Source organism: Phalacrocorax carbo, chromosome 4 (genome assembly GCF_963921805.1).
Source record: "Phalacrocorax carbo chromosome 4, bPhaCar2.1, whole genome shotgun sequence".
Classification (NCBI taxonomy): domain Eukaryota; kingdom Metazoa; phylum Chordata; class Aves; order Suliformes; family Phalacrocoracidae; genus Phalacrocorax; species Phalacrocorax carbo.
The window spans coordinates 44,431,681-44,575,859 of NC_087516.1; the positions used below are offsets into that span (position 1 = coordinate 44,431,681).

Here is a 144,179-nt window from a genome sequence, read left to right on the forward strand (position 1 = left end):
CGAGCGGCTGCATGGTGCTTGGTCGCTGACTGGGGCTGAACCATGACACTTGTTATCTTTCAGTGTCCTGACTGTCAGTCCTGGATGATTTGATGCATTTTTTCATAGCAAGAACCAAAGGTCAGCTCACCCGGTCCTTACCATCTTTCAGAGCCAACTGGGTTCAGAAGCTTCTCTGCGCAGTTAGTCCCAGGGTTACAAGGATGCAGCCATATGCAAAGGCACCTTCAGAGCACTCTTGGATCCTTCAACTCTCTGTTCTTACTGCCAGAACTTTGGGAGGCACCTACCCTCCCATGTCACATTAGCTCCGGGCTTATGACAAGGCAAATGCAAATTTGCTCTAAGCATTTTGCAAGACTTGGATGTACAGAGACTCCCTGATATGTTTTCTCTTACCAAGATCACTGTTCAGATTTAGGATCACAGAAGGGCCATCCCTCTCACTTCTCCCTAACAGCATGAATTGTATTGTGAATTTATTTGTGGCTTCACACCACTTCAGAATTATGTGCAGTATGCGCGATGCTCTCAGAGCCGCAAAATGAACTACAAATAAAGGTAGCTGACCTAGAACTCAAAAGATTCACATCTTTTATCAGTTTTGTTGGCTACATTCATCACAGGCTAAATATTCCTTCCTTTCTTCACTTTCCCCTGTGCCTTATGCACCAAGTAAACAAATCTGCTGACGGTGTGATTTTAAACCCACTTTGTGGGAGAACTTCCTGATCAGTCAAAAAAAGACTTTGTGCAGCGTAGCAACTCTCATTGGCTTCCCATAAATCTATTTCCCCCAAATACAATGTCACTAAAAGATACAATATTTCTTTTCACCTATTCAAGCAGAGAATTACTATTCCACTACACAAAATTAGTCTCACAACTAGGTCTGAATGCATTTCCATTTGTTTCATAATTATTAACTCTCATCCCTAAAGAAATTAAGAGAATGAGTACTTACAAAAACACATGCGTATACGCACCTTGTGTAAAACAGGGCATTTTATAGACTATCAAATATTTCGAGTTTTCACATCCTAATTTCATTTTAATAAGGCATTAAGAAAAAATGGGCAGACTCTCAGAGAGTTTAGGAGCATTCACAGAACCGAGCAGGAGGAATAAATTGATGGCCTCCATTGTATGCGATCCCTCTTCCCGTTTTCCATAGTTCCGAGATGATGACTGTCATCACAGGCAAAGGCCAAATTTCCTTGTAATACAGAAAAAGTTTTGCACTTGCCTTGTCCCAGAGGGATACTCTAATGCCAAGGGCATTCCCAGGCTATACGCATAACCAGGCTCCTGCGTATGGCCTTGGTAAGCTAATAATATTAATGAGAGGAGGGAATAGAGCTCAAGTGTTCCCTGTATAGAAAATGTCCTGATCAGCAGATTTCAAATCTGGTTTACCTCTCTCTTATGTCTATGTATGACACCAAATAGTAGGTTATATTTCGCTAAGAGATGCTGCCTAAATAATTTGGTAATAGTGAAGAAAACTTCATTGACATTTACAAAAATACAGACTTACAGACAAATATACATACAAACATATAATATTCATATATATTTACATATCATTCCATTCTTTTGGCCAAAACAATTTGCTGAATGTGAGTCAAGTTTTCAAATACTTTTGACTTGCCTGAATCGGTCTTTTCCAGCAGTTCATGACTCACCAGCAAGCATATAAATAAATCTTCAAATAAAAACCCAAACCCCTCACGCTTACTGACTCCTGCTTCCAAGACTAGAGTAACTCTGCGCTTCTTTCATTTGTGTGGCAAGACAAGCAGGCCGAGGCAACTATTTTCTTCTATAGCCCAAAATGAGAACCCTAAATCTATGTCCATTAGAAACAACAGAAGTACATTAGGAACAACAGAAATCCTAATCACACTCCGCAATAGAGATCAGATACTTACGTTATTAATAACAAAGTACTGTTAATAATGACTCCATGGAAATACTCCGGAAATTTGGAAAGAAGTGAGAGGGTGCACTATACTGCATGAGGAAGACAGTGTTTCCTAAGATGCAAATAAGCAAGTAGGATGCTGAACATAATGCATAAGGAGGAAGTGTGTTCAGATCAGCAAGACCAAATCACTAGTTGGTCTTCAAGCACAACTATTCAGAAAGAACAGCTATAAACCATGTATCCTAAAAGACCAGGTCAAGCCACAGAAAAGCTAGTAAGGGTTTCAGTTAAGAACATAATGATAGGAATAGAATAGTTCCAATCAATTTTAAAAAGACAACAGCTGATCCCAGTGTTTACAAATTACCAGGCAAGCAGGTAGAGACAACTTGTGAGACACAAGAATCATTTGCAAAACTTTCCTGAATGCTGATTTATATACACGTACTACCCCTGGCAGCTGTGGTCCCTTGAATATTTTTCTTCAAGACAGAAGCTTCTATTACCAACCTCGGAAATGTCTTGCACGACTCAGTGGCTCCATTTCTCATTTGCTTGCAAAACAGAGTTGAGATATGGAAAGTCACAACTTTCCCAGTATCTTGAGAACAGGCTTAACAGAAGGCATGTCCAAGGAAATATAAACAAATAAAGAATTAATGTTAAAAATCCAAATACAGCCAAGGCAGTTATGCAGAAGGTAACAGAGAGGGAAAGGAAATAAAGCCACCTTCCAGTTATGTATTGCAAGACTGAATTTTTTATTGTCTCCGCCTGTTAGATTACTCCCCCGTGTTACTGAAATTCAGCCCTATCGGGTATTTAAGAGCTTACCATGCTTTTGTCGGGGTGGTGAACATCCTATAACATGTAACAATTTTGCGTAAAGCCTCTTTATAGACTGCAATTTAAATTTCACACGAAACGTACCTGACATTCGCACGTACACGCTGCATACCTGCACAAACAGCAGTGGCTTATTTCTGCCAGCTGTTTCAGACCATGGGAGTAATCGCTGCTCCGGGGGTGATACCGGGTCCTGGACACTGAACTGCAATGCTGTTTCTGAGATGGCGTGGCTACACCACCAAACACTCACATACAGAGAAACTACCATGTGGGACCATTTGGAGAGTCTGCAGAACAGGCTGACAGGATTTTTTAAAAGTGGTGAGTCATTATCCAGCAGGAGCATTCCTCTGGTCTTCCACAGGGACTGGTATTTCAAGTCTGGGGGCTAATTTATTCAGTGATTACATAAATGTGAGTCAAAACTGATTGCAATTTGCGGAAGACAAGGAATGGTGAATAATAAGGATATAGCAGCTCTGGAATGTGATTTAGATTACTTGATAAGTCGAGCACATTTAAATATTTCAGAGCAGCAAATTGCAAATTACACTTAAGAGTAAGAAATATACAACACACTGGTAAGAGTCTGGCAAGCAATATCGCTAGAAGCATCGAGACATGACAACAGATGAGTAACTTGACTGTACTCTCCAGCGCAATGCTGCAGAACAGCTAATTTTATCTTCGAATGTTTAGACAGAAGGACAATGGTTAAGAGGAAGGATGTGAATATACCACCAAGGTGGTATTAGAGAATGATCCTACCACTTCTAAAAGTTAAATGCCTCCTCACTAAAGAGGATAAAGGACAACAGATTGTGTAAGGCTGTGCTGCATCTTGCCAAGAGCCCAAAACTATCACCTGTATGTTGCTCTCATTTTTAACTATTGCACGAAAAACTTAGTTTTTAGAACTACACATACTCTACTCTCTCTCACTACATGTGGGGAGAAAAAAAATAATAATCAGTGAAGTCTTGTTTAACGAAGGCCTAAAACCTCAGAAATGTAATTGCCTAACACAGTTCTTAATATGCATAAGATACATAGTAATGAGGTTCACTAGCCAGCATCCTGTTCAGTAATAAATACAAGGTTCTCCACTTTAAAAGGCGCTGGGGTGGTGGTAAAATGCAGCTCTGTCTGAGTCCTGCAGCAAAACAAGCCTGTGGTGTTCAAATGCAAGGGGTCCAGCGGGCACATTGTTTCAGCAAAAAATAAATGTATAAAGCATAGCTTGCATAATTCTCTAGGAATTTGTTAAAGAATGTCAAAAGCAATGATGTGATCACATTCCACTCTAAGGATGAACATAAAATAACCTGAAAAACTGAAATAGCAATGGGTGTCAGAAAAATACAGCTTCAAGTTATGAACAAACAAGAAAAAAACCCTCATGCACACTGTACCTAAAAAGATGGCATAAGTAATGTGTTAAAATTACATTCCTTATTTTCAAAACCTCTTGAAAAATGGAATAGACATTTTAACTTTGTAAGTCATCCTATCAAACTTTTAGTGCTGTGATTGAGCTCTCCAATATATAAGGAAACACCAAGCTTTTAGAAATACCTTTACTGGAGTATTTAAGCTATTGGCTCACAGTTGTACACAATTTTGTGATGCTGTGTGCACAAGCACAAGCCAGCGGGCTGAGAAACAGTGAATAGAATCATCAGGAGCTTTCAGTGCTTCAGGTTTTCCCTGTGTACATATTTTAGGCTAGGGGTTCAGCAAAATAAAGCTAAGCACAGCTGCAGGTTCAGGAGGAGAGTGGGAATTGACAAAGCAAAGAGGATAATCAGATTTCAAGGATGGCCATTAAAGAGGTCACTTCCGCCATGGAGAGTTCAGGCTGGCAGTGCACATTGATTCAGGAAGTCTTAAGTACCTGTCCCTGCTAAAAACTGAACAATACAGGGATTTCAGCTTCCATTCACCTGCCATGGTCAAGTATTTTTACTTCCTTTTAGATGGAAGAAGAGGAAGAACCCCAAATTTCAGCAGGGATACAGACAGAGAAAAGCTTCTATAAAACACATGCAGAAGAGGAATGTGAACCACTCCCACATCTCAAGTAATATTTTAATCACTCCAAATATTATTAGCACCTTGATTTTTCATGAGAAGCCTGATCTCATCTGCACTTTCATAGGAGTGCCTGTTTTGAGTGTCACACCAGACTGCATGCGAAGCAGCACAAAAATTCAGGTAGTTTTCAGTAAGGAAAACACTGTAAGAATCTCTAAATGACTTACAGGGTAGATGAACTTGTATCTGAAGTCTGAAGAGCAGCCAACATTAAAATACAAAGTGCAAGATCTTTATAAGAGTTTAAACCCTTCTTATATAGTTTCAACTGTTATTTCCTGTGCAACAGACAAATACTTAGAGCAGATTCAACAATATTAGATTACTGCTTCTATTACTAGTACATCTCAAGTAGTGGATTTTGCAATTCTAGTTTCCGAAAGCTGTAGCTTAACTTGAGGATTCACTTGGTCCAAAAGCTGTTGCTACACTGAGTAACTATTTATCCAAGTCCTTCAAAACACAAACCAACAGAACGTACAAGATGTTCTTCCATCTCCACTTCTTACTGCTGTCTCTGTAAGTAGCTGACAGACCGAACTGTTGTAGACCATACTACCAGATACAATGCTGCTTCATTAAAGAGATGAACAGAGTGAGACATCCTACATGGTTTTTATCACAACTTTGTATTAAAAAACATATGAAAGGTATAATACATGCATCAAACCAAACCGTATTTATTTCATCAGTCACAAGTGCAAATATAGCAACAAGTCAGTTCAGCAAATTACAACATACAGAGAAGAATGTAATAGAAATGCTAAGTACACTGACAGACAAACTTCAAAACAGCAGCAAAAAACCAGTTTCTTCAAACAAAAACTTCTATTCTTTTTACCTCTGTTCTAAAGTAACATAGTAAATCTAGATCAGGAATGTCTCTGCTAACTCATGTTTAGCCAAGCATTCTGTTATTAACAGTTTGCATTATCCAGTGTGCAAATGGCCTGTCCAAGCTTCCCATTAACAGTTGTTTTGATTTTAAGCAACTTTTACCCAATATTTAAACAATACAGTGCTGATACCAGTTAATATGTTCTGCTATTTGATATTACAAATTTAAGTATATATATTTAAAAAAACTAAGTCCAATTTCAGTGCACATACATAATTCCACCTGGATCCAAAGTGGGCAATATTAAAGATAAAACTGAAGTTCACTCCCCTCCACCCACCCACCCCACCCCCCCCAAAAAAAAAAAAAAAAGGATAGACACAAGTCATCTCAGTTTTTTTGCATCATCTTTAAATCTGTAGTTAAAATATATGCAGTACTTACATATAAAATAGAAAGCATTCCCATTAGGAAGATACTGCAGTGCTAATTAGCTATTTTTCCCTACCACTTAGTAGCCAAGGAACAAGATTTATGCTTAACACCCGATCACTATTTTTGCTTTATAGAAAAGCAAAAGTTGACTACCAGTATTAGCATCAGAATTTTTTACACTGGAAATTTAGTTAGCCTTCTTCTTCGTTATGAGTTGTTGCTTCTTCTCTTTTTCTTTATAGGCAATGAACTGAGAGTCTGTACCAAAGATTTTGTCCCACCATGTGAAGGTTGAAGCATAATTGCCGATAAAGTTCATGTGATGGAAATCATGAAAACGGGCCCCAGCATAGAAAGGCACCAAATGAAGAGGGTTCAGTGGAACATCGTAGCCACTACAGGGCACAGGGAGGGGAGAAAAAAAACAAAAGCAACTATAGTAAGGATTTTTCCCAGATATAAACCACAAAATATAGACACTAACTTCTTGTTTTTATAAAATAAAAAGATGTTTCGGTTATTATAAGGCCCTAAGGTAATCGCTATAACACTGGCTTAATAGGAAAACAAGATTCCTCCTATCCTAGCCAAACGCTTCTGTAAACTACCTTGCAATGGCTTTGCCACTTGCTGAACTTTTCAGCTCAGTTTATTAGGTAACACAAAAAAAATTAAGCAAGTCACCTTAAAAAAAAAAAAAAAAAAAAAAAAAAAAAAAGAGTAGCTGACTTTCTGCTGGCTTCACAGCTTTGACCCAAGAGTAACGTTAAGAAGGAGGAACAAGAAACAACACTATCTTTTAGTTCATAGCTTGTCACAGCAGCTCAGCTGCTCATCAAACATCTCAAACCAGCTACAATTCTAGTATTTCTACTCTTATTTTCAGCTTACTGGAAGTTCTTCAAATGTTCAAAATTAGAAGTAAACAATTAAAGTAATATTAGAACCAGCACAGTTTGCTTTTCAGCTCTTTTGCTTAGTAGTACTGGAAAGCATCTTACCACCACCTAGTGGGGCAGTGCAAGGTAATTTGTTATAAACACCTCAAGCAGACAAACAAACTGAAGTGATAATCAGAGGAAATTAATATTTTGCATCAATTACTTAATGATATGTCACAACATATACTTCTCAGTCTACAACCAACTAAACCAGCAACGATGTCAGTGGTTGTATAGCCTGAAGTTTCTCTTGTCCAGGAAAACTGGCTGACAAAGTAACAAACGTAAAGAACTTTTGGCTGGAATATCACATTTTGCACTTGATTTTTGGTGTTCTAATGAGCCAGACATCCTAATGAGGCAACTAGCTTCTGAAACCCTCCTTGAGATGCTCTAGCTACAGCCTACAACAAATGTTGTTGATTAAAAGAGAAGACAGTGTAACTGTTGAGATTGTGTCATTCTCTGTAAGATGCATAAAAGCATTTCAGTGCAAAATAAACAGTAAAGCTGAGTGAAATAAGACAGGTAAGTTTAAGACAGACTTAGGGAGAAGAGAAAAAACAATTATTAAAAAGCAATGAGGATTTCACCTGTGTACGTCAATGGTTTCCATCAAGCGACATATCACCCATGCCCACAGAAGAATCACATGGTTACAGAAAACAACTATTCCAATAAAAAAGCCAGTTCCGAGGATAAGTGTTTCCAGAGGATGTGCATATTCTGCTTGCATTCCAAATGGAGACTAGAAAGAGATAACAGACAGGAGAACAGTCACCATTTGTGATTTTCCATAATGCCCAAATGAGAATCACCATTCTGTGGTACTCTCCCCTTCCCATTACCCCACAGGACTACAACAGGACAAATGGAATGATGTTGTGGGTGAAGGAAATGGGCTGACTGAGCAAGGGCCTTAACACAGCTGTTCAGCTCCTCGTTGGGAAAAAAGAAAACAGTATTCCAAGGTCATAAGGATTATCATTCCATTAGTGATTCCAAACACTTCACTACTAGTGGAGAAGTTGAAAACTTTTATTTAGGCTTACCATTACCCAAGGCCAAAGCATTATTTCAGGAATATAAAAAGTGTTTGGGAAGCTCCTATCAGCTTTGTTATACATCCAGTCTTGGAAGCAGAAGAAAGAAGGAAGCCAAAATATTCTCAGAGTCAGGATTCACTTATTTATTTTTAAAATAATTTTTTTAAAGACCACCTTATCTTTGACAATTTTTAAGATAAATTCTTACTGTTCAAATATTATTATGCAATTGAAATAAAACTTTTCTTTATACATGTATTTTTTAAATATATATACACACACAACCCCCATTTATTCCTACATTTGGTTTACAAAAAAAGAAATTCCATAGAGAGTTTTTAAAAGTAGCCCACCACAGAAAGATAAAAAATTTTTAAATTTTAACTTAATGCTCAAGATTATAAGTTTGTTTATCAGGGGAAAAACAAAAAGTCCACTTTGGCTTAAGGGTGATTTTAAAATCATCAACTTTTACTATCAGGAAAAGTTTCTAGTGAAACAGCCATTAGCCTACAGATCACTTCCATGTCAACCGCTATGCACTCATAATGGCCAGAATAACGGCCAGAAGCTGCTCCTGCTAGAGACCTGAGGGGCTGCCAAGAGCAAGAGGAAAACAGCAGTGGCTGCTGCTGCAGATGCCTCTACATACACATGCATCAGGCAACACCAAGCTTCTCTACAATCGCAGCCTGTACAAACCATGCCTGGCCCAGAAGCCTACAGTTTACCTTAGGCACAGTATGGGGGTTATACACTGAAACACAGCAGCAGGCAAACAGTAGCACTGACTCCTGTGGTCCAGAGAGTGCCTGAACACAGCTATACCAGCTGTAAGGTGTAAGCGCTGCTGAACCCTGCCTGCCTCAGAACAGTGCCACCTCCAGCCAAGCATGGTTCATTACCTTATGCTCAGCATCAACTCCAACACCACTAAATGCGGAACCACCCAAAATATCTCCGTACTGCATTATGCTCTCGATGCAGTATCACACACTGCTTCCAGAGGCCTATATCCAAGGCTATAATCCTTCCCTGAATCATATATCCTGCACATACCAGGCTGTGCAGGAGCTGCCTGTCTGGATGGCGTTCTGGGGATTAGCAGGCTCGGGGTAACACCCTAGGTGGCAGAGGACTGATGAACATGCAAAACCAGGAATCCACCATTTCTCCCTCCCTTAGCAAACAAGCATGTAACATACTTTTAAAAGCTTGCTTTCACCTCGCTGAACAGATACGATTGAACTTCAAGAGTTGAGCGTTACCGTTCACTCCCATTAAATGAAAAAAATTACAGCAGGTGTTTTCAGAAACACCTTGGTTTTAGAAACAAAATGGGTGACTGTTCTTGACAGAGCTCAAGAAAAGACATCTATCCCCCTGTCAGGGGGATGCAAAATTCTTAAGTCCCTCAAATAAGACCTTTAAGTAAGTTGAATGAAACCAAATACACTAAGTAGTACTAAGAAATAATAATCAAGGAATACATACGACAAACTCATGGTGAACCTTATGGATATACTTGTATATCCTCTTGTGATGCAGCAATCTATGCAGGAAATAGTGCCAGGCATCCTCAATCACTGCACATCCAAAACACTGGGCAACTAGGACATACCTTTAAAAAGGAGAAGAGCTATTAGTTATAGAATATACTAGCAGATACACAATCTTAAAAGATAAAAGTTATATGCTAGTAAGGGTGGGAAATGTTTATGTACATTACTGATTGAATAACAGTTCATTGACACCACCTTTTTAACATACTAAAAACATTAACTGGCAAGCACGTTACTCCTTGTACCTATCAGCTCATCTGTCGATACGCTGAAGTGAATTAGCGTGCCGTATAACAAACTGTCATTTCAATATTACAGTCTATAAAGAACATCCCTAGACTGTGTAAGATGTAGATATAAAAACACAGAGCTGCATCAGCTATCCAGACTAGATAGCAAATAAGTCTCCAAGGAACATGAGTTTCTGTTGTAAAGAACAACTATCAGAAAGAAAAAAAAAATCAAAACAAAAAGGCATTTATCACTAATTCAGTTTTGTTTAAAAGTCTATCGGTCTAGATCAAAAAAGGCAAATGTGAAAAAGGTGGTACATTCTCTCCCTTGAGGAACACATTGCCGCTATGATATAACACAGGGTGGAGGGAAACAAACACTTAGGGGGAATAAAAAAATATTGGATTGAAAAACCTCAGGAAGTCCAATATTTAGCCCATGCCACCATAAGCTCCCTCTTAATTCCCCCTTCTGAGTATCAGAAAATTTGGGGCCATTTAAAAAGAAAAAAAAAAATCTAGAAAGCTCTAATTAGCTGTTACAGTGGTTAAGCATCAAGAGAAGCAAGAATAACAAACACAGTTTACCTCACCAAAGAAATTACTATGTATTAGAGCTGATGACACAATTTGTTAAATACTCTGCCTCCAACTGTATGTAACTCAACATACAAGAAAAATCCACCTACCATCTAGGCATCTGTTCCCAATCATATGGGATGTTAAAATACTCTGTAAAGTAATAGGTGCCACAAATCAGAGGAAGCTGAATGAAAAAGTGATTGAAGAGGAGCGTTTTCAAACACTTCCACTGTTTTTCCCATGTTTCTGGTTTATCCTAAGAAGCAAAAAGAATCAGTTGCGTTATGCACTTCTATTGCATGTAACAAGTGCTGCAAAACAAGGCAGTTTCATTTTACCTTGGAAGATAGGTGAGTTAGCAGGTCCTCCCATAATACAAACTAATTTAGGCAATACAAATTACATGGGATTGGATTCAGTTTCATCAAACCCTCTTGTTTTTCTAAGCTAGTTTTCTGTAAAATTTAAAGTAGGTCTCTCTTAACAGAGGTTGCCTTTGCCAGTTGCCCCCAAGTATTCTTGTTATTTCAGTGCTTGTAATTAGCAGGAACACTTCATAGTCAACAGCTTCACACAAATCTAAGATTGTATTTCCATAGCTAAAATAACAGAATGCATTACCATAGCTACCATAATACAAAGAGAAACTGAAGATACAAGCCTGTGAAGAAGTAAGTTGTCTTGAAAACATCCCATTTTTTGCAGGGAGACATTTTAACAATTACTCTAACATTTCAGAAGGTGGTACTACTAATTTCTAATTTGTATTATGAGAAACTGGGGGAAAACAATCATCTTTAGATACTGGATGTGCCTTTGATACCAATTAGGAGTGTACAGTCCATCCCTGGCTTTCTCCATTATTAAAATACTTTAAAATCCTTTCAAGCGGGTGTGCACAGAGATCCTTTGAAAGAGACACTTGCTGTTAAATAAGAACACCATGTAATTCTTTCATAATATTAAGGTGCACCTCTACCACCAGATGCTGTGATTCTATTCCACCTTCTCCTGCTGATATATAAACTCAGATGGAGGAAATTTAACTTTGCTAACACAGAGATTTACATACCCTTTTCTCTCTATACCACCATGGTGGAAAAGATACTCTCCCTCAGAAAAAACTCCCTTCCTTCCCCATAATCCACTTCTGTTTCTCTCCTCACACACATTGTAATTTTGCTCTGTTGCTTCCAGGATGTCCACAGTGCTAGAGGAAACTGGGTCATATAAACTGGAAACTAGGATACTGCAGTTATATGTTCTACTGCACATATTCAAAGACAAATCAGGAAGTGTGTAGTTCACAACTTTGTCTTACCGGCTGAATTTTATACTTTTGCATGCACGGTATAAACTGAAAGACAAATCCAGGTACACACAGCAAGAAGTATGAAACTTCATGAACTATAAGTGATCCCCAAGTCGCAATCTGGAACTTTGTGTAGTTATCCAGCATGTAATTCCAGGCATTTTTAAATGGTTGCTGCAAGGGATTGTCAGGCAAGAAAGAGTCTATATATTCCACCGCCAGATAAGCTGAGTTCAAGATATTAACGCTGTCGTTCACTGCCATTGTTCAAACATAAAGCATCACAATTACAGTTCTTCTACAGCTGTCTGTAAGTAACCTGCAAATTTTGAGAAATATTGAATAAACAGCAGTTAATCTTTGAAAACAAACAAACAAACAAAAAAACCACCCCACATTACTTGTCTTAGTTGTTACTGGGAAGGGCAGGGGAGGGAAGGTTCTCTTTCTACAGAGCTGTGTAAAAGAACAAAGTTTGAGATTAGTTTGACAGGCAATCAGCTCTGAAATTTTGAGATTAGGTCAAGGGAGCAAAAGGATAAAAAGTACTATTACCCAATTTTATTTCAAGTATTTTGCAGGATATTTGTATTCTATACTAAAAGAGCAGAGAAAAGTTCAAACCAGATTTAGAAATTAAATTAACCATGATCTCCTGATTATCCAGCCTCATTCTTCTCATAGCTGTGAGCCATAATCCATGCAAACTACAACACCACAAGAGACTGCCTTTAGAGTGCAGCTGGCTTGAGGCAATCCTCCTTTCCATACATAACAATTTTCATTACAGCTCCCAAAAGCACAGTGGCTGTGTTCCCCCAGGTGCCCAGAACTTCTGCGGTTTCCACAGAGTGGGCTGCTTGTTGGTTTGGGTTGGAAGGGACCCCTAAAGGTCATCTAGACCAACACCCCTGCCATGGGCAGGGGTGTCTTTCACTAGGCCAGGTTGTTCAAAGCCCCATCCAACCTGGCCTTGAACACTTCCAATGATGGGGCATCCACAGCTTCTCTGGGCAACCTGTTCCAGTGCCTCACCGCTCCCATAGTAGAAAATATTATCCTTAATCCCACCCAAACCTACCCTTTTTTAGTTTAAAACCATCGTCCCTTGTCTTGTTACTACAGGCCTTAGCAAAAAGTCTTTCTTCATCTTTCTTATAAGCCCCCTTTATACACCAAAAGGATGCAGTAAGGTGTCCCTGGAGCCTTCTCTTCTCCAGGCTAAACAACCCCAACTCTCTCAGACTCTCTTGAGGCAATATGCCCTCTGATCATTTTCGTGCCCTCCTCTGGGCACCCTCTAACAGGTCCCTCTTCCACTCTAAAACGTGGATGCTCATTAGTCCCCAGCTGATACACTCAGACTAGGTCCAACATAAATAACACACCACGTTCAATATCCAACAGTATTAGTTACCATTTTCCTTCCTTAGCAACGGCATCAAGATGCTACCGTTTCTTGGTACCAACAGATACGTCATGGCAGATGCCATTTTATTAACGATAAGTATGTCGCAGGAGATGCCAAGGAAGCTTACAGCCGAGGTCCCGGGCTGTAAGGCTACCTACCTACCCGCCGAGAAAGCGCCCGTCCCGCCCAGCCCCGGGGAGGAAGCGGGCAGACCCTGACACACGCCGCCCACGCGCGGGACGGTGACGACGTGAGTGCCCGGGGAGACGCCCGGCCGCCGGCGCCCCCGCGCCCAGCCACCCGGCCTGGCGCCGCACCGCCCTGCCACCGGCGGGAGGACCTGCACGGCCGGGCGGGTGGACGCCCGCACCCCGGCAACATCACGGGCACCGCCGGGGCCGGCCGCGAACGCCCGCCTGCCCGCCCCGGCCTCCCCAAACGGGCGGCCCCGCGCGCCCCCTCACCTGAGCGACAGCCGGTGCTCCTCGCGCCGCGGAAGCGGCGCCCGTCACAGTAATAACAACCGCCGGCTCTTCAAGTGAGCCCTCCCCATTGGCCGCGCAGCAACGCCCAGCGCGGCGCCCATTGGCTGGCTGGCGGCAGCGGCGGAGAGTCAGGCGTGAGGAGGGACGGGACGGAGCTGCGGCTCCCGCGCGCCGATTGGCTGAAGGGGTGGAGTGAGGATAGTGAGACCTCGGCGCGCGGCCAATGAGGCAGGAGGAAGGCCGGGTGACGTCGAAGACGTGATGAGGCGGTGACCGGTGCCTCAGGTGGGCGGGCGCGGCCCTGCCCTCGCCCCGGGAGCCTCGCGCCGTGCCGCTCCCGGGGGGCCGCCGCCGGGGCCCCCCCACCGCCGGGGGTGCAGGGGCTGCCGGGAAGTACCGTCGCAGGAGAGTGAGGGGCGGCGGCGCCCGGTGCCTGCGGTGCTCCTGGTGCTTCGTTGGCTCCTTTCCAGGAGCGGCACGGCACGGCACGGCACGGCACGGCAGGGCTGGGCGTTTTTGGGGGAGGAGAGGCACTCCTGCTTGTGCGCACAGGCCCGGCCGGAACGGCGCTGCCCGCGGCTGCAGGGACGCGTGGTGTCCGTGCGCCTACACACAGGCGCCCTTGCTTAATTACTTAATAGTGAAATACAAGGATATGTCGTGGTGGCAGTTGATTTATCATCCATTCAGCTGAGCTGGGTATAATGCAAGTAGAATTCTACAAATACTACAAATGTACAATTCCAATAAAACGTTTCTAGTGAAGCCCGCTACTGGAACCCATGATATCAGCAGTAAAATGATACCATCGGTTTTATTTCAGCATCTGCCAAAAAAAATAGGTTATTCTCGACCATTAGACTGATGTCACAGATCAAATTGTTTCACTGGAACTTGGAGGTGGCCGCTACCTTCACTAACTGAAAACCAAGGCTTTCAGAAACAAGCCTGCAGCAAATCGGTGATAACATACATGACCAGCTCCTAAACCTTAATAATTCTTTTCAATTTGTTTGCATTCGGATCTTTAGAACACCAGCTCCCCCTTCCCCCCCAAAACTAAATCTCTTCACTGATGTCAAGATTATTTGGTTTGAGACTTGTATTGAGAAACACAAGTTTTAAGCGACTTGTTGGCTTTAGGAAACAATATACAAACTTTTATTTGAAGAAAATGTCTCAAATATGACAATAACTTTGGTCATGTTAAAAGGAGGCCATCCAAGAACGAATAAAAATGAGCTGCTTTATAAGCATGGCCACGTACAGTATATTCAGATATTAGCTAACAGCAGCTAAGTTTACACGCACAAATAGGCCTTAGTACCATGCAAGTTCAACGCAGTTTCATACATTCATTATAAATTTTCAGTTATTTTCATGCCAAATCACCTTTTGGATAAAAAGGTAAGAAAGAAGTAACATCTAAATGTGACCAAAATTGAACAGGAAAAAAAAAACCAAGTACAGACAACATTTTTATTAAAAAGATCTTGAAATTACACCTGTTCAGGAAGTGTTATACCAGCTCTGATCTCTCCTTCAGTGGGAATTAGTAGTGGTAAGCATTGTTACATATCAAAAAATACAACTCTGTTTTACAACATAGTACTGGCATATTCAAAGTACTGTGCCAAATTATAAATAGTAAAATCAGGTTTTGAAGTGTTTCAATAGAAAGCAACTTATGCTCACACAAACATATGCACATATTATAGTTATGTAACAAAAGTTTTATAAAAGGAAACGTTTACCCCATGCCAGCTTGAATTACTGAGGTGGGATTCAATACCTACTATGAAGACTGACGGTTCATTTCTTTAAATATATTTATTAGTCTCTGGAAAAAATAAGACAAAAATTTACTTTCACCAGAAAACACACCATTCTTCACTGACAATCCGTTTCTCAGTCATGACTGACATCAGTCGGTCCTTACGAAAGTGGGTTTGTTTTTTTTTTAAGACCTTGCAATAAAAAGAAATGGTCCACTAGACTTCAAAAATTCAATCAGCTTCTGCTCAACTGCAGAATAATCCTACACATTGCCTCTACCTAGAGTAATCTTCATCATCTGCCATCTGTAATTGTAGACAGTCACATCTTCCACTGTGACTCAAGGTGCAGCTACAAGTAGAGAAGTGCTTAGATACTCAGTCACTTCAAATACACTTGAAGACTGCTTCTAGTGCATAATCAAGTTGAAAATCCCGTTACTGATCATAATGGTTTGTCAATAACTGTAACACCTAGAGTGAGGAAATAAAAAAGCATAAATCTTTAGGTATTATTTTTAAAAAATCAAGAATATGAAAAACAATGTTTAATGTAATACCTTGCAACTAGCATAGCATAAGAAAACCTCTAAATATCAAAAAAACTTTCTAAATATCAAATCCTGAAGAACCTCAGAATTGGACCCGCATAGATTGAGACACAAATCTCTTGTTAAGAAAAGGAAAAGGACTGGTCATACCAGAATCATCTTTCTGACTCACTGTTTACATGCTAAATCCCTCTAGCGTACAGTTTAATACCATTTTTTTCCTTGTAGTGAGTAATTGTTTGAAGTCATCATGCAAAACATACCGTCAGATTCTTCATACCCATTCTGGTATCTCAGGTTTTACCTTAGACAGGACTTCGGCTGCTTTGCCAAATTTCTTATCCTAGTTGGTATACTGTAAAAAGTCTGTTAAAAAATATCTGTACACATTACCTGCATAGCTTCTTCCTGTACTCATACAAGATGACACAACTGTCCATTTATCAGTTGTTGGATTATAATATTCCACAGTTGATAAATTACAGGAACCATCATCTCCTCCAACTACATACAAGAGACCATTTACAGCACAAACTCCTAAAAAAAGACAGGAAACCAATATGAAAATTAGCAATTGGCTTGTTCACCCCATAAAAGCATGGTTTCTGTTCTACAGCATCATGAAAGCAGCAGAAATCCAGGAACATGCTATTTACACCACATGGTATTACCACTATTTTAAGGTAACTGTTGCATATACCTGCATTCCTTCTGCACATGTTCATGTCTGCAACCTGCTTCCACGTACTGGCGACAGGATCAAACACTTCAACGCTTTTTCTTACCAAAGGACCATCATGACCACCTACTGCATACAATAAATTGTTTAACACACCAACACCTGTGAACATATGAAAATACTCAAAATTAACCGGAGAATGGTTTGACTGATAACAAAAGAGAAGCAACAAATATTACATTCACTAACATAAATCCTTCATCCAGTCAATGTTAGGAACTATTTCAGAAAACATTTGGGTCAGGATGCGTTAAAGCAAAACGACAGTAACTACAGCAAGACCCTGATAAAATGTCTTGCATGCCCATCTACCATATTGCAGCATACAAAGACCAGAGCTGTTCTGCAACAGAAGATTTAGAAAATTTTGGACGAAAAATGATGTGCAGGAAAATGAGGACTGTTGAAATTTAGGACTAATTAGAAGTGACAGTAAATGAGACAGTGTGCTCAGGCAGCATAACAGAAATCTGACAAGATGATAAAGCATAAGTGAATTTGTAGAAAGTAAAAACCGTGCAGTACGGAGGATAAAAGCTGAATGGCTAGACATTATACAATAGGAATGTTTCCACTTAAGTGTTGGAATACCTTGTAAACATAGATATATGAAACAAAAGTAAACAGAGTGAGTGCCTTCCCCCTCCGGGATTTGGAGGAGAACACCAAGGTTCCTTGAACCAAGCTTCTTCAGTTATCAAAATATCCAAAAGGATATTAAAGGGTCTCCTTTACAACAAAAGTTTATCCAATCTGTAAGCTTGGCATGAGGGAATAGATAAAGCTAGTCTATGTCTACTTGATAATCGGGCTGCACATATTGAAAAGATGGTAATAGGGGAAGCAGAAAGGAAGGTCCATTTATTTATTCCTCACTTTATAATGCACTAGTAGAATGCAAACATAATGGATTTCAGAAATGTAGGGGGGTTTTTTGAATTGAAAGTTGTGATTGACAGACCATAAAGACAACTGAAAAAACACTACTATGAAAGATATTGGGAAATCTAATAGACATCACATTTAAGATTATAAAACTCAAAAGCTGAGATACAGTTTTGCAAATATAGTTCTTAAAGGGTACCATGGAAAGGGCACAGCTTAAAATCTTTATTAAAGGGAAACAGCAAGTATGAATGCAAAAGATCAGTTAAGTCCTTCAGAGAAAAAAAAATGCTGGGTTAAAAGAAAAAAAAAAAAACCCACAACCCTGCCACCTTAATAGCCAGCTGAAATATCTTTGAAAACTTATCATTAATACTATATGTAAGAGCCATTCCTATACAGGGAGAGAAATGACTCCTGCTGAAATAACTGAGTTTTCTTATTAAAAAGACAGATTTTAATAATTAAAGGAAGAGGGGAGAGAAACATGGAAGAGTTAATTGGTACTGCAAATCTGAAAAATAGCTTCTTAATAGGACACTGCTTTATGAATCATGCAATCTAATGCTTTATCAGTGATAGTCGCTACTAACGTTTCCCGATATCCTTCCCAGTTAATTTAATTCCTCTTTTATCGCTATTATTTCTAGCTATCGTGTCGCAGTATTGTGTGACAGCTTTTCTCTCTCCCACTCTGATCACACTTTATTTAGGCAGGATAATACAACATTAATCTTTTGTAGCATTAAACATTACAGAGCTAGGAGGGCTAAGACTTTTAGTTTAAATATGTGATGTGATGTGATATAAATGCCCCCACCCAGGCATTCTGTATAGTCACCGACCTTCCTGTTTAGTGTGTAGAGTTTTCCCTCTGCCACATTGCCATTTTTTTCTTTGGTAGCTCCGTATTTTTAAGAATGTCCTCCGTTCCTCTTTGGTGCTTCATTTTCCCTTAATCCCACACCCAGTTGCCAAGTCCTACCTTATTTCTTGCTCCTTCCGTCTGTATCCTCTTGTGGCCGTCTTCTGAGTTCTCCTTTCTTTGTTATTTTTCTTTCCTCCCCATTTTTCAGGACCCTGTCTTATATCTCTCATCCCTCCCAAATGGCCTATATCTCCATCTGAAGATCCTCATCCCAATATGTTCCTGGAAACAGATCTGTCCCCGTATTGATCAACTGAGAAGCAGTTGGTACTAAAGAAGAGTAACTGAGGGTTAACCTCTGAAGCTGAAGCAGTAGGAACAGAAGAGATGGGCTTAAGGTCCTTGAGATGACCAGAGATCCAAAGGTTTAATACAGGAACAGAAGTCGCTTTAGTTAGCGCCCATAACACCACCAGGACTGATCGTCAGTTGAAACAGTTCTGGTGGTTTTGGATATTTGGCCACTATAGCCAAGCTCAATCAATAGTCATGATTTTCACATTACCACCCACTCCTCCCCCACGCACAAATATAATTTTCCGTGTATTTAAAAGAGTGGCACAGGAGAATGCTGATTATTTTACTCAGTTATATGAACCTGAAACAACTGACTACATTTTTTTTTTTAAAAAAATGGAGAGGAAAAGTAATCAGAAGACAATGTAAAAGGCAGTGGAGAGTTGAGTAAACAAACATGGTCCTGAACGCTGGGACAAGGGGAGGGAGGAGAGGGGCAGAAAGATCCCAGTAGTTAGTGTATCTAAGGCACTAAATTTCAGAATTGTAATTCAATATTTAAAAAAAATCTGAAAATATCTAGTATATAAGTAGGCTGCAAGCACAACGAGAGTTTGCAAAAACAGATTAAGAAAAAAAGCTGAGATAAAATGGATGTGCAGGCAGATTGCAAAATGAAGCTTTGTCACAACCCACCAACACTACTTGTCTTTATAATGATACTTATAATTTGCCCACTGTATATAAAAATTTTCCTCAAAGCTTGCCAATAATAGACAGAAGTATTTAACAGTACCCTTACTGCAACTCTGGCCAGTTTTTAATCCAGAATTTACTTCCAAAATGCACAGACTAAGTAACTAGAAGTTTCACAAGACAACTGTTTCCTTCATTCACATCATAGTTTCAGTTTAGAAACTCAATCAAAACATTACTTTTAGCAATAAGAGACATATCAACTTGCTGATTTTATAATGGTGTAATGCAAGTATCACAAACTAAATATCTTAATTTTAGTAATGATTTTACTACTTTTATATATTTTGTTTGAAACAATTTGGATTTAATTTAAACATCATTATAGAGATTAAAAACTGTTCAGAGTTAATAAAGAATAATGGAAAGCAAGATGAAAAGTTGGGATAACTATTAATCATTTACTGAGCATACTAGAAGTCCATCCAATTTTATTTGTAGCAACATCTCTTCTAATTATGCAGCACATTAACGCAATTAACAGCAGATATTTGAAGGATGTTGCTAAAAACCACCATTGAGTACTTGGCAAAAAAGTGACTTAAACAACTAAAAAAATAAACATAGAAAAATAGTATCATGCAATTTGACTTGAAAAAGTCCATGGGAGCGCATCTAGAGAAATAAAAACTTCTGCGAGTTGAAAAAACCTGAAATACCAAAAGACAAATAGAGGACAGTGAACAGTAAATGAGATTTGAGTCCACAATATAAATAGATAATGAAAATGCTAAAGTCAATTTGGAGCTGTGGAAGCATCATTTCATCAAACAAAAGCAGAATACCACAGGCACTTTTGATGTCTTTAAAGAGAAATATACATACTCATAGAATCGCAAGAGGGAAAAAAAATTCCACGGAAAAAAAAAAAGAAGGGTTTTTTAAAGATTATAAAGAAATAAATGGATATACCTTGGCTAAACGATAAGGAAGGATAACATGTAGTAGCCTATACATATCCAAAGGATGTAAACACCAGGTGATGAGAAGAATTACTGAAGATGAAACAAAGGGTACGTAAGTGGAAGTAATAGGATGAAACCAGTAATACAAACTTAAGAATGAACAAGGACAAAATTTCCTGCAGTGAATCAGAATGCAGAACAAGTCCTCCAAAGAGGTGGAAATCTAGTCACAGTTCACATGTAAAGTCAACCTGAAAATGCTATTAGAAAAATTAGCCCTACACCGGCAAAGAGACATCTTTGAAGAAATGACGTATTTTCATCCTGGCCATCTAGATTTTGATACTTCAGTATTTAGGTGATATTAAATTGATTGCCACAATCCATGCATATTAGTCTGTATGTTAAAAACATCAGAAGTTATGGGAAGAAGAGGAATAAGAAAAGTATGACCAAGCAAGGAGAGATATTTACTATTAACAGACTGAATCTTACTCTGTAGGATAGTTTTGTATCTATAACCTGCAATATATCAGCCATCTAAGACTAACACATTCCATTAGACTCTCAGCTTACCTTTTATATTTTAGATACATTTTAAAGCCACAAATTTGTTTCAGTTTTACAAGGGTAGTTGATTCTTGTCTACTCACCTGCTCCACTGCGTCTAGTGCTCATTTCTGCAACATAGGTCCACTCATTTGTATTAGCATCATAGCATTCTACTGAACTAAGGCACTGACGTGACGCCCCATCGTAGCCACCGACAGCATACAGTTTACCTGGAAGGGTAACCAAGAGAAACCTACAGATTTCTAGTGCATGCAGACTACATTTGTACACAGGCTGAGGGGAAGTCATCGTTCTCTGAAGTAGCTACTAATCAGTACCTGTTGTGAGTCAGTTATCGAGTTTCTATTTTGTAAATAGTTTAAGATAGTACACTATAGTTCTTGTCATTTTTAGGATGTAAAAGGCAGCTAGTATCTAACAAGAACAATGCGAGTCAAAAGATTTTCAGTGCCTAGCCGAAATACAAAGGTACTTTACCCTGTTTTTAATTAAGAATTGTTCAAAAGCAAGCTAATTCACGTTATGTCCAACACTGGAAGCTCGCAAAAAGGCTTCCTAGAAATATAAAAAAATTCAGATGAAGATTACTTGTACTGTCTGCATTTTCAGATCAGAAACAGCAGTGGTTCCTGTGCAGTTAAAACACACACCTAAGACCCAAGAGCCAGCCCAGGTCTGCATTGTGCAAGCAACATCCAGGCTGTTCACCAAGCTGGCTCAGAAGTCAGCAGTTTTCCTGGCACTGCCCTTGAGATCATCCTCAGTGTGCAACCAGCAAAGTCAGCCACAGATAACAGAGTTGACAGTACTGCAGTGCTACACCACTAAAGACCAGTTTATAAGGTCATCACTTCAGTAATCAGGCTCTCTAGCTTTGCTGACGTGTAACCTAGAGCATGCATGCTTAGCAAGCTTTTCCTCAGTTGGCCTCAGGCACAGCTGAAGCTCTGAAAAACACAACTATGCTAAAAGCTGGTCAAAACCAAGTAGAATGAATATGTGCTGTTCATGCCATCTGAATTACAGGGTTGAGCAAAAACATAAATCTGAAGTATGTTTTCAAAACTGAGAAAAGGTAGTAGGGTAAATGACTGCATTTCCCCCCCTTCTCTTTAATATCATTTGTCAACTTACCTCCAACAACACCTACGCCAACACTACTTCTTCTTGTGTTCATTGGAGCTACATGAAACCACTCGTTAGTCTTTAAGTTGTAAACTTCGACTGATGATAAACCTATGAAGACATTATTATAACAACATTTTTTTCTCTATAAATCTAGGTGCAAACTGTCTACCTTCTGGAAAATTCTTCAGATCTGAAAACTCAATTTATTTCATTTTAAGGACTGTTAATTACTGTGTAAAAAGCACAGCTGATGTCCTTTAGATAGCCAATTACTGTCAACCCATTCTTGGTGTCTGAAAACGGGCAAATTAATAAAAGCTTTTGTGGAACTCTGAAAAATTCTTCCCTGGATTTTCTTCTTTCTTTTTAATTAAGTCACAATGATCTCTCCAACATATGCTTCTATAATACTTATTACGGAAAAGGATCATCTCTGCACAAATGGTTTAGTGCATCTGTGAAGAGAACAAACAGTGTACATCCAAAGCCTTCACACAGGTCAGAGAAAGCTGTCTGTAATCCTATTTACGCTGTGTGAAAATGTAGAGGTACATTTCATATACAAACAGGACAAAAGAGACCAGGTAATTTTTCTGCCTACATCTACCATGAGTTGAGGTCTCTGACTATAGAAGGAATACTGAAAGAGAACTTGTCAAAGGTTCACTAGTTGTTAAGCGTAGATGGGAGCAAATAGTGCCCTGCTCAGGTAGAAAGGTGTGACCACTGAAGCACATTCCACACCACAAGATGCCAGGTAACCCTCATGCTTGGTTTCATCACAGCTACTAGGAAGGAGACACTCAAATTTGATACAATTATGTCAGGAGTAGTCAAAGCTAATCAGCAGTGTATAAAGACAAATATACCTGTACTCCCATCGAATCCTCCCACAGCATAAAGAAGGCCATTTAATACAGCTGCTCCCAGTGTGCTTCTCCTGTCTTGCATATTAGCAACACTCGTCCACTGGTCCTTCACCGGATCATAGGAATCTACTGTGCGAACTCTCAAAGAACCATTGAAACCACCAACAGCATAAACCATGCCTCCCATGTACACCATTCCTAGAGCAGGGAAACAGGGAGGAAAGGAGTGTTTTAGTCTCTTTGCCAATTAGTTTTATTCCATACTGTCCTAAGTATGCAGATACTCAACAGAATTTACAGTACTTGCTACACTACCAGGCTTTTGACAGTGTCCAAGCGCCACACTTCATGCGGGTTAATCACCAGAAGTTCTTATGCTTTTTGTTACTAACAGCTCACACTTCTGAATATCATGCTTGCTGAATTTCTTTTTGCTTAGAAGTCTCAGCTGCTTTAAGATCACATTTTCACATTTTTAGTATCGGTTGGTCACTTCTTCACAGTCTTCATTTAATTTAAGAATAATAGGGTGTTTTAATAGTAAAATTATTTGTTATCATAATGCATTAATATCTACGTATATTTATCCTCTGTATCTATGGGAGGGAGTAAAGCCATTTATTCTAGAGATGACAAACCAAAGCACAAATTAAAATCAAGTTATCAAACTCATAGTGTTCCAGATTGGCAAGTAATTCAGATTTTAATGGTGATCACTGAAGTCAAAGCTTAGGCCTTCTCAGATAAACACCTTGAGTACTGTTCCAAAGAACATACGATACTTTATACAAGTGCCTATATTCTGAAGCAACAACAAATTAGGTATAATTTACCTGCTCTACATCTTCTAGAAGGCAATTCAGCCACCTGATGCCAGCGTTCTTCTTTAAAATCGTAGCATTCAACACTGCGAATTGCCTTTGGTGCCTGTCCTCCAACTACCATCATCAACTAAAAGGGAGATAAATAATATTTGTTAGTTATTTGCATATATGAGAGCACCTAAAAGATCAAAAAAGTGTTAAAAAAATAAAGCAATCTTCTGTATAAGAAATAAAGGATGGTTCTCCTAAATAAGAAATTTGAGTCTTGTGAGGTAGGCAAAATTATTTTTTTAAAAAACACATGCAATTTGTAATTATTGTGTCCAGAGGAAATATCTGAGGTAGAAAAGCAGGAAGCAGTCAGAATCTAGGTAGAGCTCCCATACATGAGGCATGCTACTCTGACCTCAGGTATGAGAATTCACTGGCTATGATGTTCAGTGAAACTGTGACCATCCATCACAGAAGAGCCTTGTCTCATTCCTCCGAGAAATGTGCTAAATCTGCCGAATGGAATCTCCTATTCCATTACTGCAGCTGTCATAATAGTACTACGAGAAAACTTCTTTACTTAATTGGAAAGACGATAACACCTAATGTTTGTTTTGTTTTTTCCTGAAATGAACAAAACACAATATTTAGCTAAAAACTGAACAAAATGTTTCAACTCAGAAGCTTCAGTCTTTGTTTTGTTTTGATTGTTTTTTAAAAAAACAGGTTTACTTTCCCATAATTGTATATTTCTCAAATGCTGAAGCACTTATTAAAAAAAAATTTATTGGGAGAGGATGTAGTGGTGGTGGTGTGTGTAGGTCTGAGATTAAAACATCTGTATCAACAGTAGCACGGAGCGTAAAGCTAATAACTTGTTATATTTTTGTGATAAATAATTCTGGTACAAAAATTTTTACTGGAATACCCCCAAGTTACAGTCATGCCCTCATGAAAACTTTTTAAATAGAGTTTGAAGAAATAAGTACATTGGAAAAATAGGGGTCTTACTTTTGGAAGGCTAGCTGGTGTTCTCAGTTTTGTTCGAGTGCTTTTCATCAATGCTCGTTGCTCAGTTGGCAGCAAGTGATACTTCATAGCTTCAATGAGGTAATCTTTACAAGCACTGCTGTTCTTAACCAATATTTCCTCTTCAACTCTCTGTTTATTAATAGAAGTTTAACAAGGTCTGAGCATGTTAAGGAAGTAAAACACAAACCACAATCTGAAGTGAAATAAAGCCTTGTTACATCACACGAATGCAGATTAACCTTATTTTTTAGATTGTCATTTACCCACAGTTAGAAACAAATTTACGTGATAGCAATATGCAGTGATTAAAAAGAAAATATCGGGAGATGTTGATTCTCAGTTACTAAGTGGAAGAAACAGTGTTAGGTAAGGTAAATAACTTTTCTTGCAGTCAGGCATATTTCTTGACTTTTCGAATACAGAGAGTACAGAACACACTAAGGGGGGGGAGTGGTGGAGACTAAAAAAACTAGTAAGCTACCCCACCACAATAAAACCCACAACAGCAAAACCCCCAAAAAGCCAAACCAAACAAACACAAAAACCCAAACACCAAACAACGCACACAGAGTGGAGGAAATTAATATCACAAAAGCAGAATTCCTAAAATAAGCACCTACCAACCTACTGCTACACCTACTAACCAATGTTCATAGTGAACTCATATTTTCAATCTTAAATATCTGTCCTGATACCAAAATATTCAAAATGAGCTTAGAAAATTTGAAAAAAATGTATTGTATCTGAACCAGGTAAAGGAATGTTTCCTTTATCATTAATTCCTAATCAATGTAAACAATAGGCACAATTCTGAAGTTGTAAATTCACAAGTTTTGTATCAAAGATAGTATTAAAAGTGAAAGCTTACCTGATCTCAGCTAATTCAATAATTCAGATTACTAAGGTGGTATGACAAGTAGTCAAACAGATAAATTACTTATATAAGTCATCCTTTATGTGGCAGTCCCTCATTTGACTCTGTGTGCGCGCGCGCGTGCTGGCTGTCTGTTCTTTTTACTCTCAGTAATATGCTACACTGTTGCTTAAATTTAAAATTTTCCATGGGGCATTAAAAAAAGTAAACAGAAATGCTCACATGCAGAAGAATTAATATTCCTTTTTTGCTTACCTGAACTAAATATTCCCGGGAAAGCAAAGGCAGCCGAACATGCTCCATCAGGCGTGCCATTAGCTCCTGCCTTACATCTTTGTCATGGTTTACCCACGCTATCACTGCTTCAAATACCTTCCAGGAAACAAACAAATGCGAGTCCCTTGACTTACAAGTTCATAAGTAAGAAAATACCAGCGTGCCTCCAAAAAGTTTTTGCTTACACTAACATTCGTAATGTAAATGATGACAGCAGTTACAGCTCCCATTATTTCTGTATTTATCCACTACAAAATTCTGAAGATGCATTAGACAGTCTGTTTTTATATCACTCCTCCACTGGTGTTTCAAGGATAGCTATGCTACATTGATGAAAAGCACACAGTAATTTCATTGATACTGAAAATCCAATAAAACTAGGTAAACAAGCAACACAGCAGCAGCAGTATTACAGTCCTCATACTTGTCTTCCTTTCTTAGGAAATTGACCTGCCACATCCTCACTCAAATGACTTATCGCCGAGTCTTACTAGGAGAAACGATCCCAAGCCTAGTTTCCCCTCTATTGCACCGTAGCTCATCATACACTAGGGCATTAAAACCTTAATTATACTGCACAGAAGCAGCATCACACGTATTACAATCAAAGTGATAAAACTGGGCCTGTGGGGTATTATGGGAAGAGCAATATGACTTTACTAGTTGCAGTTTTAGCAGACAGATTCAGATCTTAGATTCAAAGTTTCAAAAAAGTTTTAACACAAAACACTACTTAGGCATACAAATCAGTATTCAAACATACTTGTGAATACAGTTTAGCCTCATTTGAACAGAGGTGTTAGTACAACTATAGACTCCTTGGAAAAAAGAGAACCAACATATTTCAAATTGATCACAACTGGATTAAAAAATGAATACACCTACCACCTGAAAACCATTAGAGGTTCAAAGAGATGCAGTGAGCTCACTGAAGATCAGTGTGTTTCAAAAATGGCTTTAAAAGAATGAGATCTAGCTAAAGGTGAGCCAAGACATATTTAAACTCAAGTTTGGTTATACTAAGGTACCTAGCCATCTCCTTTGCAGCCCACATTTGTTCAGTTAGGCTAAACAGCCCGCATATATATACAGAGTTTTAATACTTTGTGGGAATGCTGATGTTAAAGTTAGTAGATGGCATATACTTGCTCTTCAAGCTACTGTTTCTGAGTTAATTTTTCCCTTGGTAAACCAAACTCCTGGGTTTGTGACTCACAGCATGTGTTCTGTTTGTTCTGCTTTTGAATATGAGAAGGAATTTCCATTTAATTTAGTTTCCATTTCATCAAAGAACAAGGGGCTATGTAATTTAATACATTTTGATTTTTAAGAGTTGAGATTAAATTTTCAACATCAGACTGACAACACTTTTGGGAAAAATCCTTTAAACACAATACATGCCTAATTTCACTGAGAAAACGAAGAACGCATCCAAACAAGTGTACAAGAGCAGTAAAAGCAAGCTTGTTCTCTCATCCAAAAGGATAAAAAGAATGCTGGGATACAGATGGTCTTACCTTCTCTTCTGAGGCAATTGTGAGTTTGTCACTGGATATAAGACTGCACACCTGCTCTACACCAAGATTGAGGTATTCTTCACTAAGAACGACATCAGAAAAGTGCTGTTCTGTTTGGAGGAAAAGAAACACTCTAACATACAGTGCGAAGTGTAACCCACAACAAGCATTAAAGCAGCAGAGGAAATTAGAGGAAAATTATTCAATATGCACGTTATTTCGTCATATCTAAAAGCAATACCTTAATTTAAAACATTTTATATAGGTTAAAGCTTGGTCTCACAAACAGCTTTGATATTTAAAGATTCTTTAAATAACTGAAATATTAAAACACATTATACTAAAAGTAGCAATCATAGCAATTTAACATTTCCAGCACTGCTTCGTCTCGGTATTTGTCCTTGACAATTACTTCAGTCTCATTTTGCTAACTTTGTACACACAAATACAGCAAAAAAGATTCCAGAAAAAGAATATGCCCTCTGTGGTGTTGACAAACATATTTCAAACCTGCAGTTCAGCAGGAACAAGGGCTGATTCATTAGCACTAACCAGCAGTTTTGCAGTCTAACGTCAGTCAAATCAAACAACAGGTCTGGATCCTGTTGCATCTCTCAGAGCTTCTCCAAGCTCATGAAAATATTACATACTACGGTCTCTACAATGCGTAGAAGGCAGGCGGTTTTTCCTCAAGTTTTTCGTTTGTGTGGGGGTTTTTTTGTTTTTTTTTTTTTTTAATGCCTCAATGTAAAGTAAACAAAATTGACAAAATTCAATGTTTTAGTTGTAGAACCAGACGTCTTCTTTTAACATAGAGCATGTATCTTTGTCAAGTTGTCGTTCAATTATTCAGTTGTCCTCTCCCTTCCTTAAAATTGCTTAAGTCATTCAGCTGCTTAAATAGTAGCTCCGTCCAGTTTACTGTTATTTTGCCCCTCTTCAGCTATTCTTAACAGAAGTTAGAAGAGACAACTATTACTGGGAATTTAAGAATTCACTCAAAATTAGAGTAAAAAAAGGTCAAACATATTCAAACTAAAGAACTTTTTTAAGGCTTTTCTACCACTCTACTAGTGCTACTATCGTTAAGACACTTTGCTTGACAAACTGTCTTAAGCTGTTAAAGAACGCTGAACACTTCCAGATCAAGACTTCTGATATTTTCACATCAGCTTTGCAGGGTGCAACAGCCTTCTTTGCACTGTACTAAAGATTAGACAGTATAATTCTTGTCTTCGTCTAGTTCAGCATCCTGTTCCTTGAAACAGGCAGCACAAATTACTTCAGACAAAAGTCCAAGAAAATATATGAAAAGTATGATAATAAAACCTCCTCCCATAAAGGTCTCACTATAACCATGAACAATTAGAGTTTGGGAGCCAGAAGGATGCTATTTTACCTTAACCACATTTTACTAAACAATTAGTTTAGTGAGATACAGTACAGTCTCCTTGAATCCTACTGAATTCTTGCCTTTAATACCTTCCTATGGTAATAATCCCACAGTCTCATTGAGCAAAAAGCTCCGCATCTAAATTTAACAACCAGTTTACCCATTAATCAGTTTTCAGTTAGTATCCCCATGTTCTAATGCTGAATACGATGATAGGGAAAGCTAGAACCTGTCTACTAAAAATCGTTCATTATTCTGTATTCCTTTTTAGCCTTCATCTCTACAGTAGACACGCCTCGCCTTTTCACTCCCTTGTCCTACCAGCCGTTTCATTCATGCAATCATCACCACTACAAGTCCCCCCAGTTCTGCCACATTCTCTTACAATGGACGTGTAATATTTTCTGCCATATTTCAGGCAATGGGAGAGAACGGAGGAGGAGAAATACTATTGATTTTTATGAACACCACCATTACCTTTCCACTCCTTACAAATCTTTATGTCTGTTTGCTTTTCAGACTACAAACATGCAGTTTCTTGAGCTGAAGTAGAATTTTCTGAGGTATACTTACTGAAGTAAGTATCTGATTAATTTTACTATTTGCATATGGCACACAAATTGGGAAAGGTAATTTGCAGAAATCAGTTTTATGATAAACTCCAAATTTCAAGTGACAGTGCCACAAAGCAGCACGTCTGACTGTACTCAGAAGTTAAGAAGCAAGCAGAAAGGAGAAGTAACACTCATCTCAAACAAATCTGAGCTTCAGAAGCCTATTCATCTTCCCGTGAGAAAGCTGATCCAACAGTGGGTCAGATCCAACAGGATACACTTTATAAACTGGAAAAACCCAGTTGACTTTATAGACTTAGATACAAAAGCCTTCTATTTTTAAAAGATTATTTACATTTATGACATGCTCTAAAAATAGACAGAGATCCAGCCCTGAAGCAGGGGAGAAAGTCTAGAATTTTCAAAGTAATACCATGAATGTGAGGCTGTCTTCTGTCTTAATGGAGGAAGAGAACTCTAGAAGAAAATCTGACAAAACCAGACAGCACTTGAACAAAAACTGAGACACTTGGTTTTTGAACAAAAACTATGTCAGCCTCTGTGCTTAAAGCACAAAACAAGGCATGGGGCCAAGCAAAGAAAGAAGAGTGGGAAGAAAGGAGAAATGAAACTACTCAAGTCAATAGCTACAGGCTCAGGTTCTCAAGCAACACCTGGAAATAAATCCTTAGCTGAATGAATTACAGAAAAAAGAGAAATAGGAGAGTAGATTGCTATATAAATTTTAGTTATCAAAGAGGTAGGGTGAAATCACTTCTCTTGAGAACCAGATCTCTTGTTGCCAAGGAGACCATCTTAACTGATTGATAGATAATCTTTTGACATAAGCCAATTGAAATTACAGCTAAATGGATTGTTCAAAATAATTAGAAACCGAAAAAGAACAAGGAAATGCAAAAATACCAATTAAGTCTGCCAACGGCAATTTATCTAAAGCTGTTCAAGTGTTGAAGACAGAAGGCATTATTTTATTATATATAAAAATAATGCTTATGAAATTCAAATTTTTTGCTTCCTTTTAACAAGAAGGATATCAGCAACTTTGGAATAATACAATTCAGTACTAAGAGTTCAAAAAATCCCATTTAGACCCTCTTTTCCCAATAATTATGAGAAAAATATAGTATGGGGGTGGTGGTGGTGTATATTTTTTTGACTTCTGGGTTAGGATTTGTACTATCCCATATTATTATTCACATCCAGAAAGCTTTTATCATCTGGAGATACTAACATCGAACATCATGAAACTTATGATGATTAAATATTTCATCCATCTGTCCCTTGCAAAATCTCAAATGAGCTTGGTTTTTATTAGTTGCATTAGGTAATGTACTTTTTTCATTAACATCTAGATAAGCAAACAGATAGAACTATCTGGCTGGAAGTTTTAATGAGAGAATAAAATACTTATTTTTTTCCCATATCAGAATCTTCCACACAGCATGCAACTTTGACAAATTCATACTGGAATCCTGCCCCACTTCTTGCCACTTTACCCAGACATTGAAGCCAGCTGGCTCCAGAGTCAGGCAGCCTGGAAACAAGTTGGCTTAGGAGCTGCAGAGGCTTGGCTCCCAAATTCCTACTTCCTAAGCAAGTAGAATCCTACTTTATTATCAAAACTAAAATCTGCCTTTAAAGAAAAAATCCGTTCCATTTTAGGACATTTCTAAAACATGTTCCAAATGCACATGAAAAACAGATTTTCACATTTTCGCAACCGATAGAGACAGTTTCTATCTGAATGGCTGAAGATCTGTCCTTGTCTGCCCTGTACCAGTAGGATGGGACTTCAGCTTCAGGGACAAAATAAAAAGGCAAAAAGGAAGTTCTTAATAACATGAAAAGGGCTAGTTACAAAATCTTAGGAAGTACAATAAACGATGCCAGTGCGGAGAGCACAGAAAGATAATAGGAGCTGTAAATGTACCACTTTTTGGTATTTTTCGTCATGAGTCTGGAAATGTGTATTATATGTACACACAGCAGCAGTGAGCACTTGACCTACCTCTTCTATCCAAAAGGCATATAGTCTTGCTGGCCATAAAAATGTTGACACCGACTTTGTGTTTTTCAGTTACATAGGAAGGAAAGCTACATCTGAAATCTGCACAGGACATTTTAAGCAAAAAACATTTGTGGATTAATTCACAAACGCTTTCGCTCATTTATATGCCTACAGTCAGACCTTCTCTGGCTTAATTGCCTTTACTAATTGGAATAAACAAATACAGAGCAAAGGTGTGCTGAAGTTCCCTCAGATTAAAAATGTTTCAGAGAATCATGGTGGCCAAAAATAAAAGCCTGTAACCCATCTTCTCCTTTTTCTTCTATGACAGTGGTTGTTGTCAGTGTTTGTCTGTGCCCGACATTGTTGAAGACCTCCTAAATTTCTCTTCCACCGTTAATAGACTTCAGTCATTTTCTAACATTTTTCTGAGGTGTTCCAGCAGCTGATGACACTTAGTATCCATTTCCAGAAATCTTTTAAACACTTTGTACACTTTCAGAAATCTTTTCCCAAAGATCTTCCCAAAGCCACATTAACATGTATGAAAAAAAACTCAGGCAGATCTTATGAGTGCCAGAAGCTGCAGCTGTAAAAAAGGGAAAAACCCCTCATATTCCCCAGATCTTTTCATGACAGTAGTCTAATGTATATTAGAAACAAAAATATCACAATCAAATATATTGAGTCTCATAAGTGTCTTTTGTCTGGATTAGGCCAACTATTTCTATTCCACAAAACAGATGATATTTTGTATAAACTAAATGGAGTACCTGCATCTTTCTGATGTGATAATGCTATAAAACCAGCTGGAACTTTCCAGAAATTGTAGCTTCCTTCTGAACTGATAACATCTTGTTTTAGAGCAATGCAGATCATGGGAGCTTGGAAAGATCTAAGCCCTACATTCACTTAAAAGAACAATGATAATTTCTCAAGTGGATGAAAAAAATATTTAGCAGGAATTAGTTTAAATTATCGCTTTAATTCACAATGTCACATTGTGATTTTTTTGGCTAGGGACAAAAGGTCTTTGCTGATGGCCTAACATAAGGCACTGGTCAAGCAGGAACCCCAGCCTTATTACAGAGGGATAGATACTAGCTCTGCCAGCTAGAGAACCAGCAGAAGCTAAACATTGCAGAGAGAATTTAAAAAAAAAAAAATATATCTGATTTTACTTGTCAGTTTTATGCTTAAATAACTGCTTTTGAGAACACCATGAAATTCATAGCAGCCAATCTATCAGAAGCTTAGCAACAGACGTTGCTACTCAGAATAGAATCGTAAAACCGCTTCTGCTAACTATGTCCTTTCAATCTCATGCATACGAATGTACACAAGAATAGTCTACAGGAGATACACATGCTTCCAAGTCTAGTTGGGGCTTAAAGTTTTAGACTCAGAGAACCAGAATCGAGAACGTTGTATCCCACAGCTAAGTACAACACAGCCATGCCTGCTTTGCAACACGTGATAAGATTCTCTAACAAAAGCTTGTTCAACACCTCCTCAGCATGATGCTGAAAGCCAAGAATGTTTGCTGGGTAAAGCTGGTCCTCAGAAAACACTTCTTCCAGAAATAATCCAATGTTTCCAAACCCCATACTGGCCTATGCAGTGAGTGGAAGTGCATTATTATTCTTTGGTTATCACTAAGAAATATGTCAAGGCCTAAGCACTGTGCAAATTTTTCTGTAGTCCAAGATGGCATACCCCTCTTCATTAAAAGGATTTGCCAATCTATCTTCAGGTTGTACACAACTTTACGACAACTACAAGATGCACCATATTCTCAGGAAAAATTATTATTTTGTGAACATCCTCTAAGACTACATAAAGGTATCTCAGGCTAAAACTGTGGACAGGCTAGCAGCACTTGTGCCACATACTCTTCGTAGGAATCCTCACACAAGAAGGATGAGAGGCCTTAACTGTACCTAGTCCCTGACTGTGCAAGTACGACAAGACCCAGAGCAGGGCTGCTTTCTGGAACATCACGTGTTTTTATGCTATCATTGTCTATTAGCAGAAGTATCTCCCTGCCTCTTTTTCCTAAATATAAAATACCGAGTGTAACAAAATAAAGACTAGAAGTTAAACATCCAAATGCTTTTCATTTTCTCTAGCAGGGAAATATTTTCACTGTGTTTTCAATCTAATAATCCTCTTCTGTACTCATTCTAGTTTCTGGAGTCTTAATCCCAAGATGTGTGCCCCTGGGAGTTCACATGACTGTGATACATGCTCTAATTCCGAAATGGCACAGCCACGTATCTTTGGCTCAGACTTGAGAAAATTTTTTCAGCCTTGACAAAGTACAAAAAGCCATTTGAGAAAAGAACAGGAGGAAAAAAAAAGAAGCTATGATGGTTGAGATACAGGCAGTAAGAAGCTTGAAAACTCAAGCGGAAAAACATTGACTTGAAAAGGTATAAAGCAGTACAGAAGAAAACTGGGGAGTGTGCAGACAGAAATCCAGCAAGACTGATGATCAGCCCATTCCAAGGAGAAATGAAGGCCAACCCTTCCTCCCCTAGGTGCTTTTACCGGGAGCACCAAGCATGCTGGTGCTCAGGCTAGTAGCTTGCATGTCCCAGCTAGGACCTTTTCACTTGTTTGCATCCTCCTTGCAGCATCTCTCTGAGCACAGCAAAGGATGCCTGAATAAAATGACCCACAAAGGGAGGGTTACAAGTCAGATGCAGTTCCTATGCTCTCAAGCACATTTAAGCAATATTGCACTCAAGGTCTTACCAGGGGGTCTTAGATTTTCTATTTCTAGAAAGTAACCTATATAAATATTAGCTTCAACTACTAAATTGAACAAAGATTGTTTAGAAGTAACTGAAGCAGTTTAGAAGTTACTAAGGCATAATCAGAATAGAAGCTGGAAAAAGTCCGTTAAAATTAAGCAACAGCTCTATTAAAATGTATTCCCTAAAACATTAAATGTCTGAACATTAACTCTAGTCAATAGACGTACACCTTGCTTCCTATTGCATAAAATGTTAAGAACGTAATAGCTCTTTGGATTTTATATTACAATACTCAGACAAAAAGAATAAAAATTTTTTTTGCATAAGTGTCTAAATACAGTTCTCACAAAGTCATTCAGTCACATACACATTAGAACTTCAAGTAAGGTATGCGTTACAGAACCTAATGCTTTCAGAAACAATCTGAATAGGTTTTGATTTTTTAAAATTGGTATGTAAATAATTTGAATACAATTTCACCAGACTAAAAACTTCTGAGTATGGCTGGTTTGTATATCTCAGTTTCACACTTAAGTCAGCAACTAAGGATTCTGTTGACAGACACCTAATCATATGAGTTTGTGGCATTTCTAATTTTTCCAGAAATAGCCACTCTTGACAGAGATACTATAATCTCCTGGAATTGGGTAAAAAAAAGAAAGCATCATCTATACCGGAAAACAGATTTTCTAGGAATTAAGAGAACTGAAAGCATTCATCAAAATCCTTTATATGAGGTCTAAAATTACTCAAGGCAATAAAAAGCTATTATTTGGACCTAGACACATGAATTGAAGCACTTAGTGCTCTGTTTCAGGAAAAAATCTTCAGGTTTAACTCTGCACTAATTGTCAATGATGCTAATTGGTCACTGTACATTTTAGAGTAGTTATGAAAAGCAATACAATCATATTAATTTTTTCTGCAGCCTTACTAAGGATATTTCATTTTTAATTCTCTTTTCTGTTTTGCTCTTGTACTAAGCCTGACAGAGTGCTAGGGATTAAGGAAGGCAGCACAGAGTGTAATGCGGTGAAGTAGCTCACACCCTGACTATGCACAGCATATTCATCTCAAGAGTAAGAAAAGAGTGTGCATTGCTTTAAAATTCACCACACAGATACAGCAAAAACGCAGTAGGAGTTGAGCTGGCAGCTCACGGTATGGGCCAGCAGGACTCCAAGAATACGATGACAAAAAGGGAAACATAGATGAGGAAAGTGCTTTCTGGAGGAAACTGACAGAAATGGAAAGTGGTTTGATTACAGAAGAAAAAGAAGGTTAGTTCCAAGCACAAAAATAGTAGAGAGAAATATGAAATAAAAGATTCAAGTGAGGGTAAGTCTGCTGAACTGGAAAAGCCAAGGATGAGACATTGGAATTTGAACCAAAGGGAAAAGGAATATTGCAAAAGTAGTAAAATGACCTTAGCAAACAGAGGAAGTTATGGTGGAGATAGATTTTCACTGCAGCAGAAGGGAAACATGATGTAGAGCAGATTTGGTAGGGAGGGAAGAAACAGAGGAACACACAACTGAGTAGTTGAGAAAAAGTGGCAGAGGAGAGAAAGTCATCAAGTTTACAAGCCTGAATGACTGGGAGGAACACTGAAGTCACCAGTGACAGAGGAAGACAGGGAAGAGGGGAAAGATTATTAGATGAAAAGCAATTCAGTTTTGCTGAACCTGGAGTAGAAATGACACTTCCAAAAGACGCTGAAAAGACAGGAAGAGATTTATGACTAGGCAGATAGTGAAAGTTGCATGAAAGGAGGCATACCTGAGAGTCACGCTCAACCTATGACTTCTGAATTTTTCAACAAATTTGTCCTCCTCTCTGAATATTCACTGTCAAAGCTCTAATCAAAATATACTACTTTGCCAGCTAGTAAATTAAACACTATAAAAGAGGGTTGGGGGTTTTTTTTCCCACTACAAAAGGCTTCTATTAAGAAGTAATTCTTCGGTGTAACATCTTCAGTCTTGACTCAAATATCAAGACCCCAAGGCATTCTACACACAAAAGAACAGTAAGATCATTGCTACTTGAACAAATTAAAAGCCTTAGTTTTGGTTACAGTATTATGCTACAAACTTAAAAGCTTACACAATGTTTTGTTTACTTTTTTAGTAATCTACATTATGCAACTCTTCTTGGCATCAAGAGCAAAGAAGGCTTTAATCCATTATGTTAAAAATTACCGATTTAGTAATACTTTACCTTAAACTACTTGTGTATCAGTTTCCAAAAGCAGAAAATGATGGAATATAAAGGAAAAAATATTTTAGCCTTCACAGAATCATAGAAATGTAAGCTAGAACTTAAAATCATCTAGTTTTGCACACAGACGTGATTTAGATAAATCTAAAGCAGAAGTTAGTCTAACCATTTTTTTTTCATCTGCCTAACAGTGGAGAGTCCATAACTTCCACCGCCAGCTTGCCTGATCTGTGATGCTTTTACATTTTTTCCTTAATATATGAAATTACTTTAGAAATACCTCACAAGTTAGTTAAGCTTACTCATTCTAAGTCATTTTTACGCACAGGAAGATTTGCATGCCTTCTCATCCTCCTAGCCTTTTAGTTTCCTGACTGAAACTCTTCTCTCAGTCTTTGTCATAGGTCAATCTGTTTTCTTAATATGCTCCTGTTAGACTTCCTTGGATTCACTGTTTGCATCTGTCTTAAAGTCGGTTCAGTATTTTTCCACCTGAAGCCCTACCAGCACAAGAAAAAGGGAATCATTATTCCCCCTTATCCCACCCATACAACACTACTGTTACTTCACCACAGAATCACAATGGCTTTTCCATTCACAACAGCAAGCAAAATGAGAACCTAATTTTCAAAAATGTCAAGCCTTGACATGAGCCAGTCCTCTTATAGATATAACACAGTCTTTAAGATGATCATAACAATATAATGTTTTTAGTAATAACATTAAGAATTCCATGGACATTTTTTCATTTAAAAAAAAAAAAAAAAGAGAAACAATTCAATTGCAAGTTCCCTTGACAAGGAAAGTAGAATTTTTTGGTTGAGCTATACAGTTAGTTAGAAGATGCACCTCTATCTACTTTGTGTCAAGATAGAAGAATGAGACTACAGGTACCCTTTATGGTAGGAAATTTCAAGTCCTGGGCTAGGTGAGTAGGATTTTCAGAAGACAAGTTGATAACGCAATACTTATGGTATGTTTCTTGCTTCTCAGCCAGTGCAGTACAGGGGCTACAGATAGCCCCCCGCACGCACTCTTCTTTCTTCCCCCATGTACTTCCTACAGACTTCGGCTTGTGGCAGTTGCCAGAATTTTAATTCTTCTTTCCTGATTTCCTCCCCTAAGTGATGGTGCAAAATTTTAAACAAACTAGCTTCTTTCTGGATTACAAATTGCTTGGGCCCTGTATGGCCCTGATAGGCCATGAAGATGCTGTCCCTTTGTGCTTATTATAACTATGTTGCAGCAAGGAGACTTTATTTGTCTTAAAGATGTTCATATCAAATGTATTCTTCATCAGAAGACACACATCTGCAATATCCTGGATAAAATTCAGTTTCCTCAAGTTGGGGTTGGGTGGGCATGGAACCCACCTGTGTGCGCCCATACACACAGGTATTAAGCTATATTCTACACTAACGGTAACTTGCCTGCATATGTGTTGGCCTTGTTCAAGAGATCTGTGCACGCATGCATGTCAGCAAAAGCACGAATCCCCAAGCAGTTGATAGGATGAAGCTGGGATTCCAAAAATTCACAGCAAGTCCTTTTCACATCCTGCAGCTGCAAGAGACCAGCTGCTGGGAGCAGTACCTGTGAGAAGCAACAGGTGGTTAATACCTCAATTCAATTCTGAGCTTATACAAAAGTATTCTCAATATTAATAAAGAAAACAACATAATCCATTAAAAATTACAAGACTAAAACAGAGAGGAAAATGTCAGCATTATGTGACTGAACATCTTAAATCCCAACATTAACACGATTTTACCTCCCTGCAAATAGCAGTTAAGATTTAAAATAACAAGCAACACCTCTATCACCATGTTCACTGGGAAATCATTCCATAGATTATAATTCTCACACTTCATGTAATCCTGTTCCCAATATTAATTCACAAGTTTCCGTCTTTCTGTTCCCAACACTCCATAATTACATCTCATTTCCAAACCTTCAGCATTACCTATTTCTTTAAATCAAAGTTTTCTAGACCATGACAGAATATGTAAGTCTCTTCTGCATGCAAGCACTGGACATTGAATCATTTTTTAGCATCAGTAACAAGCATCTTTATGCAACTGATTCCAGTAAGGAATCAACTCAGCTTCCAGAGAAGCCCGTGACTTCCTTGAAAGAATGACAATTCAAGCATTTAAAAGCCTGAGTATGCAAAATATTCTTATAACTCACTAAAAATCTGTATCAGGAAGGAATTAGTATAAATGACATATTTGTCCTTCAACTTTCACAAAGCAAGCAAAAAGTAAAGAATTTTAAAAACTGTGTAACATACATATTATTTGCCCAGTAAAGCTTAAACATGAGATTTATATTAACTACAGTTGTGCCTTTGAATGAAATTCCGTACTGCTATCTCTAACTTCTTCTCCACAATGTTTTCATTTTCTGTGTCTTTGACAGTTATTTTAATGAGACTTCTAGTTTAGAATGTTCAAGTGTAAAATTAACATTAGCTTCCATCTTCAGTGGATGACGACAGGCAAGATTTTGACACTGAAGTCTTGCAACCATTCCCTTACATATAGAGAAAACATATACTATAGGACTGCATCAATAATTAGCAAGCAAAAAATACACCAAAGACAATGGCTGCACGACTCTTGCTAATGTTTGTTTTTCATTTGAACAGTTACTTGGGTAGAATTAAAGAGAGTCAAACAAGAAGAAAACCAGAAGAAAAGAATAAAACTTAGAAACCTGTGTAACACTACATGAAAGCTGCAGAATATACTTCTACATTATTGCTCTTTGGAAGAGCAATCTTAGTAACTGTCTGTAGAGTCAAATATTTGCCATCATCTCTGTAAGCAGCTATCTACTTGGCTTCTAAAGAGCTACTGTTTACTCTTCAGACCTTTTACTTGGATTAAAAGTAACAATTATGACCCAGACTAAACCAAAAAGGACTTCAGGTGATACAACCTTGTAAAGCTAACGTCTGCTTCAAACTTCATTTTTTGATCCCGCTTCTACACTTTAAGGCTGTCCCTCTCCCTTCAGCCTGCCATATATGAAGCCTGCTTGAAAACCATCTTTCTGTTCCTCAAGATCTTAGTCCCTAATTTGAAGCAATAATCCACTAGAGACTCTGTTTTACACTTTTGGCTATCAGTGTAGACAGCTAAAAAAGAAGGCTCATATATTTAACAAGAGTTTGTTCTGAATATGAACTGTTAATGAAAGAGAAATGAAGGAAGAACACAAATGTGATTGCACTGAGATACACGGACTGCTGCTATGCAAAATAACTAAAAACTAGTTTAAATCTTAGGTGATCCTCGAAAATATCAAATAAGTCTAAGAAAAACAAACAGGGAAGATCTGTATGCAATAAGCACAAGTGTTGGGTAAAGTCACACAATTCAAAACCAGTTTAGTAAGCTTAAAGATTACTAACAAGGTTAAAGCAGTACAGTGAACTAATTCGATTTTAGCAAATGTTTATGAAAATGTGAAGATAATTAGTAATACATTTGCTATTACTAGAACTACAGTATGAACAATTATAACAGTGAGTGGATAATTCATTTAACAGTGAATTCCAGGATAAGATATGAAATTACATACCAAAAATTAGGGCTAGAAATCTACTACAAATATTTATTTACACAACTTGTTCCAAGGAAGCAAATATTTCACACCTGCTTACAACTTCAGTAACTAACTCAAACAGTCCTAGATAATTTTAGGCATGTTATCAGTATAGTTGAGCAAATAAGTCTAAGAACAATCCTTGACTGCTTAAATGGATTTATGTAGCAAAATATGTAAAATCATCTTCAACTCAGTATACAAAGTGGAAAAGTTGTCATGGTTTTGGCTGGGATGGACTTAGGTTTTTTTTCACTGTAGCTGGTGTGGTGTGTTTTGGATTTGGTGTGGGAGTGGTGGTGATGGCACACTGATGTTTTAATTGTTGCTAAGTAGGTGCTAAATAGGCACTAAGTGTTGCTGGGTGGTGCTTGTACTGGTCAAGGACTTCTCCGGCTTCCAGGGCACAAAGGAGAGCTGATTCAGGCTGGCCTGGGATATTCTATATCATATTAACTGTGGGGAGTAAATTGTGGTTTGGGGACCAGCGGCGTCAGTCAGCGGGTGGTGAGCAGTTGCATCACTTGTTGTTTCGTTGGTTTATTTTTTTTATTCCCCCCACACCCCACCCCCGGTTTCACTCCTCTCTCCCCTTATTTTCCTTTTCATTATATAATTGTTGTTACTATTACTGTTTTATTTTAATTATTAAAATGTTCTTATCCCAACCCATGAGTTTTTTCTTACTTTTGCTCTTCAACTCTCTCCCCCATCGCACTGGGGCGGGGGAGCGAGCGAGCAGCTGTGTGGGGCTTGGTTGCTGGCTGGGGCTAAACCATGACAAAGATGAAATCTGAGAACAGTATGCAGAAAAAAAAAAAATAAGAGTTGTATGTACAAAACAGTCATGCTGAGACGCTCATTCATATGAACAGCAAAGCAATGTTACAAGAACTAGATCACTCTTCATTATGGGAAATTTAAATCAGCTCTTAAATCATTGTAACTGAGTTTGTAAAGTTACAGATTTCAATATATTTTACTTATCAGACAATAAGACATCTAAATATATTTATGTGTATTCTGCTACTAAAAAGGAAAAGAGAGGCAAAGAGCATCAAATTTATCCCACTGAAATCATGCATTCGGCTTTGGTTACTAGGCAACAAGAGCTGCGATAACATCTAGACATTTCCCATTGTACCTATAGAACTGTTAACCTGGAAGCTGTAACAACCCGCATTTAAAAATACAGTTTCATCATAGGCCAGTTCACTCTGCTGAAGCAAGGGAGGGGTGTGGGCGGGGGAACCCAAACTCCTTTCAAACCAATTAAAAAAACCCTATGTTAAAACTGCAGAACAGATTAAGTTTATCTACTGCTGACTACAAACCGGTAGGCTATAGCTCAAATTTACTTCCAAAGATAGCCAGTAGAGGGTACCCTAACTTTCCTTTAAAGATCAAAAATACTTTAATATGCATACTGCTTTATACTGCAAGAAATGCAGAGAGGAAAAAAAACACCCAAAACATCTCCAATTGCTTCTTCTATGAAAACATATCCTCATCACAGCGGTTGTTTTTGTAATCAAAGAAACTGAACAGATTATTTTTACAGATGGCAAGTAAGAAATTACATATTCTCTTTTTTGTGTCAAAGTCATGGTGATGAGTCTTGGAATGACTCCTACATTTCCTAGAGCAGATCATTTAACCCTTACAAGTGTTTGAAGACTATTCCCTGGTTATCTCCTCCTGGCTTTCCTTCCTGAAGTATCACTCCTATTCCCAAAGCTGTGTGCACCCGCCATGCCAAATACACCTTTGCAACTCCACTGAGACTAAAAGGACCGCGATCACATACAAGTGTTTGTTTTAAAATCCACCTGCGTAGTCAGGAGGGACCCACTTAAGGCCCTAAACTTGGGTGCTGTTTACACTGGTGTAGATTCAAGCCCTTCAAAATAACTCAGCTAGATCATCAACCCGTATTTCAGGCTGCTGCTCTCTCTTTTGGTCCTTCAGATACATGCCGGGAGTATGTTGAGGGCTGAGGGTAATCATGTTTCCTGCAGCTTTTCTCCCTCTTTTTTTCCAGACAGCATCATGACTCTGTTCACCCTTTTGCAGCTGGACATATTTAACCTCATGTGACCAAAACATACACATAATGAGTTCTGAGGTGCGGAGCAGCTGGTCCAGGCAGTCGCTTCTCCAGTTACGTGTGACCCATCAGCTCCCAAGGAACACATTTAAAAAAGCCTCAGGGAGATAGACATGTAGCAGTGTGACTGACCAACAAGCCCCTGCAATGGAAGAAGGCTCAGGGGAGATGAACTCACGGAAAAACCTAAGGAATGAGCACCAAGTAGCGCAAAGAAAGCTGAACTTATCTAACACAAGGGGGACTGGAGGACAACCCCTGTTTTAGATATACAGTTGTAATAGTGAGTCATCAGGTTGTATAAACAGAATTGTCTGAGATTACTAGTTGAGTGCAATGTCTTCCCCAACTAGCCAGACCAGCACGGGGAGAGGTGTGTGTGCGGCTCAGCCCAACGCAAAGTATAAAAACTGAACAACCAACAGAAGTAACTCTGAAGAGAACAAGAAGCTTGAGCTGGCTTTATCCCACATATTCCTTCCTAGTGAAATAGGGATGCCCAGCATCCTGACGGTGGGCACACAGAGACCGGTAATGGCAATCGCTTTTGCGTGGTGATCCAAATGTATACTGCAATTGCTATATTTTGCTTGTGTTGTGATTTCAGTATATTGCTGTATCTCTCTGCCAAATCAAAACATAGCATACATGTAGCACCAAGTATCTTTAAATAAGTGAATTTTATATCAAACATTACACCCACCTCATGGGCACACCCACCTCGTGGACTATCTACAAGCAGCTCATCAGAGAGGCTGCCCTGGAGTGCCTCCACACCAGACGAGGGAGTACATCCTGCCCGAAAGGCTGCTGGATGACTTAACGGGCATCCCTTCCCAGTATATTTGCTTCACAAAGTTTAGTGCTACACTCACCTTCGCACAGCCCCTTGCTCCCACAAATTGGTACCACTTTATGCAACACATGAGCTTTTAGTACCTGTCCTGCTAGTTGAGAATGGAGGAACAAGTTCAGTGGAAGGGGCCACCAAAATGATCAGAGGGTTGGAGCATATCATATTACAAGGAGAGGCTAAGAAAACCAAATTTGTTCAGCTGTAAAAGAGAAGACAAATGGGAGATCTTATTACCACCCACAACTATCTAATGGGAGGGTAGAGAAGGCTGAGCCCAGACTGTTCTTGAAGATGCACGTAGCAGGACAAGAGGCAAGTGGGAACACAGGAAAATCTGACTGGAAAAAAGAGTTAGGTTGGGTTTTGTTATTTTGTGTTGGATTTTTGGGGGTGTTTTTGTTTGGTTTGGTTTTTTAAACCACAAGGGTGGCTAAGCCCTGGAACAGGTTGCCCCTAGAAGCTGCAGAATCTCCACACTTGGAAATATTAAAAATTCAGTGGACAGGCTCCTCAACCTGCTTTAACTAGACCTGCTTTTAAAAGGTTAATTCAAAGTAAAATTTAAATTGATTAAAGCTTTCTGCCTGCTGATTTAAATCAAATTGATTCAGTAATTTTATATCAATCCATGCTAACTCCTCTTTGTACTGGTAGATTCTCCTGTCCAGAATATACTGTGCTACCTGCAGTATGAAGATGCTTAAGGTAATATTTTCATCTCCCCTATTTTTAAATTTCCTGGTATTTCTTTAAGATTTCTGTCATGAATTCTTGCCCAAATTCAGATTGATACCCACCAACAATGCAGTAAGATCAGTTAAATGCCAATTTGAAAATAATGAAAGAACCTATTGCAGGTTTCAGGAACAAGAGCCCACAGCATAAGCGAAACACAAATTTCCCAGAACATTAAAGTACTTTGCAAGCAAATAAGCCAATAAAAATCGAAGTGGCATATGCCAAGAGAACTGAATAATGTGCTGTCTAAAATACAGAAGTTTCATTCTTTATCTCGTGGAGGGAAAAAAAAAAAAACAAATCTGTAACAGTAAGAAAGAGACTAACCTAGGAAAGCAGACGTGCGAGTATCCAAACACAATACAATGCAACATAGAAGCACACAGGAGAGCAGGTTACGTCCTCGTTGCAGGATTGTTCCTTTGCTCCTACAATCCAATTGCAGGATTGCAATTGCTAATTGCAGGTATTTCATATTTTCAGTTACCACATTAAAATTAAATCAAATTCAGACAGCAGCAGTTAATACCTGTCATAAGACAAATCTTGAGGAAATACAGTAAAGTTTAGTCTGAAATTGTTACTTATACCTTAGAAACAGAGGTTAAACTCCATCACTTGCTGTTTATACTACCATGGCATGCGGAAGACAGAAATTAAAATAATGGTCAAAGATCATCCAAATTCTTTTTTTTTTTATTCTCATCTACACGCATCTGGCTGGTAATTAAGACTGTGGTTTGTAACTGAAGCCTAGTCTAAGTTCTAGTGAAATCATTCAGCACTGCATTGAAATTATGCTATTTGGGAGTATGCATACAAAATCACTAAAATAGATACAAATATTTTAACACTTGCATCTGTGGAATAAAATGTAGAAGTTCCAATTTTGGAAAATTCAACCCTGCTAGCATTTCAGTATGAACACATGTGCGTTAAGTGCACTGTTCTAGTGTTAAAATACACACAAATAAGATACTGCAGTAGATTTAAAGTTGTGCATGAGCTGCATATTTAGAACATGATAGCATGTATCTTATAAAATACACCTTTTGGGTATGTTAACACCCTTGACTTCATGGGCTATGTGAAGACTTGGATGTATGAATTTATCATTTAGCTTAATGAGCCCCATTCAATTAAAGGTTAGGTGTGGGTGGCAGTTTTCGAGTATCAGAGGAAGGAATCAGACTGCTAATCAAGATACAGTCCTATTCCTCCACATTCCCTTAGTACTAGACACGAATTGGTTGAGCACTGTTCAATTGAAAACAAGCAAACAGCCATGGCAGTGTATTATTTTGAATGACTGACACGATCTACAAAATACTAAGCAGCTCCCAACTTGGCAAGCAGCATCACAGATTAAAATGGAGTGTAAGGAAAAAGTAATTGTTCTACATACCTGCTTTTTAGCCAGCATCATAATCTGTACTTAAGAGCCCACTTCAGTCACAGTGGCATGCAATTTATAGGAAGCCACTGATTTGCTCAAAAAATGGCTTTAGAAGACATACAACTTTAGAAGATGAATCTGAATGAACAACTATTAGTTAGAACATTTGGGGTGGAGGTAGTTGTTTTATTGTCTTCTTGGGGTTTTTTTTTAAGGGGGTCAGTATGGAAGTTTTGGGATGGATTTGGGATGCAGTTCAGGGTTTCTAAAGTGCAGAAACAAGAGTCACGAAGTAAACAATTTAACAGAAGGGTGGTTTTAGTCAAGTAGTACACTATAATTAATGGTGCCTATCTGGTCTACAAGGGAGAACCATGCAGTCTCGTTTCACTTGAGGGTTCTCCTACACCTTCTTTCCTAGAACAGTGCCCTAACCACCACATAACAGCACATTTTGGCTTAAGCCTCCACACAACAGAGACAGATTGATTTTTCTATTCTGATGGGTTATTTTTGTTAACAGTCATGAGCTTAGCCTTTCATATCCTCTTCTTCTGTTAAAAGATACTGGAAATAGAACTGAAACCTTGTCTCACTTGGAGTGAAACATTCTTGAACCTAAAATAATTTTAGTTAGAATTTTAGATTTTTCTTTCAGTGAAAAAAATTGTAGACATTGTGATTTGATAGAAACAGAGATTTTGATTTGAAGTTTGGTCACTGAATTTAAGTATACATAGAGTAAGTAATCTAAAATGAAAGCTCAGAATCCTTCATCATACTGTAAATCAATGCTTATAAGATTATACTGCTGCATAAAAATACCTTCATATTTTCTTAGGGACAGTGTAATTTAAACAAGACTAACTAGACTCTGAACAAAGCCACTTGCTGCTACTATTTTGTAATTCAGAAGCTGGACAATTTATTCTTTAACTATGGGAGCTGAAGTGCTAGCCAGTCAAATATATACAAAGGATTAGAAGAGGATAACATAACACACTATGTGATCTTCGGTCTTTCTGCAGAGGCTGACCCACATAAAGAATCACATCAGCTGATACTTTTAGCTAGTGTGCTTCAGCTATAGGATGTACCTCTAACATCTCACACCTTCAGTACCAGACCACCCTCAGTCTCAGACCCCACTGACAGATACACTGAGTTTGATTATACCACAGATGACTGTGATAGAAATATCGTTAAAATATTCCCTAAAACTAAGGTCATAAAATGCTCACAAAAGAATCAAAATGTTGACATGCTGTGTTTCCTGAAGAATAAAAGACGACTTTGGAGGGACTGAGGGGCAGGGCTCTGAGGAAGGAATTGTTTGTTGGGGTTTCTTTCTTCATTACAGACTGACTGACTTGCTGCAAACAAGGCTTGTTCTACCATAACTGCATATTTGCTGGCAATCTTAAAGAGAGGGGTTGAAACACCATTTGCAAAACCTTAAAGCCTGTGCTGGAAAAAATAGCAACACTGGGACAGTATATTGTGAATGTCTGCTTTCTCCATTATCCCATTGCCTGGTAAAGAATATGCATTCATACTACCAGATTTTATTAAAATATTCATTTTTTAAATAATTAAAAATAAACTATTAAATCATCATATAAAACCAAGAACTAAGGACAACAGAAATATATTAAGTAGAAATGCTCTGTGTGCATGGTGCTTATCTTCAGTACAAAACTTATGTCAAGATTGACACCCAATGTTCAATAAATGGCCCTTCAGTAGACTCAAAAGACATTTGATTACTCTGAGCTTTTAGCATTACAGTTATGTTTTTATATTTTATTGAGCTAATCCTTTACTTACCCTGCAGCAGACCATATTTATAGTCTCCTAGAAATGTCACAAGGGAATACCTCCTCAAAAAAAAAGAAGAGGTATTAGCCTTAGTGTCACATTTCATAATCACTTTAATCTAGATGTTGTGCTTATAAAAATTCAGGTATGTAGGGACAGAATTCCCAAAGCACAGAGCATCTCTAGCCTCCCACTTGAAATTTTTTTTCAGATGAAGGTTTAATGCATACATTTCATGATTTAAAGCATGACCAATATCCAGGAAAAAAAAACCATTTTCAATAAATCCTTTATTCAGCTTCCAGAAATTTAATCTTATGTGTAGCAACATATTGCTAAACATACTTGCATGTGAGAGAGGTCAAAGATGCAGTTTCTTCTTGAAGTGGTTTAATTTACTCATAATAAGCACCTTGAATTTCACAGGGAGGTAGACGGACACACATGCTTTCATTTGCATAAAGCGCTTTAAAAATGAGCAAATGACCTCTGCGCTTTAAGTTGGTAAGGGCTGTCTTTCAGGTTTTGCCACAGGTAGCTTTATGGTCATACACAGAAATAGATACATGGATGCCTACAGTAAAGGTCATAGCTGGGACTGAAGTAGTTGCTTTCATCTGACTTGACAGAGGGGAGTCTCTAACAGCCTAGCAGCGTGATGATTTTTAAAGATCACAGACTCAGAAAAGTTGTACAAGCTGTTCAGTCTGAGAAGGCAGTTTACATACAAAAGTTCTTATTAATGTCTAGTTAAAGGGCAACCACATCCTAGTGAGGCAGGATGCAGGCACCAAGTCTTAGAATCAGAAAACTTGTGATCTCAGTCCTGATTACTGCTGACCTATCCAGGGATCATCATATCTCTGTTTCCCTTTTTTCTTAAAAGAAAAAAAAAGTCTATTCAAGCCTGTAAAGTCTGTTGCCCCACACCATACTTACAGCTTGTTGCTATAATACCTCTCACAACAGAATCCCAACATTAGCTGGCCCATAAATCAAACAGTTAAAAATATTTGCCAGGCTAGCCTAGAACTTTACAGTTTTCAGCTAAATGTATGTTCAAATAATGACTAAAATCCCCGTCTTCTAAAAAGAAAAGGCAATGCATCCCTTCCTAGTCAACTGCATAAGAGAGTAATCTCTCTGCCATTTGCATGTTCTTCCCACCCTATTTTTAAAAGGGCAACACCCTTCTGGTGTAGAAGCTGAGCACTTCCAATCAGTTCCAAGACCAACCTTAAATCATGTTAATAATGAAAATACAGGGATAACTATATGTCAGACCAAAGCAGTAGCCTAAATATCCCAGGTAGTCTAGAAACACTCATCTTCATCCACTATCAGGGAAAGGTACATGAAACCTCATGGTCTAGAGTAAATTAGCCACAACAGAGAACATTTCCTTGAAGTGTAAGGAATAGCTTGCTCTTGAAGCACAAGGATACATCTTACCCTTTGAACAGCATTTCTAGTTAGTTAAAACAAAACTTCACTTCAGAGAAATTGGCAGCACCAGTGCTTCACAGGTAAATAAATGTAAGGGCTGCAATGGGACAAGAGCCTTCCAGCTTTGAAAGAGGAGAGTAAAAGATTGTGGTGGTGGCTATGGTTGTGGTTGGTGGGTCAGGGATGCAGGCTGCTTTTAAGAGTAGGAGGGGGGTAAAAGGTGAAGAAGAAATGGCAAAAATTTTGCCCTTCTAAGAACTGTTTTTGTCTAGCTCTGCTGCAGCCAGCCAGGGATCTCCCCAAGCGCAGCCACACTGGAAGTTTGGTGGCTGGCTCGAGGCAGAATCTGTTATCTCTTCCTCCCCCAATATGTGGTTAAACCCCATATTTACTGAAATGAAGCTTCATAGCACCGCTCTGCTTCCATCAGCACCATCCCTTCCTCTATGTTCTCCACTTCCAAGGAAAAGGTTAATAAGAAACCTAGGATGGAGGAAAGTAGAACAGGCGAACCCAGCCCAGACCTGGACCTCATATGCTCTCACTTAATTAGGGAGGTAAACCTTACAGGGTGAAAATACCTGCTTTGAAACACAATCTAATGGTAACCCAAGGTTCACAGGTAATTATTTCCAAACCAACCAGCGCAGCTAGAAAAGTACACTGCTCACCTTCTAGGCAGCTCCTCTCGCACATCTTTCAGCAACATGTTCTATTCATTAGGCATCCACTCTAAGCATAACAACAACAATAATACATATGCACAAGTATGTTTTTGTGCACTCCTCTCTCTAGGTATCCTAAAGAAAAGCTTATTATCTTTCAGCCTAAATAAATAACTCACTCTTTTACCCTTAAAAACATGGAGGAGTGGATGTGGAGCCTTTCAAACAAATAGATGCTGGAGGAAAAATAGATTCCTGGTTCAGTCATCTCACAGTCAACCTAAAAAAAGGCCTGAATTATTTCCCTCTCTTAAATGACAGCTTTTTCATGTCTTTAACAGCTTTAAGCATGCTCTTTCTGACATATTTTATACCATCCAGCAGTGTTACAGGTGAGACACAGATTTATAGAATGAGATACAGATGCTGCTGTGCTTTTTTAATTTTTAACACTCCTTTTTAAAGCCACTGTTTCACAATAAGCAGAAGTTTTTCTAAGGTGACTACAGTATGTTATTCTATTCTAGGAAAAGTTGTTAATGTAAAACATAGCAATATGTAGGAGTAATTCACATTTTTCTTTTAATGCATTACTTTACACTTTCCAACATTAAATTTGGTCTGCAGTCATGCTAGCCCGACATCTAGCTTAGAAAATTTCACTGCTTTCTAGCTATTTTTCTCTTGTCTTGAAATAAATCCCTTGAACCAGTTTATCACCTACATCTTTTGCTATCTACTTTTCAAAGCTAAAGAAAATCCATTCTTCTTTGGAAGCTTGTGACACATTACAACCATTTTGATATAGTGAAAACCAACTATTTATTCCAATTTGTTCCTATGCTCCCTAGGGATTTTTGATCTATTTATTGCTCACCACGTGACAATTTAGGAGGGACTATAACAAACTTGACTTTCAAAAGCCTTTGATATGGTTATTTCTGGACCACTCAAAGAATTACAGGAGGTTTTTAGGAGTGATGCACAACTCAAATAGAATTCTAAAACATATGGGAGGTTTGAACCTCTCATGTTACCTGACAGTAACAAAAAAAAAAAATATCCTTGATAGTGTCTCTAATACTCAGGACCACTAGCGACATTGTACTGATTTACTAAGATGTGAGCTGAAACTGGAAGGAATAGCCAGCTAGAGAACATAACATTTTTATACAGTCTCAGCCACCTTACTTTAAAAGTTTCTTCTCTGTGGGTATGCAAGGATTATTTTTCTTTTTTTACACCTGTGTCTATAAAATCCTTTTTGCCCTAGTGATCTGATATTCATTTGCTTCAGTGCCTCATTTTTTGACCCTTTCTGTAATCCTGTCCTTGATCTGTAAGAGGATGCACCTTGCATGGTCCGTTGGCATAACCAGGACTTTCTACCTTAATTAGTTTTTGGCACCTTGCTACTGCATGGCTCTGGCAGCCTACACTCTCTCCTAAATCACTCATTAAAGAAACAATATGCAGGAAATGAACAGCTGTTATATTTAGAGCAGCAGTGCTGAGTAAAAGTGTTTTATTCCTTTTATCATTTAAATTAAACATGGCTGTTTAAATCCCTCAGTGGCTTCCCATTCACCTCCCACAGTAATCAGAATCACATGCTCCTGAAATGCAGGATTACAGATCAGTATCTCTCCTATAATGTACTCCTGCCTCAACCCCACTTCTGTCTCACCCCATCACCTCCTCCGTGAGTTTCTGATTCATTCCTTGGCTCTTGCTTAGACCATGCTGACACAGCCAACCTACAAGCCTCTTCACCGCCTTTGCCCAGAAGTCTCACTCCCAAATAAGCAGAAAGAACTGCATTTTACATCCCCTCCCCACCCCAAATCATCTTCTGAAGGAACAAAGATTTCACGACAGGGAAAATCTGTGATTCAGTTCATAAGACCTCAGCCTCTCTCCAGAAGTTGTTCAAGGCTCTGCCTCCCACACACACTGGCATTTGATAGTCCAAGACAGTCTTTTACAGCCTCAGGACAATTTTAATTCACTTCCCATACCTTTTGATCCAAATTTTAGATTCAACTTTTATCTCTCGTGCTCATTCTCAGTTCTCTTTCTCCCTTACATATTTCCCTTTAGCAACTACAAGCTGGCATATGACAGCTCAAATTTCCATTCAGGTATCTTTTAATTCTTACAAGGCTCAGACCCTTCTGCCTACCCAATTTTCTTCATGAACAAAGTTCTGGGATCTCCCATTCAACAAGACCGTAGCAAACAAAAGATGTTATAAAAAGATTCATTGGCTGGAAATTGCCAGCAAAACGTGAATAAAGCATCACCTGGAGGACGCAGAGAAATAGCAGGAAGATATCTTCAGAAAAGAAAAAATGTAGGAATGTAAAAATGTGAATGCCTCAGGAAAGAGTAGTTGCCGTATCTGTGCAACACCACCTTCTCCTGGTTCTGATCTTCCTGCCAACATTTTTATATCTGCCTTAACCAAAACTACAGCTGTACAGAAGCAGCAGTTGCCTTCTTTATGAACTCCTTTTGCTACCTACCTCCCGGAACTTCATCTTACCATCGATAAGGGAGATAATAGTAAAAAATTTTATCCCTAAATGAGGAAGCATAAATTGTACTTATTCAGCTTGGCATAAAACATAATTTGTGAAGGTCTGCTCTAGGTCTAGCACCACAAGGCAAAAGAAGGTGTTGAGCAGACATGTCCAAAAGACTTTTGGGGAAAACTGCCCGACTCAAGAAAGAATTGAGGCAACAGCTGAGTGTTTCTGCACTGACCTGCGTGGCTGGGCATGGACACATGTGCTGTATACACGTGGCTGTGTATGTACCTACTGGAAATACATGACCTCATACCTCATGACCAGCTGGAGCTTGGAGACACAGAGTTGCAGCCACCTTGCCATTATCAGGCTACCAGATTCAGTGACCCTTAACACTTTTCTCACGGTAAGCGCACACATTGCGATTGCCTTCTGCCACATATCACCAAGTAAGCCAAATCAGAAAGAGAATTTTTAGTAGGGCATCAAATGCCTACCAGCCAGGTATGAGGCTGTGGAATACACCTTCAACAAAACAAAAAACCACCAGTTTCTCGGTCTTAAGGAAAACAAACACAGAAAGGGGAGTGACAATATAGTAACCATATCTATTCTGTAGTGGACATAATAATATTGTGGCCAAAAAACCAGGCAGTTTCTACTTTGCACATACATAATAGCTGAAGTCACAAAAGAAATGCTATGGAAAAAAAATAGGTAAGGAAAAATACGTACTACTCAATACACATTGAAAAACTGACAGAGAGCAGAATATTAAGTTTGCCCACAAAGTTGTTTGCTTGGTATTTTGGTCAGCCGCTCTTTTATGTGAAGCTTACTCATTTAAAGCGCAAATTAATAAAGCTTGTATTAGTAATTAAATACGCCTGTAGAAAGATCACACTCCTCTTTTCCCTTCACTCCTACACTCACTCCCCTGACAGGCAGGCATGTATAAGCAAATGAAGAATGCATAGTAGGATTATTTCACTGGAAAAATTAGATCATTTACTGTTGCCTGACATGTCTTACAATGCATATAAATTCAAGAAGTGTGCCACTGTCTCTCCTCCAGCTAAGCCACATATTAGTTGCGCCCTCACATGATTAAAATCCTCAAAGCTGTTGTCACAAACACAAAAAAAAAAATGGGTCAAAAGAGGTAAACCAGATGGTTGCTTGAGGGATAATATATAAAATATGTACAATAGCAAAACACAGAGGTACTCCACTGGTCCTCTTTCAGCACACAGTCAAACAGTATACTATAAGGCTGTTTAGTCCAACACTGAATTCTTGCCCAGTAAGACTTAAAAATGTTTCCATGAATAGAATTTGCAATGAAACTCATGTCAGCTTGGATTTAAGTACCTCTCTGCAGTGTCAGCAAGCCCCTAATATTATTAGAACTGTGCTGGGATAAGAGAATAAAAGTGAAAGCTTGGATTACCATATAAAGAGCAGTTTCAACACATATCAGGATTAACTGAATTTTTTTTTAATTCAGTTTTAATCATGAAGTTGTTCAGATGAGCCAGTTTTTATAAAACATTTTACCTTGAATAACTGCATACAACTTCAGAATTTGCAAGAGCTTCCAGAATTTAGTCGCCACTGCAGCCATGATGGAGATAAGCAAAAAAGTCCAAAAGCTTGTTTACTTTTACAGCTCTAAAAGATGATCCAATAAAGAACTCCATCTCCTCCTAAACCTTTAATAATATCTGTGCCAGGGAAATAAGATAACCAAGTACTGATAGCTTTTGACACTCAATAGCTCTATTACATAAAACACTTTTTGTAAAGGAAAGTGCTTTTAAGAGTTAGTGCAGTTGCCTGAAAGGTATTAGCAAAGAAAAAAATTAGTTTATGGACAGAAGATTCTAGGTCTCCATGAAAGCAGTGTAAAAAGTGATAGTTAGCTGAAATATGATGGTGGACAGCACAAGAAAGGCTTCTAGTCTTCAGGATAAAGCAAAGTCCAGCAAACACCCGCTGGTGGAAGATATGGAAGATGAAGGAGCCAAAGACCAAGACAAATATTAAAATTCCCTCAGAACCAAGCAGGATTGTAACCTGTCACCTCAGGCTCAATAATTAGCACCTTACTCATCGTATATTGAAGCGGGGAGAGAGGGGGAAGGAGGGGATGTCTTCAAATATTTTATAAGAATTATCATGTAAAAGATTATTAAAGGAACACTAAAGCTTTCACATCAATTAGAAGGTTGAAAGCATCAGTTGAGATACCCTCTGTTCTTAAGACCTCTACATATACTGCTGTCTTACAACCTTTCTCTTCCCTCTCTTCCCAAAACGTTCTCATAAGGGCATAACCCATGAACCATAGTGAAAAAAACGACCAGTAAAGCTGCACGGCTCTGCATGCTGGGGCATAGCACGTAGTCTTCAAATGCCTCAACGTGCTCAAAATGGAGAAACATTTTGTATTGGCATTCCTGAATTTTAGCCCTGACTCTAAGTGTGTGGTCCAATACTTAAAGCAGTAGTTACAGGCAACAGTGTTAATTACTCACTTTTGACAACAGTATTTCATCTAAAAACTAATGCAGCTGACAATTTAGTCTGTCAGTGCAAAACCTGCATCTGCCTGATGAGAAATGACATACCTGTACCTCATTTATAAAAGTCGCATCTTGACAAATTTTCTCCTACCTACGGAAACTCACAGACTGAAAGAGCCCGGGTATGTAGTTTAACACTTAGCCCTTCAGCTGAAAAATTGAGACACGTGTACTTGCTGCAGGGGCAGGTATGACAAGCTGTTGTGGCATGCAAGATGATTATCAAGTCTTAACAGGTCAAAACATTGAAACAAGGTTTCGTTTGTGCCTATCTGAGGCATCAGAACATAGTGCAAAGACCGTTTTTGTTTGAATGGCTCTGAGAAATTATGCAGTATGACAATTTGGTATTTCATGTTCTTTAATCTTATATGGAGAGAAAACTCATCTTTGAGCAATATTTTTTGGTATCCATTGTCCAAATCTGTCTGAAATGTTAAGCTTACAGGAGATTATGTGGGTACCAGATTTCAATATAATCTCAGAAAAAATAAAACTATATGAACAGCTAGAAAGATGCTTTAATGAACATTTGGCCTAACAGTCTGTCTAAAAAACTACGTGCTACTTCACTGAATGTTGCTGGCAAGTTAAATTTAAGTCAGAGGAAATATGCATTTACAGATTTCAGCTCAAAAGATATTGTCAACGATATTTATAAACTTTAATACAGAATCAGAGCTATTTTCATTTAAAATATCCTACTGTAGCTATTGACAGAGAAATCAGTGCAATATTGCTCCGCTTTCTTAGGGAGAGTAAAAGAAACAACTTAAACCTACTCACTCCAAAGAAATGTTCTCGCTAAAGAAAAAAAAAGTATCACTCTTACATTCAATCGTGCTGGTATTATCTGACCTAACTTCATTCTTCTTCAGAAGCATGCAGAGTTTAGCAAGAAACCAGCTCAGGAGGATACTCACATGGCCCAATATTCTGTCTCCAGCACCAAACATGCAAGCAGCCATGTATCACAGGAAAGATTTTGGAAGCTAAACCAAGATGAAGAAGTTGTAAAAAGTGGCTGTCCAGGTACTGTTGAGGTGCAAGAGGATAGCTGTACAAAGAACTGTCCGGGAAAAAAAACCAGTGGCTTCAAACATGCATCTAGAAACTCAAAGTGTTATTTAATTAATAAATAACATAGTGAAGACTTCAGTGGGAAATACAGGTATTCTCTAAAGAATGATTTTCAAATGCTGTCACCAGGCAACTATGGTCAATAAATAGAGGCAAATAAAAGTAAACAAAAGGCCTTTATCAACAAGCCTGTAAACTTAAGGCATACCGAATTTAACCTGTGGGACACCAGTAGTAGTTTTAAGTTACCTGCCTCTGCTAGAAGATTGTGACTGCTTCTAGCCCTGAAAATGCCTATCATTACCCAAACCATCAAACTGCTCTATCTAGTGTATTGTAGTCTGAAAACCATTCAGCGATTGCTGTTAATTCACGATAAACTCTTCTTAAGGAGCCCTGCATTTCAGTAGAGTGCATGGCTGGGGAGATACTGGATCTATAGTAATTATCTGTTGGTCTCTTGGTGACATGCAAGGTGATAATCATGACCAGTAGGGCAGTAATTGCCTAGATCCATCCTACCTAGCACTCCCTCTTTTCAAGACATACCGTCACTTAAGTTGTTTCACTTTCCCTGATTATCAAAAAGTCCTTAAAGAAGAGGTTGCTAGAGAGGCATGTCTGCAAATGCCTCAAGGTCAAACTTACCCCCTCCTGCCCTTTTTAGGTTCTTAAATCAATTGTAGCGTTTTTCCAGGCATCTCTTTCATAGGCTCTCTGAAAGAGAGCAGCCAAGTTCCCGTGGAAGCAATTCCAGCATTACTTTGTCTCAAAGCAGTTATATATAAAAATATATATAATGTTATTTTTAAAACAGAACCTACTGTATGATAAGATTCAGTGAAAGCTTCACAGCATTTAGTTCAGTTGAATAAATATTTCTTTTATCTCTCCCACCCACTTACATAGCAGCAGGCATACTTCCAGGACACAGAATGCACGTCTCTGTTCAAGTACTGAAATGAACTCTCTCCTCTTACGATGCCCAGTCACACAGTTCTAAGGCATAGTCAGTCTTCGGATCTAAAAATGAAAAGCCTACCCCATTTAAACCAGAAAATTTCCTATGTTCAGAAAGAAAGCTGAATATACCCCTTTGAAAGGTTAGGGACATCTTTTGAGCCAGTAAGGGAGAAGAGATACTCTTTAGTGTTCAAAGGTATAATTTACTGGTAGGCTTTAGAAGCTCTTGAAAAACATTCGAAGTTAGGTATCTAAAATGAAAAGTTTCAAAAAACATGCTTTATGCTCTTTACACATCACAGTGTTGCTAACACATATAAAGACTGTTAGTTTAGTCACCAGTGCGTATACACAAAATATTTCTTTTAAAGGTAAAGCTTGACAAGTATCAAAATATACCTGGGACCATTCTGACTCTCAGCTCAGACACAGAGACAGTATGGCTCTGAAGATTACTAGAATTTAAGCTATAGTAATTTGATCAAGTAAGTACTCAAAGACTGTGGCAAATACTAAGTAAAACAATGAGTCTTACAAACTGGCTTATACCAAGTCATTTTATATTTTCTTCAAGCTAAAAGCACACACAAACAACTGCTACTGTTCAGCTGATGTGCAGTATTAAGTTCTTAAACTGGTAAATCCATCACAATCCTGAAACCCCTTTTTAATTAAGCTCCTGTGAATTGGTGTACCCATCCCTTAGTGGAAAGAGTACTGAAGGAGGGAATCTGAAACCATCATGAGGCACAGGCATGAGGAAAGACCCAACTTTGTTATCAAATCTGATATTCTGATAATGCAAATTTCAGAAGAAACTGGTAGCCCCAAAACAGACATCCCACATAAAACTGTCTGCATTAACAAGGCCTCAATGGACCACCAGGACCAATTTTGGTCATCACGTTTTAAAAATGTAGATATAGGTGAAATGGAAAGAGTCTAGAAGAGCAAGAAGAATAGTAAAAGATTTAGAAAGCAGCACCTCAGAAGAAAAGTCTACGATGGCCAGTCTAAAGAAACAAAGTAAATGACATGAACAAGAACAGTCTTTCAACACATAAAACTGTTACAGCAAAACTAGCAACAAGTTGCTATACAAGACAGCAGAAGGAAGTACCAGAAATGGGTCTAGTACAGACCAAAGAAGATTTAAGGCAGAAACTATCTTTTGAACTAGAAAAGCTATTAAAGCAACTGGAAAAAAACACATAAGGATTGTTATTAAAGTTTCCACTGTTAGATTAAATATGCTCTGCCAAGACTAGATACATTCAGTCACTGTTTCACTTCAGAGTTCAACAGAAATTATCTTTTACAGTATTCCCTGGAACCTCCCATTCCTTCTCCTTTGTCCTCCTCTAACATACCCTCAGCCCTGCCTATCCAACTGTTTTTGGGTCATGCCTTTCATAAGCTGTGGGACTTCTCTGCGTCTTGGTGTGGGGTATCTGCTCATTCCCAAGCTAGAGGACTTCTCAGGATTCAACAACCCTGCAAAGTGTTCAACCAGTAGACCCTACAGGTGATGGGGTGCAGCACAAATAGTCAAAACCCGTGTTACCAAATATTGTATTGTAGAATGACTGCCTTAGTAAAAAGTTTGGACAACATGAGGATCCTCTTTTTTGAGGATTTCTTAGGAAAGCCAGCTGCTTTTTCAGACCTTGTTTAACAGCACCTCAGATCAAATGTTGTGTCAACTCTTATGCCTGTGACACCATACAAATAGAAGCATGTCTGTTAGACTTTAGATGGCAATCTGCATGAATAATAAGATTTACAAATGAAAGATGCATACATATTTTGTGTTCATGCGTTTACAATATGCTTATTACTATGCAAACATCATTCTTGAGTTATTTCAGGAAATTAACACAAAAAAAAATACATATTAAAACGGATCCTATTCAGGATTTTGGACTTTGTTGGTTGTAGCTAACAAAATTCCTTAAAGGGAAAAATATGCTGGGATAGAACCTTGTAAAATATGATTATTTGTGATTTTTCTCTTCTGTTATCTCTCATGCATACTTTTTCAAAAGCAAGATAGCATGTCTATGGGTAGGTCCAAAGTGAAGCGACATGTAATGCTTTCCTCAAGCAGCAGGGAAATGTCCACTCCCAACACAGGTGTACATTCCCACACTTCAATACACTAACTCACAATATTGTGTATGAGCACAACAGCTGGCAGGGCCATGCTATACACCAGATCCTTGAAGTGATCCAAGTTAAGAATAATGCCAAAAAAAAAAAAAAAAGCCAGAGAGGGAGAGGGGGAGCAAGGGGAAAAGGAGTGGTGTGTTTGGGTTTTTTTTTAATAAGTTCAGTGATGTGGTTTATAATGCAGTCCAGCAAACAGTTGTATCAGCACAACTACAGGAATGGAGAACTGTAGCACAGAATAAGAAAGGCACACAACCAATTTTATCCCATGTTTACCCCAATTACATCCCACTCACCCTGTATCAGGCTGACCTCTAAAGCCCACAAATCCACAGCCCGTGAATAACTGCAGGAATTTCTTCTCCGATATATTTGTGCTCAGTAGAGGCCTGAGGTATAAGGCTGATTAAATATGTGCTGAAATGCATAGGCATAGTGTGGGAGAGTTCCTCACGCATGAGCTTCTTATAGTAACTAACTCTCCCACATTGTGCACTGTGTGTAGTTAATACCTATATGTAAAATGAAACATTTTGATGGGCAAGAAAGCTGATTTGCCTTCTGAAAACATTAACTTTGATGCTCCCTTCTTAAAACATGAAACATGTGACATTGCATTAAGTCTGACATTTAATTAAATTTCTGGGGAAAAAAAAGGAAAATAGAAAGGAAGAACAGAGAGTTGAAAACGTGACATAATATGTAAATATGAAAGAAACGCTGGTAAAGCATTATGAGAAGTGAGTGCCATTAGAGATGAATGATAATATAACTCCTTCTAAACGAAGGACAAATACCAGAAGAAAATCAAGAATGTACATTCATCATGTTCATACACCAGCTGTTTTACCACTGGCGGCTGGGGGGGACCTATTGGGCCAAGAACTGAAGAAAAGAACAAATGTTCTTTTGTATTTAACTAATATAGTGATAACAACCAGTGCGCAGGGCCTCCCGTGTCAATAGTTTATGCACTACATGAATGTGTTTTTCTCCTTAATCATTGATCACACCTGACTTTTCTACACCTCCCCCTCCCTGCCCAAAAACATACAAGTGAGAACACGACAGTGGGGAGCAGGAACGAACAGCTTTTATTCAGAAGCTGTGAAGGCTCGGTAAGGAAGCAATCTCCTGTCCACATCTAGATCGAGTAAGACACTAATGAAAGAAGCTCATAATTACCCACCTCTTGAGAAAGACCAGTAAGCTTGGCTATACTATTAAGTATTAATTTATAATTAGGATTCATAAATATACAATGTAGCTGTTAATACCAAAGGAGTACTTAGTATTTCTGCATTACTTAAACATGAAGTGCTCACACCCTTTTCAAACCAATATTGTATCACATATTAGAAATTAATTCAATAGCAATCCTTACTATATATAACCTGAAGACACAAAATAATGCACTTGAAATCCCATGAAAGGTATCAGAATAAGAATCATAACCAGCTACCTGTAAACTGAAGCTCCTGTTTAGCACATTAGCCCAAATATAAAAAAAGTTAGAGAGGCAATGTTACATGGCATCTTAAGCATTCATGGTTCTGTATTCCTACAAGATAAAACCTTAACCATTACCAAAATTTCACAATATCTTCTAGCAATACTTGTTATATAGACAAGAAGTTAAGAGCTAGAATTAATCTCAAGAACACGCAACTTGTTTATAGAGTTTTAACTAAGGCCTGACAGTCTGTGCTAGGTTTCTAAGTTTCCAGAAATTCACAGGAACAATTTTCCCACCTTGGCTTTCAAACATAAGGACTTGCATTAGTGCATTGCTTTTACCCATAGTGTTTGGTTCTGCCATAATGCTAACAAACAGTATATATCTAGTACTAATAATGCAAAAAGGATGAAAGTGGCAAAGAATAGCTTTACATTCATTACCAACCATACTACAAGTATATTCAGTATCAACAATGAAGTACAACTTTATTGCAATAAATCCAAATCCACTTAAAAGCTTGACTATCTTCTCAGTACTCAAGTAACCACAAACTTGTAATATGACTCACAAGACCGCATTATTTATATTACCATCCCCAACACGATTAGATATTTCTTCAGACAGATAATCTGGAGCCATGAAAATGAAAGCCTTATCAGACTCAAGAGCTTTAAACCTAGAGATTTCTGGCCTTTAATGAGTCCAGTATGAGGGGAAGAAGCATAAGACTGACTTTTCCTCCCCATGAACATGGAAGAGTCAGTATCACCAACGATGGGCTAAAATGCACCCTCCCAGGCAGCATCTACAGCCAAAACATAGCAGGCTGCCAGTTTGGTATTATGCATCAGAAGTACAAAATTAAGGTAATTAAGGTATGTCAGCAAAACAGAACATTCTGCTTTAAGGATGAAAATCCAGCATGATCAAGCAAGAAGAGGTCTACTAGGGAATCTCTGACACCTCTGGATTTTGCTCAAGGTCTTCCACAGTGATACAGAGGTTTGTGCAACCCCCAGATGAGCAAAATACAATATAACTTCAGACAGTTTTTTTCACTACATACACCTATGATCAGTAGTAAACAATTCCTTAACAAGCAGGTGACAAGAAATTAATCTTGCAGAATTAAAAGACTTATGGTACGATCTGAGACATGGAAGGTTTAGTAATAGGATATTTTGTTTCAAGTTAGTAATTTCTCTCATTTCTAGGCCTTCAGTCGAGTATAGCTAAAACTAGCAGTGACCCAATCTGATTCAGCAGCCAATAAAAAGCTACTAATTTCAGCCTAATGCCCAATAAAACCAATTAATTTCAGAATACAATTACAACAGAAGTTTTTACTGCCAAATAGAGCAACATGGTGGTGTCCCCCGTAAAAGCGGCAAAGTAACTGCTAGTAATCTGGCATTGGGCAAGAGAAGAAACAAAGGCACAGGAACAAGAAGAAAAACGGGAGAACTAAATGTATCACCCACCATGCAACGAGTTTTAAACTTACCAAAAATCTATGCCAAATCTCAAAAGATAGTGGAAGGAAAATCTACCCTGTCCATCTTCAGGATCTGTGGTTAGAAAACATTAAGGGCAGGAAGCTATGTTTTCTAAGCTTGTGTTTGTTTTATTCTCATTGAAGTTTCAGCTTAAGGTACAGCTGATTAGAAAAACTGATTAGTTCCGTTTGCGCGGGATAGGCGGATCTTCATGCTAGATACTGGTTGATTTAAAAAAAAAAATAGCAGTACCAAAAATTTTCTGCACAACTGGCCACTGGCAAGGTACAGAGACTGAGCAGGAGAAAGTAATTTATTCTGCAGGCTAGCAGGAAAAAAAATATATTAAAATAAACAGAACAACTTAATTGGAGAACATGGTTTCACATTTAGGAGCAAATCTACTTTGTTCATGTAAATCACACTAAAGTATCAGAGAGGGGGTGGCACAGAGGTGGCTGACAGCATTAGTTTTAGGCAGAGTAGACCACGTATTTTATTGTATTATATAAGGTTTGGTTGCAAAGTCCATTAAAGTCAGCCGACTCTTCATTTCTTTCAAAAGTCTCTGAATTTGACCCAGAATTTAAACAGCATGACTACTTGCTTTGTAAGCAAGAGGTCTGAAAAAATTCCAGTTTGCAGATGAGATTTCCCATGTTGGAGTTGAACCACACCGACAAAATAAATCACTCTGCACGCTACCTCTTCTGTTGTAGAAAATATTCTCACTCTTACCTGCACGTTTTCTTCTGTAACTTGAATTTCAGCAGTATAAATATAATCAATAAGCATCCTTAGAGTCCAGCCATCGACTTCCTTTATTCGAACTCTCTTTGCTCGGCTTTCACTCATCTCACCTACAAATACAGTTTATTAGTCAAGTAAATTAGATAGAAATAAAGCACATATATAAAAGTTTAATAGTAACTGCTCCTGCCAGAAGAACTTTGTGTATGAGCAGTTGTAATAGTAAAACAACTTTAATAATAACAATAATTCAATTTCTTTTCTTTCTCCCTCCCATGGGAGAGGAAGACTTTGTTGTTCCCATCATGCAAATGCTACCTGGGTTAACACTTTTGCCGCAGGTGGCCTATTTTCTCCAGCATTCAATATCAGGAAAATATTGTTATCAGACCTAAATAAGACTCTTCAAATGCATACAAAAACATTTTGCTGGCAAGGCAAGCTATTAAAATACTCTAGCTTCATTACCTTCTTAATCGGAGTATACCAAATGCAGTCTGGAGTCATTTTACTTAAGAAAGAAAAATTATATCCCCACAGATGAATTAACATACGTATTTCTTTGCTTGCCTACTTATTACTCCCTTAGCAATTTCACCTCTGTTACAGATCTGATTTAACAGTTAAAACTCAAGCTAAGATAAAATGGTAAGCAAGGGAAAACTTGTTGGATCTCATTTTGTGGAGGCTGACATGTTGGCCATATGCCACAACTGATCTTCACAGAAAGGCCTGCAAAATAGCTTCTGCCTTCTAAAATATTATGTTTCTCAAAATGCAACATTTTGTTTATATCTGAAATAACTGCCCAAAGATACATTTTGAAGTAATGATTATAACCTTGTCCATGACTACCAACCACACACCCGGTCATCTCAGAGCTTTAACCCTTTTTGCATTGACTTGCACTGGGAAGCGAAACATGAACTAACCAGTTATGTTGGTAGATGTATCATCTTTGACTTTGGAAGACTATATACCAGGCTCTGGATACATCCATTTCTTAGCCTTCTATATTGGATATATTCTTATTTCTTTCCCCTAGGCATTTAGAGATAAGGGTATTGATGAGGTTACAAATTTCATGTATACAACAGAAGCAGACAGGATGGGGAAGTGAATCAGAAGACGCATATCATTGCTGATACTCCCTTATGAATTGCATATGTATTTTCATTGTTTGTTACCCTGTGGTCTCCAGGATTGGTGCCAAACAATGCATTCTATCCAGTGCATTTGGCAAAAGGATCATCACTGAGAAATTTATTCTTATTCATGCTTTTTTTGAACTGAAGGGTAAGTAATGGCATTCTAAATCAACCCTTTGAGCGGTAGGAAGTGCAGAACACACCATCTACAGCAACGTACTGCTACTTAATAGCAGCATAGGCTGCTAGCATTGCAGAAAGCAATGATGATGAACTACATCAAACCCAGCAAAACTGGGAAAATTCTCTTTCTTTTTTCACCTGCTCTTCTGAAACATATCCCTACGCCTCTGAAGGATGATTGCAGCGTGTTCTCCGCAGGGCCCTGTATTCCAAATTTCTACTTCTAGTTTGACACAGATTAAACCTATTGATCTTCAGAGCATGCATGCTGCAAGTTATTTATTATGCAAGCTGCTGTGGAGGTGGTCCTCTGGGAAAATTGTGTGTGTGGGAGAGTTTGATATTCTGCAAGCGCATTAGGTTTGTTTTCAGATTTTGTGTCAAGGCTTCCAGAGCCATGGATAGGGACCTTCTCTGTTTAACAACAGAGCCCAGAATATAAAAAAAACACCCCACCCCATACCCCAAAACCAAAGACTTGCTTCTACTTTTCATGCTAAATGGTCGTACAGTCTTACTACAACTCTAAATCAGTCCTCTTGTGGTCCAGACTTGTTTAACAAATCATAAGCAGGAACCACCGATTCACTTGCTAGGCAGTCTCAGTCTAGAATTCAACCTGCTGAAGAACATGGTTCATGACTGGGAAGTTGCACCACAGAGTTGTTCGTGACAAGAAAGCGTGCACAGAAAGGAAAGCGTTGAGCTGATCCAACCTCCCAGGGCAGGAGCAGCTGAGTACTAGTTGAGCTGAAGTTACTAAAGGGCTATCTAAAAAGCTTATATGGCTCCTCACAAAGTAATATAAGAAAGCCTTTTTTTTTTTTTTTAAACAGAATTTTACAAATGGAGAATGGAAGCAAAGAGAGCAGGCAATTTCCTAAGGATGACTGCCATGGCAGAAGAGAAAATTAAACCTTGTCCTAAGTCAGGCCCAAGGCCACTGAAGTGTCCCTTCACTGATGTTTTATAATTCTTTCCTCTAATCATTTAAGCATATTTAATTCCTATCACAATACCTATTTCTGAAGAATTTCACTGTATACAGAAGGAAGAATTATTCCTGGTAACACAGTCCCAAATGTTTAGTCTTTCTTTTCTCATCTGCTTGTAACTGTTACTAACTTTGAAGGGCAGCAACCTTTTTTTTCCCCCCCCTCAGTATTCAATGGGGCTACTTCTACAATCGCAACAGGTGGAAACAGAAAAAATCCCCGGAAGAGGGTTTGATCTCAGTTAATGCCATACCCCATTCTGCATAGCAGTCAGTACCTAATGACTCAGAGAAAGATGTAAGTAACCTGCAAAGATGTGTTCAAATATAAGCTTCTAATTTCCAGTCAAGAAGTAACCCTGAAGCATAAAAAGCACAATTTTTTTTACTGTCTTTTAAGTCACTGTTTAATTCTGGGTGGAGGAAGATACTTTTCCATTTGGTAGCAGCCGGTTAAAGGATCAAACTTGCTTATTTGAACTTGCAGATTAGTGAATGAGACAACAAATCCACCTGAGAAGTGTGGATTGCAGGGGTCTTGGAGATAACAATTATGATGTACTTCAGGATTTCTTCTGTGAGGAATGATTGAAATGCACCAACACCACAGCTGGGCCCTACTGAAAGCAGCCTATGATAGTAGTATAAAATCTGTTGATAAATCCTGAAGCCACAGCTGAATTCTATTTAAGCTCCCACTGCACTGGTTCACCAACTACACAAATATTGCCACAGATATATGGGTTAAACTCTTCCCACCCATTATTCAGGTGAGCATTCCCAGTCCCCCAGCACCAGGGGACAAAGATGACCTACATCTAAAAACATAAAAAAAGCAAAAAAATTTAAATGGGACTGAAGCAAGGAAAGGACCAAGATTTCAGCAATTCCATCTAGAGAGTGGCTACAGACACCACTGCACTGGCACTCCTAACCAGTCGTAAACCTCTCCTCAGAAAGGGCAGTTGGGGCAAGCAGAAATGTCTTGTCTGCCACAGAGATCATAATATAAAATGTATACTCTGAGTGAAGAATATTTTCAGTGTGACAGTCAACAACAGTTAATCTTTAATACAGAACTAACGTAAAAGGCTTCTGTTACTAAGGTGATGAAAAGGAACTGTAGAAGCATCTGTTTTCATTCTAACTTTCAAGAAAGCAGTAAAAATTAAGAAAGAATGTATCAGTCACCTGGAGTGTTTGTCTCAACCACAAATGCAAGCTTGAAGAACTACTAGAGGAATAGATACTTAATTTTACACACAACTGTAAAGCACTGTTGCTGATAGCAGTGACTCCACTTCTAGCTTCGGTTGTGTCAAAAAATTTGTATGCAAAATCAAGAATACATCAGCTGCTTCCCCAGGACACAACAGTATTTAAGATTTCATCAATCTTCCAGTTGCATACAATTAAAGTTATTGAAACTCCAATTTGCTTGTACACTGGCAGGCCAAGAGTCACATTTCTGCCTCCACCTGAGGAGGTGGTCAGAAGCAATTTGCCACAGAGAATTCTTTTCATTTCAGTCAGTGTTAACTACCAAACTGGCATGAGATTTGAGAAGGAACAGACAACTTCAGAAGTTATTTTTAACATGCATTTAGTAGCATTCTCACGTTGACACTGAATTCCACGTGATTTCAATGTGATTTATAACCATTATGGAATTAAACCCACAGCACAGGAATTCAGCTGGAGGCTCCTATGAACCTGAACCTATCTTAGCCTTGCAAGCCCTCAGCATTCCTTTTGTAGCAGCAAAGCTGTAACTTGGCCAGCATGGAGCAAGCAGAGGCAGAATCAAGCCTGCACAGAAAAGCTGTGGCAATGATGCAGAGTACATCTGTCATGGAGAATTACCCTAAAAATACCGAAACATGCACTCCAGCTATAGGCTGCCAAAGCCACAGAAGCTTTCATATCTACCAACCGCCTAGAGTACTCGGGGTCTGAAGAACATAGCAGCAGTAGTTGTTAAAGGACATAATTTACTCCAAAATTCACATGAAAGTTATTTTAACCTTCTTTTGGACAAGTGAGATCACTAGAGCCTTAAAGGGTATGACAACTCTACTATTCCTGGCTTACTTAACATATAAAATTCTTTAAATGAGACTTTTTAAAGCATTCATCATGCTACCAAAGAATAAGTTGCCAGTATGTCCTTAGACTGCTGAAAAATTCACTGAGAAACGCAAATGTTCCTATTGGCTTATCTAAAAATTAAATGAGATCCTAAAAAGCAAAAGTAATTTAATTTTGTGCTTTATACAGTTGGATTGGATTAGAGCATAGTAAGTATTGAAACATTTGGTACCTGTAAACATGGCATGGAAGTAGGGGCTGCAGGCGGCTAGCACAACTCTATGCGCTGCAATTTCCATGTCTTCAGCTACTATCGTCACATCACACAGCAAGTTTTGACTATTTGGAAATACCAGAGAAGGCAATTTCACGTAAGTAAACTACAACAGAAAAGCGTATAAATATCACACACAATTTCTTTTCCCATGCCCTCAGAAGAGGCAGGCAGACAGCGTTGATGAAGCATTGTTTTTAAATGCGTTGCACAACCACATGACTATTACTCAGTCGGATTACAGATGGTCCTTGGGTACACAGAACTTTCTAAAAATCAAACTACTGAATTGTGATTTCTTACACAGAAGTTTTCTGCATTGAATAACCAAAATTCATATCAGCCCAATTTATAAACCTTCTCACTGGAAGAATAACTAAGGAAGAAAAAAGAATTTTATATACATAAACACTAAAACATTTGAGGTAAGAAATAAGACTTTACAGACAACAAAGAATCCAAACTTCAGTTGTGATGCCTGTGTCACATTACACTGGAAGCTCATGCCTACTTAATTGTTCAAAATCACTGCTCGATCACCTCCATGTTTACTGTTTTTCAAGCATTTTTTTTTTTCACAGCCCATGTACACAATAGCAATTATTTTTTCCACTCTAACCAGTTTATCATTTACTATGGTTAACTTCATATCTTGCCTGACTTTTTGTCTTCATTACATCCATTTCCATTATCGTCCTTTGTGACTGTAATGCACATTTCCTCCCTCCTCTGTTGCAATAAAGTAACATCTCATTTATCATAATTCCTAATACAGGTGTTTCCAATGCAGTGTACAGCTACTGGATATACCTCTTCCAGTTAAACCCACCACACTGTGTACTCTTTATAATCCAATTTTCTAGATGGAAAAGGGGAAAGAAAACCATACCACCCCACCACCAAAAGGCTGCAATTTCCCAGCATCTAAATAGCCAGAGCCACAGTTTCCTTTAATTTCCTTCCCATGCTAGCACTGTCCCTGTAGAAGTAGCATACAATCCACAAAACTCAGAGCCAGGGCAACAAAGGGAAGAGGGGAAAGTACAGTTTAACAAAACATATTCCTTAGGAATGGAGCTAGAGTTGTACATCAATTCAGTGATCTTGATTGTCAGTACTTCTGGAAAGATAAATTTTTATCTTTCCTGAATATATATTGCAGTTAGATGCAGACTTTCTGATAGTTTGCAGCTACCACACACCATTGTAGTAGGGACTGGGGTGAGCAGTTGCATTTTGCCCCAATGGAGCTAGAGGTCTCGGACAAACTGCCCAGGTATCCATCTCAGTCCAAAGAAAACTCCGAGATCTCTTAGCCTCTGCAATCATCCGATTTCTTTGATCGCAGCTTCAAGTAAGGTGGCCTTGTGGAGGTCACACCCCAAAAATTCTGGTGGCCACAACTAAGCTTTGGGGCTATATTGCAACCCTGGCATTAAAACGTTTGCCTGCTTTCAGCTCTTAATACCTACAGCAACTATCCGAATCTCATAAGCTTAGCCTGCAATATGGTTATTATCAAAAAAGATATACAAGGTAATGACTGTACCCAGATGAAACACACAATTCAGAGGAGCTTGAAAACCATTACATTTATTACACAAAAATTAAAACAGAAAGCTGCACGTAAGAGGTCATCAGATACCCGGCTTTCTTAGACACCTGTACTTACCCTGACAACAGGAACAAAAGGTTTTATGCTTAGCTGCACAGAAATACCAAAGATAACAAAGCCAGAAGCAAAAGAATTACATCAATGCAAAATTCCAGCTAATTCATTCCATTGCTTGTGCAGAGACACAGGAACTTAGAGGTAGTCTGGAACAGCGTTAGGTGGATGAATGTGCTGTGTTACTACAAAGCTGACAAGCTAAATAAACTACTAAAGAAAGAAACAAGCTTATAAACTTAATCATGTACTCTGCTGCAAGTGTTTTGTGGCTTCCACGGCAACTCAGAGCCTTCATTTCATGAGGGCACACCAATTTATTTTAGAAAAGTTTGCATTCTGAAGTGATATTGTACTAATTTGCTTGTATAGAGCGAGTAAATGAACCGAGCTGTGGGGGGTACACCATCTTTGTAAAGGAAATGAGAAGGGGGGGGGGGGAGGGGGCCAAAAAAAGTATAGGTTTAAGAACAATAACTGTTTACCAGCTTGCAGGTATCCTTCATTGGTTTATATATAGAAAGGTCATTATGCACATCTTCAAAAGATTTTGGTAAACTGTTTGTAAGAATGGGATTTTAAATATAGGTAAGGTCAAATTCCATTGTGATAAAAGCAAATTATAATGAAGAAGATAGGCAGGCATCAGAAGGTAATTTCTTCATATGTCAAGAGCTAATTAACTATCCTAATGATCTCTGTGACTCAGTGTTGAGGTGATGGTGAGTAACGAAATGACAAAAGTTACCAAGGACAAAATTACTCAAATTTGTCAAAATTTGAAGGCACAGAAAAACCCTCTTAGGAGCTAATAGAACCAGGCAACTTGACAGCAGCCAGATATGTAATATAAACTCAGAGACTTAAGCATTCCAAAATCAATATATTTTAGATGCTTAAGGAGATGATTTCTTTAGCAGTTATCCACCTTCTGGAGAGTGTATCTCTGGCAAATACCTGCCTGTGCTACACCTAATGAAAAGAACGGAGATAGAGCCCACTTTAAAAGTATAGTCAATAAAAATGAAAATACTATTTACTTGATTTATATTAGGTCTTCATTTAGAGTAACGAAGTCTGAAACATTTCTAAAATACTTCAGTTTATTATTTCAAACAAATAAATGCAAATATTAGCATTTATAATCTTATCTAATTAGCATTTACAGTTTTAAAAGCTGTAGTCAGCTTAAACAGTAAACGCTGCTGCATCAACTGCCTTATTTAATAAGAACTACAGTTAAGGTTTGCATGGCACTGCTCCTCTTCCAACTTTAACTATTTATACATGTATAAGACAAAATTGCTCAAATTGCTTCTACGGCAATTCGAATTTAAGTAACCATGGAAACCAAAGTATATTCTCAAAATAATCCATGGCCTTCAACAATGCACTCTACTGGGAGACCATGTATCTTTTCCTCAACACAACAAAACACAGGTAAGGTTTCTGACTTCCAAAATTGTTGTAAGATTCATTCTGGGAAACTGTTTCTTCATCTAAACTCTTGCCCATCCTTAGGGAGTCAGAGCCTGGCTAGAGCCAGTAGCCATATTACACTCCTTAAGACACTGAATCTGGTCCCTGGGATCCCTGAAAAAGCCAAAGGTGTCAGTTAAGGTGAAGCAACAAGTATCAGCCCTTCCAGCGTAAGGTAACCAGTCTGTTAACATACCAGAAAAATAGTCTCTGTTCTTATCCAATCATCCTCAGACTATGGAAGTCTTTGAGCTGAATTTAAGTCATTTATTGTCAGGGTATGATTTTCTCCAATCTTCCAGTACAGAACAAACTGTCACAGCCAGATAAACACATTGATCTGATCACAGTATCAACCACAGTATTAAAGATTTACCCACACGGAGCAGTGAAGATCAAAGGCAGAGGCATGTTTAATAGGGTATCAGTTGCTGTCTTTTTCAGGTGAAGCCTCTCCAGTTTTTAATCATATATGGGAAATAACAAAGGACTACGGGATTTTCATACCCTCCAGTATTGTCTATGCTAAAGTAGTGTTTTATTTATTTGATTTCTCAATTGTTGCCGTTAGTTATAAAGCTGAATTACTGTCAGTGATAGTTGTGAGTCCTAATTACCAGAGCTCGGTTGTGAGCTCTAATTACCAGCTGTCACAGTTTTCAACACCATCTCACCTACTCTTATGTAGAAAATAAATCAATATGGGTGCTAAGAACAGCATCAGCACCAGTTCCCCAGTTTTGCTGAAACTGATGGTAGTATTACTCAAGGTCTTAGAAAACTTTATTGAGAAAAGTTACTTTTAACATTTGATTTGGGAGTTCATCTATTTCTCCCAGGGGCAAGTAAAAGATAACTCAGAAAAGAAAGCGTACTGTCAGTTGGTTTACATTTGTTAGACTGTGACCTATGTTTCCAGACTAGAAAATTTTAACATTTTTCCAGTTCACAGCCTACCACAAAAATCAACAACAGGCATACGAAGAGCCTCAGGCTCAACTAAAGAGTCACTTTTCATCTATCCAGGATCAACTACATACAAGACAGGATCAGTAGCTGTAACTCCTTGTATACAACCTCTAAGTATTTTTCAAGTCTCATAAACCTAGTTTTGATTAATTTATGAGGGGCAGAAGCATACTGCACACATTACAGCTATCATCACATGGCTATCATTCAGCTATCACTTCATCGTATATGTAATCCTTCTCATCAGCTACACTTCTGGAATTGCATGTTCTTAATAAATAAACTATTAACTCAATAAATGCAAATTAAAGTAAAAATGTATTATGGACTCCAGGCAGATGTATGCAGTGAAGCAATACCTTCTTAATTCATTCATAACTTTAAAAGCTTTCTTCATGTGCCATGGATTTACTGTAACAGGACAGTGAATTTCGGTGTTATCATCTTTCAGATCCAAGGGCTTCTGATGGCAAAGTTTGGTACATCTAGAAAGAAAGAGAAAAAAAATGAAGAGAGTTAATACTTCTGTCTAATCTCAGTCACTCTTATTGTCCCCACCTTCATCTTGGGGAGGAGGAGATTTGCACTTCAACTTCTTTACTCCAAGCAATTTTGGTTTCCCTTTTACCAACAGTGTGGAGGAGCAGGTAGAATTCCCAAGGAAGCGATAAATTAGTGGCCAACATGAGCAAGGCTGACAGAGGCACTCAGGGCTAACAATAATCTCCACTAAGGAAAACATGAAGATGATGCCCTAGAATATTTCCAGTAAGCCCTGAAGTGAGGGGAGAAGCAGAGGTTCAGGAACTTTTAGCCTGGTGCCCATACAGATCAATGGCAGAACACAGCATCCATCACCCCGGTCTCTCAATGCCTTCACCACCTGCGAGGCAAGAGCCACTCTCTGCCCTTCCGCCAGGGTCTCCCTTACTGGTTCACACACCTCCCAGTTCATCCCTGATGGGAAGACTGCATGATGCCTGCTGTAATTGTCCAGGCTTTCCTTAGCAGCAGCATGAGACATAGGTGAGTATGAGAAAAGACGGGTAGTTTTGCAGATCCATTCAATGCTTTGAAAAGCAGAACTGAGCAACCTCTTAGTTTTTCTTACTCTCAAAAACCCACCCAAAATAGCAAGAGAAAAACTAAGCAGTGTGGAAAATCACTAGCTAGTTACCTCGTTCTATAAGAAATAGCCAAGTTCTGTAGACACTAACTTCTGTAGGAAAATGATTATGTACACTCCCCAGGCACTAGGACTATCCAAACAGCAAGTGGGTTTTTCACCCCGTGCTAAACCAAGCCAACGAGTTTGGTGTTATTCTTGTCAGGCAAATTACATTGTTGCAGTACTTTGAAAACGCTTAGTATCGGTGATGTTTTCACCTACACTATTGTAACCATATTCCTGAACCTCTGAGCTAGAAATAAGCAAAGTCACTGAAGTCACTTTGTTGGGCAGCTGCGCTTGGTACATCAGAGACCTGATTTCAAATGAAAACTCAATCTTACTTGCTTCAGGTAATAATAGTCATATTGAATGCATGTGTTGACTCCCATAATTCGAGCCTCTCTTCTACCATACCTAAAACTTTTTACCTGAACATGTCTAAAGAAGCTTAAAAGAAAAATTCAACGATAATTTAAGATTTTAACCTAGAACTCTGTGCTCTACAACAACGTGCAAAGCAAAGTAGTTGGTTCTCTCTACTTTTCACAATTCCAGAACTAGCTACAAAATTTTAGAACATAACAGCATGAAACTGCATCAAGCAACAAAGGAATAGAAAAGGTCTCTGTAAAACACTGGCTACCAAAGTAAGGTCCATCTACAGAACCCAAACCACTACCAGCTTATTACTTTGTACCATAAAACTGCTATGAATTGAAAGTTTCATGCTCAGTTTTGAAAATGGTACAACTCATTACTGAAAGGGGCCACATAACAGATAGCAATTTTGCATCAATCACCAAAAAAAAATCATGTAACAAGTTACAGCACACACACATATGCTGCTGTATGGATGTAAAAAAAGTCCTGTCTAGTAAACTCCTTTAGACTGAATATTACTTTTCTAAATTATGTGACACGTAGTGATCGGCGTTCAAAAAAAATACACACAAGAATCGGTGACTTCAGGAAACATTAAAAACACCAAGAGTAACTGTGAGGAAAGGACCCCGCTACTTTTAATTATAGCACCGAGTTATCAAGTCCAAGATAAGAACACTTCTTCTATGGCACCTTTTTACAATTCTAAGCAATGCATCAGATACTAACGATGTGCACAGGTATACAGCCTATATACACATCCCATACAGATATGCAAGAGAAAAAAAAGTGGTCAGTGTTGCCTGTAAAGAGCTGTCAAGCAACCTGGATAGATGGAGGAGTTCCTACGAAGCGCAAATTCATTTGCCGAAGTTTCATCAGTTTGTCACAAAGGATGACTTTGTTTCAAGGTAATGAAGCCCACAAAACCGTCAGTCATATGCCCTCTGTTTTGAGAGCTGCTGGTCTGCCTGAAGTTACTGGAGTCTCTCTTACCGTTTCACCAGTTGGGTCAAAGCTGTCTGCAACTGGCTCCCTTTGGTTTCTTCTCAAGGGCCTCACTGACCGCGTACCTGAAATCACAGCCTCCTGAAGGTATGTGATGAAGCTATGCTGAACTGGAGCATATAAAATACTGGATGAACCCAACTGAAGTGCAGCTGGAAATACACGGCTCGCCTAGTGTGCTGCTACTAAAAAAAGATGTTTAACTAAATAACCAGAAAACCGATAGTGTGATGGGCACGACTGCTGAGTCAAACAGGGAGTAATTTGGGACCGCATATGGAGGAAGCAGAAGGAGTGAGGAGGAGGAGGAGAGAAAAAAAAAAAAAGGCAAGAAAAAGCAGCAGCAGCCGCCGGTTCCCGCAAGCGGGAAGGCGCGGGGGGGGGGAGGGGGGCGGGGCGGGCTGCCGGCAGCCCTGCCCGCCCGCGGGGACCCCGGCCCCGCTCCCCCGCCCCACGACGGGCCGCCCGAGCCCGCGGGCGGCGGCGCTGAGCGTGGGGAGCCCCGGCCCACGGGGCATCAGCCGCCACCCCCGGGCTCCGCCGCCGGTCGCCGACAGCGCCCTGCCCCACGCTGCCGCGGCCAGGTCCCGGTCCGGGTCCGGTCCCTGTCCCCCCGCCGGTGCAGAGGCTGCCCGCGGGCCCCGCTCCCCGCCGGTGCCGAGGGGCCCGGGTCGGGCCGGCCGCGCCAGGGGCCGGCCGGGCTGGGGAGCGCCACCGCAGCGCAGCTCGCTGCGACGCGGCCGGGCCTGGCCCCGCGCCCCCGGCACGGCTCGGCTCGGCACAGCGCTCTGCACCGCTCCGTGCCGCCAGGCTCCGGGAGCCGGCCAGCCTCCCTGCCCGCCCGCCCCACCGCCGCACTCACACGGGCGGCAGCAGCATCTCCATCGCGGCTCCGCTCGGGCTCCCTCCGTGCAACGCGGGCGCGGCGCGCTGCCGCCAGCACCATGCCAGCCGCCGCTGCCCCCGCCGCGGGGTGCCGCCGGAGCCCCCGCTGCCGCTGCCCGGTGCTGGCCCGCCGGGAGCCGCCGGCGCTGCCCACTTCCGGGTTCCCGCCCGCGGGAGGGCGTTGGCGGGGACGGGCCGCGGCGCGCAGGCGCGGCGGCGGGGGGCGCGCGGCCCGGCCCCGCCCCCGGCCCCGCCCCCGCCCCCGGCCCCGGCACGGGCGGGCTCCAGCCCGGTGCGGGGGGCCGTCGCCCCGCGGGCGGACCGGGTCCCTGCGGCGGGCAGGCGCCCCAGGCCGGGAGCCCCCGCTCCGGCAGGGCGCGGGGTGCCTCCCACGCTGCGGGGCAGCCCGCCGCCGCTCGGTGGGGCAGCCCAGTCCCGGGGGCGGACGGCTGCTCTCCCCTTGGCCGTTGGGAGGAGGCGGAGGGTCGGTGCTGCTCCATTTGCTGGAAGAAGCGTCTCCTTCCAGGGGACGAGCCTGTGCCCGGCCCCGTTCCCGCTCCTGGGGCACCCCAACGCCCATCTCCCACCCGCCAGGAGAGCGGTGGCTCAGGGCGGGGCCGGAGCGCGGCGCTCCGGGGCTGCCCTCGCCGGGGCGGCCCCGCGGAGCGCCCGAGCCAGGGCGTCCTCGGCACCCGGGAGGATGGCTTGGGGCGCTCGCGTGGGGACGCAGAGGTGCTCTGGGCCCCGGAGCCAGGACTCTTTTCTTTTAGGAAACAGAAAGCAGCCACAGGTCTGTTCTGTGAGGAGACGCACCCCCAGATGCGCGCCGTGGCATCACCGCGCAAGTTGGCCCCAGGCCGGTGAGGAGGTGGCGGGACACCAGCTGGCGCAGGTGGCTGCAGCTCGAGCAGGGGCCGAAGCAAAGCCCAGAGTGCGCTGGGGCAGAGAAGAGGGATGCTGCAGTTGAACGCCAGTGCTCCAGTTCACTGTGACCTGCTGTATCTCGTCCGCCTTTATTTGATCCAGCCCAGCAGAAGAGCGGCTGTGCCGCCCAGAACAGCTGCCCTCCTGTCTCTAGTCACACAGTCGCAGGCAACTCCTGACCTGGGGCACTTGAGAAGAATTTACTGTACTTAAACCCCTGCACGTTACTTCTAAATTTTAGAAGGTTGTGCAGTGGAAGATGTGTTTAGCAAGCTCAGCGCAATTCAGGTATTCAAGTCTGATAGTGTCTGTAAAAATAAAGTGCATCTTCACTGGACTAAGAGATTTGATAATGACAAAGTAACTCTAAAACTGATAAATCTGTCACTAACTGACCAACACTATTTTTCTCAGAGTGAGAGGAGTTTGACACCAACACATTTTAAGTAGAAGGCAAAACAGAAAGTGGCAGGTGCGTTTCGGGTGAATATTCCAGATGGATACATAAAGCCTTCACCAATGTTTCTAATAAAATCATAGGTTATTAAAACAAAATGTATTTTAATTTCTTTTTTCATGTTTGCCAATCTCTAGTGGTATTCCTTGCTTGGAAAATGCCATTTTAGTTTTCTCAGTTAACCATTCCTCTTTCACTACACTGTGATGTTTGATCTGGGAACACTTCAAAATTTTTCAATAAGTTTCCACTGGAGGATATTCTAAATTAAATTAGCTTAATTGTCAGTGCCTGTTTTTACAAAGTCTGTACGTCATAACTTCTGACTTTGTCTTTTCGTAAAAGACAACTTTATTTGCCTCTGTGTTCCACTGGTGAAGACAAGCTACTTGTTGAAGATTTGAAAGACGCAACAAAACCTTGCAGGGCAGTCTGCTCCGAAGGGGCCAGCTAGCAATAATGCGCTCTGAAATGGAGGTTTAAAATTCAGCCAGCTCCATGTGTCACAGCGTCAGCGAGTTCTGAGTTCATAAGCAGGTCCGGCCTGGGTAGGTCAGAGAGTTGCTGGTGACTGTCACATCGTATTTTCAGGTTTCTATACCCTAGATTAGACTCCTGAACGCGTTACTTTGTACAACAAGGATCCTAGCTTTTACTGATGCAGAAGACCAAAGTGAATCCTTCTAGTAATAGACTGTGCTGTGTTTAAGGGTCCACATTAGACTATACAGTCATTGTAAACTTGTCTGGAAGCTGACAAGGGCTTTTGTGTGCTACTCACATATAGATCCTGCAAGCATGTAGGCAGCTGCAGATTCTGCCCCTTGTTAACATGGCAGAACTGTTTAATAATGTTCATTCTTAAGTGAACATTAAGCATTTCCAACCAGTGACTTCTCTCATTTTCCTGCAGCGTTGTTTTAGCTTTTGAGCCAAATGTTTAACGTTAGTTGAAGTAACTACTGTGATGGAGAACATCAAAAAGAAACACAAATAGGGCAAGGTTCTATATTTTTTCTAAAATCATGTCTTTGTGCTTCAGTAATCCTGAAAGGAATCATAAACAGCTGAAACAAAAATGACTGTATCCAAAATTAATTATGTGGTTATGGCAAAACAACTTATATACCTAACCATGAGAAAACACACCCTGTAAATACAATGTTTGGATTTCTTAGAAAAGAACTTTTAGAGAGAAAAAAACTAACTATTCTTTATTTATTTAGAGAAAAAAAAATTATATATGTGTGTATTGTATCTAAAACCACAATACATCTAGTTTTGAAAGGAAATAGGCTATGTTTCTTAACTATGATGAAACAGCTGCCATTTTTGTTTATGCTGCAGCAATTCAAGTCACTGCATTTGCTGAGGAAATCCCTCTATCCTGTTCAGGATAGCCCGGTAACAACTCTTGGTCCTTTCCCACTTGTTTCAGAGAGTTCCAAAGGAATGCTGCCAACGATTCTGAATGGTTTGGGCAGAATGCTTATGAGAAGATGCTGCTAAGGCTGGAATTCTTTTCATGAAAAAGGAAGAAGAAAGGAAGAGGCTAGAATTTAATACTTAAGCACCTGTCTGTATAGCTATTGCTTCAAACAGACAAACAAGGTCTTTCCTCCCTTTGTTAGTAGTTATCCATTATATTTGTATCTTACTGAATTTAGGTGTGGGTAATTTATGTATAAAAATTTATGTAAAAATAAGTACGGTTTTATCCAAAATCATTCAGGGCACACATTCTTTTTTTTTTTTTTCCCTGTGCATTTCACCCCTGGTAACATTACCATCCAGCAACAGACTTTTATACAACCAAGGCCTCTGCATCTAAATAGATCCACAAGGACCTACGTGAAATTAATGACAGGGCTTGAGGTCAACACAGATATTAGCTATTACTGCATTCTTTTGTCCACGCACTAATATCAGCATTAATCCAGCATTAGCTAATCTTAAGAAGCCTTACTCTAGTGTAAGAGACTTTTTTTTTCCCTCCCTGGAAGAATGGAATATTTAAAGTTTCAGAGAGCCATTGAGCTCAGGACATGAATGCAGTTAAGAAGAATTACATTGAAAAATAACGTGAAAAAGAGAAGCAAGAAAGTGCATGCAGCAGACTGAGGAAGGGACCAGATTGCAGAGGAATATGTACTGGAGAGTAGGCAGAGAGAAAAAATAAGATATGTAAATTGGAAATGTGAAATAAGGAATAGCAAAGCAGCTGCTGTCAAAAATAAATTGTACTGTGACCAAAATCAGTTAAATACAATTAAGCATGGATAAAAATATTTAGTCTTTTCTAGCACTATTCTTCTGTGTAAGCAATTGCTGGAGCACCAAGAATGATACGTACTTAATGAAAACAGGTGAACAGTAACATTTATTCCGTAAAGTTCATGGACCTTATATGTTGATGAAAATAAGTAAACAGGAACTGGCTTTTCATTGTTAAAACCATACACGGTATAATTTCCAGGAAGACTTGTTATGGTACCAGTCTAGTATAGAGGCTTTAAATACTTCAACCCTAGTCTTGCAAAAGAAGAGCCAGATAAAAAGCAAACAGTATGAAGCTTCTGAGTTCTACTCAATGGAGAAGTCAGATCCTTGTGATCGGTGCTGAGCAGTGCAGTGTTCCTGTAGACTACAAGTTCATTTTAGTGCCACAGAAAAAGGAAGTCCTAGTTCAAGCAAGCATTATGAACGGAAGCAAGTGTAGGTCATGTCTTTGATTCATATTAGCAGTGAAAATTACTAAGATGCAAAGTAGAGACCTTGATGAGCAGGTCTGAGGCCCAGTACTTTGAAGGTTTTGATTTCATGTATGGTGTACCCTCGAGGTAACTGTGGAAGAGGTGGACCAGCTCCTACTTTCAGACTTAGGTTACTTCCTGCACACTGGATGAGGCAATTGGGTCTCCAGACTGAGCAGGTTCCATTCCCTGAACCAGCAGAAAACCCATCAGAAATTATTAGACTTCACCTTGTAGCCATGCAATAACTTAGACAAGAAGCAAAGGCAGCAGCAGAAACCCACAGCAGCGATTTCCTGGGGAAAGCTGGACCATCCCAATCAGCTGCAGGCAAAGCTGATGATGGAGCTCCACCCTTCAACACAGAGTGATACCTCACTGAAATAAGTATGCACAGGTTTTGTGCACAGCCTAGACCAAAACAAAAAAAAAAAAAAAAAAAAAGGGATTTGCAAAGAATATATCATTATGGATAATCTGTTTAGGGTACCCGATCATTGGTGGTTTTCTCCTGATCATTTTACTTTAAGAGAGTGTAGATTATTCTTACGTTCAGTCGTATTTCTTTAATTTGTCAAAACATTATCTTCTTGAAAAATAAAGCAAAATTAGTTTTCTAATTTTTTACAGTAACTGTAAGGTATAGTACCATACCTATCAGTGCGAGTCCATCAGAGTCAGCGTACTTCTGCTCCATCATAATTATTCTACACTCTAACAGCAATATTATAAGATAGTCCTAACCAATTCCATCAACTGTTACACAGCTTTTTGAGAACAGGTACAGCGAGGACACACTGCGTTTGTGCCGTTGTTGTACTGCCATCTAGCGCTGGCGGACGCACAGCCACACCGAGACATCCTGCTAAGCCGGGTTTGCTACCTGCGGTTGGCCTACAGCAAAAGACTCGGTAAGCTCGACCGGTTTGCATGTAGTCATGCATATACTGAGCTTACCTAAGAGCAGAAATTGGGAGCAATGTACGCTGTGAAAAGTGACACAGCCTGATGAAAGAATCAATCTGAACACTTATTGTTTCGTACGCACAGAAGTAAGACTGGGGGAACAGTTTTTGCAGAGTCTACAGCGCTTGCGGGGGCATTCGATGAAAATGAAAAGCGCTGTAGACTGGGAAAGAGCAAGTGGGATCTAGTTCATACATTGTACAAATTCTTCCGCTGTACAAAAAGGCAATGAAATCAAAGACATTAAAACATTAAAAGATTATATTCAGGGAGTCATAACAGTAACAATCACAGAGGTGTAGTTACTGCATGTAACTTTGCACTGACAAGTTGTTCATAGAAAGTGAAAAGCATATCGTGCTGCTATTCAAGAAATTTAATAAATCCTTGCTTGGAATTATCTTTTTTTTTTGGGTGGATAAGAAACACTAGAAGGTATTGCAGACTCATTGTAAGGATTAAGAGGTCAGGATCAGTACACTTAACTATGGAGAATGTCTAGTAAAATTGGACTCCTGTTAAATAAAAAAATTAAGGGGAAATCTAAGTCAAAGATAAAAGTATGAAAAGGCTTATTCCAATAATTCTGGTACTAGCAGATGCTCATACAATGAGTAGTTCGTCATAGTGTTCTTGGAGTAGTTTTCACTGGCATCAGGAAAGTCTCTTGCCAGTTTTCCTATGCAAAAGGAGAACACTGTGATCTGGACTGATATACCAGGGAAAAATAGGTATCCTCAGAATCTAAAATATTCCAGTTACCTTGCCAGAATGCTAATATTTAACCATACAGCCTAATAAGTTAGTTTATGCAAATGTGTTCAGTTTATGATTTTCAGAAAAAATACTTAGAAAATGGAAAAAGAACTGGGGGGGGATGCTATTTTTTCCTTGATATGTCATCCTGTGTCTTTATTTTAATTTTATCAGGAGTTTTCTTGAGGCAAATTATCTCAAATATTCCTCATTTTCAATGAAGATCAGCCTAGATGGTATATAATCTAAACCCAACTAATTTCCAAAACATCTTTGCATTTCCCTTTATATAGTTCAGGTAAATGCTTGTCATATTGTGATGGCTTTATAATATAATAATAAACAGAAATGTGATTTTGCAAATCAGGAGATAAAATCCATAGTTAAAATTACTCTGCAGAGGGAAAACTCTTCACTCTGCAAATTAGGCATTTGCTTAAGCCCTAAACCGTTTAAAACTCTCGAACTCATCTTTAGTGCAAAGTAAATAAGACACATTGTGATACTCTGTTTCAGAGTTTGATTTCTCCTTCTAGTGTACATTTCTAAAAACAAATATGAAATCAAGAGTTGTATCCCTTCTTTAAACTAAACTTATTTGCTTTTGAATATAGCTGGAAATCCAGTAGGATTAAAAAAGTAAGCAAGCTGCCCATTCTGTTGTTCACAATTTTTCCGTTCACTGTTTCGTTACATCCTTTACCTCATCTGCATTAAGCAGTCCAAATTCTTTCTCTACAGATGTATTAGCTTTTATCTACCTGTTTTCATCAGTCCTATCTCTGGGATTCATTATGGACACAAAGGACATTTTGCTAAATGATTTGTACTAATAGATTAGCTGAATTAACCAATGACCACGCTAAGCCTCCAGCATTCAAATTTGTAGAATTGGTGAAAGAGTTTTTATTAATACCAGTGTCATGCTCTTCTCCTTTCAATAGCTTGCATTTAAAGGCCATAGAATTTTAATGGGCATTTTATTTATGAAGCCAAAGCAAGTGGCAGTTTTTGATTCCATGATTACAGCCCCATGCTGTTCGCTACAAAAAGCTTACACTTACACGATGTGAAAATCTGAAACTGTACATGGAGAGAAAGGTTCCTTTATTTTAGAAGTATTCAGCAGTGAACTGGTTTTTAATGGCCACAGGATTTTAAAAACTTGCAGAATCCTGAAATAAAACAAGTACCTGTGAAGTGTATGTAATTTGAGGTTAGAATATAGACTACGCATACTGCAGTATGACTGTCAGGACTATTACAACGAAGTCATGCAAATAAAATTGTCTTTACTGTTATTTTTACCTTTTCACTTCCCATTTTTATTTTTAGTCATGCTAGGATCTGTCACAACGCCATATTCTCAGAGCAGAGGCTGTGGTCTTTACATAGAGCTGAATACAGTTTAAGTACTAATTGTACCTGCAACATGAATAAGAAATAGTAATAATAATTACACCTCACAGTTGAATGTGGAAAAGGTTGTAAGCCCAATTCTGTTTCCATTCATGTCAAATTTTATATAAAACTCAGAGGAAGAAAAGTACATATCAGGCCTCTTTGTGAGGATACAATTGTGAAAGTTAGTCCCAAATATTGTAATTATTACTGATATGCAAAAGGCTATGTCTAAGTATAGGATTTAATCCTGGGTATCTAACCTATGTTAGATTTCCTTAAGGTCAGCCGGCAAGTGGTGCAGCCTCACCTCAAGTGCTGTGTGCAGTTCTGGGCACCACAGTATATTAAGAATATAAAGCTACTAGAGAGTGTCCAGAGGAGGGACATGAAGTTGGTGATGGCTTTAGAGAGGAAACCATACAAGGAACAGCGCAAGTCACTTGGTTTGTTCAGCCTGGAGGAGACCAAGGGGAGACCTCATCATGGCCTGCAGCTTCCTCACAAGGGGAGGAGGAGGGGCAGGCGCTGATCTCTTCTCTCTGGTGACCAATGACAGGACCCGAGCGAACGGCAGGAAGATGTGCCAGGGGAGGCTTAGGCTGGATATTAGGAAAAGATTCTTCCCCCAGAGGGTGGTGGAGCACTGGAACAGGCTCCCCAGGGAGGCAGTCATGGCCCAAGCCTGCTGCTATTCAGGAAGCACTCGGACAACACCCTCAGAGACATGGTGTGAATTTTGGGGTTGTCCTGTGCAGGGACAGGATTTGGACTTGATGATGCTTGTGGGTCCCTTCCAACTCAGGGCATTCTATGATTCTATGAAATAAGGACAACATCGCATGGCATTGTTGGGCCATACCACAACTTTTTATCGTACCCTTATCATTACTGATGGAGTTGCAGAGGAACTAATTTAAGAATAGGCAACATCTTGATCTGTTTTAGACTCCACAGCACAGGATCGGCCCTCAAGAGCAGACTTGCAAGTCACATGCACTAAAATGACAATGTATGCAAAATTTGCCAGAAGATGGAACAGGAATTGAGCAGAAGAGAATCTTAGTTCATTAAAATGTTACTTACATCATTAAAGCCTCTCACTATAAAAATTACCTGTGAATCTAGTAATTAATATATCAAAACCAAAACACAGATTGGGTGATCTACTAAGAACAAGGGTAGATTACTACTATAAAGATTATATATATATTTCAGGTAAACCAGTTGAAATTGACAGTCACATATTTCTAAAAATGCTAACTGGTGTTGTGTAGAGTAAATATTTATGCACTTCAAATATTTAAACTTGTAATATTCCCCCAACTGTGCTCTTCAGTAACACATTGAGAACACTTCATTTTCCATTCAGTAGAAACAATACTTACAATTACATATAAAATTATACATATTCCAATGTATGCTGATAAATGCAAACTTCCTGGGACTTTAGGATTCTAAAATTATGCTTAGAAGAACTTATTTTATTTGATTTTGTCTCAAACACTTGTCTAAAGGCATGTCTCACACACACTGTGTATAGGGGTGCAAGCCATTGAGTAAGAGGTGTTTTGTAAGTATACAGACGTTTGCAGTAATGGATTATACACCAGAGCAAATTTCTAAATCTCTAAACAGAGACTGTTGGAAAATTATCTCTGAACAAGCACAGATAAATTGCAACTACTTAGCAGCAATTTTGTCCACTTTTTAAGTAATATGCTGCTGATACAATATAGAGAAAGTATGTGTTTCTCACCTGACTGTACTAGATATCTAAGAAACAGGCTAAAACCAAGGTTATAGCTAGCCGATAGTGTTTTACAGAGACTGGCAACAAGAGGAGTACTTCCACGACTGAAATTATCATGCTAATAAAAAATGTAGTTGTTTGACCTTGGGTATCCAAGTGATGACTCAAATCCATGATTTCTGGCTCCTTGGTTCTTAAGTCTTTGAACAACTCTTCTAAATCCCTTCATATTTTATTATTATATCTCTTTCCCCCCTTACTCTTTCCCCTCAAACTGGAGGGGAAACTTGCCAAACTGGAATCCAAACCTCCCCAGATTAAAGGACAAAACCATGGGTCCCTTCCTAAGCATGCACGTAAGCAAACAAACAAAAAGTTGGAAAACAAGAAACAAATGTGCAGTTCAGCATTTTATTTGGTCATCGATGAAAGCAATAGCAGCTACACAACACGAGACGATATATGATTAATTTTTGTAAAAGACTTGGGTTTTGATTTGGGGGAGCTTTTGTTTCTTCAAAAAGTTTAATGCTATTTTAATTATTTTAAAAAATAAACCACTATAAAGTATTTTTAATCAATAGGAACATAAAAAACAATATTCTAGCTATTGTCATTAACTTAGCTTCTTGGCTGTGTGACTAGGTACAATACACAGCATGCTAGCATTTCTGGTTATTCCAGAACAGACGTGTTAACCAGAACACCAACATTGTTGCTTCTTGCAAAACAAACAAATGGCAATGACTTCATGCTTTCCAAGCTGAGCAAAAGCTCAGACGAAGGCACTATGCAGGTAAGTCGTATAGCTGTACAGAGATGGTAAATTCTGGCAGTCACACGACATTCTTGTGAAAATCGTGCAATCAAGATTCAGACTGATCTGTTGAACCACCCTTATCTTTGATGTGTATCAGATCTATGTAGATGTAGACCACACCTGCCAAGGTAACTACTTGGCAAGGCAGAACACCTTACAAAAGTAATGCCGATTACTTGAACAGCAACCATTGAATTGTGGCCTTATTTCACTGTTAGAGAAAAACACTGTCCTCTGGCTGCTGGTCAGTAGGATTTGTGTTCTTGTGAGGGAGGAAAAAAAGAGGAAGCACAATGAAGAGGAAAAAAGAACATCTGGGCTGAGAAAGTGGAACTGAGCAGGATCTCATCATAGGAGCTGGACTTACTGAAACATCTTACTGAAACCAGAAAGTTTAAGGCTCATTTTTCATTTTATATAGTTGCCCATGTCATTAAATATGCCTATCTATGTAAAACAAGAACAAATGAATGCATGTTACAAATGTAAATGCTCTGGGCGGGAGGTTTCAGTTGGGTATTTTTCTACAAAAAGATACCCAAGAGAAGTCAAAGAAAGACATATGGAAAACATGGGACAGCCTGAGGAAACCCATACCTCAAAATCAGCTTTTCCCTTTTGGCACTTCTGCGCTCTTTCAAGAAGTAGAGCTATGCCAGCTGGTCAGTGTGACAGCCCTGGCTTCTCTTAAATAGTACATGAAGAACAATTCCAACCTGGAGATTATGCTACCTTGCTGTCTTTCAAGACCCTGTAACAGCTTTGATCCTCCTCAGTGTCCCCACTATCATCAGGTCAAGGTTTAGGGATGGTCTCATAAAGCAAACAGAAGGTTAAGAAACATCAGCAGATGAACAGAGCACAAAACAGATAATAAATATGCTGCTTTATAAACTCATACTATGCACGTGCTTGAACACTGTGTCATTCCCATCATCCCTGTTTCAAAAGGGATATAGATTAAAAAGGTCAGGTAAGCTAACAAAGATTACCAAAGAATAACTGAAGCGGTCAAGGAGTATGTGGCATACAAAAGGACATAAGAAGTAAAAAGAGAGAGATCCACAAAGCGAGCAGCGTGGACACCGTGAGTGCCATAGCCTCTCTCAAGAGAAAAGGGTTATAAAAAGAAATTAGCAGTTGGCAGGTGTGAAGAAAATGTGTTTCTTCACAAAATATACAACTGCGTCAGAAATATCTTTGATGACTTACTACGTGCCTTGTACATGCTAAAACTTTCCATGGCCTTAAGGGGCAACCAGACACGTTCATGGAGAAAAGATCCACTGGAAATAATTGGGCACGTAGACTCTGTCCCTTCCTCAAGAAGTCCCTGCAAGACAAGTTGTTGGCAGTGGGAAAATATTCTGCACAGCAAGCTGAAAGCAGCACTACGCTGCTTTTAATCCCGAGCTTTTTTGCCAGGCACCTGCTACGGCTTATTCTTACTGTCCCCCCGAGCCACCCGCCTCGCAGGGACACCAGCCCTGCGTTAACTAGACCCTCGTTTAAAGTCAGAGCGCGGCAGCCCGGGACGGGTCCGGCTGCCGGCTCACGGACCCCGCTCCCCCACCGGGGAAGCCCTCAGCCCCCGGGCACGGAACGGGGCCCCGCCGCCGCGGCTGCCTCCGCCCGCCGGCTGCGGCCCCGCCCCGGGGCCGTCGCTGCGGCGCGGCTGGGGCTGGGGCGCCCATGGCGGGTCGGGTCGGCGGGGCCTGCGCCTGGCCAGCCGGCGGCCGGGCCGCCGATTAAATACAGCCGGGGCGGCTGGGGCGGGGAGCGGAGATGGCGCTGGCGGCGGCGGCGGGGCGGCGGGACCTGGACAACGTGAGTGCGGGCCTGCGCGGCGGGCGGGCGCGGGGCGGCGGCTCCACCGGGGCTCGGCTCAGCTGGCGGCCCTTAGCGGTGGGCGCCGCTGGGAGGGCGTCCCGCCTTCCGTTTCGCCTCTTCCTTCCACTCCGCCCTGTTTGCTGTCCCGGGCGCCGAGGGGCTTACCTCCTTCTTCTTCCGGGGGGAGCAGCCGGCCGAGGCCCCTCGTAAATGGCCGCTTCGGAAGCGAAGGGGCCGCTGCGGGGCCGGGCCATTGCTCCCCCGCCCCGCCCGCGGGCAGGGGCCGCTGCTCCTCCCCAGCCCTGCTTGAGCCACCCCCAAACAATAGGGGTGGGGGGTTATTTTTATTCGAGGTTGTTAATTGACTCGAGGCTGGTCGTGTAGCTTGCTCGGTTCTTCTAGGTTATTTTTTCCACAGGCAGATCCTGTAAGTGCAAGCTTTGGTTTACGCGCTGGTGTGGCCGCCGCGTTTTTCTGTTTATGTGGGTGTTTCCAGCCCGGCAGCTGGAAGCCTGCGCCGGCAAGGCTTGCTGGCGGTGGCTCTGCCTGCTTCTGCCAGCCGCCCTCCTCCTCCTCCTCCTCCTCCGGGTGCTGCGCTGCTGCGGGGGTGGTCACATGCTGGAAATGGGTCAGGGAGCCGAGAGGCTGAAGCCTTCATCTGCGCTTGTGGTAGCTAACATCAGTGCCTGACAGGAGGCCCATTTTTTTTAAGATGTTTTGACTTAATTAAACGAAACCTGTGTTTCATCTAATTGGGACACTTTATAGTTTGGTTTTTTTTCCCCCTTAATGTCAGATTGACTGCATGGCTTCATCATCTCCCTTGCTTTAATTCCTCTCCTCCCCACGTTGTCTGTACTAATACCTACTCGGGGGGGCTGTCATCTAGCACTTCCTAACGCTAGCTGTATTTCAGGATGCAAAGATGGATTGTAGCTGGTCTTGCAGTAAGTAACATGGTCAAACATGTTCTGATAAAGCTGTCTGTGAAGGAGTGCGCTCATCTGTCATGGTGTTGCAGAAGCAGTGAGTTCACCTGTTCCCAAGAGACAAAGGATATTGTTCTAAGGAGGATCACTGCCTCTGTGGGAGGTGTGAGCTGTTAACTCTACTATTAATTCTGTGCTGGGGAGGAATGAGGCAAGATGTCTTGGCTGCTGCGGTGTTGGTCCTGTGTGCTTGCTTTCAGAGCTTAAAATTATACCTCGCCCCTGAAAATGGGGATGGGGGCAGGAGGCATCTTTGTACTTGTGCTTCTGGATTTTTATATTGGTGATGTAAGGGGACTGCCATTGGTAAAACTTTAGGTCTGTAGTAAAAGGTCATCTTACTAGGCAGGTATTTCAGCAAGGGTTGTTTATAGTCAAAGACTAGGCTAATTAAAAGGTTTCAAAGAGGTGAGGTAGGCCTGTTCACACTCTGCCACATTTGCCAAGCCACATTCATGATACTAAAATAAAACTGATTGCTGACTGAAATAAGCCTTGATGAGTAGTTCCTTTGCTGTAGGCAGCTGTCTGTAGGTGAAATAACACTGGGGAGTCAATCTACACTGTCCCAGTAAATATGGAGTGTAAACCTAGGTCTAATCCAAAAACTTCTTTATCTCCTTCTAGTGCTTGTGTTCGGAAGAATGGCGTGCGTTGCTTGTCTTGAGGCTTATGCTGCTTTCGGTCATGGCAAGGGGAAGTCCTCCGTTAAAAAACAGTAAACATTCCAGTGAGCCCTGGCCTGTCTCTCTGAATAGTCAGAAGTCTGGAGTGGGATGGGGTCTGCCCTTGTCTTGTTGTCTGGGCTGTGGTTGGTATCACGTAAGAGAAAAGCAGCCAAAACTTGATTGGGAATGTTGAGTTTCTTTTAGCTTCTGAAGGAAACAAATCATAGCATGGAACATAACGGGGTGCAAAGAGGGAACCTGAGCAGTTTGAGCATTCATAGTGGTTGTGTATGTTCAGCTTAAGGTGTATTGAATGACTCTGTTCTGGCCTGGAAGGAGCAGAGATGCATAGCACTGGGGCAAGTTCCTTGTCCACAAGGTAAGGTTTTTACTTCCACCCATATTTAGTTTTACCTTTTACTTTTTTAAAAAAAAAAAAAAAGTATTTCTGGAAATTGGCACAGCTGAAATACCTGAGCTGAATGTGAAGTCAAAGCCCCAATACTTGGTGCCAACAGGACAAATAAAGGCTGCGTGCTCTCTGCAGTCAAAGCAGAGAATGTCTTGCCCAGCACCTGGTAGCATCTCCTCCCATCTGTGAACTGCTGTGTCTTTCTTGCCTGGGTTCAGGAAGTACTGCTGCAGGTGTTTTGACAGGTCGTGTCAGTAGTGTCAGTGGCTGAACCACTTGAAACCATTACTGGTACACTGCAGCTATCTTTGTTAATCCCTCTAACTGTAGCTGGATGGAAGTAAGAATAGCAAGGATTTTTTTCAGTACCTGTAAAAAATATGTGAGAGACTGTAATTGTCACTTTTTCCACCTTTTCATGTAAACATACTAATACATCTGGCCTCTCTCAGGAGTGATGCTTAAATACTTGTAATACATTTTAAAGACTAAAGTTCCTGAAGACTCAGTGAGATGCTGGTGGGTAGATTAGTGTTAGATTCCTCAGGGACTGAGTTCTTATATAAAGATGTGGTGTGAGTTCACCTAGAATGTAAGAGCTTTTCTCAAGATATTAACCTAGTTTCCGCCCCCCCCCCCCCCCCCCCGAGATTTATTTGCTACAGAAAATTGCTAAAACTTTGTTCTTTACTTGTAGAGTTTACCGGTTATTACTCTTTGCCCTCCCCTTTTGTTCCAGGGTTCCTTGGATATCACACAGAGTTTAGAAGATGATCCTCTACTAGATGCACCGCTTATTTCATCTCATACATTGCATTCCCAACTGAGGCCAAGATTTCATGCTATCCCAGCAGTTCTCCTTGCCAATTTTCTGTTGCTAATACATGTAAGTTTAAGAAGCATTATTTCCTTATGGAAATTTGCTGTCCTTATTCTGAATTCTTACAGGTCACATAGACAAAATAGACAAAATTCTCCTTAGACTTGCATGCAGTGTTCTTCCAAAGCAGTTAGTCTTACTTGCCAATGAATTTTGATAATGTGTATGCTACATGATACTTGCTGTGTTCTCATTCTGATTTTGTTGGTGCTAACATGTTATGACACACCTTGCTAGGAGGAAAAGCCTTTAAGTAGTAGTTCTTTTATGCCATTGGAAATGTACTTTTAAAAAACATTACTGCTGTAGAAGTGCTTAGACTAGTTAGAAAGGGTTAAGGTAATTGTGATGCCATGTCTTCTGGAGGCTGAACATAATGTCACAAGGAAGACTTAAGATATTTTTTACAGTAACTAAACAAGTAAAGTTTGGACTTGCTTCAGGGGCTTTGCATGGTAGTGGATGGAGAGATAAAGGAATCCAAATATCACTTCTGGGGGTTAAGGGTGAAAAGTACAGATAAAGGACAGATCTTGTACCTAACAGTATGAAGGCCTCTTTGAGGCTGGTAGACAGAAGTAGAGAGACTTCTGCCTAGTAGTGAGCTTATCCTTTATAAGCTGAAGTGGCCTATTGTTGCTTGTGAGCATGTAGAAGCCAAACATGAAGAAGGAAGGGTGACGAGCTCTGATCCTAAGATCTAACTGAAATGCTACTTGCATGGTGCTTAGGGACATGGTTTAGTAGTAGACTTGGTAATGTTAGGTAAATGGTTGGACTTGATGATCTTAAGGGTCTCTTCCAACCTAAACGTTTCTATGATTCTATAACACCACTAACACTGACCTGAAAATAGTGTGTGTATAAAGCCAGAGAGTGCACAACACGTGCGTGTGTGGTTAGCTATTTTGGAGCTTCATTTGATCTCTGACAAAAAATGCTGTGCCCAGTGCTCTGCAAAACATACACTCTGGCAGAACTTTAAAAGTACATACCAACCTCTTAAGGTCTCTGGGCAGCTGCATAAAGCTGTTCAAACAATATGCCCTGGCCTTCTAATTTTAGAAATAAATGTTTTGTTGGCCTCTTAGTAGTATCAAGAAATGTCCCTCTGTTTGTCAGGTAGACTTAGGAAAGACTTCTGCTGTTCTTTTGAATAAACTACCAAAATTCCCAATAGAAACTGCGTATCCAGCCTTATTCCCTTCCGCTATCAGAAGAACACTTGAAGTTTGTGTTACAAAGGTAGACCCTCCTGTTGGTGGCAGAGCAGTAAATGTTTTTCCACCTAGCCTTGGGGCTTTACTATCTATTACCATAACTGATGTAGCCAAATCTCAGTCACCCAGATCCTAGGAAACTGCTGCCTCTTCTGTACCCATGACTTCACCTCTCCTGCAAATGGAGAGAAGTATGGGGAAGAGAAAAGAGAAAACTGCTGAAGCCTCTGTCAACACACACGTTACTTGGGAAGTCTTGCTGCTGTTGCTGAACCTGCTGCAGTAGCTAGTTAGTCCTTGGAGCAAAATGGAGAAGTATCCTTTTCTATTTGGTGAAATACATCATTATAACTGACATGTGACAGACATGAAATGGTGCTGTCTCTTGCTGAAAAGATGGGTGGGGAAAACAAGTTTATTGGATTTCCTTCCCCTCTGCTTCTGCAAATGTGCACAGTCCTTGTGGAACATGGAGACACCAGGTTAGCTTCTAACACAGAACCTGCCAAAGGGGCAAGTATCCTGGAGAAGTTAAGCCGTCATATTATGTGGTAGAGTCGTAAGGCACCTCTAAAGTAATTTGTGTACAATTTGGAGTATTTCTTCTCTGCCCTCCTGTACCAGGAAATAGGGTTAGGCAGCAAAGAACTGCTTCAGCGCAGCTGTCTAGTTACATACAGTTCTGGAGCGTGTGGGTAGGGTATGCTGGAGTGTGGTGGGGCTGGGTTTTTGAGTGGCTTTCCTTTTGCTAAGCCTTGCTTTTTTGCAGGCTTCTGACTCCTGTCAGGAGACTCTGGAAAGCAGTGTAAAGTGTACAGGCTAGAAATAATTTCTTTATATCAACCTTGTCTATCCTTAATCCTCTCTGTTTATGCCAGTACACAAAACTGAACTTAAATACTACTCCAATAATATTTTTGTATACAAAAGGTTACCCTGTACTGGGGTGAAGCACCTGTTGTTTTGCTTGCATTTTAGGGTAGTCCAACATCTTTAATAAATACCACCTGTAATGCCAGCTACCTGTTTCCTCTTGTATATGCTGCTCTAGTAGATTAGTACAGCTGCAATGCTAGGCCATTGCCGCTCGCATCAGTTTAATATAGCCATTTTCTGTACTGAAATACATTCCTAACACCTGGAGGGAATAGAACTAGATATGTTACTGCTTTAAAATGGCAAACGATACAGTAAATGGACCAAATAAAATAGCTAGGTTAGCTGATTATTAGCTTTGTAAGAAAATGAGGTTGTAAAATAATAGATTAAACAAACGTTTTGTTGATAACCCTCCCTCTTATTTCACTTATTCACTTATTCACTTATTTCACTTGATCTGTTTACTTAACCCATCTCAAGATAACTTGGGATTTAGTTTGCATTTGAAGTCTTATGGATAATATAGAACACACTCTTTTTTTTTTTTTCCTTCCCACCTTCCACCCTGTCAGTCCCAGTCCTCTAGAATGTCTCTTAAGCATTTGTGATTGTGTGAAACTTACTCCTCCTCCTTCTTCTTCCCTCCATTTCCCTAACTCCTGTTCACAACCAGAGCAAGCTAAGGGCAGCTTGTATCAAGAGTAATTAAGTGGTTCTGAAAGCGTAATTTCTGTGAAGTTGTTTGAGAAATGACAAAAATAGGAAAAATATGTTTAAGGGAGTGTGAAGAGGGCAGTGAGCTCTTGGATATCCATAGAATTGAGTATGGAAACAAAGCTAGCAAATAAAAATCAGATATTTTCATCTGTCTTCAGTTCTGATGTGTTTCTTTCAGCCATGAGATGAAGAACATTGGACACTGTTTTTAAGCTAAGTATGTTAGAGGTATTAGACTTTTGCAGACTTGAGGCAAACTAATTTTTTTTGTTTTATATAGAAGCTCTCAGTTTACTTCTGTATTGATGGAAGCTGGTTTTGGTTTCAGTTCTGTTTTAGAATATTCCTATTCTGTAGAATGAACCAGGATGAGAAAGTACTTTATTTTCTTGTTCACTGAATGAAAACAGTATTTTCTACAACAACAATATTCTAGAAAGGTTAAAAAAAGCCCTATGTGTGTTCACATACCCCAGATAGTGTGCACCCAAGACTCTGCCGTCTAGCTGGCCAAAAGATTACTGATGCTCACAGCTGCTGATGATGAGAACTTGGAGAAAAGCCTAGAAGACAGGAAAAGTTACGGCATAATGGCACTAGTCTGAAAGGACAAGTGTAGATGTACTTATCTGACTGACTCTAGTCTGGTCATTCTGACATAAGTTCTCAGCAAAATGGAAATAGTAAATATACTAAAGAATGATTACCAACTGGCAAAGATGCCTCCCCGGTGTTAATTTGTAAGTTACTATGATGATGTTTCACTTTTTTCTAATGTCATCACCTGGATATTATTTTTAATGGATATACTAACATGTTCATTTCCACTTAGGAAATGTCATTTTAAAGAAATACAGACAGTACCAATAAGACATGAGGCTGTCCTGCAGCACAGTAACCAGTGTAATTGAATGAGTCTAAAGAGATGTAATTTTCTTTTGAGGGAGTATAAATCAAGTTTCCCTTAAAGTAGAAAGACATAGTAAAGATGGTGCAGAAATAAGAGAAATTCACTATGAAGGGGAGACTTGGGGAACAATTAAATCGATTTAGAGGAAATTCTGTGAAGAGTGGTGAGTCTTATCTCAGTTCAGCTGGGACTGGTTGCCCTCCTGGAAGACAATCTTACTACTTAGCAATTTCAGTCATCAGTATGTTCCCAGAATGGCATGTTGCTGTAGTAGTAAGTGTCTAATATTTTATAATTATCTCAAGTCTAATAAAATTTATTAAGTAATGCATGATGAATAAATTACATAAGCCTGTCTGGTTTTTTAAATGTTGACTTTAAGAGGTTCTCTGTCTTCCTTTCTCTTCCAGGTTGCTTTTGTTGTTTTAGCATTTTTAGCAGCTATGTTTTGTTCTTACCCCAATCCAAATCAGGATAAGTGCCCTGGAAACTATACTTTCCCACTAAAAGTGCAGACTGTAATAATCATTGCAAAAGTAATTCTGTGGATTCTACATGTTTTTTTTGAACGATACATCCAGCACCACCACAGTAAAGTCAGAAGCAGAGGTTACTTCTCAATATACCGATCAACAAGACATCTAAAAAGGCTTCCACTGCTGATACACTCCACAGGTGAAGTGTACTTTTCTTTCTGTTTTTTCTGCTAAAGCTTTAAGCTATGACACAATAAAAGACTGAAGAGTTTATATATAAATGTATATTATATATTATGAACTTCTTAAACCTGTCTGTGAGCATTTGTAAATGCTATTTATTCTAGTCAGGTGGACCTCCTGGCTGACCTTTCTGGCCTGCCAGGTGCAAGTTGTAAAGAACTCTTTGTAGTGGAAAAATGCCTGCAAGTGTGAAGTTGAGTAAAACATCTAGTCTTCAGCCATAAAATGTTCAGCCAGCAAGATCTGTGTTTTGCTGCTAGTGATCTCAATTTGCATACTCATTTGTCTAGTTGGCTATGTGGCAAGACTGCTAGTCCTTCCAAGAAGAGTGCTACTCTTCTTTTCAAGCTCGGCAATTCAAGTAGAAACAGATCAATTGCCTGTTGCTCAACAGCTGTCTGAAATCAGTAAAATAAGTGATTTTCTACTCTCCACTGGGGCTGTGTCTAACATTCAGCTCTACTTTCTATCGACAAAGGGTGGAGTATAGGAGTGGTTTAACTCTGTATTCTAAGTTACATCGCTGGCCAGTGAAGCTGAAAGAAGTGTTGGTAAAATTAGCTGGCGTAGCTTTTCTAACAAACTACTTCAACAAATCTAAAATCCATTTAACTTGAGGGGATTTATCACACAGAAATAGCAGGGGAAAAGGGAACAGTGGTAGCTTTTACAGTATTTTTGCCTCTTACAGTCCCACCTCTCTTCTATAAAACTTCTGAATAACTGGAGTAGATTTTTTTTCACCAGAATTATGAAGTTAGATGATCCTGCTTTATATAAAAGCCTATCTTGTTTCCTACTGAGTACTAAAAGAGCTCGTCAACTTGATGAATGTGCAAAACTTCAGGCTCTGGCCACTAGATAGAGCTCTGAAGATAAAGATGTGACAAAATCAGGCTAGAGCAGGCTTAAGGATGTTTCAAAAGAGTAAAGGGACTGCTTCAGTCACAGATGAAGCCTGCTTCTCCCCTACCAGACAAACTTTGGGCATGTGTAAATGTTCAGGCGCAATCAGTATGTGCTGTGAATTCTTCATGTAAATAATCTATAGTCCAGAAGGTGATTAGCTCCATTACTGCAAACTCCCCATCATCCTAATCGCTGCTGATACCGCTTCCATCCTGACAGTTCAGTTGCCTAACGCAGTATGAAAGGTGACTGTACAGTCCCCTAGCTACAGTAATGGTTTTAATACACGTAGTGCTTTACCCAGGCACTCATTATAGCGTTTGTACTTTGAAAGAAAAGAACCCTTCACACTCTGGTACAGAGAAGATGGTGTGTAAAGAGTTAAGAATGCTTGTTAGTTCTGTAATGCAACACTTGCTTTCCCTGACAAGTTGTGCTCATTTCATTTAAACTGTCCGTAACTTGCAAGTATTAAAATAACAGCCAAGGAACTGGAAGCCTGTGCAAGTATCTTGCTGCGAAAGGAAAGTGTTTAGGTTTTTTGCTGTTAGCCGCACTTAGTACACTCAAATCCACCACTTGAAGGAAAACACCCTCTCACTGTGAACTGACTGATGTGACCCCTTAGTAATTGAAAGAAGTGAATAGCCTCCAAGTAGTTTTGGGGATGGATAGCAGCAAGAAGGCTGGAAACTAAGCCCACACATGTATATTAAATATTTCTAGTGCATTTCTTCCACTCCTAAGTCAGAAAAATCTATAGGAAAACTCATCATTCTCTACTTACAGTCAAATGCTGAATGAAACCTCATTTTGCTGCCAGCAGTTGTAAACTTGCATCACCTGCGTTAAGGAAATTGGCCAAAGAGGCAAGTAAGGTATGAAATGTAAAAGCATTACTGAAATGTTGCAGCCTAATGCAGATACCGGGGACAAGAGAGTACTAAGTTATTTTCTACAGCTAATGAAATTGTGACATTTCATTACAAACTAAAACCATTTGTTTTCTAGGTAATGCAGCCCTGCTTTTGATTCTGTCAGTGCAACATTCCTTTCCTGATCGCAGTGAAGTGTACCTGTATCTTATCCTGGGAGTCCTGGGCCTGGAGCTGATTAGCTCCCTGACATGCCTAGTGATTTACACAGGTGAGAGAGACAGTTTTTGCCTTCTTGGGTGAGGCTTGTTACAGCTGCTGCTCAACTGTTTTGTGTGCCCTCACAGTAGCTCACTTAGTGTACCTCAAGACATTTAACTGCAGCTATAAATACAGAATGATTCTGTACTTGTAGAAGGAGAACTAAGGCAATTCCAAAATAAATGGGAAGGTTGTCAGGCTTGATCTGGTTTCCAGGTGCTGCTTGGAGCTTGCATGAAAGCTTCACGTTGCATCAAAGCTGTTGATGCAGTGATGATAAATGCATAACTGTTGCAAAAGTGTCCTGTGAACAGGCTTGTCTGTTTAGCAGCGTGTTCTTAAATATGTGCATCAAAAGCTGTGAAGCAGTAACACCTAGCTGGCTTTACCAGAACTGCTGGGATTTACATGTGGGACTTGCATCGTTGATAGTGTGATGTGCCTTACTGTCTAGGCTCTTCCTCTTTCCCTGGTTCCACCTCAAAAGCTCCAGTTCCTCTTTGTCACTAAAATGGAAGATTCCCACTAATGAATGTTAAAAAATTGTGGCTTTTGGAATCTGTGCTAATACTAAAATAAGATACTGCATCATAAAATGGTGAGGCATTGCTTTGTACTGTCACTGTTGGCTTGTAAGATTATCTGCTTTTGGTGTAATTTTTCAAGACTTGATAAACATTTTTCCATTAAACTATTGTAGGAGTATCTAAAATGTTGACTAAAATGCTTGAACCAAAAATAGTTTTCTCTAATCTCATCTTGTAAGCCATAAACCCAAATAGTATTTATTAACTCAAATGAAAATAACTGGGTTGGAAAAAAACCAAACACACACCCCCCAAAAAAAACCCCACACTGAAATGGAACAAGACATTTAAAAAATGCAATTTTCATATTCTCTCAAAAAAAATAGATATGTTTACTGTGAAGTCCATGTCTGTTTAAATGACATGTAGTTCCTGCTCTTGAGTTAGAGAGTTTACACTCCTGCTTCTGAGATGCTGCTTTCTGATTATTTAGAGCTAAAATCAAGGGGGTGACACCTTAGCTAAGTAGCCTCAGTAGCACTGTTTTTTCTGGGAGTAAAAAAAGAACAAAACCAATGGGCAAAACTTAAGAGTTTGCTCCTGACTTCTAATCAAACAGGAGGAAGGATGGTGGAAATGCCTTCTTTGGGACTGCGTGAAGCTTAAAACTTAAAGTAAAAGCCATTTCCGTGGTGGTCACTATTTGTGTTACTCTGACTTCTTTTGAAATTTCATAATTAGTAATTAATCTAGGATGTTTTTCTTTTGGAAAAAAAACACAAACCTTTGTGTTGTTAGTAATGTAATGATGCACAGAGAAATACTGCCAAGTAGCTTGGTCATCTAGGAAATAAAATCTATTCTTGACTTTCTGCAACAACATGGAAATCAAAATGCACCAAGAAAAAAGGTCCCAGCTCTAAATTATGTCCTCCTCTTATAACTGCGCAGAAGCCTGAATGCTCTAGGCTTGACAGGCTTCCCCGTGCATGGACCAGAGTGGCTCAAGCAGACTAACTGTCCTCTGGAAGAATAAAGCAATGACGAGGAAACACAAACATGGAAGTCGTGCAGAACTATTCCAAGAATGCTGGAGATCATCCCTTTTTTGCATACGCTTACTTTCATGGGAAACTCAGGAAATAAGAGATAAATTGCAAAACTGTAGCAGAACATCAGGAATTCCAGTGAAAAGTTATTTCTACCCTGAGGCCTCTTTGAGCTCAAAGAGCCATATTGTGTGTCTCTTACTCTGGCAGGAAAGGATAAGCAACTGCAAGGAAGTTGACCTTCACAGTAGTAAGGTCTGAGCCTGGACTCAGCTCTTCAGCTACTTTTCTGCTTACTTGTCACCAAAAGGGTCTTGCTCCCTAGCTTGTACTGTGCCAGTTCCTGTGCCTGCCAAATCCCCTAACCAACTTACATTAGGAACTTGTGGGATGTAATATTTTGCTTTGAAGCTGAAGGAGGCTTGAGGATTCAGTGAGTGCTGGAACCAAGGTGAAGAGGGGACAGAGCTGCATTGCTAGGAAGGAGTAAGGCAGTTTCTTTTGACAGATACCTCATTTCCTCAGCAGCCCCAAAACAACAGTCTAAGCTTCATTTTCTAAAGCTTGATATGCAAAAACAGGGTTCATTTTTATGTAACTTAACACTTGTCTCAAGATGGGGAGAACTGCCAATCACCCTAGGTTGCCTTTTCCAGTGGTAGTGTAACTTGTTTCCATATTTTCCCTCCCAGTACATGTTGAGGTAAGATAAGAGACTGCCTGCATGTCTGTCTCTTCTGTGTAGTGGTGGGGTTTTAGGGCTTTTCAACATTTTAAGCATCAAACTAAAGCTCTACTGAAGCAAAGCAAATGTATTTGGCCAATTTTGAAGGTAGCCTGATAACCTGTAGTAAGTGACACCCAGATAATTTTTTTTTCTCTCAAACAGAGCAGACATGTGACTGGAGGCATGAAGCTTCTTTAGTAGGATAATTTTAAGGGCAGTCCTCTGCTCAGGATTAGTGTGTTTCTCTCCAAAGCAAGCACTTAGCAGATACCACTTACATTAGCTGATACTATCTTAACAGTAGCTGAGCAACAATGGGGAGATTAAGGTCACTTTACACTAGCAACTCATGATCAGCCCCTTTCTTGTGTTAGTCTAGTATTCATAAATTTTGAAGTAAAGGTAGCCCCAGTTCATACATTGTTTCCCCACTGTGGAATAATTACTTCTGAACTACTAGAATGAGGTATAAATGTTTTATCTGTAGAAGGTTCACGTATCTGACTTACTTCCATTTAAATATTACTGCCTCACAAGTGAAAGTGGTGGCATGGAATACTTGATTTTAATTCTAGGTATTTCTTCTTGTTCGTTTGTGCATCATACAACTCAAAATCGCTCCATGTCCTGTGAAGTACTACTGCATTTCTTAAAAATCTCTGTTCAGTGGTTTATGTGTGTATTTATATAGCTGTAGGATGCAGCGGCAGGGATTCAGAAATCTACAAGGAATTGCTGTGATTGACCTATAACAGACTTGACATACGTAAACTGTTTGAGTGAGGTAAATGTGCATGGAATGAAGTATGGCACAGACAGCTCTAAATGTCAGCTTACTGTTTTGAGTTTGTTATTGATAGGATAGGGAGTCAAGCTTTAAAAGGCTTACTAAATATATGTATTTAATGACTTTCTTACATACTTCTAAAAGCCCCTGAATAAAAGACTAACATTCCCACACCCAACGCATGTTGGGAATTCCACATCCATTCCTTCGTGGCTTTATTTGTAGAGGAATACCGTCATAGAAATAACTAACCTTTGAGCCTAACTTGTAGTTAACCTCTGGAGGATCTTAGCATTGTTTTAGCAGGATGGCCTGTAATAAACACCATCATATTATTGACTTGTAAGTACAATCTTTCATTTCTGCAGCAGTGTGGATTTCTCACAGAGCCAGACTAATGTTTTTAGTGGCATTAGATGTATTGCTTCATGAGCAGCTCTAACAGCAGAATCTAGAATGCGTACTCCAGATCTCTCGGTACATTCCCTTAAGCAGGATCTGACATTGAATGGCTTCAAATATTTTCCACTTCCTTCCAGATATAATGCAGAAGGTGCCTCAGCTTCTCCTACCCCCACACATCCCTGTTCCATATCTGTTAAATTTAATCTTAAACTTTATTCACAGCTGCCCAGGAATGACTTCTGGTTTTGATAGCCAAATTACAAGGTTCACAACGTGAAGCTGATCGCAGAGCCACCGTGGTTTGAATACTTAATGGCTTTCTGTAGCAAGTCTGCCTTACCTCTAGAGCAGGCAGACAAGTTGCTGCTTCATTGCAGGTTGTCTAGTTAAAATAGTGTTTATTAAAGAGCTTAAGTTACAAGTTCTGACCTAGATACTAGTATCAAAACTTTTTACAACTTTTTTTTTTATAGCATGTTGCTTAATTTATGGCCTGAATTTGGAGCCTGAATCTCAGTACCCTCACAAAGGCAACTAAGGTTTCACCCTCTCTTAGATGACAGACTAAACTCTTAAACTCTGCAGATATTAAGCAGTGTTCAAGCTTCCCCATCCAGGCCTTCACTGTGGTCTTTTAAGCAGCAGTGCTGGGTGGGGGGCAAGGGACGGACACCAAAACCAACAACAACCAAACAAACAAAAACCCCCCCACCACTAACTTATCAAAGCCATTCCAGAAATGAGCACAGATAGATTCTGCTTTCTTTCCTTCTTCCTCACTCCCCAGATTCCCGTATTATCTTTCCATCTCCTAGCTGAAGGAAATCTTATAATCATCTGTTACAGATTTTTTGTTTTTCATCTTGCAGCCTGTTGATAATGTGTTTTTTTGGTTGCTTTCCAACTAATGTATAAAACTTCATTGCAGTGAAAATAAGTAACTTCAATCGTGCAAAGCCAAGACCTGACGTAATTGAAGAAGAAAAGATGTATGCCTACCCTAGTCACATTACCTCAGAAATTGGATTCAGGTAAGATTTCATATATTAATCTTGTGCTCTGTTCAGCCATGGGGTATAGGTAACTGACTACATATAAATATACAAAAGGTAATGCAATTACATTAATCTTAAATCTGTCAACCAAAGCAGAGGTGGGAATAATAGTTTTAAAGGAAACCATAAGCTTAAGGCTGCTATTTTACATGCAGAGATGAGAAGTAGCACAATCTTGTACTTTATATGCAGTAACGGCATTTTGTTACACAGAAATCCTCAAACATGAGGACAGAAATGACCATTTATGGCTGGTTGCACGGATCTTTAACAGCTATAAATAACTGTGCTTAATCTATGTTAGTTGACTTTATATGGGAGTTTGAGGGGAGATACTGGTGTCTTACACTGTTGCTTATCTAGACAAACTAGAGAGCTGGGCAGTCACCAACTGTATGAAGTTTAACAAAGAGCGAGTGCCAGATTTTTGCACCTGGGGCACAGCAACCCTGGATGTACATACAGGCTGGGAACGAGAGGCTGGAGAGCAGCCCTGCAGAGAGGGAGCTGGGGGTTCTGGTCAACGGCAAGTTGAACGTGAGCCAGCAGCGTGCCCTGGCAGCCAAGAGGGCCGACTGTGTCCTGAGGTGCATCAAGCACTGCATTGCAGCTGGTCGAGGGAGGGGATTGTCCCGCTCTGCTCTGCGCTGGTGCGGCCTCACCTTGAGACCTGTGTGCAGTTCTGGGCGCCACAGTATATTAAGGACATAAAGCTACTAGAGAGTGTCCAGAGGAGGGACATGAAGTTGGTGATGGCTTTAGAGAGGAAACCATATGAGGAACAGCGCAAGTCACTTGGTTTGTTCAGCCTGGAGGAGACCAAGGGGAGACCTCATCATGGCCTGCAGCTTCCTCACAAGGGGAGGAGGAGGGGCAGGCGCTGATCTCCTCTCTCTGGTGACCAATGACAGGACCCGAGGGAATGGCAGGAAGATGTGCCAGGGGAGGCTTAGGCTGGATATTAGGAAAAGGTTCTTCCCCCAGAGGGTGGTGGAGCACTGGAACAGGCTCCCCAGGGAGGCAGTCATGGCACCAAGCCTGACACTATTCAGGAAGCACTCGGACAACACCCTCAGAGACATGGTGTGAATTTTGGGGTTGTCCTGTGCAGGGACAGGATTTGGACTTGATGATGCTTGTGGGTCCCTTCCAACTCAGGGCATTCTATGATTCTACTTAAAGTATGCCTACAGAAGCCTAGCTGCTTCAACCAGTTTCAGGCAAGGTAATATATCACGTGCAGTTGGTAGATGAAGAAGAGAACTTTGCAGCTTTGTTCTGTGCCAGCAGTTGGACATGAGATTCTAGCAAGGGATTTAGAATATATTTCCAATTTGGGAAGGAACTTTAAAGGTGGGTGGGCACTTATGAGGTAAGAAAGTTGTCAGTGAGACAGAGAAGCTATCCAACATTAACTTCACAAGTACTGAGACTTTATTTGTTTGTCCTTTGTGTATCTTCTGACTGCTTGAACATCTTCCAGTTGCTGAGATCAGTGTGGTATGACTTAACAAAAAACAGTAATCAAAACTAACATGGATTTCCATATAAGAATTTATTTAGGAATTTTCTAATGTAGGATTTGCTTCTGTTTGTGTAGCTTAGTAAAAAGTTGAAGTGCAGAGATTACTAATACTTTAGCACTACACTGGTGTCACAAATGCAGCATGCACATGCTTTTAGGGACCTTGGAAGTAGTTGTCCAGGATACAGGAAGGATTTAGAGTTGTCTTGAATTCTGATACAATATCTGACTTCCATCTTGATATAAACACCATGGTGAATGCATGTTGGACTTCATTCCTTTCTCATTCAGCTTCTCCCCTGAGAAATTCTTAAATGCCCAGAGAAGGAATCTGCAACAATGACCAGCTGAGGAAAAGACTGATTATTTTTGATTAAAGAGTTGCAAACTTCCTGTGAGAACTGATTGCAAAACTGTTATTTTAATTCAGCTCTATACAAGTCTGACTCTCCCTTGAGAGTTAAGGTCTATTGAAAAATGAATGCTCTTCCCAGAAAGGTTGGACTAGATGATCCCTGAGGTCCCTTCCAACCTAAGATTCTGTGATTCTGTGAATCCTGTCAGCCCTTCAGTTGACCCTGGTTTATAAGAATATTTTTTAGAATATTATGACCTCTACAACCTAAGCTACTGATCAGGACTTCTTCTGGTGCTTTAAATTGGTAGTGCAGATTACTGGTTAAGGTTGCAAGCTTTCTGTCTACGAAAACCTAGTTTTATTTTTTTCCAGATCAACTAAGTAGGTTTTTAATTGGACCTAAGGTTTTTTCTACTCTAGCTATCCTGCTCAGCCCTTCCTAAGGACTATGAAAATGACAGTGTTCCTCCACAAAATGCCACAAGGCTGAGGAACAGCTTTCTAAGTTCCAGGATGCTCATGTGTGAACTAAGAGGGCAGATTCCCAAGTCAGCTAGGAAGAAATAATGTGTAAGGGAAGACTGGTACATGCTAAGGCATTGGTACTTGTTCTTGCTGTATTCTTAAAAGTTCCTAGTTATAGATTTGACAAAAATCTGTATTTTCATAGAATTTTCTCAATTTACTTGGCTTTACTTAATGTTGCAGTGTTACTATCCTAGTTAAAATGAAGTATGTCTGAAAGCTGGAGATACTTGAAGTACGAGGTTAGCTGTATGTGAGGTAGATCAGAAATAGCACAACTGTTTGCTGTTACAGTATTGTGACAGATCACTGTATACAATAGTACATCATGTATGCTACTGCAGGTTAATCAAGAAATTTCTGTCTTAAACAGCTTATCCCTACAGCTGAATAAATATTAATGCCTGCTTAAAATAAGCTTCCTAATGTATTTGGAAAAAGTGCAGCGGATTTTAGTACAATTCTAGCATGTTGTCTGGCTCATAACTTTAAGTTTGTTAAGCAGTAAGCACCCTCATGCTATTACAACTTTTCTGTAACCATCTAGCAGGAAATATGTAACTTGATTATACATACATGGCGTGAAGTTTAGCCAAACTTTTTCCTCTTCCTACCTTCTCGTGCAAAACGGAGGTTAAACACAAAGGTGTTGTAGATTGCCTCTTCCCTCAGAAGAGATGAACAAAAGTAAAGCTGAAAGAAGCAACTGTTAATTAGCTCTGACGATTCATATATTGGAAAGCTTTCATCACTTATTGAAACCCATATTCGCTTTTGTTATTTCAAGGGAAAATTCAAGTTTAGAAGAAATAGTTGAGAAGCAAGGAGATGTAATAGAATATCTTCAGCGACACAATGCACTGCTCAGCAAGAGACTGTTGGCACTAACATCTCAGCAAACCAAAACTTAACACCTTTTGGAAAACTGCTGCTGGAGCTCTGGAGGGAACACAAGGTATTGTAATATCCAGAGTGATTTGTACACATGACTCTTCAATCATCTTTCACATTTTGAAATAGAAGTTCAGCTGGAAGGATGAGCTCTGCATACACTATAAAGCTATTATGACTGGACACTCTGACTCTCTTCAAATCATCAGTTCTGAAAAAAGTTCTGGAGCTTCAAGGATTTTTAACTCCTAATAGGTTAAAGTTGGAGCTGAAGTAGTGGTCTAACTGAGTTGTTGCTAGAATTTTGTACTGCTGTAACCTTTAAGCTTCAAACTACCAAAGTATTTTGTATTTCTACAATACAAATTTTTTCCTCTATAAAACTCTGACTCTGCAAGGGATACATTTTCAGTTGCTAGTACTGAAGCTGAGACTAGATGTGTTCTGTCACTGAGTCCCATTACTTCCAGTGTTAGAGGTGGTATACTTCAATAATCCTATACAAGGTAGATACTTGCTTTCTAGATCGGTCTCCTTTTCTCCTTTGTCAAGAAAAGGAATGAAACTGTTGCCTCTGCTAGTGGGGAAATGTGGCATCCAATTTACGATTTTAAAAAAAGTGGTGGGTGCCCTAGAATGGCAGAGCTCATGTAAGTGTGCGGTACAGACAATGTCATAAGCAGTGTGAGCAGTTGTTCAGAACTTTGGCTTTAAAACCTGTAAAAGGGATCTTCAGGGCTGATGACTTCTCTGTCACTAGGAGTCTGTGTCAGCTAATAATTGACAGGATTTCTACTCTGCCAACTGAACTAAAGTAATACAAAAATACTTGAGAGTAAGGTTTTTCATCGACCTAGTAACTAACTTGTTTTGAATGGGTTTAAAGATCCAGTTTAAGATGCATCGGTTACGGGCATCCTTGCTCTTTCCTTTGACTCTTCCAAAAAGTCAGCATCTTGATTCAAAAGCTAAAATGGCGTATGTGGGGAGGCGAAAAGCAGCAGAAGACAGAAAGATCTTCTAGAAGTTGGGGAAACAAGGATTTTTGGTTCTATTTTATGGATTTATTGGGAAGGCTGGTCAAAGAATCATCCTCTTCTGGGTACTAGTTTGTCTACCAGTGTAGACCAAGAATTATTTTAGAAGCCAACACTTCTGCGGGGAGACAGGGTAATCACTAGTCAGAATTGGGGAAAAAGGCTCTCATGAGGAGTGGTCTTGCAGTTGAATATAATAAAATAACCCATCCTACTTTGGTCCTAGGGCACAACTTCAGAAATAACTAAACTGTTTAGTGTGCAACAAATGTGGGGATTGTCTCATTTAAAGGAAAACAACAAATATTGGAGGTTTTGCTGCTATCCAACACTAAACTGTTCTCCTCAACTGTTGTTTCTTGAAAATGCAGCCAGGATTTTATAGTATACATGTGAGGATTACAAATGTTTTTGGTTTTAGAACTCAGGTTTTGATTTGATTGTGTATATCAGTTTATATAATTTCTATGAAAAGCAGTATAATGTGACTGTGAAGTTCATGCACAATAAATGCAACTAAAGGAAAAGCATGAATTCTGTCATTTCTGAACTCATTTACAGCTGGTGAAAACTGTTCCAATGAGCAACCTGTGCAGATTTTCTGTAACGCTGAAGTTCTTGCAGTGGTTTTGGTGCTGAAAACTAGCCAAAACCTGTTATGGCAAGGATAGCTGTGCACTCATTTTGAAGCTATAAGTTTAGTTTTATTCTCTTTCCTGGGTAATGTTTTTCCATCATACTTCAGGCTTTCTGTACTACTCACGTTTTTCTCCAACGTAAAATATGCTGCATGGTGTAACAGAGCAACTTTATGTATTTTGAGGGCATTGCTCATATCCCCCCTCCTCTCCTTCATGACTGCTTGAAGTAAAACTTGGAATAATCAGCAGTATTGCTTTCTGTGGAACATGGCAGCTGGAAAGCAAAATGCAGGTTGCCATGTGTGAACGTGCGCATCTCCTGCCCTTTGTAATTCATAGCTCTTCCTAAGTACACAGATGATTAACAACTTGCAACGACCATGCCCCATTTTCATACCTTTATCATACCCCCACTGTATCTTGTTTTCTTAGTATCTTTAAGCTACTGGGGGGAAAAAAGCTTTTCACTCCTGCATGCTCCCTCCAACTCGGAGCTGGCCCTCTTTCCTGCTTATCCTGGACACTTTCTAACCCCTGGCTATGGTAGGGCTACAAAGCGTTTCTCAGGAGGAGCTGCCGGAGCAGGGCAAGGACCGCACACACCCGTGGCATCAGCCCCAGGCCCCTCCACTGGCTCCTTGGCACCAGAGAGGATGAGGACAGGGACAGCCCGTCCCAGGCAGATGCTCCCCTGGCCCCTCGCTGGTTCCACCGGCGCCACAGGGGAGGCGGCGCAGCTCCCTGCCTGGGCACAAGGCACGCTGTGATGCTACGCGCTCGTCGTGACGTCGCTGTGGGGTGGTGTGGCGTGGCACGCTGCGTGCCACAGGCTGGCTCGGCAGCGGGGACCCACCTGCCGCCGGCAGCTGCCCCGACCGCAAGAGGGTCCCGCTGAGCCCGTCGGTCCACGGCAGAGCTGACCAGGGAGACGAGGTGTGCGAGCCCGGGCTTAACATGCAACATAAAAAGGGCAAGTGGCTGCTGTTATGCCAGCGAGAGAAGGCTCAGCTGCAGCCTCACGGCATCTGACACACCACAGCTCTGAAATCAGGCTGAGCCCTGGTTTTCCTGGTTATGCTGCATCTTGTTCAGCTTAACCTTACCCTCTGCCAGCGTAAGGCTCGCTGCTGGGCGCTGAGGAGGCTGGTGCCACCTGAGCAGGTTTAGAGAAACTCTTGGCCCGTCACCACCGACACAGCCTGGGTAACTGTGCATGCAGCCCACAGCATCAGCACCTCATTGCAGGCTCCACCTTCACTGTGCGAAGTAAAATCCGTAGCGTGCTGCACACTCAGTATGCGGGAAAGCACTGGGGGCAAGTTTTATTTAAAAAAAAAAAAAATCACCTTGCGAACACCATAGTTTGCGCTGCAAAGCGGTGCTTTGCTAACCGCCAACGCAGCCCTTGTCGGCCACAGTGTGGCAAACCTGCACATCGGTGAATAGAGGTGAATCTGAACAGCCAAAGATGCTCTTTATGTAATTACAGCTTCTATAAAATGCATAAACATTTACAGGTCCACGGTCTTAACTTGGTAAGATGAGGTAGGTTGCAACCTGGGCAGCAAGAAGATGGTGAAAAAGAAGGAATGTTTCCTGATATATGTTGCAACTCTACTTTAAAAAGTGGTTTTTATTCTGTTTTTTATTATTACTCAGTTTGTACCCCAATAGGTTTTTGTTTCTCTAGGAAAACAATGTATATGTTTTTCAGGTATAGGAAAACAGGTATTTCGGACCACCTAAGAAACACAAAAGATTCAGGGCTGCCCCAAAAATGTTCAGGCTGCAGGTTTTTAATAATTTCTGGATGAAATGCTGACATGTGCTAAATATTTTGTACATTTTAAAGACGTGGTGGTGATCTCTTGTGAATGCACATCATATATAAGGGAAAAACTCTCAATCGATTATTTGTGTTTTCTGTTTCTGAACATCTCATAGTAGAAATTCTATATAAACACTTCAGTATTTCACCTCACAAAGGAAATCACTGATTGCAAAAGATAATAGGATTTTCATGCTTTAAGGTTCTACATGAATATGCAGTCAAGCAGGCTTGCCCCACTGAAGGCCATTCTTAATTAAAACAGAAAGTATCAAGAACGAGGGCGCTTGGGCCGACAACAGCCTAACCTTGAGGTAACACAAGAGATGAGAACAAGCATCCTTGGCGTTATTGCTAACTAAAGACGTAGGCCGTTTCCCACTTTGCACAACTGTTTGGCGGCTTGATCGCTAGCAAGAAAGATAAAGGCCACCGACAGCAGCGAGAGATCAGTATGCTAATTGTACGTGTCTGATGACAGTCAAACATTTGCAACTTATTTACCATACTAATGCTTCCCCTGATTGACGGTTATAAATGTATGTGACCCTTAGCAAAATTTGGCTTTGTGTGTACAGACACTGAGATATTTATAGCATATGTGGCGTAAGGGAAATACTTCCAGCCTTTATTCTTCTATAATTTCCTTTTTTCCATACTGGAAAGGGAAGAGGTGAATTGTTTATTATCCTTTGGGAACACACTAATCTGCTGTTTCTCACCGTGGCCTTACATTTACCTCTATTTCCTGTTGACCTGCTGTTACATCATTATTTCACTCTGAAATAGCCAATATAATTTAAAAGAGTTAATGAAAGTTACTTTCAAAGACAATTTTAAAATTTCCTATGTAACTCTACAGGACAAGGCGTTAATTCTGAGTTTCAGAAACTTATAGTTTGGCTTTCCAAGTCTGAGGTCTGAATTTACTTTTGGGTCAAGCCTTCTGTTAGACTGCATCCATGCAAACGTCAGTTCTGACTTTCAATATGCAGCGATCTGTATTTGTACAAACGTTCTTTAAATGTACACCGATACACGCGCTTGGAGAGTTCAGTCAGTTCAGCTGCAGTAGCACCACGTCCAAATGCTTCGAGTTTATATATGTAGTCACACGTTATCATGAAAATGGTTTTACCAGATGAAGCTTATGTTGCGCAAATCAAATGAAAACCAGCAATTTCAACGAAGTCAAAGGCAAGTCCAGCCCAGGTGAAAACAAGGTCCCTTGAAACCCTGCTCCCACTGAAGTCAAACGTCAACAGCGTTGTGCTGTAGCAGCAGCTCTTGGCTCTATAACTCTACTGTGCAAGTCATCTAGCACTTAGAAATTTATAGTATCCAGCCTCTAACAGGAGACGTTACCACAAAGTTTAGCTTCTGCTACACTTCAGACTACTTCTGAGCTCGTTTTTGTCCTGAAATAAGGAAAGGTTTTCTTTAATTTGTGAGAACGTTCAGATTTCTCGACCTACCACTCTGAGATAATCTAAAATCTTGCTTATTCCAGGCACAAAGACAATGCGTAGTCTGGGCTCTGCTGTAATCCTACGGAGGTATGGTGATGATGTCAGGTTAGAGCGTGCTACGATTACACCAACCAGTAGTTTTAAACTAAGTTCTTTCTATATGGCTTGTACAGAATTTCATGTTTTTAGAAAGGTAGAAGGATGTCTGTTTACTTATGTCAGAAACTGAGCAAGTTTTACACGCTACTCCCATACGAATCCACAGGGAAATTCTCCATTTTCTTTAGCTTCACTGCCTTTGATGGCTGAAGAACATAAGTTTTGAAAAGTGTACAAAGTTTATTTGAGATGTTATTTGAAATGCATACTATCTTCTTACAAGTTATACAATCAACCAGTTAGTTTATAAACATATCTATCAAAGATCACAATCAATGGCTTTTTAAAGATTTTAGGGTATCAGCATGTCTAAAAAGAACAGAGATTTACAATAATTTTCCAAACAGACACCGGGCTTCCTAGGACACTTTAGTTCTTGTTTTATTTATTTTTTTACATCCGTAAGGGAAAACGCATATAGAGATCTCTGATATATTTTTTCTTACAATTTTATCAAAGTTAATTGCATACTTATGGTTACATAAAATATCCAATGCAATGCTAAATCCATGTACTTATTTGTAAGACAAAACTGTTAAATAGGTGCTCTCCACCCTTCTTGCTTTTCCATACTCTTTGCCTGTACTTTTTAACAGAGATAGCCATGGATGCACGTGAAAGCCAAGTGAAATAAATAATTAAAAAAACAAAATGAGTGGTAATATGCCTCTCATTTTGGAAAACTGCCTTTTTGAAAACTCCAGAGGTTTACCTGCAGGGCTGTTTGTTGGTATAGACAAATTTGACCATCTTTTATGGCACTGATTATTTTCCAAAGCTCCAGAATAGGGTGTGATTTTAAATTTTAATTGTTTTCCTGACGACTGTTCTTTCACTTATTAGAAACTATGTGTTGCAGGACAAAATTGTAATAGTAGATTTAAAATGGGACGCTGCTAATCTTTGCTCATTTTTACGAAATTTTAAAAAAATGTAGACATTTCAAGACCGGTGCAGTGACTTGAAAATCTGGGTATGACTTATTTTCAGGTTTGTTTTAGTTCTGCTAATGAAAGGGCTACTGTGCTTCGCTTTGTATGTGGGTTTGTAATTTCTGCTGATAGAAAAAGGAGATGAGAAGCATATATTTTTAAAGACAAAAAGTAAACTAAAAGCTCAATGTATTCTTGACCTCCAGTGCTGAAAAGAACTGCCTGTTTTCTGTTTGAAGTTCTCATTCATTGTATGCCGTGTTCCAAATATCCCATTCATTTAAATTACAGGAATAGAGTACTACGCAACACTGGGGTTGACCAAACAAAGGTTTCTTTTCAATGGTCTATTTTTATGCTCTATTTATAATACTGTAGCGGGTATTTTAGGAAAACTACTATTAAGCAAATAGTTCTATAGTACTGAATTTTCAAGTATGTTTTAGCTGTCTGGTTTGGCAGCCCAGTTTAAGAAAACAAATGATAGGCTTTGCAGTAACAGCTCATTAGACGGGAGGATGGGCTTGACCTTAAGGCCTGACTTAAGAGATCTGAGTTATCAGTTTTGCATGACCCTTGGCTAATCTCTTATCTCTGTGTGCTACAATTCTCTATCTATAGAATGAGGGATAATACTCCCTTTGCTTTCTTATATCGTGAACTCTTACTATGCCTACTATACACGGAGCCAGTAGGACCACTAGTGTGGTGCCCAGTTTGGTACTACTACAGTAATACATTCTACGTTATTATTCAGGTAATGCCATAAAGATGAACGTTACGTGTTAAAACATGTATGCATATATTATTAATATATAAAAGTATAAACAAAAAATGGACTTCACAGTTCTGTGCTGGAGTCTGACATTATTTTACCCTAAATACTGTCCTGCACACAGCCTGAACTGAGTAGTCAACAGCACGTCCAATTTCTCGCAGTCTGAATAGCACAGACTGTTAAGAGTCCCCTTGGACAGATCCTTCATAATGCCACTGGAAATCCATCTCAGGCACCTGATGTTTGATTTGGTCTTTAACTTCTGCTCGTCGTTATGAGAGCCAAAGAATTTATAGGGAATATTTCAAACACCACCCTCTGGTTCTTCCCCCCCCCCTTCCTAGGGTGTGAGCCAGGGCCTTTGTTCCAGATCTTGCAGAATGTGACAGGCAGGACAGCTGATGATGGGATGATGGTGGCTCTATCAGGTCAGCTGTTGTTGATCTGGACTTCTAACTTCTCCATCGGTTTAATTGTTGCTCCTTTAAAACACTAAAAAGTCCATTATGAAATTGCTGTGAAAAAGAAGTAGAGAATTAGCCACTAATGAGATATTTAGTAAACTGTCTCATACAAAAGAAAAGATATTATTTATGAAATACATGGTTGAATTTTGGGATATTGTTTCTTAATTTTGAAATTTCGGCTAAAAAGGCTCAGAAAAAAACAATCAAAAAGCCAAAAGCAAGAAGACCTCTAATATAAAGGCTTTTTCCACTTTTTTTTTTGTCCCATGTTTTGCCTGTGTAACTGATGAAAAATCAGGTTCAGTCCCCTCATCATTTCAAATGTTGTTGCAGAAGAATGCTGCTACATTCATCCCAGTTCCCAACCACCTGTTGAAATTCAGGCTTAAGGGTCCATCCTGTTTGCATCTGCAAATAGCTTTATCCATATGTACAACTCCATTGAGATCAATAAGATTATCCACGTGAGTCAAGTTACCCAGGCATGTAAATATTTGCTGAATTAGGACTAAAACTGGAAGGGAATGTAAACGTAGATGGTAAATCCTACTTAAGATAAAGGAGCTGAGCACCCACAATGATGACTGGAGCTGGTTCAGGTGCCCCTTACTCCCCAGTCAAGTTTTATGGATTACTAAACAGCTTTATGAAGCAGAATTATCTGTAGCTAAATGTCTAGAAAATATATGATTAATTAATAACTACACCGTTTTGCTTCATCGTTGACTTTTGTTACAAGAAATTGGCTCCCCACATAAAAGGAGATGACACTGAAAATAGCTTTTATCTTTATAGTCCGTCAGGAAAATAAGTCCAGTGTAAGTGCACACATATGGTGCAGCTACTGCAGTCTCAAGCAAAATGCACGATACGCTGTTTTGGAGCACATTAGAGAAAATGTAGATGTTTTCTGTACAACCTCCAGATTATGGATGCTGAACTGGAGGAAGGGGGGGTTAAATTTACTTTTCGTAAAACTGAAGCAAGCCATTCAGAAGTGATTCAAGATGTCTCTGGACCTAAATTCCCCTGTCCCTGTCATTCAGTCTCTGCATGCTGAGTGAATTGATCTGACTGCTTATCTTTTTAGGTTTACGCTTAAACTGATGAGGAAATCTCATTTCATCTGTCTCTTGTTGAAACGATCGCAGTGAGGAGACATGGCATTCAGTAGTAAAGCATCCTCCTGGTATGTCCCTCTTGCTACTTGCAGCTCAATTCTGCCACTCAGTATGCAGCCCGGGTTTGAGATTAAACCTAAGATACGATAATCTTTTTTTAGCCTCACTGACTTGCCAGTTTACCATCCCATATGCGCATTCCTCTTGCTGGTAGGCCAGCGCTATGGAGTGGAATGGGTACCTTTTTGCATGGCTGTTTTGGGAGTGGTGGTAGGCTCTTTTCACCACGGCAATTTACGAGTTGACAAGATTCTTGGTATAAGGTTGTTAAAAGTTTGACTTTGGTCTCCTTTTCACTGTTAACCGCTTAGTAAATCGAAACCTCTTAGGTCCACAGAGTGCAGGTTCTGCCGTCGTTTATTTATGATGCTGCCATGCCTGGGGCTACAACATTATTTTAATAGATAATGAGTTTAGAAGATGCAAAACTACTGGCTGCATGTTTTATTCATCCTTAAATTGCAAGAGTGCCTCGGTCTCCTTTTGATGCCTACCCTATTTGCATATGCTACCTGTGTGCTTCTGCAGTCACTTAGTATTTGAATGTATATGCCCTCATCAGCTATAAAGCATTAATGTTTTGCACTTGTATAGCCTTTCATCCGAGGAGCTCAAAGTCTTTCGCTGACAATGATTAAGAATTACAGTCCCCTTTGAAGTGGGTAAGTGCCGCTACCTCCGTGCTGCCGACGGGCAGAGCGAGGCGACTTTGCCCCGCATCCGACGCGAAAGCAGCGGCAGCGCTCGGAGCGCCGCAGCACCGCCTCCGGCTGCGGCTGCAGCTCCCGCCTCCTGCGCCCTCTACACCCATTGCCCCGCTTGCCCCGCAGCTTTGCCGGCGGTCCTAGCGCTTCGCGGGGGGCGGCTCGCCCTCCCGAGCGGGGCCAGGAGTTCCGCGCGCCGCCTCAGCGAAGGCGCTCGCGCGGGAGCGGTGGCCGCGGCGGGCCGGGATAACGCGGCGGCGGGAGCCGCGCCCGCGGGGACGCCGGGGAGCTGCCGGGGGCGGGAGCGGCCGCCCGCGTGCCGGCCGCCCGCCCCTCCGCGGGCCCTGCTTGCAGAGCGAGGCGCGGGCGCCCGGACGGAGTCACACCCGTGGTTCGGCTTGCTGCCTCAAACGCCCCTTACAGCGTTGCGGACGGCAGCCGCGTGGGCTGGGGGACGCGCCCGGGCGGCGGCGGCGGTAAGCCCGACACGCGCGGCTTACCTGGCCCGCGCTCCGCCGGGGCTCAGGGGAAGGGCACCCGGGAGTGGAGCGGCATGCAGCGCCGGTGCGAGCAGCCGTGCCGGTGGAGCTTCCTGCGCAGGGCCAGGTTGGCTGCGGAGAGAGGGGGGCAGGGCGTGAGTGGGGGGCGCCGCCGGTGAGCCCCGGCGGTGGCGGCGCGGGGCGAGCGGTCCTGCTGCTCCCGGGACGCGGCCGCGCCGCTTCCCGGGGGTACCGCTCCCACCCCACCCCCCCGCCGCTCCTCCCGCGCTCGCGGTGCCTCCCCGCCAGCGGGCTTGCAACAGCTGCCCGCCCTGCGCCCGAATTTGTTCCAGCCCCCCCCAAGTTGCCAGACCCCTGCGATACCTGGTGCGTCACGTCACGCCGCCGCTACCAGTGGCGGTGAAGCGCGCGCGCGCGCAGGCGGCACAAACCCTCCGCAAAACGGGCGCTGGATGCGGTGGGAGAAGCCCGCCGGCGGCAGGCGCGAGCCCCCGGCACGCGCAGCCACCCCGAGGCACCCACCGCTTACCTGGCCTCTGCCCCCCGGCAGGGAGGAGGCTCCCCAGGAGGAAAAACACGATACAAAGGAGCAGCTGGAGTCTCATGTCTGCGGCCAGCGTAGAGGCGCTCTCTGAGGGTGCGTGTAGGGGTACAGAAGCGAAGACACGCACAGAATACCGGCCCGCGTGGGTGTGAGAGTCCGGCGGCGCGGCCCGCAGCCCCCCCCGCCCCCGCCCGGCTCACATGCCCGTGACAGGCTGGGGAGCCAGCGGCCTTTTCCCGCAAGGTTAATGATCAGGCAGGGGCAAGGTTCCTGCTTTGCACTGCGATCAGTGCCTCCCTCTTCCCTTCTCCCTTTCCTCTTTTCTTTTTTTTTTTTTTTTTTTTTTTTTTGTCACTCCCCCTTATTTTCCATACGCAAACAATGCAGGAACGAAAAGTCCGTGTAAACAGGAGCCACCGCCAATGCGTTAGGGGCGAGCAGCCTGAACAATGCCGAGGCTTCGCTTTAAATTCAAGCCGGGCAGGAGGGAAAAAAAAAAAAAAAAAAGACGTAAAACAAGCCCCGATGTTCCCTCCCCCATTTGCAACTGTTTAAGCTCTGCATTGCCCATATTGGTGCCACATGCAGAAAGCAATGGCAGGGGCAGGAAGTCCTCCCCCCCCTTTGTCCCCCCTGAAAGCCGGGGCCGGGACCCCCCCAGCCCTGCCCGCCGCGCGGCTCCGGCGCCGTCTCCCTTCCCTGAACTAGCTGCCAAGCTGTGCCTATTCAAAGTGAAACCGCTAGCAGTTAAGGCTAATGGGTGTCTTTTGTACCCTCAAGTATTTTTAAAGGATCGGAATATTCTGGAATTAATTTGAAAGTTTTGGTTGTTTGTTTCTTTTTTTTTTTTTTTTTTACCACGCCGGGTGAAATAGAAGGGTGACGCGAGGTAACTGCTGCGCCAGAGCCATGCCGGGGAAAGCAGCTTCCGATACGGCGTTGTGTTCCCGTGGCCCACCTGTACGCCGCGTTATATTTTTACTGGGTTATGGTGAGAGCTCGCTTTAACAAACTACGCTGGAAACAGCTGGGGTGATAAAAGTGCAGGCATGCAAGCCTGAGGAGAGGGAAGGCAAACCCTGCGAAATGTCTTAGCAGCAGTGGCGGTTTTGAAATCCAGTGAATTACTGGCATCAGTTAAAATCCGTCTGGTCCCTTTCCATTTTTTCAGCCTGCTGATTTCTCAGGATGGAATAGCACCTAGTGATTTGGAAAACACAAATTTGTCCGGTTTTATAAATAGTTTGTGTTTTAAAAGAGCAGGAAAGCGAACACTTCCACATAGATGAAATACTATTATTGACAGATCAGTATTACTGAAAGTGGTCTAAAGTTGTTCTTTGCCTAATTCCCTAAAAAGTTGAACATAAGTTTTTTTAATTCAATTGCCCCTGGGTTTTTTCCCCTGTTGTGGGTTTTCCCATTTTCTTTAAAAGCCTGTTTCACTCGATAGCGGATGCTAGTCCCCCCCCGTAGAGTTATGCACCATTACTGGGTTACTTGATTTGTCTATGTAAAGTATGTCTGTATGAATTAAAAGACAGCTTGCAGCTTGACTACCTGGCGGGAATAATTATTAATGTTATTTTAAAATGTCAAGACTGCTGAGGAAGATGTCTCAGACGAAAGAGTAACAAAGGAAATCCTCTGCTGATTGATCACATTGATCTGCCACAAGCCGCACATGCTTCCCAGTGTTCATCTGTTGAGGTCGTTATGTTTGTTCTGCGCAGTCTCTGCCCTTCAAGCTAGACTTCTCTTCAATATCGATGACGCTAGCTCAGCTGAAATCTGGATCCTGTGGTGCCAGTGATAGATTTGTCCCAAAGAGTGTATCATTTCAAGTAGGAGGGTGGTGGAGAAGTGGTGTGGCCAGCCCACACAGTGAGCTCAGGGTTGCACAGGGAGAATTAGGGTTACGTCCCCAATATCCTAAATCTCACTCCAGTGTCGCCTCCACAGGGATGCCTTTAGGGATGCACTCGCTTGTTTGCCATGAATGAGAACACGCTGGCCACCTCGTTCATGCAGCCCTGCAAATGGTGACGACTTCCGTTCAACGGTGAGCTGTATAAGGTTCAGACTCATAACCTTAAGGTGAAAAGTAGTATCGACTTCAAAGTGATAGGGGCTCTGTAAAGGGCTAAAAGGGCAGAAAGAATGCATAGACCATTGCCAGTCCCTTGGGCTACCTAGGCCTCTTCTGCACCTGTATTTGGTGAAGTTTACAGGCATTCTGAGGAGACATTTTCAGGGAACTGAGTATGATACAATATTTAAGTGCAATATTTACATATATATATATTTAACCTTAGCTTACCTTGAGCTATTCAATCCATGCTTACTCTGTGCAAAAGTTTACAAAGGTTTATATGAATCCAAGTCACCATAACACGAGCATCACAGATTTCTTGTAATTTTTGTGTAAGGTAGGGTAATATTTTGACGCTTGCCAACTGAAGACATTTCTAAAACGTATTATTACAGACCTACTCGAGAATTTATAGTTCTTTTTCAAGCAGATTTCCTTCAGGTGCTTACTTTCATATGGCATACTACTGCTTGAAATTAGGCAAAGAACAACTAGACAAAATGTAACAATGTAATGTTTCTGGTTTTTTCATGGTTTGCTGGGTTTTTGCAGGGGGTCGTGTTTCTTTTTTTTTTAAATTTACTTTAGGGGAAATTTTATTTTAGGAATAAGATTGAGAGAAACAAGGGACAAGTGACTGAGGCAATATCAAATTATTTTTGTCACATAGAAGAATATAAAATATAAAATCTTTTGATAATTTAAGAAAGCAAGTGATGTTACATTTTAAAGTAAAATTTTGCAGGGAGAGGGAAGGACTGAGTATAGATGCTTTTTTACAGAAAGATGCCTTTTTCTGAGAACAGATGTTGTCTGTGACAGGAGTTATACTGAGAGAGGTTCAGAAGCACAAAGGACACCAGGTAGCAGCAGGAAAATGAATAGTAATAAGAAGTAGAATAGGCAGAGTTGGATGATAGCAACAGGAGAGAAAGGTAATTGGGCACCTCCGAGTAAGGAGGAAGGTATTAATTAGCATTCCCTGTTGGACTGCTAGTCAGGAGTTGAATCCTACCTTTCCTTTGAAGGCTAGCACATAACTATAACCTCTAGTGAGAAACAGTGCTTGTCACTGATCTTTGAGAACAGCTTTTGAATCCTATCAATGCCAAATGATAAATAGAGCTTCTCAAGTACAAGAATTAATTGTTCTATATTCTAATACTGGTTTCAATCCCTGTATTTTAGATATCCCCTTGGATAATACCTCTTCCCCTCCTAGAGATCTGTAAAAATACATTGATCATTGTGGATCTCTACTGTGCTGTAAGAAGACTTACCAAATGCTCAACCGATTGATGATAACTATGAAAATTTTTGTTTATTTTGGCTTGGAAGTGTCAGGTAAGATTTAATATCAGAGTTTCTAATCATATTTTCTAACCTGTGTTCCCCAAATTCATCCATCCTGCTGATCAGGAGGAATTATTTCACTAACCAGACAAGATCAGGGATAAAAACGTTTACTTCAAAAGAATTCGGTGAAGCACATAATCAAGTCCAAGAGCAAATGTCATTAGGAAAAGTTCTAGGCTTTTCTTAGTTCCTTTCTATTACATTGCAAGACGGTATATAAGCTGTGCAATGAATGAAAGAAAATATGCCAAAAAATTATGTGAGTCGCTGCTTGAGGGGAAAAAGTTGGCAAAGAAATGCTCAAAGGGGTAAATTGTGAAATGTTGTTTAGGCGGCTGTGATGTGTTTTTTTTCACCACAAATTTCACTGGGATTATTATCCCATGGTTTTATTGGGTCTATGTGCCAGCCACAAATATAAAGGATGGTTTTTCCTCAGCCCAGGGTACAGCATCAGAAGCCGAATATAATGTTTGCCTTCTTCATTGACTATAATCGTGAAGACTACTTTTCCTAGACAAAACTCATTACCTTGAAAATTACGATTTCATGAGAAAATTATGGACTTTGTCATGATTGTAATCTGTGCTTGGAAATGAAAACCTACTCAGAAACCAAAGCCCCTTCCTCCTCTTTTGCATTTTATGCTTTTTTGGGAGGAAAAAAACCCAAACTACCACTTCCCTGCCTGTTTGTGCTCAGCTGCCTCTCCTGCCTGGGGGGGTGACAGTGCTCCGGAAGAAAATGGTGGTCATCAGGCAGAAGGAATGCGCACCAGTAACCTGACACTGGAGACAGATGTGCTCAAGGAACGGAAATGGGGGATTGCTCACACTAAGCTAAACCTTGTATAATTTTTTTTTTTCCTGTTAGAGAGGTTTTCCACGTGTGTTACAGAGATGAACAACCTAGGAAGTACACTTTCTTTCGTTTTAAACTGGGAAGAAAGTTTGCTGCATCCATGGCAGCCTCTCCAAGGTCTTGCTGCAGTACGTCATAATTATAATTACTAGAATAATAATAAAAAGGAAAAACATTATCTGGTAGACTTCAGTCTGTCTTACTTCTGTAATCCTACAATCTGCAGGGTTAATTTCATTTCATACAATGAAAATAATACTGGCCACACACATGAATAATCACAAAGTCTCACCTAGACAAATGATAACTTCATGAGATACCTTCAGAACTATACTGTTGGATTTTCCTTTATATTTAAGGAAAATGGTCTTGAAGTTGCATTTATCTTTCAGTTGTTTTCCAGTCTTAACAAGTAAATTTGATTCTAAGATTCATCTAGGAAATATATATTTATATTTTTGTTTTAAATAGGAAAACAAAGAGGCAAACTCTGGATCAGTGGTGCCTGTGATCCCCACCAGAGCGACCACATGTTCCATTTCAGGCAACCCATTCAGGGTTAGATTCTTCTCTGGCACTGGTCATAATTTCAGCGCTTTTTTAATTTGAAGAGACATTTATGTTGTCTTGAGTTAATGATGTTCCAGAAAAAAACCGCAATGCTTGCAAAGCACAAGGTCCTACAATTAATTTTTATTTGCTGGTTAACTTTCAAATATGTAACCGCCTTAAATATGTAGACCCTTTGTGCCCTAGGTTTCAGCAGGGAAAGTCTTTAAAAAGTGTATTTTTCATGTTATAATGAAAACTCTCGTAAGTGATCATGTAAGTAAGGTAAATAGAGCTACAGCTTCTAACATACACGTTTAGGAAAGATAGGTGCTTACTGCAGTATTTAATGTACATGTTACTGTTTATATTTGCAAGGGAAAGTTCAGTAAAGAAATACTGGTATATTTTTGTCCTAAACTCTAAATTTTAGAGCTTCACACGTGTTTGGAGAATTACTGTTTTTATCAAAATCTATCCATTTAGTTGTACAGATTTCAGTAAGTTTTTCAGATGGAAAGATTTCATTTCCTGGAGATAATTTCCTACATAACTGATCTTCTGTTTTGGATCTGGGCAGCCACTAGCCACCGCAAAATTGTAATGCAGGAAGTGCTAGGATGTGCTTGGCAAATTTCTGTAGAGATTGGATGAGTAATTACTTGAGAGAGAATTTCCAGTGACCCTCCAGCTCTTTGCATATTTATACTTCTGGCTTTGGGCAGTAAATTTGCTTAGCAGTTTCAGTAGATTTTCTTTTTTTCTATGTGGCTTGCAGTTTATCATTAGGGATATGGTGTCGCATGAAGCAGCTCTGTAGGAAGAAAGAGCTCAAGTTCCCATAAGGGGGTCTAGTGTGATGTTTTAGTAATCCGAAGAGTTGTCACCATTAATATTAACCCTCTGCAAGCCTGGCCACCAACTTGCAAAAAGGTGAAATGTGCACTTTATGCATGGGTTTTCCCGTGAGGGTTTGGACCTTTCTAGTACGGCCCTTTTAACTTTGCCTCCTGGGGGAAAGATTGAGTCTCTGCCTGGCTCTTCATCAATGGCTGGGCTGTGTTACTGCCTTTTCGTATATTTCCTATGAATTATTTCTTTATTTGCTGTGGTCAGGAAGGTCAGCGTTACTGTTGCCCACACAACTGGCGAGAGGTGCAAAAGGAGAGAAGGTATGTATGATTTTTCACTTTTCCAACCTTCAGGCGAACTGAAAAGCAGGAATTGCAAGCTTGCGTTCAAATAAAAGATACCAACACATGGAAAAGAACAAAAGCAATGAAGTCAAGCTTTTATTTGGGAAAATGTTGAATTTCTCATTGAATTCCTACATTGCTTATCCCTTGACTGCTGTGTGGGAAAGGCCAACATTTTCCAGTTGCATATTAGAAAGTTTTGTTTACTGAAATGTTTTGCCATGCCTACTCTTAGAGTAACAGCACCTACGTAGTAACTAGTCTCGAGTATCCTATTGGCTGTTCTAGATACTGTATACTTCTAACTAATAACAGATTTTCCAAGGGACAAGATTTATGTTGTAGACTTGAGGCCTATCTGTGCCACCATATTTTTTTAATTACATACTCTGGCTAATTAAGTTACCGTGCAGTCATAACAAAGTCCACCCCACTGAAAAGACTGCTCTGAAGAATCTTTCAATGCTTTGACTCCTGCACTTGCCAGATGGCTGCTGTGATCAGTGCTTGCCGTGGATCTCGTACAGTAATGATCCTATTGTTTCTCTCACTGTTGAAGCTGCACTGATAGGAAAGGTGGGAAATCTTGAGGAAAAAGCCTACTACAAGACAGAGCACCTTAACCTGTCAGCCCCTTCTAATCCCATAAGGTGATTACTAGCTGTACAACACCTATGGATATACCAAATATGGTCCAGTAATTTTTTTAATGGAACAGGGTTATCTCTATCAGTGGAAAGACCAAAGACTGAATTAGCAGAGATAATGTAGTGGAAACTTTTGTAGTGTCTGACGTTAAGTACAGGTTACAGTGAAAGAATTGCTATAGAAGCTGAAGCAGCTATGCAGCAATTCAGCAATGTTTTGGGGGTTTATTTTGCTAGTTTTGAAAGGTGACGATGATTTGCACTGGTTTTGCTTCTGCAATATATATATGTATTTAATAATAATAATCTCTAATGTGAATAAAAGGTACAAAGCAAAACTCAAAGTAAATTGAGTTGTTCTCAGCATTCACTACAAGGATCCTTGTGTTAAGCCCTCAAAGAAGACCTTGAGACTTCAGGCTCATCAAAGTTTTGTAATCGATACTGTACTCACTCAAAAATAGATGAATCCAGGAAAGAAAACAGCAGCCAAAAAACCAACCCTCAGACAAAATACATGCTTCGTGGAAGAGAGGTTACATTAGGTTATGTGACCTAATGTCACAAAGTGCAGTTCATGAGGTGTGTTGCATCACAGCTTTAGAAACTCAGTTGAATTTGGCAGTGGTTTTATTTGCTTTTGAGGCGAGGAAATATTTTCACCTCGCAAATTTCTACGAAATAGTCATTAAAATCTCTGTTACCAGAGACCCTGAGGAACTTTCCCTTTGATGGGTGCTATTTTATAAAGTCCGCTTTGCAAAAGGATATGTGGTCCTTTCTCCTTTAAACTTATTCCTGATTGCAGTGTTTGAGTCCTTTAAAAACATAAAGATGATGTTATTATTGATACAGAGGTGAAGATGCTAATGTATATAAATACGTATACAGGGTCAAGGAGTAATTAGTGATTTCATTGAATTTCTTAACTGTGTAAGTTTTAAAAATCTTTATTTTAGCTTTGTGGACTGATACTGCACAGCTTAAATTCAAATTGCATTGCTCAGCTGTAACACATTGTGTGAGACAATCATCTCATTTGTTTTCCGTGATTATACACATAATGTTTTTGCACCAAGAATGAACTGGATTGAAATGCTGTTTCTAATGCACATGAAAACAGTTATGTATTCTTTAAATGTTTTCAAGAAGAGCTCTATGTTGAAAAGAAGTTGGAATCGAAAGTAACTGTAGAAGTACATTCCACTGAAGGTTGACTTTTGATGTGCTTTTGAAAACTGGCCTTCACATTTGGATGCTATTGTGCATATGTATGCATACTAAAGCCACTTCCCCACCCCACCCCCCCTTTTTTTTTTTAAGTGAGCCACTAAGGTGAGTAGTGGATAGCTACCAGTGGGCTTACAGGATATATCTGGAGACTAAGTGATCTGTGCCTTTGTAGTTAAAATAATAAAATGGCTTAATAGTTTTCCAGCATGATACATGCGGGATAGAAAAAATCCCTGCATGAATGCCACAGCTCAAGTATATATTGTGGTGTTAATAGGTAGTAAAACACAGTTTTTCATTTCTACAGTGAGCAAATTAAATACGGAAATCAGAAGGCTTCCTCTGGCCAGTCCATAGCCCTCCTGAGTGCAGTAGGCATGAGGTGGCTGTGCAGTGTCCTGGCTGCCAGAGCTGCCTGTGGTTGCTTTAGCCCCTGCGTTACTTAGGTTTAGGTTAAACTGCTTTAAAAGCCTCCAAGGAGCTGTTGTGACAACAGACAGGCATTAATGTGATGCAGGAGTCCAGGCTTGTTTCTGTCAAGGAGGTTGAGTACGCAGTGAAGTGGTAGAGGCAGCTATCAGTAGTTCTGCTGTTTCTGTGCTATCTGAGTCTCCAGTTGTCTCACAGGGGCTCAGTAACCCTTCTCTTCTTGCCCTTGTGGTGTCCCACTGCTACAAGGGCACCATAGGAAAGGTCCACTGAATATGAAATCAGACACCATTGTCTTTGCAAAACTGTCTTTTCAAGAACTTTGGCCTTGGATTCAATATAACTGCAATTATTTGCAGTATTTTTGTTTCCCTTTTATGCCTTTTACAATGAAAGAAAGAAACCCAAAGTGTTTACACCTCTCTCTCATGTTCTCATAAAGATTGCACTTAAGGACACTCTTTACCTACAGTAGATTTCAGCGATGTCCAGCGTTGAAAGCCTGGTGAGGTCTCAGCACTCTGCTATCACGTGTTTGGGACTGCTGCAGCAGTTCAGATCTGCCAGTTCACATCTTCATGGATGGAGTCTAGGAGGCACTGGTCTTTCTTTGCATGTGCTGCACCACCCATGACACAGGCAAATACCTTTTGGCTTCCAAGCTGCTTTGAGAGAAGGTGGCTAGAGATGTGGGCCACCACTCTCCAGGCATTTCTTGCAGTCAATGCCTAGTTGTCTTCACTCCCAGAAATGGTCAGGATGGAGAACACCAGCTGGATTAATTGTTTTTGTACCAGTAGCATCTTGCTTCTGCCGTCTTTCCTGGGGAGCCCTTTGGCTTCCCATCTGTCATATCATGGATGTATAGTTTTCACAAGATGTGGAAAGGGTGTTGTGGCCTGAAGATTGGGAGCAGATAAGAACAGGTTACAGGCTCCACAGCTTGTTCTGGCAGACAGAAGGTGTCCTGCAGATTGTAGCTGGGGCAACTTGCGGATGGTATTTCAACTGGAAATCCCAATGAAGAGTGAATGTATAGAATGAGTGTCAGAGGTGTTCTTCACAAGACTCTTGTTATCGCTGCAGTGATTTACCCATACCAGGTTTAGATGTGCTAGTTCAGGTAACCATAGCGGTGTAATAGTGAAATAGCCATGCTCATGAATGTTTGCTCATGTCCTCTGATGTGTTTACGACCTGCTCTTAGGGCCATGCTGCCATGGTGACAGGGGTAGCCTTCCTGAGCTAACTGATTTAAAGCCATCATTGAATTGGTACTAATTTCATCCTGATTAACCAGCATTACATGCTGTGTAGTTAAAGAGTTAAATAAATTGTATGAGGGGTATATATAATAATGTGTTAATATAAGTGCACTACACTTGAAGGCCACCAGCTACAGCTTTTATTCTTTTGACCACCTGCCTGTCTCTGGCATGTAGCAGTATAAATAGAACATGGTCTATTCTTGTATGAAAATTCACATGTTTTTCTATACCAACAGCAGGGTTTCATGGCTTTAAATACTTATAATACTAAGCATATGAAAACTCTTTCAGCATTCAAACAGAAATTGGCTGTAGTCATCATTGGAAGGCACCAACAAACTTGCTATTCCTTGTCCTGTTTTTCAAAGGATTAATGGGTATTTGCTAGGACTTCTTATTTGAACCTCAACAGAAATAAATTCAGATCACGGTTTTGTTGATAAAGAGAATGCTGTATAATTTTCTCAGTGTGTACCAGTAATAATTGAATTGTTAAAGTAATGTTTATATTGCAAAATGTTTTTTCTCATTGTTTTTTTCCAAGAAGACCTGAGAAGAACCCAAATAGAAACTTGAGGTTTATTACACTCTAAATTAAGCTTAAATGACTTATAGTGTCATATTTATAGAGCTGTGACTACACTTTTTATATAGAATTTTCATAGATATTTTAAATAAAACCTAGTGACTGCAGCCAGCTGGTTGAAATACATTATTTTCAGAGTTTGTTGCAGTTACACATTAACTAACAGTGTGCTAACAGCTAAGTAAATGTTTGGCAACTGATCAGAAGCTCCAAATGAGGTCATAACATATGGAGAGGTCCTGAGAGTTTACAATTCCTGGGTGTCTCAATGAATTCTGTAGCTCGAGAGCCTCCTTTGCAGCTTGTAGTCTCTGATCCAGCAGGTCACTTGAGTGCATGTGTATCTTTAAGCCAATAAGTAGATCCATCAGCTTCAATAAGGCTTCTTGTCTGCTTAAAATTATGTACAGGAATGAATACTTTGCTAGACCAAAATGTCACGGAATAAATAAGTATTTCTGGGAAAGTTTGGGTACAAAAAGGTGAAAGAATTGAGAACATCTTCACCCAGCATGCTAAGTTGCTGCTTATTAACGTATGTGAGCAGCAACTTATTTTCTCTTTGAGAAGCATTACTTTCTGTTTGATTGCAGCTCATGAAATCATAAATACGTTTAACATACTCTTGGTTTGTCCTTGCCTAGAAATTATCATTATAGCTGACATGATGCATGCAGAACCTTGAAAGTAACAATTTTAGGCTAATAAGCATGTTTCTTATGATGTCAGGCTTAACTGGAAGCCGGCTATTCACCCAACCCAGCCCAGTAGTTCAGAGGGAATAGTTTATATTCACCCCATGTTGTCTCTAGTAGTTTTGGTATAATTTGGATTGATGGATTGACTGCATTGCAGCGGCCACTAACTGGAATGGCATGGTAAGTAGAAATGCATATAAGAAAAGAAGTATGCTCTTTAATGAAGTAATTTATAGGAAAAACATCTTCTGAAGTATTTAGTTGTAAATAGGGGAGAAGATCTCAAAGTCTTTGCACTTTGCACTGAAAAACTGATGATCAATTCTTAATATTGAGCATACCTCACAGCAATGAAAATGTGAGTTATTTGGACATTTGTATGAGGCCCCTCTCCTAGTGAGTGGTAGAGACCACTAAGAAATACTGGTATAAAACACAGAGAAGGAAAAGTGTTTTCTTGAATTTTTTGTTGAAATACTATCAGCTTATCCAGAGTTTCATTATCTCTTCTGTTATCAAAGAGGAAATCCTGTCTTTGCTTTACTGCCCCTGAAAGGTAGTCTTATCTACCAACCATTCTTTGCGGTTGGATCCCCAAAGTTTCTTCCACTTCTAGTATCTCACAGAGTGATTAGCTCTGAAAGAAGCAGGTGGAGCCAGCCTGTGTTTAGCACTCGTACACACTATTGGGTATTTTATTTGTGTGAAGACAGAAAAGACTAATCTCGACTCGCTGAGGCTGATAAAAGCGTGGCCTGGTTTTCGATTTGTTCAGGGTTCCATTTCAGAAAATACAATCGCTACTCAGAAGGGACCTTGCCGTCACTGATGTCAGAACCATGTTTAGCAATACTATCAGCTTTATTGCAGCACCAATGATATTACTAGATATACAAAACCTAGTTACCTAAAGTTAAACACCTTGAACTGGAATGACTTTAGGAATATATTTTGGGGTGGTATTTTTGCCCGATTTTTTTGTGAAGAAAAAGAGAATAATCTTCAGTGTATGGTCCTCTTTTTCTAATAGATTTTTTAATAGATTCAGGTTTTATTTCTTGATGAACGGTAAAAAAAATAAAAACAACAACAACTAACCCTTAAGAAAATTCTGTTGACTTAAAAATGCTTTTTAGCAACAAAATAATTTGAAAGAAAAATCCCAGCAACTAATTAGAAATAACTAATTTCTCCCAGGTTCAGTATGTAGATATAATCCCACACTGAGTACCAGCAATGATGTAGTGCACCTTTAAAGGCTAAAGACAAAGCTAAATCCTGTAATAATCTGCATGAGGTTTTTAGTAGTTATATTTTCATATTTTTTAGTTGTTTGTAGCTCCCTCATCCATACAGAAAGGCCAGCAGAAGCAGAAAATTAATTACCTCAAATGTGAGGTAGATCATATATTCATTGACTGTGGTAAGACTGTCCCTTTACTCAAAGGAAAGTGTAGGAACGTTTGTAGAACTGTGATTTTTTAACAATAAATGCATATTTTATTTTACACTTCTAAATTAAAAAGAATCTCACTCTGTAAGACGACATAGTTGTTCACCCATTAAATTATCATCTGCGATCCAGCCTGTTACAGGTTTCAAATCTTCATAGCAAAGCTGCTAATTCTTTTCTTGACTTTTTTTTTCTTTCCTGGTGTTGTCCTTGTCTAACCATAAGCCCACTGGATATATTCAGATAGCATAACAACTTTGCTTCTGCTTTCAGTTTATCCTGTAGATATCTAGTTTCCAGGTGACGAAAGGAGACCTTTTGAAAATTGCATGTTCCTTTCTTTTTTCATTAAGCGATGGAAAGCACACCCCAGTGCTGACAGAGACTGCCTTTGTCTCATTGACATGTGTGCATAATTTATACAGCCTTATAAATCTTGGCTTTATGGTCTATGTGTCTTACAAACGAGATGAGGAGTGTCCCTTTCGGAATGGATTTGGTAATGCTGAGAGAGTATTCTCTCTCTCTAGCCTCTTGACCACCCTTTGGTAAAATAACATGGTTTAGAGTTAATGGATTAATCACACGTATAGCAGACAGCTTCATTTTCAAAGTCAATGCAAGCTGACACCTGTATTTTCCTGTATTAAAAAAAAAGTTGGTGTTTCAGAGAAAAGAAATAGGGAGGAAAAGCTTGGGAGGGTAAATTATAAAGAAAGGCCTATTATGTTTAATGGAGTAAACTTTGAAAGGCCTTGGCTGCGTTTATATCTGTCATGGTAGTTATAGACAATATTGATATAATCGATATCAGACAATTATATCTGTTCTAAAAACATTTAAGAGATTTTTAGAAACATTTCTATTTCATTGTGTATTTTCAGGATTGTATAAAGGGTAGCATCAGTCCCTAATGCTTTGGAACTATTCATCCCGAAACTAGCTAAAATATTTGAATTTTAATTTTATCCAGATCAATTTAACGATCATCCTGTATGGAGAAAAAGGTTATCCAAATCAAAATGCATTTTTCTCTATTTTTGGGGAAGAACTAAAAGAGCCAGGGTTTCCACTTGTTTTAGCATTAGACAGTCACTACTTTGTCCAGAATTATCTTTGACAAAAGTGGGTGTTCCCAGCATTGCACACTGATGACAGCAGCCCAGTTAATAGACTGTTTTAATTAAAAGCATGTAAACTTATTTTTATGTTAAAACAGATTTAACACTAGTATGTTAGATTGTCCTCTGAACATTTACCCATTAACATACATAGGGAAAAACCATTTCCAATATTCACGAGTCATCCAAAAACCGCCAGAGGTGAGCTACCCCCAAAAAGGTAAACCTAAGTGAGTATTTGATATTCTTGCATAAATGGCAAGTTAGGAAGAAATAAAAACCTTAAAGCAAATCTTCTAACAAATATATAAAAGCAGAAAGTCTTTTATTAAAAAAAAAAAAAGGCGCAGAGTGAGTACTTAAATGTGAATTTTCATGACGACTTCTTGAGAAAGGGACCCTTGATTTCTTTTTGTCAATCACTTATTTTTAAAAAGCTGTTTGCTATAGTATTGCTTCAGTTTGTTTTAATTGCTCACACACAACAAATTGATATTTTAGTGTTTTCTCGTAACAGCTTAATGATGATCGGGTACTAATTTATACAATTCCATGTATTTTGCATTTGATTAGGCTTTGATTTTGTCACAGTGGCTATACAAACTCAGAAATTTTCTGTCTTAGAAGATGTAAAAGATTTTGTGATGACTGAACCTCCTAACATAGCATTGGTCCATCTAGTCCCACATTCATCAGAAGTTTATCCTCAATCTGGAAGACCAGTAAGAAGGAGTAGAGGAGTGATTGGTCATTACTAGTTGTACTGGCACCACAGCACCCAGGCAACCTGAACATGGGTCACTGCCTGTTGCTGTAGGTACCGTACAGAAACAAATCTGAAGCCCACCAAAAACCCACTGTATAATCATAGCATTATTGTGGCTGTGGATGGTATAAGGCAAGAATTACAGGGGAAAGGATCTCTCTTTAGATCAAACCATTCTCTAAGGAAAAAGGGATGTGTTTTCAGGCATGTAAGCCTTTAGGTCTGAGGTGGAAGCCAAAATGTTTGGTATTAGGAATGCGGTAGAGGTATTGGTTTTATAGCACAATGTGATTTCCCCATACGTTTTACCATCATCTAACAGTTTCGCATTTTAGTCTCTCTCCCACAAGAACTAGCAAACTTAAATTCTCTCTGCTTACTAATACCCTCTTTTGCTATACCTATTCCAACTTTTTTTTTTACCTCAAGTTGTCTAATTGATTAACTACTTAATACAAGCTTGAAGGAAGTAGTTTTCAACCTGTGGCTTCTATCTCAAACCTGTCCTAAAGCTTGTCTGTTTCTCCTACTTGCATCTGCCAGCCTAATAAAAGTTACCATCCTTTCCTAAATCCTAATCTTGTTATAATGTCAGTGCAAGAAACAGTAGAGGGAGGAGACAGATGATTAAATAGTATCAGTAAGTTTAAAAGGCAGCGACTAGTAGTCTGTCTATTGTGATTGATTTTCTACCTCCTCAATCAGTTTTGGATGAAAAAATGCAGCAAAACTAGATATTTAGGTTTTGCCAATGAAGTTTGTTTTAAACAGCACGAGTTACCACTCCTAAAGCTCAGTTTGTTTGGCATTTTCTAAAACAAAGAGAAACAAAAAGGTGGAAAAGTGGTTGCCATTAGTTTTGTGTACATTTGAAATAATACAATGCCTGAATACATTCAATGACCACCAGGGGCATATTTGCTTTGGTGTAGCAATGGTGTAAGCCCTAGCAAAGACAGGTGAAGATATTTTTATACTGTGATAAAACCACATTCAGAATAAGACCTCATGGCAAGGTCAAAATTCCTGATTATATTAGCAGCCTAGTACTGCTCAGCTTTGGCTTTTATTACTGAGTATTGAAATATGGCCCCTAACTCTTCTAATCTGATGTGCCGCTCATCTATAAATAAATGAGATCACGCACGGGCAGCCATAAGGACTAGTGTGGGTGGATGCAGCCAAGGCATGGATGAGTGGCTGCCCATGTCGGTCCTTCATGCAGTTCATCAGGGCCTACTTGTGCCTTGAGCTACCTGGCTAGAAGTACCCTCAGCAAAAGAGGTAAGGGAGTTCAAACTTCCCTGGCTTCCAGACCATTGAATCCTCTCTTGAACAGATAAGGTCTCCTCCTAATCTGCCCTCACTGTCTCGAATTCGTGCCTCTCATTTTGCTGTTTTTCCACAAGGCTCTCTCCACTGCTTTCTTAATTTTCCTCAGGAGTTGTCTTTTTTCCTTTCTCTTTCTAAAAAACTCCCTCTCCTAAACAGTACTGTTACAGCTAGTGCCAGCTCTGCTTCTTCCTCTGCATAATACAGGGCAGCACTCTGTGGCTTGTATCCGGAAAGCACTGTAGCTTGGGTTACATATGCTTTCAAGCTAATAAACCTTGCCACTCCGCTGTGCTAATGTGACCTCACTGCTTGTAGTTCAGGAGCTTGCTTGATCAGACCTGGGTTGGATACTTCTGCATGGTGCTCCACAGCGCAGGACAAACATGCTCTTAGGTGAAGATATCATATTCTATCCTTTAACGTTTTCTCAGCGGCTGTCACTTAGACCTGTCTACTCCAGAACATCATACTAAAGTGCATTACTAGCCTTCTAATGTGGCTGCAGTTTTATCAGTAGAGAAATATTTTCTGTTGACATCACTCTTTCTTTATTCTCTATTCTATATGTGATCGGAGAGGTGCCTGAAATGTTCTGGATGCTTTTATTCCTACTCTGCACAACTGATACGTATTGAAGAACACAGATTAATATGAGACACGAGTCTGTTGGTCAGTACAGAAGTGGGATGGAAGCTTGCCGTCATAGGAATGGATATAAAATCTGACTTCTTGAATCAAGTAGTTTTGAACTTTTTCATTTTCATATACGCTTGAGGAGTCGAAGAAATGCTTACCAGTGACACATGAAAGAAAAGTATTTCTAATGTCAGTCTGAAACACATTATACATGAGTATAATGATTGGAGTATTTTAAGGAGATGAAAAATGTTAAAACACACAGCCTTAGCCCACCCTAGAGCTTCAGTGTGCTGCAAGTTGAATGATGCTGCAATGTCCTCCTGAGTGCATTGGTGTCTTGAAAGAGGTGGTTCAGAAGCCTCTTAACATCTTGGGTTAAGCCTAAGCTTTGGAACTTCCCTGAAGGGCAGAACAGAAGTAGAAGTGGCTTTTCAGAATAAGCCACGCTCATGTGTTCAGGAATAACTGGACATAACAAGAGTTACAGTCCAGCAGTGGTGGTCTTTAACATAGAAAGCTCATTTTTACAGCTTGCAGTATGCAAACAAATGAAAATATGTTGGGAATGCTGAAAAACAAAGGGCGGAAAGCGGGGATGAACTGTATTATGACCTTTTGGGAAGGGGAAGGACTTTGGTAGGACTTAGCTGTTAGACCATCTTGTTATAGCCTCCAGTTATGCTGGAGACAACTGATTACCACGGATCGTCTCAGTGAAGGTAAGGTGAGCAGAACCACGGTGGGACACAGAAGGTGTTGTAAGGGCTGGCTTATCACAGACAGTCACTTAAAGGTCCCCAGCCATGCAAAAACAAATGCGAGCTGTTGAGGAGTATTACTAATGAGAAAATATAGTCACCTTAATCTGTGAAACTCTTCAATTTCAAGGCTATGCACACCAGAATAAGCTAGAGGATCAAGGGCAGAATTTTAGTTTGTTACTTCTTGCTCATGAGTTACTACATTCTCATCACTGAGGTCACTGAAGGCACTTGAGGCAAGACATTATATACTAATTTTTTTTTCTTTTCTTAAGGAGCACTGCGATTCTGTCTTAGGTTTATTATATTGTTAATAATTCACATAAGCAAGGAATATATTTGGTACTTTGTGAATATGTATGAAGACAATGTCTTTATCCTGAAATCCTTGATCTACTAAAATTAGAAGTTAGGGTTCAGCATACTCAAAAATTTGGTTTGATGTCTTAAAAGTAACCCTTAAAATCTCATTAGGTTCACAAAACAATGCTTATTTGAACTGAATGGTTGGAACTGGAGGTAGTTTAAAACAACCTTCTGTCCTTAGGAAAGGGAAATCAGAACTTGGCTAAAAGTAAAGTTTATACGTTTTCAAAGATAAGTGTTGTGAATTACTAAGGCACCGAATGTTTTTTTTTGTCACTGTAGGCAACCTACGTGACATCAGTTTCTGGTAACTGCTGTTGTATTATGATTTTTTCATATAATTCCATTTTCTCTGTTTCACAACACACTGAACTTTGGGGGGGGGGGGTGTTGGGTGTTTATTTTTTTAAGATGTTCAGCATAGGCAACCACTTCAGACAAAATGACAGTAGCAGATGAAAGACAAGAACACTTCAAAGGGAATCTAAATATGAGAAAACAATCTCAACCGAAACAGTTAACCACTCAAAATCTAAGACTGCTGGAAATCACCACAATTTCAACTGTAGAGGTGCAATACTGCCATTGTCACTATGGAACTGTCCAGCTTGAGTGGAGCTATGGTTGCTCTCAGGCCTCATTTCAGTGGTCCATCGTTGCTCAATAAGGCTGTTAAGGCATGTATCCAAGGGCTGGCTGCTGAAGAGAGATCAGTTTAAGCACTTGCTTAACAGCTTTGCTGTATGAGAACTTTCAGTCTGAATCTGCAGGTACTGATCGGGCGTCCTTTGCGAAGTTTTGACCAGTCCTAATTCCCTTCAGTGGCAAAGGTAAGGAGGCATTGTGCAAACTTGTCAAATATGTGACACAGGCTCTTGGGGATGACATGCTAAGGTCCATGACCTTTCTGGTGGTCATCCTCCTAGTCAGAAGAAAGGTGATAGGGTTGTGTGAAGAAGAGAAACAGTGAGAGACTGGAAAAGTTTTATCAGAGATTACATGAGCCTTAACCACCTTTGAGCAATGAGGGGGTTATTCAGTACAACTGTTATCTACAGCCAATTCAGCTAAGCAAATACATACCAACACTTAGGTAGCGGGGCCACCTGTCACTGAAACACCAAAAGCTACCTCCTTGACATAATATTGCTTTTTAGATTTCAACATGAGCAAAAGAAATACTATAAAAACAAACAACACATTAATATAAATTGCTCACACCAGGAGCCGTGGACAACTTCTCCCTACAACAGGAAATCAATAAAGACAAATAGTGTAAGAAAACTAGTTGAGAAATGTTGTTTGTATTCCCACTGCACTTTTTATGTCCTCTCCCACTCACCAAGTCTGTGGGAGATATTTGGGAGGAAGAAGTGCAATAAGATAAGAGACATTATGAATGCAAAAGATAAAGAAATTGGCACTGATGAAAGGAGATAACTAAAACACCCATAGACTGGTTTTTGCCAAAAATGGGGAAAAAAAGGTAGAAAATCTGATGAGCACTGAAGAATGAGGGGATGTTGTACTTTCTTCAGTCACTGATCTTACTGTACTATGAATGAGTGGCAATGGATGCTGATGTCTATATTGGGTTTTTCTAAGCATGCAGAATGAATACATCAATTGCTTTTTAATCAAGATGGGTGTTGTATCTTTTTCTTTCTTAGTTTCTTTTTGCAGTCATTTTTTTTTCTCTGCTGGAATTTCTTCTCCCATGTTTTTTAGTGTTGCTGAGTTTGTGTTCTTGGACTTGCTGAGGTTGGTTTTGTTCATGACAAAAAGGGAAGCTATTTTGCTTGCAAGTTATGCTTTCTTCAGTGCTGATGGTGGCAATAATAATGGCACCACTATCAAAAAGTGTTATGCCTGGCTGAAACTTATGAAAAGCAAACCAAAGCAGCATAGCATTTTCCTGTTGCCTGTGTTTATAAGCAATTGTTTAGCCAAGGATGCCAGTTCAAAAGCCTTCACTGAAGACTTAAAAAAAAAAGTCTAAGAACCTAGAGAGACAGACTGAGAGCCAAATTGGAAAGAAAAAGAAGTCTTAAACATCTAGGATTCATTTAAGTGATGCAATGAAAAGAGGTAGTTCTTGTACTAAACAATTTTAAAAAAAACTCCAATGTAATGGCTCCTTCTTTAGTACAAGTTCATGAGTAACTACTGATAAAAGGGTAGACAGCTGAGTAAAAAATGTTGTGTCCAAAATCTATTTCTTTCTTTCTTGATTTCCTGCTTTCTCTTCATCCTGCTTTTTCTTCCTTCCCTAATTCCTCTATCCATAATTCTTTTTATATTTCTCTTTTCATTTTATCCTTCCTCTCTATCCCTCATCTTGTGACTCCAATGCTCATCCTCCTTCCAGACTCTATTGTTCTAGTCACGCCCTTGCTTTCATACCATTTTCCGTAACTCAGTTTGATTATACCAAAGGCCCCACCAGCTACAGTGAGAGTAGCTTATGCCAGCTCCAGTAGCTCAGCTTCAGGGTTTTGAAAGGAGACGTAAAAACAACTCGCCAAGTCTGTGCCAGTTTTGGTGTGTCGCTATGCAGATATTTGTACTTCATTCAGTGTTCATTCTTTAAGCTCATGTGTTATTCAAGTATGAGCAGTGTTATAAATATCAAGGAGGGAAGTTTAAAGAAGGTTCAGGAAGAGCCAACTTTTGGAGTTTTTGTTTTGAAGTTAGGTCAGTCCTTGACTTTTTGCTTTTAAATCTACAGCCAAAAAGTTTCAAACTAAAAAATGAGTTTAAATCAAATAAATGGTGGCTGAAAGCTAGTTACTTAAACATCAGTAAATTTTTGTGAAAACCATAAATGTAACATGTAATTTATAACAGTTTGAAACATCTTAATAAATACAGTAATTATAACAATTCTACAACTCTTTTTTTTCATATACAAAGATACATTGATTTGCATTCTTTCACTGTCAGTTTGGATTTTAAAAGAGAGAGGCAGTGTTACCCTATACTATCCTTCAAGCTATACAACTGATGCAAACTCAGAGGAAAAGATGCTGTTAAAATAGGGAAACATTTTCCTGAGTATGTAGGCATCCTATGGAATTCATTCCTGCAGAAAGTTAGTGATTCATAGATGCTGTGGCTGGGTTCGAGGTGGTTAGCTATGAAACCCATGACTACAAATATGTCTGACTGAAAACTTCAGGTCTGAAGAGGAATTTCTGCACACGCATGCATAATTGGGTCAGCACATGACAATGTTAATAGCTGTATTCTGAAACAAGTAGTAATGGGTAATTGTAAGAGGTGCTTGATGCTCTAGCATGGTAAAAACATGTAGTATGGAAAAAACGTGAGTATTTACTGTAGAGAAAGCTTTGTTTCAAATACCACATTTAAGCAGAAAAAATAACAGTCTTAAAATTATAAAACTTGTGCACAATAATTAGAAGAATGGCAAGAAAATCCATACTTTTTACGAAAGAGTTCTAAAAAAATACATTTACAAGAATGGAGTAGTAATTAAAGGATGATAAAATTACCTAGAATTTTGTAAATGTTTTGGTAAAGTAAAATAAATATTTGGTATTAAATATATCACACAGAAATACTGAAGTCTTCCATATCAGCTGTGGAAATAGTGAAAATTTTACTAGATGTTAAATAAAATTAATCCTTGTTGATTGCTTCCTCTATGCAGAAGGCGGTCACAATTTCTTTTCTCCAAAACAATAGTATTTTTATTATTTAGGTTTATACAGTTGCAAAACTAATGACTGGGAGTAATGATTAATAATATAAAACATTTGCTGAAGCCTTATAAGGGCAATAAATTCACAGGGTCGTTCCCCAGGAAGGGGCACTGATTGCACATCAAATGAAATGGACGTTCCGTTCAGAACATTTATTAGCTTGGATTTTTAACATTAATCAAGCTTGATTGAGAAGGTGTTTCAGCAGAGTTTTGTGTTGATTATTGACATTAAAATGTGCATTCAAGATCTTTCTTCGGTAAGTCTTAATATCAGCCAAGCAATGTTGGATCAGAAAATTGCCTTTTCTACTTTGCTCCTACTCTTCAATAATAAGGCAGAAACAACAACAAAAATGGTTGGTTTGTCCTACTTCATAATAGCTGGGCTCCTCTTTTCTTGTTTTTCCAGCTACTGCAAAACAAACAGAGAGCTAAAATCACCATCCTGTCCCCTGTGTAACTATGTTTTTGTGCTATATTTTAGGCTGTTTTCTAAAAACTCAGTTAATCTATCTGTTGATGCTGAATATACCTGTAGTGTTACTAAATGAAGCCTGCAATTCCATTGCAATCTTGGCTCTACAAGGTGCTTTTTTTTCTGCTATTGTGCCTATTATATGTGGTGTGTGTGCTACTAGTTCCATTCTTGTTGATTAATAGGGTCTTAAGAAGAACAAGAGAAGGATGAGGAGGAAGATGAGGAGGAGGAGGAAAAAGGAGGAGAAAGAAGAAAAAGAGGAGGAGGAGAAGGAGGAGGAGGAAGAAGAGAGGAGGGGGGAGGATGAGGAGAAAGGAGGGGGAGGAGAAAGGAGGAGAAAGAGAAGGAGGAGGAAGAGGAAGGAAGAGGAGGAATGACGAGGAGAAGAATTACTGGTACTCAAAAGCACCTATCCATACCATAGCTCTTTAATACCTTTGTAAATGTGTTTTTCTTACCTTCGCGTTCCTTGCCATAACTTGAAAGCAGACACCAAAACGCTGTGTCATTAGCACTGTACTTTCATCTCTTTCAGCCTGGAGCAATAACATCATAAAATTTATATCTGTATTATTGTCCTTCAGTTCTGCTAATCTTCCTTAACAGGGCTGTAAATAACACCACTCAGATCCCCTTTAAAATAAAAAACTAAATGAAAAAGAGACAGGGAAAAATCTGCAAATAACTCCTCCCAAGGCCATGACCTCCTCCATCTATCATGACCAGAGCAGGTAGATAAGGAGGTTTCATGTGAAAGCAACCATTCTGAGTGACTACACGTTAAATCAACTTGTAGATCAAGCTTTGACAGTGCTGATATGAAGGCCTGGCAGAGGCCACATGGGAACTGTGTGCTGCATATCCATTATTTTCCTGGTTCCCTGGGATATCTGAAGAAAGCAGAAAAGATTAAAATCTTCCATCTCTATATGCAGTTCTTCACTCCTGTCTCTCTGTACATCATCTAATGGATGTAGAGCTCTTGTGGAGCATTATAGTGTTCTGAAACCATAATATTTCATTCCAAATAATCTTGCTTGAGAAAGAAAATACACTGAGGCATAGAGCCAACAGCTGAAGCACTGTGTTTTCATCAATTATGATTTCAGTTATTACTTTGGGCTTGCATCCAAGTGTAAATCACTAACATTTTATGCAGTTTCCACATTAGTGGATGGTTAAATGGTACATCTAATAAAACAAAGATAAAATTATTAAAATGGTAAGGACATTTCTTTGATGTACAGATCAAAACTTTCTATGGCTTTTTTTTGGTGCTATATTAAAACAATATGACCTTCACTAAAGTCATCACAGAAATGAGCAAACATGGATAGAAATAAAGACAATTTCTTACCAACAAACCCTGCCACCCAGAAAAAAAATCAGATTTCACATGCTTTTCAAAATCATCTGTTTCATCCAGTTCAAAAGATCATACCTTTGAATCTGATAAATTACTTCTTCATGGAGAACTCCTATGAAGAAGATAATAGATAGATTTAAAAAATTAGAAAATATACATCAAAGAGTAATCCCAAAGTCTAAATCCACAGTAGTAGCCCAAAAGGAGTATGCAAACAGACTTTTAATCTTTCAGCGTGACTGCTTCCAGGCCTAACTTGAATTCAGTACTTTAGAGTATGTTAAACAGTAAAATGTCAAATTTTAGGGCCGAGTACTTTGTCTGAATTACAACAAAGCAGGTAAGGACATTAAACTTCAAGTTTTTGTGCAGCTACACTGTGTACATTCACAAAATCACACACCATCCAGCAGCGTGCTGAACTCAGGTTTTTTATTAGAAGTGCACTTTTAAAGTGACTATCCCAATCATTCCCATTTTCTGTGCTTTATTTCATGTCATGAAGCAGTATCAGAAATTGCAGACTGGATTCCTTTTCAACTAATTATGAACTGAAGGTGAGTACAACAGATGAAGTCCAACTGCCAATGGGCATTCAGTCCGCAGAAGCTGATATCAACTAGTTGGAGCAAACGCTCCTGAGACGTATGTTGGTGCATCCTCGGCACCAACTGTTTTCCTTGACAAGCCTTCTCCCACTGGGCTGCACTACTTGCTCATGCAACTGTAATCTCAGTCTTCTGAGCTAGAACTTTGTCATTTTGCAGCCAGTCTGGTTCTCAGGATGTAAGGACGAAAGTGGGCATGTTCCCTTGTAGTCCGGGGCACCTCTAGAGTGAGCCTCAGAGAGATTCAGAAAATAACAAAGACTCTAGATACCTTATAGAAAGGGATAGGAAAAGCCCAGCAAGGGTGGATTTTTTCATTTATACAGAATACTCATTTTATGATTGGTCTGCCTTGATCAACCTCAAAAAATTATACAGTTTGTAAAGTTAGAGATAATGGCACAGAGTGCCAATATATATGTGTGTTTGTGTGGACTACTTGCTGCATGGCTTCAATATCACTGTACTTTATGAGGGTTGTTAGGAAAGGAATGAGAATACATCCTGAATGCTTTCAGTTAAAAATAGGTGAATGCTATTTTTAGCACTTTAATATTACCTTTCTTTAGAATACAGCTTTCTTTAGCTGAATTAGAGTGATATACTATCTATGCTAAGCTCTTTCTTTTTTTGTGGCCTTTTCTTTCTTCTGTGTTGTATTGCAATGTCATCTTTGAAGATGCTATTGCTGGAATTAATCACTTCTCCATATAGCAGAGCACTGGCATCCTGAATTTGTTACATCAAAGGATATTGACTGAGAAGACAAATAATTAAATGACCCGTAACACAGGTAAATGATACTCTCGGGATCAAAGGGGTCCCCTACGAATACTGTGTGCTGCTCTGTTCTGCCAGCCGTAGAAAGTGTCATTTGGTTGCAATGGCTGCAGTGAGGTAGCTTTTGTCAGTCCTTCAAAGTGAGTGTTTCCAAACAGGATCTTCCTGTTTATTTTCCGTGTTTGCTAATTGTTCAGAAAGTACTAAGATGAATGTAAGACTTGGTCAAATATCAATTCATATGACATGCCTGCATTAGTACCTGCAGGCTAGGCTTCTGAACCACTTTCAAGTGAAAGAGAAGACAGCCACCAGTAATCTGTTTTAGAAATGGATAGAGATGGCTGACTAAGAATTTTCAGGTGCAAGAAAATAGCATGCAAAAGGTATTACCTTAAAGTCTTATCTTGAACCAAGACCATTGTTTTTAGTCTTCTTTGAAAGTGAGTTAAGCTTACAATGTTAACATTGTCCTTCTTCTAGTACAAGGGTGCCCATGTAGAAAGTTAGTGTCGAGCAGCTGTTGTAGCTGTAGCTTACACTGCACGAGCTTGGTTGCATAGAAATGCTGTTATGTGCCTTCTTTAAGTGTGTTTTCCTGGGAATCGTGGATGTGTCTGTCAGCACCTCTGTCCTCTCTTCCTTTGCTCATTCTTCACTTTTCTTGAATATAAAGATCTTATTCAGCTGTCAAGGTTAATACCTTATATATCATTAAATTTGAACTATGTTGGATATTTCACCATGGTGTAAATAAATCATGAAACTAAAAATCTACCTGAGTATTAGAAAGCAGAAATAATACCTGTGCTGTGAAGCAGTCATTCATCATGTTACAGCTTCTCTGATTATGATGAATAAGAGCTGCTCTCCTGCAGCAAAATAATTTGAAATATATATGTGTGTGTGTGATATAATATTTAGAAGAAGAATAAATTAGAGGTATTGTGTTTGTCTAGAAGCTGATGGCTGGATCACCAGCTAGTATAAATTTACATACTGGTATTGAGAGTCAGAGATATTACTAAATGGCTCAGTCCTAAGAATCAAAACCTGAATATTTAGCCTGATAATATAAAAATATTTCAATTCAGAATGAAGCAGAAGTCTACAGCAGCAAGAAGTTTTAGAAGATTTATTAAATACTGTCTGCTATAGTAAAATATATTCAGGTGTACGTATAAATAATAATCCATATAGATTTCAACAGTTAGCCTACTATATACAAATTCTATACCGCTGCAATGGTAATCTCGTATGATTAATTCTTTATGCAGTTTCATGTAAAATAATTGTACACACACATTTGTTTTCTTTCTTACTATTTTTTATTACCTCATAAAAGTTCATGGCTTAGATCCACATTTTTGGTGAGGTACTTTCCATTGCTTTTTAAAATGAACTTTCTCAACTAATGGTGTTCTTTCTTTTCTGCTTCTTACTCTTAATAACCTTCTAAAGCTTAATAAGGAGAATAACAGTCAGCAGGAGCTATGTCTATTAGTCAGCGCAGAAATATTACACTTTATGGATAGAACTAAGGAGCAATAGCCACTAAATCTCAGAATAAGAAAATAATTACTTCACCTGTATGGTGTCTGTACTGGAAGGGATTGCTTCCCACTCTTACAGGAATTTTTAATAAAAAATTAATTAACTTCAGCCTTGAGGATGTGGCCTTTAGGCTGAATTAAGTCACTCCCCAAATTACAGTTCCTCTTCCCTAACCTGGGCTGTGAGCAGGAATGGGCTACTAAGTCTAAGTTTTCCCCTACTGAATTCAACTGTGAAAAATCACATGACTTTGACAGAAATAGATGTATATTATAGGAAAGATTTGTCCAATGCCAGGATCTTGGGTTCTCTACAGCTGGAAAACTCCACCATATGTGATAGAAGTAATGGTATTATGTCTGGCAGGAGAAGAACGATACTCAGGAAGTGCAGAAATTACCTGCAGGAAAATTTACAACTGTTCAGGGAAGATGATGTATTGCCCTCTTACAGAGCACAGAAAATAAGCACAAGTGGAACAATATCTCTGAATTGTGGATAACAGTAGAAGAGCGCACAGAATTTTAGTCTGGTAAAGTATAACTGCGTGTCACTAGTGAAAGGTTTTCCTCTTTAGTATGCGTGCATGCTTGCTTCCTGCCTCTTAGTGGCTAGCCAAGTAAGTAGGGTAGGATTGTATGATACCTTTAATGTTCCAGTGGCTTTTATAAGTACAGATCGTTAAAATCAGTTTTGTTGTGACTGGGCATAATGTAAGAAGTGATTTTACCTCTGTACAGCGGTACCTGCCGACATGTCTGTGGAAGATTCAGTCTTTGCCTGTACAAGAAGGTTAAGTTGCTTTACTATGAAACATATTTAGAGTAATACACTCCTGTGTGGATATTCTTATTTCAAAGCAGTTTCTTCACAGTTCAGCTTAAATATGTTTGCAATCAGATTCTTAACTACAGGAGATCCAAAGTGTATGATGATCAGTTCGAGGATCTCTTCATGTGAGGAGAAATTTCTCTAGAGTATTTATGTTAGTTTTTGTGTTAGGAGAGCCTTTGAGACAAAGTTGAAATTAATCTCTATCTAATAGCAGCTTCTGTTTGCAATAGCAACTTCATGAGCAAGAAGACTGTATTTTTTCACTTGTATCTCTTTTCATTGTAGGGCAACGTTTTACTGTCTATACCAGACTTACCTTGTATCCAATCCAGGTATGCTCTCCCCTTTGAAGGTGGGATTATAAATCTTCATAAAGCTGTGTCTCTCTCAGCATGCAAAGTAGGACGTAGGCCACTGAAAGCATGGATTGAGAAGGTGCACGTAGATTTTTAAAATTTTGTAATTTAATTACTACACATCACATTTTTGAACTTACTTGCTGTGCTGGGAAGTTGGTCCTATATATCTTCTATTAGTTAAAGGATTGGAAAATTCGCTTTAGTTCTGTTTAGAATATATGCAAAATCTTGGACTGTAACTCACAAGAAAGATTGAATGTGTATATTTGATTCAGATCTTCCACGATGTGATTCTGAGTTGCTAAATGCTCTCTTATCTTTGTGTCAACACAGAATATTTTTTTCCTGGATGTATCCCCCTTCAAACATGAGCTGTTTTGGTTGTGAACACTGGATGAGGAAAAGAGGTTTATTTTTAATCAAAATAATTGCTTTGTAGATTAAATATATTCAAAATAATACCATAAAATTAATTTAATTAATTAATTAAAGGCCAAAGAAACTCCATTTACAAAGAAACTCCATTTCCTGTTGCTTTTAAATAAAAAATGCTGGAATCTGGATCCTTGTTAGGTTCATTCATTCCAGAATGACTTGTAAACAGCTCATGAAACCACAAATGCCTACTAGTGTTTTCTCCTAGAAAACTTTGTTTACATAGAGATATTCCACTAAATATGTTGATATGACACCTGAAGGTAAAACCAGTTATTTCTTATGTAATTTTATATGTTCTTTCTTTATTGAAGTAATATCGAGTTGAAGGAAATTAATGAAATAATAGACTCTTAAAACATCATTCACCTGGCCTGTGGGTGGTTTATTCACTATGTTATATGTGTTCTCTGAACGCACATTTAAAAAAATAATTTGATGTTTAAGCAATGCTGAAGGTATTTCCAGCAAACACTCTGTATATTGCTAATTTTAAAGTGACCTTCTCATTTTATTTTATTTCACTTGTTTGACCATGTTTTCAATACTAGTAACATTTAATGAGCTCTTGGAAGGTTAATATGGAAAAAAAAATAAAACAAAACCAAAACCCAATCCAAACAATAAAACTGGACTTGTCTTAGCAATAGTGTGTGTGCTGGGAAACACAGTTTACAGGGCTTTTTATTACCAAGCCATTTAAAACAGTGTAAGACTTTTTTCTTTTTCTTTTTCTTTTTCTTTTTCTTTTTCTTTTTCTTTTTCTTTTTCTTTTTCTTTTTCTTTTTCTTTTTCTTTTTCTTTTTCTTTTTCTTTTTCTTTTTCTTTTTCTTTTTCTTTTTCTTTTTCTTTTTCTTTTTCTTTTTCTTTTTCGCATTGAGAGAACTTGCCAGAATAAAATGAGATGTTTTATTAATTAATCTGTTAATTAAGATATAGAACAATTTTATAATACAAAGCTCTATGAGCTACTTCTTTTGAGAGGCAATGACTTCCAGTGAGGTCCTGCACATATCACAGGCATTTCATGTGCAAGATGAAACTTCTGAATGATGGTTTTCTTCTAGTTCAGAGTTAAAGAGGTACCGACTGCTGAGATACCTTTGTCTCCCTTACTTGTGGAAAGAAGCAGCAGTGCTGGTGTAGTACTGGTACTTGAGACCTAAGGAAATAGGTAGGATCCCAAAACTGAAGAACTGCAGAAATGCTGTGCCTGTGAGGCAAGAAGGATCAGTTCCAAGCACAGCCTTAGAAGTTCAACAGATCTTCCAGACTTTAGGCAGAAATAGTCATTGCTTCTTTAGCCGTACCTGCTCTATGAAGAAATGGAGGACTTCAGTATCAAAGTTGAGTGATGCATCTTTCAAGAGCAGCAAATCAACCTAATTTTTGTAAAGCATACTGTAAACTTTCTAAACATCTGAAATAAAAATTAATTCTTGAATATAGATGTCATTATACTGGAGAATTTTAAAAAATATTTGCCTGGTACTTCTCAGTCAGCTTCAGCAGCTTATTAATGTTAATGTAAATTCAGTAACTACTATAATAATACTACACAGTTTCATTGTAGTATTATCCTCTTCCAATGTTGATGTTCTGTTGTGTGAACAGATAGAAAAGTAAATACACTGCTGTTAAATATACTTTATACATGACTAAAAAGCATGGAAGAAACCAAACATAGCTTCTGAACATGAAGTTTCTCCTTTCAGAATTTAGAGCAGATGTGCTCTGTAAAAAAAAGCCTGGTAGTTTTATTAAGGCCATGAAGTGGGGTTGTAAAAAGGTGCTGAAGCAACTTCATGAGTCTTGGTCCATTAACTCTAATTGTCATGTCTGGATTCCATCTGATGGATGATCATGTCCTTCCATTCTCATATCCTTTTTCTCACTGTCTTCAGGAGGCCAGCTTCCAGAGCTACCTCTTTTAGAAGTATTTCCAACAGTGGGCCTGGATAATATTCTAAACCACTTCAATCATACTTGAATGTGCTTTTTTCTTGTTAGATTTTCTCCTTTTCTTGTACTCTTCCTGTGTGGAGCTTTCCTCTGGAGAGAAAAGAGTCATCATTAAAGAAAAGCATTTTAGATTTTGAGAGATTATGTTACATAAAAGTTTTCCTACTTGACAAGGCTTATTTTTGGAGGTCAGAAAATTCATTAAAAATAGAAAATGTAAAAGCCTTATCAAGCACCAGGTGTCTTCTGATTTCAGGCTTGATATGAGGGAGTAAAGAAGGAATGTTTTACATACCACCCATGTAAGACAACTACATAATTTATAGTATGTGGCCATCTGTGTGTTTCCCAAGTTCTTGTTTCTTTATTAGAATTAACTGTGTGCCAAAAGCAGAACATTAACTCTACGGGCAGTGAAAAAGATATGGAATAAGTAAAGAATGTTCCTCCCTTATTTCAAGCTGTTTGTGACTGGAAGTTACGTCATGATTGTTTGGTGTCCTAAGAAGAGGAATTAATGCTTTCAGACCAATGTCAAATAGCACTTCTCTTTTTAGGAGTAAATATATTTATGTGGTCACAGAACTACCTGTTTTCCCCACTAGAATTAAAATATTCCAATTCTTTTCAGAACTTGGAATTTATTTGGCAAGTCCAATTCCAAAGCATAACTAAAACCTCGCGTCATGGTAACAGAATCTTCTGTGAGTATGAAAGATTACAATTTGATTGGCTTTCAGTGTGATTTATGTACTGTAAATTATAGTTCTTTAAAATAAGTAAATAAATAGTGCTGCGTTGTTAAACATTAATTTCATTAGCATGATTGGTAGTAGGGAATTTTCTGAAATCAAGAGTAGTAAGAACTGTAAATGTGAACACGTTTTCTGAGTTTGTAGAATCAAAGTCTAAGATTCCATAAGGTTGTCTTTTCTTGGTGGTTAATGTTCTTATAAGTATTCAAAAATCTTTAATTTTATATCCCTGATATACTGTGCCAAACTGAAATAATCAAGTAACTGTAAACTTGTGAAACAGTTGTAACACTTCTCATGTTACTGGTTTTAAATCTGTTGAATTGT

General features: G+C 39.7%; 4 protein-coding genes and 2 long non-coding RNA genes across 11 annotated transcripts; 2 read left to right on the top strand and 4 right to left on the bottom strand.

Annotated features, from left to right (window-relative positions):
• Positions 1-5,530: 5,530 nt before the first annotated feature.
• Positions 5,531-13,801, bottom strand: MSMO1 (methylsterol monooxygenase 1). Its single transcript, XM_064449761.1, has 6 exons — positions 13,695-13,801; positions 11,829-12,138; positions 10,615-10,763; positions 9,625-9,751; positions 7,678-7,832; positions 5,531-6,538 (listed from the first exon to the last, which is right to left on the bottom strand). Exons 2-6 carry the CDS (start codon positions 12,081-12,083, stop codon positions 6,331-6,333), a joined length of 894 nt encoding a protein of 297 aa, XP_064305831.1. The 5' UTR covers positions 12,084-12,138; positions 13,695-13,801; the 3' UTR covers positions 5,531-6,330.
• Positions 13,802-14,853: 1,052 nt separating this feature from the next.
• Positions 14,854-74,631, bottom strand: KLHL2 (kelch like family member 2). Of its 5 annotated transcripts, none has more exons than XM_064449762.1 (15): positions 74,428-74,627; positions 71,365-71,490; positions 66,847-66,953; positions 62,190-62,311; positions 37,961-38,123; positions 27,576-27,685; positions 26,038-26,154; positions 24,888-25,037; positions 23,895-24,012; positions 23,062-23,259; positions 22,199-22,300; positions 21,145-21,273; positions 16,742-16,882; positions 16,435-16,578; positions 14,854-15,964 (listed from the first exon to the last, which is right to left on the bottom strand). In XM_064449762.1, the coding sequence occupies exons 1-15, from the start codon at positions 74,448-74,450 to the stop codon at positions 15,936-15,938; spliced, it is 1,779 nt and encodes a 592-aa protein (XP_064305832.1). In that variant the 5' UTR covers positions 74,451-74,627; the 3' UTR covers positions 14,854-15,935. The 5 variants fall into 5 exon arrangements, with proteins under 5 accessions (XP_064305832.1, XP_064305834.1, XP_064305835.1 ...); XM_064449764.1 differs by lacking the exon at positions 74,428-74,627 and adding an exon at positions 73,554-73,572; XM_064449765.1 differs by lacking the exon at positions 26,038-26,154 and having other exon boundaries at positions 74,428-74,628.
• A 74-nt stretch (positions 74,632-74,705) lies between these two features.
• LOC135313270 (uncharacterized) lies at positions 74,706-75,929 on the top strand. Its single transcript, XR_010372887.1, has 2 exons — positions 74,706-74,934; positions 75,221-75,929. It is a non-coding gene; the product is annotated as an uncharacterized LOC135313270 (long non-coding RNA).
• Positions 75,930-77,973: 2,044 nt separating this feature from the next.
• LOC135313078 (uncharacterized) lies at positions 77,974-86,361 on the bottom strand. The gene is made up of 3 exons (XR_010372672.1): positions 86,276-86,361; positions 85,493-85,613; positions 77,974-78,468 (listed from the first exon to the last, which is right to left on the bottom strand). It is a non-coding gene; the product is annotated as an uncharacterized LOC135313078 (long non-coding RNA).
• TMEM192 (transmembrane protein 192) lies at positions 85,921-104,962 on the top strand. Its single transcript, XM_064449768.1, has 6 exons — positions 85,921-86,107; positions 88,919-89,065; positions 93,196-93,460; positions 95,425-95,559; positions 99,973-100,075; positions 103,295-104,962. The coding sequence occupies exons 1-6, from the start codon at positions 86,066-86,068 to the stop codon at positions 103,416-103,418; spliced, it is 816 nt and encodes a 271-aa protein (XP_064305838.1). The 5' UTR covers positions 85,921-86,065; the 3' UTR covers positions 103,419-104,962.
• Positions 104,963-108,688: 3,726 nt separating this feature from the next.
• Positions 108,689-114,065, bottom strand: APELA (apelin receptor early endogenous ligand). Of its 2 annotated transcripts, none has more exons than XM_064449770.1 (3): positions 113,624-114,065; positions 113,095-113,205; positions 108,689-110,734 (listed from the first exon to the last, which is right to left on the bottom strand). In XM_064449770.1, exons 1-2 carry the CDS (start codon positions 113,697-113,699, stop codon positions 113,117-113,119), a joined length of 165 nt encoding a protein of 54 aa, XP_064305840.1. In that variant the 5' UTR covers positions 113,700-114,065; the 3' UTR covers positions 108,689-110,734; positions 113,095-113,116. The 2 variants fall into 2 exon arrangements, with proteins under 2 accessions (XP_064305840.1, XP_064305839.1); XM_064449769.1 differs by having other exon boundaries at positions 108,689-110,757; positions 113,624-114,060.
• Between the last annotated feature and the right edge of the window lie 30,114 nt (positions 114,066-144,179).

Coding starts and splice junctions, on each gene's coding strand:
- TMEM192 (XM_064449768.1), top strand. CDS start 86,066: ATGGCGCTGGCGGCGGCGGCGGGGCGGCGGGACCTGGACAAC. Junction 93,461..95,424: donor ACTGCTGATACACTCCACAG/GTGAAGTGTACT, acceptor TTTGTTTTCTAG/GTAATGCAGCCCTGCTTTTG. Junction 95,560..99,972: donor ATGCCTAGTGATTTACACAG/GTGAGAGAGACA, acceptor ACTTCATTGCAG/TGAAAATAAGTAACTTCAAT.
- MSMO1 (XM_064449761.1), bottom strand. CDS start 12,083: ATGGCAGTGAACGACAGCGTTAATATCTTGAACTCAGCTTATCTGGCG. Junction 7,833..9,624: donor AGGTTCACCATGAGTTTGTC/GTATGTATTCCT, acceptor ATCTCTTTCTAG/TCTCCATTTGGAATGCAAGC. Junction 6,539..7,677: donor GAAACCATTGACGTACACAG/GTGAAATCCTCA, acceptor TGTGCCCTGTAG/TGGCTACGATGTTCCACTGA.
- APELA (XM_064449770.1), bottom strand. CDS start 113,699: ATGAGACTCCAGCTGCTCCTTTGTATCGTGTTTTTCCTCCTGGGGAGC. Junction 113,206..113,623: donor TGCCGGGGGGCAGAGGCCAG/GTAAGCGGTGGG, acceptor CTCTCTCCGCAG/CCAACCTGGCCCTGCGCAGG.
- KLHL2 (XM_064449762.1), bottom strand. CDS start 74,450: ATGGAGATGCTGCTGCCGCCCGT. Junction 25,038..26,037: donor CCCGGGAATATTTAGTTCAG/GTAAGCAAAAAA, acceptor ATTAATAAACAG/AGAGTTGAAGAGGAAATATT. Junction 23,260..23,894: donor TTCTAGAAGATGTAGAGCAG/GTAAATTATACC, acceptor TCCCTGCTCTAG/GAATGGTGTACATGGGAGGC.